Here is a 144179-nt window from a genome sequence, read left to right on the forward strand (position 1 = left end):
AGAGTTTTCTGATTTTCATTCTATGGGGGCTCTGTGCCTTTCATCACCTTTGAGTTATTTTATAACACTGTAAATTGTAGATAACTGATAACAGTACAAAATAAATCATATCTAGAGATACACAAATAAATAATGCATGTCCCTCTCCCCATCCCACACAAGGCTCCTTACAAAAGACAATTTCATATCTGTTTGTAAACTGATTTCCTTTTTGAAATTCCATATATATTTGTGCTTCTTTGACTTCTTTAAACTGGTTATAACATCTTACTGATTCCCTCATTAATAATGAGTTAAATATGATATTTAACACACATTCATTTTATATGTGTGAGGCTATTCATTTATATTTCACTATGCATTCATTTATATTTATATTAATGATCTTACTAATACTTTAAAAACATATTCCTTTAATAGAAATATATTTTTCAAGTCACTGAAGTCTAAAAATATCTTTGTTCTACATGCACTCTTGATTGACAAATTGGCTGGGTATAAAATTACAGGTAAAAAATCCAGTGAGATAGGTACTATTATTATCTGCATTTTGAATGTAAACAAACTTATTGAAAGTTTAAGTGACTGAGCTGAGATTTAGCTCCAAATATTATTCTTTTAACCATCAGATTAGGTGCCTCTTTAGTTGGCTCAGCTCATAAACCAATTCTGATCTATTTATAGTAGTGTCAGACACATATTGTTCTTTTTTTTTTTTATTTTTTTTATTTTTTATTAGTTGGAGGCTAATTACTTCATAAGACACATATTGTTGAGAAGAATTCTAGGGTAGCATTTAGTTCCATAGTAAAAAACAAAACAAAACAAACAAACAAAACTACCTTGATTGATTAATGATGTCTGCCACAAGCTCAGGAATGGGGAGTTGGGTTATTTTTTTTTAAACACTGCTTAATCATTCCTTGAAGAAAGAGATTGTCTTTGGGGTTATACATAGCTCTAGCACTTTTGAAATTAGGGCATGTTGACATCAAAAATGTTTAAAGGCTGCTTTGTTTCTTTGCTGTAGTAGGAGAATTTTTTAACAGCCTGTTTATAATTTATCTGAGAGAAGCACTGGTAATTAGGCATTTGATCGCTTCTCTGATTCCCTCGCTTCTTCCTTTTCTTGTGGCAAAAACAGAAAGTCAGGAAAATGATCACATTGCATCATACCAGTGGGCCATATAAAAAACCATGTGATGTTGTTTTTCCAATCATGGGTTTCCTTAACAGCCAGCATTTCAACACTTCCAAATACCCCTCCCATCCATCATTAGCAATGACGGTAGGACTGGTCTCTTTACTAACCTTTCTATGTCCCAAAGAGCTTTACAACTTGGCTTCATCCGCAGGGCAGCCCAGCCTTTAAAGGAATTATGTTCTTTTCCCAGAATATCTATTAAACAGAACTTAACCCAGTTTGAAGAGAGGTATAAAGTGACTTTCTCCCGTCTCTCCTCACTTTTCGAAGTGCACTTTTACACTCAAGACCAGCATCTACTTGTTGAGGAAAATTCTATAAAGTGTTCATTATTCCCTTTCTCATCCTTTAACAATTTTTTTTCAGCACAAATCATACACATTTACTGAGAATTCTGGGACGGGTACTATCTCCTCTTAATTACAAGGCAGGGAACCAAGCAGAGAAAAAAAAATCACCAATAAATCCCATGGCCCTGATACCCCTGGCTGAGCAAAGGGAAGAGGCTGGTTGCTCGGGGAAAGCTCTTATGAGGCCCATGGAGGTTTTCTGGGCTGGGTCTGCACTGCTCTGCGGTCACTTCTTCAGTGGTGGTAAGCGGGGACTACTCTCCAGTTGCAGCACACAGGCTTCTCATTGTGATGGCTTCTCTTATCGTGGAGCATGGGGTGCACCGGCTTGGTAGTTGTGGTGCATGAGCTTAGTAGCTTGGCAGCACAAGGGATCTTCCCAACCCAGGGATCAAACCTGTGTCTCCTGCATTGGCAAGCAGATTCTTTGCCACTGAACCACAAGGGAAGCCTGCCAATGGAGTTTTGAAGGAGGCGTGTCAGAAGAAATCCCCTGACACCAGGGATGGCAGCTGGGGTGAAGGTTGCTCTTTCCTACCAGTGGCTCCTCTATCCAATTTCTTTTTTTTTTTTCTTTTTTTTCCCCTCTATCCAATTTCTTGAAGGGGCTCCTTCTGGTCTGTGATGAGGTCTTATTCCTGGAAGCTCCACAGGGCACCAAAGGACAGCCAAATGTGGCCCCAGGTTGTAAAGAGCATCTTGGAGAGGGCAGAACTGCTCAGACTGTGCCCATTTTGCAGTGGACAGGGCTCCCACTTAGCTATGCCCCAAGCATCCCCCATCAGGGTGAAGAAGGAAGACCTTGGGCTGCTTCCTGCACATTTGCTGCAGGTTGGCAGGCCCCCACAGAGCTTCCTGAGGGACCTTCCCCACTTCTGCTGCCCAGTCCATGAGCTTCCTCTGAGGGGACCTGGCTGCTGCACCCAGGAAGGAGGCACATCCCACCGTTTTATTGAGTTGGCACCTCCTGGAATGGTGTCTGGTCTGTGATCACATGAAACGTTCACACACAAGACGAGAAGCGTCCACCAGCCCTCTACCATTTGCTGTATCCCATAATTTATGATGTTCAAGTTCAACCCCAGAGAGTCCCCTCCCAGATGAGTCCCAGGGACCTGCCATGATCTTGGCACACAGAAGACCTATAGCCAAAAATGCCCCACCTAAACTCATCTTCAAAGTTCAGACCCTTGCTGGATACTCCTTTTCTGCTGTTATTTATTTTTATTTTTGTTAATGTGAAATCATATATGTACGGTTTAAAAACAATCCTAAAGCCAACCCCCTAGCACTCATAACCCAGGTGAAGAAACATCACATTAGCAAAGCTTTGGGGCTTGTGTTAGTTTCCCATGATTGCTGTAACAAATTATCATAACCCAAGCAGCTTAAAACAAAGGGAATTTACTCACTTCCAGTTCTGGGGGCTACAAGTCTGCAGTCAGGGTGTCTGATGGTTCCTGAGGGAAGTCTTTTCTTTTCCTGGCTTCTGGTGGCCCCCAGCAATCCTTGGCACTCCTTGGTTTGTCCCTGCATCACTCCAGTCTCTTCTTCCATTGTCACCAGTCTCCTTCCTTCTCCTTTCTCTTATAAAGACACCAGTCATTTCATGGAAGCAACATAAATCCATCAACGGAGGAATGGATGAAGATGTGGTACATATATACAATGGAGTATTATTCAGCCAGAAAAAGACTGAAATAATGCCATTTGCAGCAACAGTGGATGAACCTAGAGCTTATCACAGTAAGTAAAGTCAGTCAGACAGAGAAAGAGAAATATTGTATGAATCTAAAGAAATGATGCAAACAAACTTATTTACAAAACAGAAACAGACTCACAGACTTTGAGAATCAACTTATAGTTAGCAGGGGGGAGGGATGGGTGGGAAAATATTTAGGGAGTTTGGGATCAACATGTACACACTGCTATATTTAAAGTGGATAACCAACAAGGACCTACTGTATAGCACAGGGAACCCCGCTCAATGCTATGTGGCAGCCTGGATGGGAGGGGAGTTTAGGGGAAATTGGATACATGCATATGTACGCCTGAGTCCCTTTGCTCTCCACCTGAAACTATCACAGTGGGTTAATCAGTCTGTGCTGTGCTTAGAGGTTCAGTTGTGTCCAACTCTTTGTGACCCCCATGAACTATAACCTGCCAGGCTCCTCTGTTCATGGGATTCTCCAGGCAAGAATACTGGAGCTGGTAGCCACTCCCTTCTCCAGGGGATCGTCCCGACCCAGGGATTGACCTCGGATCTCCCGCATTGCAGGCAGAGTCTTTACTGCCTGACCCACCAGGGGAAGTCCAGTACAGCCTGTTGTACAGATGCAGGCGCAGGGACGAGGTCTCTCTTCGCTGCATCTACTGCGAGAATGAAAACCATTTTTAGCAACAGGCAGTTGACAATCCAGAAAATTGTAGACATCGCTTGGAAGGGATACACAGGTGTTACAAAGGGCCCCAGAGGAGGCTGCAGAGGAACTTCAATCACATCTGTGTAGAACTCTGTCTCCTTAAAAAGAAAAAGAAGAGGCTTTGGGAGGACAAATGGTGCAGAAATAGGAAGGAAGCGGCTATGGTTTGCACTGTGTTGCCATGTATAGACTGTAATGGAGGGTGTAAGCCTGGCTTCTGTTTCAAGAAGAGGTGTGTGTGCCCATCCCCATCACTGCTGTCATTCAGGAGGACAGGTCTCTGGCTGAAATCTGGAAATTCTTGGATGAGAAAAATGTCAGCAGTGCTTAAAAGTATTTGAACCAGGAATTGCTTGTTCAGTGTCTCAAGCCCAGCGAGAGGAGTTAATTCTTAAAGGTAAAGACATTGGCCTTGTATCAGCTTTAGGTTGTTCCTTTGATTCTGCAAGCCACAACAGTTAAAAGGATACCAGGACACTTTGGGATGGTATCTCAGTCTCTGAAAATTGAACATTTCAGCAGGCGGATGGAAATCTAAGAGCTGGAAATAACTAGATGGTGGATGATTCTTAAGACCTAATCCTAATATTTGAATGATGTAGTAAAGGCCTTCTATTGAAGAATCAAAAGGACAGGGAGGTTAAGCTACTTGTGCAAAGTAACTCTGTGAGTGGGTAGCAAAACTGGATCTAAACCCAGGCAGGTGGATTCCCAAATTCACACCCTTACCCCCGTGCAACCTCTCCCTGCTGGTCTTCAGGTGGTGAATCAGACAGATCGCTCCTCAGTGGGAAAGTCAGAAGAGTCCAGAGCTCAGCTGGGGTCAGTCATGGCTCCAGATAATCCGATGGTGCAGAAGATAGAGATCAAGCAGAAGGCAAACCTGCTGGCAAGAGCACCAGTGTGCTTTTCTCCAGAGCACTAAGGGAAAGCAAGCAACTCAGGGCAGGTGAGGGTGGAGTTATCAGCCAGGGCTGCAGCAAGGAGCCCAAAGCTGTAAAAGCATCCAGGTCTCTGTGAACTATTGGGGTTTACAGGTAAGACATCACTTGAGTCTAGCAAGTGCTGGTCTCATAGCTCCTTCCCACTGCAGTCAGCTGTTCCTCGCCAGGCCAAGCACCACATCTAAACTCCCACCTCTGGGTCTCTGTACTTTCATCCTCCATCTAGAACAGTCTTCTGCACACATCCTCGCTCCCCTCAGGCCTGTGCTCCAAGGAGGCTCAGGGAGGGAATGTGCCTCTCTTCCCCACTTGCCTCTCTTCCTTCACTCTGCCCTTGCTGTGTGGATGGTGTTTTCCAAAGATGCCGCAGCAATCTCTTCCATCCCATGTTCTTTCTCCCACCCCTTGAATCTGGGGCCCCCGTCACTGCTCTAACCAACAGAATACAGCAGAAGGGATGCTGATCCAGCCCCCAGGCACGTCATTGCCCTGGCTGCCTCTGCTTCCTGCTTCACGGAACACTTACTCCTGGAGCGCTCCTTCTGGAGCCAAGCTGCCAGGCTGAGAAGCCCGGGCCATGTGGAGAGGCCACCCAGAGAAGTGCCAGGCGGCAGCCTAGTCAAACTCCCAGCTGGCGGTCAACATCCACGGCAGCCAAACGAGCGAGGTACCTCGATGTCCAACCCAGCCGGTCCTCCAGATGACTCGAGGCCAGTCCAACATCTGACTGCACCCCATGGGAGACCCCCAGCGAGACCACCCTGATGGGCCCAGAACACCAAAGAACCATGAGAGAGACTACGAAATTGTTTCAGGCCACTGAGTTTCAGGGCCGTTTTCTTCCCCAGCAATAGTCATCAGGAAGATTGACCCTGCCTAATTAGTTATCACAGCACCTCTCACCACCAGACATTATACAAGCTGTTTGTTTGCTGTCTTTTTCCCCCTCTTGGTTTTGTTTACTACTATTCCTAATGGTTCATAGTTTTGTTGAGTTAGACAAGGCTGTGGTCCATGTGATCAGTTTCATTAGTTTTCTGTGATTGTGGTTTTCATTCTGTCTGCCCTCTAATGGATAAGGATAAGAGGCTTATGGAAGCTTCCTGATGGGAGAGACTGACTGAGCGGGAAACTGGGTCTTGCTCTAAAGGGCAGGGCCATTCTCAGTAAATCTTTAATCCCATTTTCTGTTGATGGGCAGGGCTGTGTTCCCTCCCTGTTGTTTGATCTGAGGCCAAACTATGGTGGAGGTAATGGAGATAATAACAACCTCCTTCAAAAGGTCCCATGCATGCACTTCTACACTCATTGCCCCTGACCCTGCAGTAGGCCACTCAATGAAACTAGGAGTCATGTCTTGTAGGGCCATCCAAGATGGACAGGTCACCGTGGAGAGTTCTGACAAAACGTGGTCCACTGGAGATGGGAATGGCAAGCCACTTCAGTATTCTTGCCTTGAGAACCCCATGAACAGTATGAAAGGCAAAAAGATAGGACACTGAAAGGTGAACTCCCCAGGTCAGTAGGTGCCCAACATGCTACTGGAGATCAGTGGAGAAATAACTCCAGAAAAAATGAAGAGACAGAGCCAAAGCAAAAACAACACACAGTTGTGGATGTGACTTGTGACGGAAGTAAAGTCTGATGCTGTACAGGGCAATAGTGCATAGGAACCTGGAATATTAGGTCCATGAATCAAGGCAAATTGAAAGTGATCAAACAGGAGATGGTAAGAGTGAACATCAACATTTTAGGAATCAGTGAACTAAAATGGACTGGAATGGGTGAATTTAACTCAGATGACCATTATATCTACTACTGTGGGCAAGAATCCCTTAGAAGAAATGGAGTAGCCATCATAGTAAAACAAAAATGTCTGAAATGCAGTATTTGGATGCAATCTCAAAAACAACAGAACGATCTCTGTTTGTTTCCACAGCAAACCATTCAATATCACAGTAATCCAAGTCTATGTCCCGACCAGTAATGCTGAAAAAGCTGAAGTTGAACAGTTCTATGAAGGCCTACAAGACCCTCTAGAACTAACACCCCAAAAAGATGTCCTTTTATTATAGGGGGCTGGAATGCAAAAGTAGGAAGTCAAGAGTTACATGGAGTAACAGACAAATTTGATCTTGGAGTACAGAATGAAGCAGGGCAAAGGCTAATAGAGTTCTGTCAAGAGAACGCACTGGTCATAGCAAACACCCTCTTCCAACAACACAAAAGAAAGTTCTACACATGGACATCACTAGATGGTTAATACCAAAATCAGACTGATTATATTCTTTGCAGCCAAAGATGGAGAAGCTCTATACAGTTAGCAAAAACAAGACTGGGAGCTGCCTATGGCTCAGATCATGAACTCCTTACTTCCAAATTCAGACTTAAATTGAAGAAAGTAGGGAAAACCACTAGACCATTCAGATATGACCTAAATAAAATTCCTTACGGTTATACAGTGGAAGTAACAAATAGATTCAAGGGATTAGATCTGATAGACAGAGAGCCTGAAGAACTATGGACGGAGGTTTGTGACATTGTACAGGAGGCAGGGATCAAGACCATCTCCAAGAAAAAGAAATGCAAAAAGGCAAAATGGTTGTCTGAGGAGGCCTTACAAATAGCTATGAAAAGAAGAGAAGTGAAAGGCAAAGGAGAAAAGGAAAGATATACCCATTTGAATGCAGAGTTGTAAAGAAGAGCAAAGAGAGACAAGAAAGCCTTCCTCAGTGATCAATGTAAAGAAATAGAGGAAAACAATAGAATGGGAGAGACTAGAGATCTCTTCAAGAAAATCAGAGATACCAAGAGAACGTTTCATGCAAAGATGGGCACAATAAAGGACAGAAATGGTATGGACCTAAGGAAATAGCAACCCACTCCAGTATTCATGCCTGGAAAATCACATGGACCCAGGAGCCTGGGGGCTATAGTCCACAGGGTCGCAGAGTCAGACACGACTGAGCGACTTCACTCACTCACTCAATAGACAAAGGAGATATTAAGAAGAGGTGGCAAGAATACACAGAAGAACTCTACAAAAAGATCTTCATTAAAAAAAAAAAATCTTCATGACCCAGATAACCACAATGGTGTGATCACTGACCTAGAGCCAGACATCCTGGAATGTGAAGTCAAGTGGGCCTTAGGAAGCATCACTATGAACAAAGCTAGTGGAGGTGATGGAATTCCAGTTGAGCTATTTCAAATCCTGAAAGATGATGCTGTGAAAGTGCTGCACGCAATATGCCAGCAAATTTGGAAAACTCAGCAGTGGCCACAGGACTGGAAAAGTTCAGTTTTCATTCCAATCCCAAAGAAAGACAATGCCAAAGAATGCTCAAATTATCACACAATTGCACTCATCTCACACTCTAGCAAAGTAATGCTCAAAATTCTCCAAGCCAGGCTTCAACAGTACATGAATCATGAAATTTCAAATGTTCAAACTGGATCTCGAAAAGGCAGAGAAAGCAGAGATCAAACTGCCAACATCCGTTGGATCATCGAAAAAGCAAGAGAGTTCCAGGAAAATATCTACTTTTGCTTTATTGACTGTGCCAAAGTCTTTGACTGTGTGCATCACAACAAACTCTAGGAAATTCTTAAAGAGAAGGGAATACCAGACCATCTGAGCTGCCCCTTGAGAAATCTGTGTGCAGGTCAGGAAACAACAGTTAGAATTGGACACAGAACAACAGACTCATTCCAAATTGGGAAAGGAGTATGTCAAGGCTGTATATTGTCACCCTGCTTATTTAACTTATATGCAGAGTACATCATGTGAAATGCTGGGCTGGATTAAGCACAAGCTGAAATCAAGATTGCCGGGAGAAATATCAATAACCTCAGATATGCAGATGATACTACCCTTATGGCAGAAAGAGAAGAACTAAAGAGCCTCTTGATGAAAGTGAAAGAGGAGAATGAAAAAGTTGGCTTAAAGCTCAACATTTAGAAAACTAAGATCATGGCATCTGGTCCCATCACTTCATGGCAAATAGATGGTGAAACAATGGAAACAGTGACAGACTTTATTTTCTTGGGCTCCAAAATCACTGTAGATGGTGACTGCAGCCATGAAATTAAAAGACGCCTGCTCCTTGGAAGAAAAGTTATGACCAACCTAGACAGCGTATTAAAAAGCAGAGACATGACTTTGTCAACAAAGGTCTGTCTAGTCAAAGGTATGGTTTTTCCAGTAGTCATATATGGATGTGAGAGTTGGACCATAAAGAAAGCTGAGTGCTGAAGAATTGATGCTTTTGAACTTTGGTGTTGGAGAAGACTCTTTAGAGTCCCTTGGACTGCAAGGAGATCCACCCAGTACATCCTAAAGGAAATCAGTCCTGGAAGGACTAATGCTGAAGCTGAAACTCCAATACTTTGGCCACCTGATGCGAAGAACTGACTCATTGGAAAAGACCTTGATGCTGGGAAAGATTGAAGGCAGGAGGAGAAGGGGTCGACAGAGGATGAGATGGTTGGATGGCATCACCGACTCAATGGACATGAATTTGAGTAAACTCCGGGAGTTGGTGATGGACAGGAAAGCCTGGTGTGATGCAGTCCATGGGGTTGCAAAGAGTTGGACTCGACTGAGCGACTGAACTGAACTATACTCTTAATTGGCTTCCCAGGTAGCACTGGTGGTAAAGAACCTACCTGCCAACGCAGGAGATGTAAGAGATGCAGGCTGAATCCCTGGGTCAGAAAGACCCCCAGGAGGAGGGCATGGCAACCCACTCCATTATTCTTGCCTGGAGAATCCCCTTGAAGAGAGAAGCCTGGAGGCTACAGTCCACAGAGTTGCAAAGAGTCGGACACAACTGAGTGACTAAGCACACATACATGAATTCTTAACACATGAGAGCAGTGCCTGGCATGCAGTTGATGCTCAATAAATATTCTCTAAATAGATGAATGAATCCAGCGAACTCCCTGGCAGTCTAGTGGTTAGGACTTGTGCTTTCCCTGCTGAGGCCCAGGTTCAATCCCTAGTTGGGGAACTAAGATCCCATGAGCCACACAGCATGGCCCCAAAAAAGAACAGGCAAAAAGATGAATGAACCCAAAAAGATTTCCCTCCAAATCACAAAGCAATAGTCAGTGTGATTCCATTAGTTCTCAGGAAGCCTAACACTGAGCACAGGCCAGGCATCAGATGTGGTTGTATTTATTCACTCAGCAGTGTTTTATTTTCAATTATGTGCTGCTCTCCTGGTGACTCAGTGGTAAAGAATCCATCTGCAAGGGAGGAGACACAGGAGATGTGGGTTTGATCCCTGAGTGAGAAGATCCCCTGGATGAAGAAATGGCAACCCACTCCAGTATTCTTGCCTGGAAAATCCCATGCACAGAGAAGCCTAATGGGCTACAACCCATAGGGTCGCAAAGAGTCGGACATGACTACGTGCTAAGCCCTACAGACAACAGTGAACTAAAACAAAAGTCCCTGCCCTCACTCTAGTCGGGGGAGACAGGCAATAAAATAAATAAGGAGATAACACTGCATACTAGAAGGATATAATTTGCAAAGAAGGAAAATAGAGCAAAGAAGAGGGAGAGAGAGTCCCGGGGTCAGGTTGGAATGTTAAGTAAGTTGACTAAGTGTACAGCAAGTCCCCTACATATGAGCAAGTTCTGTTCTGAGGGTGCATTGGTAAGAACAATTTGTTCATAAGTCCAACAAAAAAGTCTAGGTACCCAACTAACACAATCGGCTATTTAGTACTGTAATAGGTTTATAATATTGATACTTTTCACACAAATAATGCCTAGAAAGCAAACACAAAAAATAAAGAAGGCATTTTTAATCTGACAGCACAGGACCTTGGAAAGTAGAGTAGCATAGGACGACAGCTGGCATACAGGGCCTGGCACCAAGCGGCCAGGCGAGGCGAGTCACTGACGGGAGGAGGAGAGGAGGCGGGCGACGGCAGAGCCGAGGGGCGTCAGCAGCGGCAGGAGAGCGCGGGCAGTGCTTGATGTTGGTGGAGTGCATGTTCGCATCTTTGAAAGTTCACAAGTTGAATGTTTGTACATAGGGGACTGACAGTATTGGCTTGCTAGGGCTGCCAAAGCAAAGCCCCACAAACTGGGTGGCTTAGATAATAGAAATGTATTATCTCACAGTCCTGGAGACTAGAACCCAAATAAGAGAGACGGATTCTCTGTAAGTGCTTTGCATTTTAGAATAATGTAGGATGACTTCAATTTAATAAAAACAAGAACTGAAAAATGATGCTATAAAGTAACAGGATGAGATGAAAAGGGAGGTTGCAGAGCTAAGAAAATAAGCTGAAAACCAAAATACTATGATTATATATACAATAAATAAGTTAGAACAGAAAATAATAAAGTAATCACGGTTGAAAATCAAATTAGCATCTTGGAAGAGAGACTTGAGATAACAGATGTACAGGGAAAAGACATAGAGACTGAAGCAATTAGAAAGAATGTGATAGAAGCCAAAGATGTTCTAACTTAAGGACATTTGATACCCCTTGTGTACAGATCTCAACAAAAGGAACTTAATATTCAGAGATATAACACAGCAAAATATCTGACTTGAATAAAAACTTAAAGATTGAAAAGATCATATATATATGTTAGGAAAACTTGTTTTAGTAAAACTAACATTGACATGTCCTATTTAAGATTCTGAACATCAGATTTAAAGGAAAAAAATCATTCAAGTAATTCCCTGGTGGTCCTGGTGGATCAGTGGACACCACGCTCTCGCTGCCCAGGGCCTGTGTTTGATCCCTGATCAGGAAACTAAGATCCCCCAAGCTGCGTGGTGCAGTCAAAAACAAAAAATTATTCAGACATTCTGGTGGAAAAAAAAAACCAAAACATCACTTTCAAAGGAAGGGGGAAAAATCAAGCTGGTCTCAGACTCCCCTTATAGCAACATTCAGCGCCAGAAGACACAGTTGTTGTTTACTCAGTCGTGTCTGACTCTTGGTGACCCCATGGACTGCAGCATGCCAGGCTTCCCTGCCCTTCACCATCTCCCGGAGCCTGCTCAAACTCATGTCCATCGAGTCAGTGATGCCATCCAACCATCTTGTCCTCTGCCTTCAATCTTTCCCAGCATCAGGGTCTTTCCCAATGAGTCAGTTCTTCAAATCAGGTGGCCAAAGTACTGGAGCTTCAGCCTTAGTATCAATCCCTCCAGTGAATATTCAGGATTGATTTCCTTTAGGATTGACTGGTTTGATTTCCTTGCAGTCCAAGGGATTCTCAAGAGTGTTCTTCAACACCACAGTTCAAAAGGATCAATTCTTCAGCACTCAGACTTCTTTATGGTCCAACTCTCACATTTGTACACAACTGCTGGTTCTTCCAGCAGTCATAAAACCATGGTTTTTCCTGTGGAGAAGACACAGAGTTGATCTAAAAAGATCTGAGAGGAAAGTATAACCTAAGAATGTCACATTCAATCAAACTGACATGGAAGCAACAGGCAAACACTCTCAAACATGAAATAATTCAGAAACTATAGTCACTTCTTAAAAAAAAAAAAAGTATTGATGATGAAATCTAGCCAAGAGATGAGTCAAAATAAAGAATTCCACAATAGGGGCATCACACAGAGGCATAGATGGTAGGCACTTAATCCACTTAAACAGAAAAATAGGATGTAAGGAAGAACAGTACAAACAAAAACTGGGAGTGAGGAAAGGGGAGAAGGAAGGCAATGAAGCAGCATTATCACTTCATCTTTTACAGTTTGGAGCAAACAAGTCTATCCAAGACTGAAATGTGATTTCAAAAACTAGTGGATTCAAGCCTCTGACAGTTACCATAATTCACAATTTTTTAGACTTCAAAGATTATTTTAGGAATTAACATCTCTTGTGGTGAAGAAACATTTCATTTTAGCAAATTTTTGTTTCACCTTCTTTAAAAAAAAATTAAATAGACTTTAGATTCAGACTACTATATGCGGTAGAATGCATTAGTTTCTAATTCTTCAGCTCTCCCTGCACCCAAGCCCTTTCTTTGTAACTTCAGAGCTCTTCTTACTAGAGGCAGGATATTTTTACCTGCCACACTGATGGCTGGGTTGGCTAAGTGTTTCAGCCGAGTTTCAGTGAGAGAAGCATAACTACCGGGTATGAGTGGTGGTGGGGAGGGGCATGGTGGTGAATTTTTTCATGTGCCAGATAATAAATATATTTTAGGCTTTGGGAGCCATATGGTCTTTGTCAGACCTACACAACTTAGTCATGAAGCAGCCACAGATAATATGTAAATGAACAGGTGCATCTGTGTTCCAATTAAACTTTATTTACAAAAACAGATGGCAGGTTGGATTTGACCCATGACCCGTAGTCTGCCAACTGCTGGGTTAATGTGTAAAGGATTTACAATGTACTCAGACCCTACATTTGGAGAAGTAAAAGTCCAGGAGGGAAGCTGGAAGATCACAGATAAATCACCCATCCGTCAATCTGAAACCCAAGCGCTTCCAACCGCCAAAGGGAACTGCAACGGGAAAGCTCACGGAGACGTCACAGGACGTTGTCGTTCTAAGAGGCGCCCTGGGATCCTCGGCTCTCCAGCTTTCTTCCTCCTTACCCACATTGTGAGGTAGCCATCCCACAATTCTATCAAGCCAGCTCCCTCCAGATAATGGGGAACATGCTAAGACCAATGAATTCCATGAGTATGAGCCAATTGTCTCTCTTCATTTGCAGTGAAAAGAGCTTCTGGTCAGAACTGATGCTATGTGGAATACCTTGGTGGTGGATAAGGCACTCTGCAAGTACATGGATGGGAGTTTTGACAGAAGTATTGTGAGCAGGAAAGGTACATCTAAAACCCGAGTAAGAGTTCTAGTAAGGAAAAACTCCGTCCCTTCTTTGGTGGAAGTGGCCCAGTGTAATTACTCTGTAACTCTTGATTATTGTGAATAACGTAACAGTAAACTTGCATGTGCCAATATCTTTTTGAGATCTTGTTTTCAATTATTTTGGACATATGCCTGAAAGTGGTACTTCTGGATTGTATGGTAATTCTATTTTCAATTTTTTGAGGCAACTCTGTTTTCCATGGTTTCTGTACCATTTTACATCCCTACTAACAGTGCACCAGGTTTCCAATTTCTCCACACTCTTATCAACACTTGGGTGCTTTTTTTTTTTAATTTGATTGGTTGGCTGGTTTGTTTTGATTGTGGCCATCCTAAAGGTTTTGAGGTGAATCTCATTGGGGTTTGATTTGCATTCCCCTAATGATTAATGGTGTTGAATATCTTTTCATGTGCTTGTTGGCTATTTACATGTCTTCTTTGGAGAAATGTCTATTTACCCATTTGTTAATTAGGTTATCTGGGTGTTTCGGTGGTGAGTTGTGTGAGTTCTTTATGTATTCTGGATACTAATCCCTTAATAGATATATAGTTGGAAAATATTCTCTCTCATTCTGTATGTTGCCTTTTCCCCTCTATTGATTATTTCCTTTGGACTTGAAGTTTTTGTAATTAAGCACAGCATTTTAAGTGAAGACTAAGAAACTATCACAGATCAAAGGGACCCAAAGAGACAGGACAGTGAAATAGTATTCCCTTTTTTTTCTTTCTGGCTACGCTGGGTCTTTGTTGGATTTGCACCTGCTTTCTCTAGTTGTGGTGAGCAGGGGCGACTCTTCACTGTGGTTTGTGGGCTTCTCATTAAAGTGGCTTCTCCTGTTGCAGAGCACAGGCTCTAGGGCACATGGGCTTCAGCAGTTGTGGCTCTCGGAGGCAGCTGCTCCACCACATGTGAAATCTTCCAGACCAGGGATCAAACCCGTACCCCTTGCATTGGCAGGCGGACTCCCATCCACCAAGCCATTAGGGAAGTCCTATGCTTTTTATTTATTTATTTATTTTGGCTGCGCTGCACCACACGTGTGATTCTAGTTTCCTAAGGATTGAATCGGCGCCCCTGCACTGGAAGCACGGAGTCTTAACCAGTGGACTGCCAGGGAAATCTTATGCTCTATCTCGATTGGGTTCTAGGACAGGAAAAAGACATTAGTGGAAAAACTGGCAAAATCCTAATTAAAATCTATATTGAGTTAACATACCATGGTCATATAAGACGTTAACACTCGGGGGATCTGGATGAAGGTACATGAGGACTCTCTGTACTACCTGTAAATGTTCTGTAAATCCAAAATCACCCTCCTCCAAAATATGTGTATATTTAAATAAAACTGTGAGTCATCAAAGAGATATCACATTGCCAACAAAGGTCTGTATAGTCAAAGCTATGGTTTTTCCAGTAATTGTGTATGGATGTGAGAGTTGGACCATAGAGAAGGCTGAGCACTGAAGAACTGATGCTTTTGAACTGTGGTGTTGGTGAAGACTTGAGGGTCCCTTGGACAATAAGGAGATCAAGCCAGTCAATCCTAAAGGAAATCAACCCTGAATATTCATTGGAAGTGAAATAGAGCAGGACCTTATCGCCCTTCTCTTCATCCCCACTATGTCCTCTGTCTGCCTTTTGTCTGTGGAAAATTTTACTCAAAGAATAAGTTTAATTAGAGAAGTGGGAAATGCAGAAACAAAGGAAAACAGTCAAAGAAGACTAAATAATAATAATGTGGTCATTAAGCATAGTCAAGGACCTTGAGTTTTTTTCCTCAAGGGCTATAGATAATATTCTGAGCCACATCCTGGGAGCTGTCTTATAGACACCAAATCACGAGGTGGAGAAGTTAACCACACGGTGACCAGACTGTACCCAGAACATGAGCTGCCACAATTCTGAGAATTGACCACAAAAAAATGGGAACAAATGGACCTTGCAACTGAAGGTTAATTGTACCTAAAACAACCAAGATGACGTCGGCCTCACCCCCTGCCAGCTGCTGGCATCTGAAATAAAGCAACTTTCCTTTCTACCAACCTGGACTATTTATTGGTGTTTGAGTGGCAAGCAGCTGGACTCCACACATCTTTCAGTAACAGAAGGACTGATGCTGAAGCTCCAATGCTTTGGCCACTTGATGTGAAGGGCTGACTCACTGGAAAAGACCCTGAGGCTGGGAAAGATGGACATCAAAAGGAGAAAGAGACGGCAGAGGACGAGATGGTTAGATGGCATCACCGACACAATAGACATGAATTTGAGCAAACTCTGGAAGATAGTGAAGAACAGAGGAACCTGGTGTGCTTCAGTCCATGGGGGTGCAAAGAGTTGGACATGATTTAGCAACTGAACAACAAGAAATCATATAAAATAAAATGGTGTAAGCACTTACCTTTAAAGCTGATGAGAGGATTAAATGGGCTGGTTTCAGTGAAGTATTCACACAGGGCACAAAGCTAAAAGGTCAATAAATGCAGGTTATTGTAATAGTTGTTACTTACCTCCAAATTCTCTTCTACCTCTTGGATTCGGTGAATACCGCTACTTGGTAGCAGTGTACATACACACTGCTTCCATTGTGGGGAAAATAAAGTTGCAACACAGTTCCACTTGCTGGTGTCCTATTAAACATGACATATAGCAGTTCTGTTTCACCCACTCCATTTCCTTCTTTTAAGACCACAAAAAAGACTGCCAAACTAATACACGACGTATCTGAGAATGTGAAAAGCTCTTTGAAAAAAATTTTAGAAGAGTCTACTCATCCTTTTCATCTTCTCCAGGCATTATCCCTCTCCCCCAGCCTTCTCTTTTCCTTCCTCCCTCCCTCCCTTTCTTTATTTCTCTTATTTTCAGACACCTTAGAGCTGAAGGGCAATGTCTTCTTTTGGCAAAGAAAAGTTCTCTAAACCTGCAGTTCCCAGTCTTCTGAATGTCACAGATCAAGTTAACTTTTAAAAAAGGAAGGGACTGGGGCGGCGGGGTTGTGGGGGGGATGGGGGATGATTTACAGTTGTCAATTTGTTGTTTAACGTGTAAGGGATTTTTTGGTTTTAAATCAATATTACTATCACCAACATTTCATCAAAACGTCATCAAAGAAAAGGGCCATTTAATATCCAAAAAGTAAGAAGAGTGGAATCTCAAAATAAACTGTCCTTCCAAAAAATTAGTTGCCAGCTTACTATGTTATGTCAAAAACTTTTGAGTAACATAATATCCTAAAAAGAATCAAGCACAGGGAATTTTTTTCATTTATTTATATTAGTTGGAGGCTAATTACTTTACAATATTGTAGTGGTTTTTGCCATACATTGACATGAATCCACCATGGGTGTACATGTGTTCCCCATCCTGAACCCCCCTCCCACCTCCTCCCCACCCCATCCCTCTGGGTCATCCTAGTGCACCAGACCCGAGCACTTGTCTCATGCATCCAACCTGGACTGGCGATCTGTTTCACACTTGATAATATACATGTTTCAATGCTATTCTCTCAGATCATCCCACCCTCACCTTCTCCCACAGAATCTAAAAGTCTGTTCTATACATCTGTGTCTCTTTTGCTGTCTCACATATAGGGTTATTGTTACCATCTTTTTAAATTCCACATTTATGCATTAGTATACTGTATTGGTGTTTTTCTTTCTGGCTTACTTCACTCTGTATAATGGGCTCCAGTTTCATCCACCTCATTAGAATTGATTCAAATGTATTCTTTTTAATGGCTGAGTAATATTCCATTGTGTATATGTACCATAGCTCTCTTATCCATTCTTCTGCTGATGGGCATCTAGGTTGCTTCCATGTCCTGGTTATTATAAACAGTGCTGTGATGAACATTGGGGTGCGTGTGTCTCTTTCAGGTCTGGTTTCCTCAGTGTGTATGCCCAGAAGTGGGATTGCTGGGTCATATGGCAGTTCTATTTCCAGTTTTTTAAGGAATCTCCACACTGTTCTCCATAGTGGCTGTACTAGTTTGCATTCCCACCAACAGTGTAAGAGGGTTCCCTTTTCTCCACACCCTCTCCAGCATTTATTGCTTGTAGACTTTTGGATAGCAGCCATTCTGACTGGCGTGAAATGGTACCTCGTTGTGGTTTTGATTTGCATTTCTCTAATAATGAGTGATGTTGAGCATCTTTTCATGTGTTTGTTAGCCATCTGTATGTCTTCTTTGGAGAAATGTCTGCTTAGTTCTTTGGCCCATTTTTTGTTTGGGTCGTTTATTTTTCTGAAAGTGAGCTGCAGGAGTTGTTTGTATATTTTTGAGATTAATCTGTAAGCACAAGGAAATTTCAACATAAAATGTTATCTTAAGATATTACAGTGCATTTTCACTTTTAGACTGTGAACAATGCATACAAATGAAAGAGGACAGAATGTGTATACGCTGGGCAGTCTAAAGAGTAATAATAGAATACACAGCTGTGGACCTCCCTGGGAGTCCAGCGGCTAAGACTCTGCGCTGCCAATGGAGGGAGCATGGGTTCGATCCCTGGTGATAAACCCAACACCAGCAGAAACTACAGGATATTACTAATACTTTGGAAGGCCCTGAGTGGCCCCTCCTTCCTTTCCTGTTCCCAGAGAACACTGCCTCCTTAGTATTTAGTAGTTATCTCCTGTCTTTTCTTTATATTTTACTACGTACATCTTTATCCCTGAACAAGGCATTGACTAGCTTCACCTGGCTTTACTGCTTCTACGAAAGGAATCCTACTGTGTGTGACTTGATTTTTGTCCCTAAAAATCATGTTTGTTTGTTTGTTTTTTAATGGGTGCTGCACATGTGCTTTCTCCAGTTGCGGTGCTCAGGCTTCTCACTGCAGTGGTTTCTTTTGTTGTGGAACATGGGCTCTAGACGTGTGCGCTCAGTAGTTGCGGCTCTTGAGCTTCGTTGCTCCATGGCATGTGGAACCTTCCCCGACCAGGGGTCAAACCCGTGTACCCTGCATTGTCAGACAGATTCTTTACCATTGAGCCACCGGGAAGCCCCAGCCCCAGTCATGGTTTTTCTTGCTATAAGTTTGGTATTTACAGATCTGTATCCTGCAGAGCTTCACAGAAGAGCTGGGATGTCCAGTTCACTCACACGGCACTCCTAGCTAGCAATCCGGTTTTCATGTGCATGTGGATGGAGAGGGACCGAGGCCCCCAGTACCCTCAGTGCGCCCTTTGGGGGTAAGCTGGCGGCTTCTATGGTCTAGACAGGCCAAGATTCCTAACGTGAGCTGCAGAGGTTGGAAACTAGCTGGTCACTTTTCTCGAATGGCCCAACTTTAGGCTCTGATCACCACCCAGCAGTCAGAAAAGCCTCCACAAAGGTGCTGAGAGCAAGCAGATATCACAGTCCAGCCAACTATGGGCTGGTTTTGGAAACCACGCTCTGGGTGTTAATAATATTCTAGGTTAACATCTCTGCACACTGACTCCTTCACCACAGGTCAAGAGGGGCCCAGGACACTTTCCTCTGGATCTCTCTAAGGAAAGATCCTGAAGATGCCAGTCTCGAGCAGTGCAGATTCTCATGTCCTACCCAAGGCCAAAAGAGTAAGAATTTTGTATTTTAATAAGATTCCCAGTTGACTTGTATGTACTTTCAAGTTTGAGAAGCACTGGTCATAGTGTGTGTGTGTGTGTGTGTGTGTTTTAATGAATATTTTTATTGAAGTACAACCCATATGAAAAATGGCTAAGTCTGGTAAAAGGATCTGACAAAAACAGATCTACGTACATGTATAACTGAATCCCTTTGCAGTACACCTGAAACTAACACAAAATTGTAAATCAATTATACTCAAAGTAAAATAAAATCTTTTTAAAACTAGGTGAGGGAGATTAAGAGGTATAAATTTTCAACTGCAGTTGGGAGATTGGGACTGACATATATACACAACACATGAACCATGAACTTCCAGATGTTCAAGCTGGTTTTAGAAAAGGCTGAGGAACCAGCAATCAAATTGCTAACATCTGCTGGGTCATTGAAAAAGCAAGAGAGTTCCAGAAAAACACCTATTTCTGCTTTATTGACAGTGCCAAAGCCTTTGACTAAGTGGATCACAATAAACTGTGGAAAATTCTGAAAGAGATGGGAATACCAGACCACCTGACCTGCCTCTTGAGAAACCTGTATGCAGGTCAGGAAGCAACAGTTAGAACTGGACATGGAACAACAGACTGGTTCCAAATAGGAAAAGGAATACGTCAAGGCTGTATATTGTCACCCTGCTTATTTAACCTATATGTAGAGTACATCATGAGAAATGCAGGAAGAAGCACAAGCTGGAATCAAGATTGCCGGGAGAAATATTAATAACCTCAGGTATGCAGATGACACCACCCTTATGGTAGAGTGTGAAGAGGAACTAAAAAGCCTCTTGATGAAAGTGAAAGAGAGTGAAAAAGTTGGCTTAAAACTCAACATTTAGAAAACTAAGATCATGGCCTCTGGTCCTATCACCTCATGGAAATAGATGGGGAAACAGTGGAAACAGTGTCAGACTATTTTTTTGGGCTCCAAAATCACTGCAGATGGTGACTGCAGCCATGAAATTAAAAGACGATTACTCCTTGGAAGGAAAGTTATGCCAACCTAGACAGCATATTAAAAAGCAGAGACATTACTTTGTCAACAAAGGTTTGTCTAGTCAAGGCTATGGTTTTTCCAGTGTCATGTATGGATGTGAGAATTGGACTGTGAAGAGAGCTGAGCACCAAAAAATTGATGCTTTTGAACTATGGTGTTGGAGAAGACTCTTAAGAGTCCCGTGGACTGCAGAAATCCAACCAGTCCATCCTAAAGGAGATCAGTCCTGGGTGTTCATTGGAAGGACTGATGCTGAGGCTGAAACTCCAATACTTTAGCCACCTCATGCAAAGAGTTAACTCATTGGAAAAGACCCTGATGCTGGGAGAGATTGGGGGCAGGAGGAGAAGGGGACAATAGAGGATGAGATGGCTGGATGGCATCACCGACTCGATGGACATGAGTTTGAGTAAACTCCGGGAGTTGGTGATGGACAGAGAGGCCTGGCATGCTGCGATTCATGGGGTTGCAGAGTCGAACACGATTGAGCGAGTGAACTGAACTGAACTGAATATATAAAATAAATAAGAAGAACCTGCTATCCAGCACAGGGAACTATACTTAATACTCTGTAATGGCCTATATGAGAAAATAATCTGAAAGAAAGTGGATATATACATAATTTATTCACTTTGCTGTATACCCAAAACTAAAACATTTAAAATCAACTATTTTCCAATAAAAATTTTAAAATAATAATAAACTTTCAGTTGCAAAATAAATGAGTCATGGGTATGAAACATACAGGGTGGGAAATATAATCAATAACTATGCAATACATTTGTATGGTGATTGATCATAACTAGATTTATCGTGGTGATCATTTTGAAAGGTACAGAAATATTGAATCACTGGGTTGTATAATAGAAACTAACATAGTGTTGGAGGTCAATTATACTTCAAATATAAGTAAACAAACTCATAGGAAAAGATATCAGATTTGTGGTTACCAGTGGCAGGGGGATGAAGGCAGTCAAAAGGTACAAACTTTCAGTTATAAGCTAAGTAAGAATTAGGGATGGAAGGTAACAACATGAAGAATCTAATTAGCACTGCTGTATGTTATATATGAAAGTTGTTAAGAGTGTAAATCCTAAGAGTTCTCATCACCTGGAAAATTTTTTCTATTTCTTTAATTTTGTATTGATATGAGATGATGGATGTTTACTACATTTATGGTGAGAACATTTCATGACATATGTCAGTCAAACTGCCATGCTGTACACAAACATACTTGCTGTATGTCATTATATCTCAAGAAAACTGGAAGGAAAAAAGTACTAAGTCATAGGAGTATCATTTGATGAATTATATATCACAAGGTGAGTCTACAGGTATACCTGGCACCCAGATCCACAAACACTGCCAAAACTCTAGAAGCCCCCTTTTCACATGTCCTCCATAACCAAACCACCACTCACCAAAGTTATCTTACCAGAATTCCAGTTACTAAAAGCACAGGTTCACAAGGTCCATATTTGTTTTCCATATAAGTGGAATCATCTTTTGTGTCTGGCTTATTTTGCTCAACATTATGCTTATAAGACTCTAAAACCCTCACTAGGAACCCCAACTTTCCTTTCTGTATTTATTGTGTATTGGTGGCTCTCTAGTTTTCTGCATCTCTCATCTCCTGAGACCTGTAATAGTGTGAAACAAACCCTTTATTCAAACAAATATTATTTGAGCATCCAGATAATGCCAGGGATTGTGTCAGGGGATGAACCCCAAAGTGTGCTGCCAAACTGAGACTTCTGTTTCCATGAGGCATCTTGACTGAAGAGTGTTGGGGGGCGGGTGCGGTGGAAGATTCACACTGGTATGTGACTGCAAATTTTGAAAGGAATGTATTACCTGCCTTAAAAAAACACCCCAAGTTGCAGCTTAGCACACAGCTATCAACCAGCAGTAGGGTTTCTCACTTAGGTCTTTTGAACGGATCATAAAGTCTAGGTCCCACACATTTCTGGTTCAGTTACTTCTACTTGTCTTCAAATGTGATTTGGCTAAATATTGGGATTCTTCCAGCTAAAACTTCAAAAAAACTCTTGGCACTTGTCATTTGGGACCTTCAGAAATAAATTATGTGCAGACGCACCCCTGGTTTCCCTGTGGACATCTGTGGTACTTCAATCCTCTTGTCTAGTTAGTTTACCACAAGCATTGCTATGAGACCAATGGTCAACCACCTTGTTTGAGTGTTAACTTTCTCATCTACAAAAAGACGGAAGTATACTACATTAGAGACGCTTAACCTGAAATCTGTGGATTTGCTGGGGAATACACTAACCCCTAACCTCATGCAAAGCGTTGACTCATTGGAAAAGACCCTGATGCTGGGAGGGACTGGAGGCAGGAGGAGGAGGGGACGACAAGAGGATGAGATGGCTGGATGGCATCACTGACTCAATGGACATGAGTTTGAGTAAACTCCGGGAGTTGGTGATGGACAGGGAGGCCTGGCATGCTGCGATTCATGGGGTTGCAAAGAGTCAGACACGACTGAGTGACTGAACTGAACTGAACTGAACTGACACTAACCCCTGAGCTTCCCTTGTGGCTCAGCTGGTAAAGAATCTTCCTGAAATGCAGGAGACCCTGGTTCAATTCCTGGGTTGGGAAGATTCCCCTGGAGAAGGGATAGGCTACCCACTCCAATATTCTTGGGTTTCCCTGGTGGCTCAGACGATAAAGAATCTGTCTGCAAAGAATCTGTCTGCAATGCAGGAGACCTGGGTTGGGAAGATCCCCTGGAGGAGGGCATGGCAACCCACGCCAGTATTCTTGCTTGGAGAATCCCCATGGACAGAGGAGCCTGGCGGGCTACGGTCTGCGGGTCGCAAAGAGTCGGACACGACTGAGCGACTGGTAACACAGCCAGCACATACTAACCCCTGGAAATGACATGGAAGATTGTGAATGTGTGTATTTTTGGTGGACTAGAGTCCCGACTATAACAATACCCGCCCCCTCCCCCGAAAATTAAATACCATCATGATAGGTGGTCTCCAAGAACAGTTTTAGCACTCGATATTTTGCAATCATGTGGCTCCTTGTGTCAACAGAAGGGCTTAATTTTCGCTTAGTGTCTGGCTCCAGCTGAATCTTAAAAAAAATAGATGGCCTTGCTTTTTAGCTTCCATAGATTTTTCTGCCTCAACAGAAAGGATACTGTAAAGCTGCAGGGCCACACAGTAGCATCTCTCTCTGATCTCTGTAGGTGAGATAGCATCAAGGGTCCATTCCTTTAAAATAGCCTGGCCCTGAATCGAGTCCCGTTTTTAATATGACCTCAATCGGGGTCCTACTGTATGTAGCTGGCTTGTTTCCTAAATGCTGTATCTATTGTAACCCTCAGAACTCACTGGTGGGTCTGGCTGTCACAACCAAATTGATGTGAACACACCAAGATACTCTGATCAGTTCAACAATCCTGTTATCTCTACCCAGAGAAAGGGCCTGCAGCAGTCCTGCGTGGAGAAGGGCACCCTGGTTTGCCTGCCCAGGCCGGGGCTGGCCTGTCACCTGAGCAAGGGGCCGAAACAGAACCTGTCCTATCTCTCCAAGGCTCTAGCTCATCATTCACACACAGTGAGATTAGGTTTCGCGTTCCCTCTGTGTGACTGGTTCCCCTGGCAGTGCCTCAGCAACAATTTGAGTCCAAAGTTTTCATCACAAGCCACCTCAGTCAGTATGCATGTTCGCTCTACTACATTCAACTCTTTGCAACCCCACGGATGGCAGCCCACCAGGCTCTTCTGTCCATGAGATTTCCCAGGCAAGAATATTGGAGTGGGTTGCCACTTCCTCCTCCAGGGTCAGTCAGTATGAGGAAACATCTTATATTCCTTTCATGGAGAAAGACACATGGACTTGTAAACAGAGTTCTTAATCATTATATTGGTTTCACTGTAGACCAAAGAGTGATCTCAGAGCTCATCCTCTTCCTACAAACATCCTTTTCTGCTCATACTTATCTAAAAGAGAAGTAGAGCCACATTTTCAATCCTTGCTCCTCTAAGTGTGGACCACGGACCAGTAGCATCCGCCTCACCCAGGGGCTTGTTGTTCAGTTGCTAGGTCGTGTCTGACTCTTTGCGAGCCCTTGCGCTGCAGCTCACCAGATTCCTCTGTCCAATTTCCCAGGCAAGAACACTGGAGTGGGTTGCCATTTCCTCCTCCAGGAGATCTTCTGGGACCAGGTATTGAACCCGAGTCTCTTGCATTGGCAGGCGGATTCCTAACCATTGAGCCACCAGGGGAGGGGGCTTGTTAGAAATGCAAACTTCCTGGCCCCACCCCAGATCTACTGGACCAGAATCCGCATTTTAACCAGCTCTCCAGATGATTCTTAATCAGAGGCATTTTAAAATCTGAGAAGCACTCTCAAGAAATTACCAATATCTTGCTAATATTATGTCTGTAACCTTCCAGCAAATAATGAAAGAGCAGTAAATGTGAGCTTTCTTCCATTTCCCTTTTAAAACCCAGAGGACCACCAGGGATGCTTTGAGGAAGAAAGAAGAGTAGGAACAAGCTCAGAAGAGGAGAAACTTAGAGAGAGAAGAAGGAAAAAGAGGAAAAGCAAAGAGAGAAGGGGGGTGATGGGCAGAGTGAGGGCCCAGGGTCTCTGTACTTCCACCACGGGAGCTCCACACCTGAGATCTGCAGATCCCACCTTCATGGCCCTCTCTAGCCACGTGCTGCCTCCTGTGTTTACCTATTTAATAGTTTTGAAAATTGGCTCACTTTCAAACTCTGATTCCTTTTGAGAAGAAAGTTCCTATCTTGGGGTTTATGTGTTTGTTATGTTTTATTTTCTTGGGCTCCAAAGTCACTGCAGATGGTGACTGCAGCCATGAAATTAAAAGACACTTGCTCCTTGGAAGAAAAGCTATGACCAATCTAGACAGCATATTAAAAAGCAAAGACATTACTTAGCCAGCAAATGTCCATCTAGTCCAAGCTATGGTTTTTCCAGTAGTCATGTGTAAAGATGTAAGAGTTGGACTATAAAGAAAGCTGAGCACCAAAGAATTGATGCTTTTGAACTGTGGTGTTGGAGAAGACGCTTGAGAGTCCCTTGGACTGCAAGCAGATCCAACAGTCCATCCTAAAGGAAATGAGACCTGAATATTCATTGGAAGGACTGATGCTGAAGCTGAAACTCCAATACTCTGGCCACCTGATGTGAAGAACTGACTCATCTGAAAAGACCCTGATACTGGGAAAGATTGAAGGCAGGAGGAGAAGGGAACAACAGCGGATGAGATGGTTGGATGGCATTACCAACTCGATGGACATGAGTTTGAGCAAGTTCTGGGTGTTGGTGATGGACAGGGAAGCCTGGAATGCGACAGTCCATGGGGTTGCAAAGAGTTGGACATGACTGAGTGACTGAGCTGAACTGAACTGTTTTTTTCTAATACCCATGAAAAGAGATTCATGGCTATTAACATTTTGTTAGATGTTTGTAAGCCCTCCAGGTGATCCCTAGTGATGATCCGTAGCCATACCTGGAACCCCTGCCCCAGGGGAATGGTCGTCCCAGTGGTATGGGAGGCCCCTCAGAGCCCCCACAAAGTGTACGGAGGTAGGTCCTATGTTCCCATGTTTTTAAACTGCACTGCAGGACATGAGGTGTTATTCAGGCTAAAAGAAGCAGATTAAACTCTTGCAGGGCTGCTCATCTGGAACCTGCAAAATCAGTGGTCCCCAACCTTTCTGGCACCAGGGACTGGTTTCCGGGAAGACAGTTTTTTCACCAACGGGCAGGGGAGGGGGGAGGAGAGGGAAAGGTTGGGGCGGGGGGACAGGGAATGGTGTCAGGATGGCTCAAGTGCATTATATCTATCCTGCCCTGCTGATTTGACAGGAGGCAGAGCTCAGGTGCTAATACAAGTGATGGAGAGTGGCTGTAAATACAGATGAAGCTTTGCTCACTTGCCCACTGCTCACCTCCTACTGTGTGGCCCATTTCCTGGGCCTGGGGACTGCGGACCCCTGAGCTAGATTCTTAAGGATACTGTCAAGAACTTGGGATAAAGTCCACAGAGTAACAAGCAAATGCTGACTCAGTACTCCAGGTAACTCAAGGCACATTAGGTTTACTAAACCCCCACAACTAGGCTCAGAGCAAAGATCTGAAATAGCAAGCAGCTCTTGTCGGGCTGTGGCCTGGCCTGAAGAAGGCCAGGGGTTTCTGGTCACCTATAAGGTATCAGCACCCCTTTCCTTCACTCTGTCTTCACAGAGTTTTCAGCAATTTATAGAACACATTCTTCCCTGTCTTTTGAGAAAAGGGAGATGAGCAAAACAAATCAAAGAAATTACAAAGTGAACACAGTGAGCTGCTACTTGTTAAAAGAAACAGAGAGAAACCAAAGGTAACAACAGAAAACAATAAATAACCAGGAGGTCAGAAACACACACTAGAAAAGAAGGTGGCAATTATTTACATGTGCCAGTTAGCGGTGGTTCTTAGGAATTTAACAGGTACACATATGTCGTAGACGACAGTGTCTTTTCCACCTCCACTGAGAACATAACATAAAAGGAATAGACTCAAATCATAGCCAGAGCACAAAGCAACGTTGACATGTTGGGGCTATTAGACTCTGATCCAAACTAACAAAGGAAATAATGGGCTCGCCACAGAAGGCCTTTTTTAACAGATAGTTTAAAAAAAAAAAAATCCCCTTGGTTCTATTGTGGATTACGTGAGCTTCTGACAGGATGTCAGGGGTAAGTCTATGGATCCTTTCAATCCAGTTATAAAAAGCTCCTAGGACCTTAGTCCCAGGCCCTTCTAGTGGTACAATTAATTCTATCTCATTAAATATTGCTTGTGATAAGTGAACCATCAACGGGCTCTGAGCCTTTCTGTTATTCATGTTTCCGTGCTTTCAAGAAAAGGGATCTTCTTACAGAGGCTGTTGTAAACAGACTTTCTACGAATTGTATATAGTATATTAATTGCACTGGAAGAGGAGGGAGAAATGGGGTTTACTGTAAAACAGAATCTTTTGTAAATTCGAATTTTAAAGAGCAAGATAGAAGAGCCCACCCAAGGTAAAAGAATGAATTAGTCTTAAACACATGACAGAAATTCAGGGCAGCTGACAGGTACCCGAGGCACGTAAAGTGGGGAGCAGAGCGCCTCACCCTGAGGACCCAAGCAATACGTGGATGCTCTGAAAACACCACTGTGCACCTTGTTTGGATGCTGTGTATTGCACTTGTACACAGGGGTCGGGGCCCCAACGATCAATGTCTTACCTCATGCTCACCTGTCTTTTCATCTCTGCCCAGGAGCCCATGGTGGTTCACCTCTAAGCTCCAGACCAGAGCCCAAGTCCACTCTGGCCATCATCTCCCTGCATCTGGGTCAGGCCAGCCTCCTCCCTCCCTCTCCTCTGAAGAGCATCAACTCCTTCCCTCTCAGGCCTTTCCTGATCCACCTGTGAGATGAAAACAAACAGGCTGAAAATCATTCGTATCAATCAGATCCGAAATCCACGTCAAAGATGGCTGTGGAGACCCTGAAGGAGCCCCAGACCCAGCCTTTCTCCTCCTACCTCTATTCCTTCCAACGTCCTCTGCAAAGTCACCAACAGCCAGAGGTCCACACAGTAGTGAGCACGGAGGAGCATGCCTGCCTCCAGGAAACTCTTCAAGTGAGTATCTGGAACTACACAGCAATTACCAGATATCTTAGTTACTAGAATAAAGTTATGTATATTTTACGAACCATGCATTGGCAGGCAAATTCTTTTACCACCAGGCTTCCCACATGGCTTAGTGGTAAAGAATCCACCTGCCAATGAAGGAGCCACAGGTTCAATCCCTGGGCCAGGAAGATCCCCTGGAGAAGGATATGGCAACCCACTCCAGTATTCTTGTCTGGGAAATCCCATGGACAGAGGGGCCTGGCGGGCTACAGTCCATGGGGTCACAAAAGAGTCAGACATGACTTGGTGACTGAACAACAAGAAGAAGAATCACCTAACATGGAAGTCTGATGTTACTGCTTTTGCTCAAAGGCCAGAGTAAGACTGCAGAGCAAACAACAGCACAATGTAATCCTCAGTTAAAAAGTTGGAGGGAATAGCATTTCAGAGGAAGTTTCAAAGGAGGAATGATTTCTGGGTCAATTTAACTGGAGAGTCTAAAATAACTGCAGCAGCCAGCTCACAAGATAAACTCTAAACGTACCGTGCCTGTCTGTGTCAGAGAGGAGGAAACGGGCTTTTCTGAGCTTTATCTCAAGTGAATGATGGTCAGAATTATCCCCAAGAACCTTCTGGTGAAAGGATGGACTGGAAGCATCCAGATGCGTCACTCATCAGTCAAGGCTGCCAAGTGGGAAACGGGTCCCAGAAAAGGCTTGTCTGGGTTTGGGAGAGATAAAGCTGGCAGAGGGAGGGGTGCGTTTTGCTCAGGTCTAGTCATCGCCAGCATGGCGTCCACCGTGGCCCGCCTGAGGGAGGGACCGCTGATGACCCAGCAGTAGGACGTGCGCTGCTGGGAACTGTCTTCTTCCTTCTGCTTGGTCTGCCCTGCGCCCTTGCAGGGGCTGAACTGTGTCTCCCCAACTGCCCCCAAAGGCAGGCTGGAGTCCTAACCCCTGCTCCCTGAGAATGTGGCCTTTCTGGAAATAGGGTCTTTGCAGAGATGATCAAATCATGATGGGGTCACACTCCCTTAGGGGTGTGTCCCAGGGAGTCGGGAAAATAGAGCTGGAGACAAACACACAGAGGGAAGACCATTTGAAGAGTGGCGGGAGACGGCCACGTGCTCACAGAGGCAGAGGTGGGACGGGTGCAATCTGGCAGCCTGGAACCCCAAGGATTGCCAGCTAGAGGAAGCAAGGAAGGATCCTCCCCCGGCAGCTCAGAGAGAGGCTGCTGACACCTCGAGTTCAGACTTGAAAGCCTTCAGAATTTCGAGGGAATAAATTTCTGTAGTTTTAAGCCTCCGGGTTTGCAGAACGCTGTATAGCAGCCTTGGGAAACTAACACATCCCCGAACTGCTCTGGCCTTTCACCCCTCCTCGTCCACATGGGTACACAAGCCTGGGGAGAACCCCGTGGAGTCCACAGTCACAGCTCTCCACAGGGAGCACCCCAGACAAAGACAGTATGACGTCTCGGCTTTTTTTTTTTTTTTTAATTTATTATGGGGAAAAAAAGAATTCACATCTACAAAAATAGAGCAATATAATAAACTCCATGTGCCCATCCTCCAGCATCAACAACGATCCACATTTTGTCCATTTTATTTCATCCAACCCCCACCCAAGTGTATTTTGCATGGAAGGATGCCTGGAGCATTTAAAAGCTAACTCAACACATCATTCCAGGTCATCTGTAAATGCTTTAGTCTAAATGACTTTAGACACTTTTTTTTTTGGTCATCTTTGAGTATTGTGTACTTTATTAGTTATGTAAAAGGAATGAATAGCACTTTATGTCTGGGTCCTCTGTTTCTTCTCTGGTTTTTATAGTTCAGTAGTTTCCAGTATATTCACAGAGTTGTGCAACCATCACTATGACCCAGTTTTAGAACATTTTCATCACTCCAAAAAATAAACCCTGTACCAGTAAGCAGTTGCTCCTCACTGCCCCTGCCCTCCAGTTCCAGACAACTACTAAGCTACTTTCTATCTCTATAGATTTACCTAATGTAAACATTTCATATTAAGATAAATGGAATCACAGTGCAGTATGTAATTTCTTGTGTCTGACTTATCTCACTTGGCATAATGTTTACAAGATGCATCTATGTTACAGATCAATACTATGTTACTTATCAATATGTCATTCCTTTTTCTGGCTGAATAATATTCCATTGCATGGATATGCTGCATTTTGTTTATCCATTCATTAGTTGTTGGAAATTTGAGTTGCTTCCAGTTTGGGGCTATTATGAGCAACAATGCAATAAACACTTGTGTACAAATTTTAGTGCGGATGTATGTTTTTATGTCTCTTGCTGGTTGACCTAAGAGTAGAATTGCTGGACCCCATGGTAATGCCATTTTAATATTTCAAGGAACCACCTGTTTTTCAAAGTGGCTACACCATTTACAAACCTACCAGCAATGGATGAGAGTTCCAGTTTCTCCATAAATTCTCCAAAACTTATTATAATTTTTTTAAAATTATTATAGCCATCCTAGTGAGTATGAAGTGGTAGGTATCTTGTAGTTTTGATTTATGTTTCTTCGATAACTGATGTTAGACTTTTTCAGGTTCTTGGTATAACTTCTTTGAAGAAATACCTCTTCAGATTCTTTGCCTATTTTTTAATTGGGTTGTTTGTCCTTTTACTGTTGAGTTGTCAGAGCTCTTTATGTATTCCGGATGCAATTTCCTTCTCAGATTTACGATTTGCAAATATCTTCTCCCATTCTGTGAGCTTTTTCATTTTCTCACTGGTGTCCTTTGAAACACAAAGTTTTCAACTTCATGAAGTCCAATGTATTTTTTTCTTTTGTCACTTCCGCTTTATCTAAAAAAAAAAAAAAATTGCCTTACTCAAAGATTTATTCCTATATTTTCTACTAAGGGTTTTACTGTTTTAGCTCTTACATTTAGATGATGTCTATCTTTAACTGAGATATAGTTGATTTACAATACTATATTAGTTTCAGGTATACAGAAAAGTAATTCAGTTATATATATTTTTTTATTTCAGATTATTTTCCACTATAGGTTATCACAAGACATTAAATATAGTTGGGTGTGTGTACATGCTAAGTCACTCAATCGTGTCCAACCTTTGCAACCCTATGGACTGTAGCCCACCAGGCTCCTCGGTCTATGGGATTCTCCAGGCAAGAATACTGGAGAGGGTTGTCATGCCCTCCTCCAAGGGATCTTCCCTGTGCTATACAGTAAATCTTTGTTGCTTATTTTTTTTTACATATAGTAGTTTGTATCTGTTAATCTTATATTCATAATTTATCCCTTTCCCCTTTCAGTTCAGTTCAGTCATGTCCAACTCTTTGCAACCCCATCGACTACAGCACACCAGCCTTCCCTGTCCTTCACCAACTCCCGGAGCTTGCTCAAACTCATGTCCATCGAGTCAGTGATACCATCCAACCATCTCATCCTCTGCCATCCCCTTCTCCTCCTGCCTTCAATCTTTCCCAGCATCAGGGTCTTTCCCAATGAGTCAGTTCTTGGCATCGGGTGGCCAAAGTATTGGAGCTTTAGCATCAGTCCTTCCAATGAATATACAGGACTCAATTCCTTTAGGACTGACTGGTTTGATCTTGAAGTCCAAGGGACTCTCAAGAGTATTCTCCAACACCACAGTTCAAAAGCATCCCCTTTCACCCTTTGGTAACCATAAATTTGTTTTCTATCTCTGTGACTCTACTTCTGTTTTGTAAATAAGTTCATCTGTATCATCTTTTAAGATTTCACATATATGTGATGTCATATGACATTTGTCTTTGTCTATCTGACTTACTTTACTCAGTAAGATAGTCTCTAGATTCATCCATGTTGCTGCAAATGGCATTATTCCATTCATTTCCATGACTGAGTAGTACTCCGCTGTTCATACATCCCACATCTTCTTAAACCAATCGCCTGTTCTTGGGCACTTGGGCTGTTTCCATGTCTCGACTGCTGTGAATACTGTTATTATAAACACTGGGGTACATGTATATTTTCAAATTAAGAGTTTTCATCTTTTCTGAATAAGTGTCCAGTAGTGGGACTGCTGGATCATATGGTAGCTCTACCTTTAGTTTTTTAAGGAAACTCCATACTGTTTTCCATAGTGGTTACATCACCAAAAGTTAGTTTTTACATTATGATATGAGGTAGGGGTCCAAATTTATTTTCTTACATATGGATACAGACATTATACTTTTTACATTTTTATTACTCATTCACTTTATTTATTTACTCTGGCTGGGCTGGGTCTTTGATGCTGCGTGCAGGCTTTCTCTAGCTGCAGCGAGCGGGGGCTGCTCTCTAGCTGCGGTGCGTGGGCTTCTCACAGTGGTGGTTTCTCTTGTTGTGGAGCATGGGCTCTGGGTACACACGCTCAGTAGTTGCGGCACTTGGGCTTATTTGCTCTGGGGTACGTGGGATCTTCCCGGACCAGGGATGGAACTCATTGGTGTGAGGATTCTCAACCACTGGATCACCAGGGAAGTCCCTAGACCTTACACTTTAGTTCTATTTCTTAATAACATGTTCTGTATTATACCTCAGTTTTGGTTTCCCATAAATCATCTTTTAGATTATTTTCATCCAACTACAGCCTAGAGTGATAAAAAAGAAAACTCTAGGGAAGAAATATTTTACATGAGGAAGTGGTTAGCCCTTCCCGCATTGCCTGTAATCTATAATTCATTTCCCCAGTTTTAGGCTTTTCCCCTTTTCTTATAACATGTGACAATGCAGTCTTGCGTGACTCAGTCAGTCATAATCATAAAATTAGGTCTGCCCTAAACCTAAGTCATTCAACTTAAATTTTAATATAAGACTTTGGGTATAACCAATGTGCCAGTCAGCTCTGGTAAATCAGAGATAAAAAGACAGGTATTCTGCTCTCAGACAATTACAGCCTAGATGGGGAGAGGAATGGCGTGTACACAAATAATAACATGGAGTGAGTGCCAACACAGGAGGGAAACAGTGCCCATAAGGGAGGGTAGGGAAGCCACAGTGAAGGGAGGGGAGCAGGACTGGGCCCAGATAGGGAGTGCCAACATGTAACACCAGCTGGGTAAGGACGTTGCTGAGCTGGAGACTAGACATCCCATCCGCAGGGGGATGTTCCCCATAGTGACGGGGATGTTCCCCACTCATTCCCAGCAGATCGCATCTCTACAGAGACATGGATCCAGGACTTACTGGAGGTCCAGTGGTTAAGACTCTACGTTTCCAGTGCAGAGGGATGGGGTTTAATCCCTCATCAGGAAACTAGGACCCCACATGCTGGGCAGCCAAAAAAAAAATTTTTTTTTTAAAACAAAACAAACCAAACAGAGACATGGACCCAGGACAGTCAGACTTCAGACTTTCTCATTTTTTTCAAGAGAAGTTGAGGGGGAAAAAATCCAATTTTATGTGTAATCCTTCATTATTTAAAGTTGTTAAGAAATTTGAATTTTAAAAGCTCTACAGTGGGTTTCTCAAAAAGTTAAACATAGAATTACTATATGACTCAGCAGTTTCATCCCTAAGTATATACTCAGAAAAAGTGAAAACAGAGAGTCAGACGGATACTTTTATGCCACTGTTCACTTCAGCATTCTTCACAATAGCTAAAACGTGAAAATGTCCATCGACAGACAAATAAAATCTGGTACAGCCACACCGTGGCGTATTATTTAGCCATGAAAAGGAGCAAAGCGTTGATACTGTAACACAGATAAACCTTGAAAACATTACACTAAGTGACACAAAGGCGCAAATATTGTATGATTCCACTGATGTGACATATCTAGAAGACACAAATCCACAGACGGAAAGTAGATAAGAGGTTACCAGGGGTTGGAGGGTTATTGCTTAATGGTTATAGAGTTTCTGTTTGGGGTGATGAAAACACTTTTGAAATAGACAGTGGTGATGCTTGCACAACACCTTGAATGTAACTGATGCCAGTGAACCATGCACTTAAAAATGGCTACAATGGAAACTTTTTATATTTTATGTGTTTTATAACACATATATAACACATATAACACATATATAACACAACAACAACAACTCAACTCTAGAATGGCCAAACAAAACATGTGCAATATTACCATGTCAGCTGTGAGCACCAATTTGGGATCTCAGGCTCAGTGATTAACACTGGACACCTCATGTGCACCAAGCAAGGACTCAGCAGTAAGGCAAACATCTCACTGATGCTACAGTAGGGGCAGAGGAGATGGACAAAATTAAAGATACATATGTCTATATAGTCAAAGCTATGGTTTTTCCCAGTAGTCATACACAGATGTGAGAGTCAGACCATAAAGAAGGCTAAGCACTGAAGAACGGATGCTTTCAAACTGTGGTGTTAGAGAAGACTCTTGAGAGTCCCTTGGACCACAAGGAGATCAAACCAGTGAATCCTAAAAGATATCAACCCTGAGTATTCATTGGACGGACTGATGCTGAAGCTCCAATATTTTGGCCACCTGATGCAAAGAATCATTGGAAAAGACCTCGATGAAAGACTGAGGGCAGGAGGAGAAGGGGTGACAGAGGATGAGATGGTTGGATGGCGTCGTCGACTCAATGGACATCAGTTTGAGCAAACTCTGGGAGACAATGAAGGGCAGGGAAGCCTGGCGTGCTGCAGTCCATGGGGTCGCAAAGAGTTGGACACAACGGAGCAACTGAAAAACAACAATTCCTTGTCCTTAAGGAGATTAAAGGCTAGAAATAGACCTAATTGTAGTAATACAGCAATGCTCTCAGGAAGTTATAAAAATATGCTTCAGGAAATTCACAGGGGAGATCACACCTGGTCGTGGGATCTCTAAAGGATTCATGAAGGTGATTGGACTGCAGCTGAGCTTTGCAAGATGGGTAAGCAGGTGGGGCTGCTCCAAAAGTAGCAGCTGGAGTCAAGGTTTAGAGGAAGAACAGCAGATGGCATATTTTAGTATCGACTCCAGTTTGGCTGGAGAAGACTCCAAGTAGAGAGGGAGCTGGAGAGGCAGGAGGGGGGACCAGCACCAGGATGCCATGAATACCAAATCAAGAATTTTCCATTTAATTCTGAGCAGAAGAATGAAGTTCTCAATGCTATCCCTGAGACTGATTAGCCAGGCATCCGTGTATAAGATATATTGAAAAGAGGAGACCAGGGCCCCTAAATAGTCAGGTGAGAGATAAGAAAGGGCTGGGCCTGACTAGTGGCCATGGTATGCAAAGGAAGGGGTGAGTAGGGACAGGAGGTGGCTCCTTGGGTGGATAATAGCTAGAAGCTGATGGCTGCAAGGGGGAGAGGGTGGTTTGTCTCATCTCTATGTGAAAGAGGCTTCCTGAAAAGAAAGCAGTGTGACAGAAATCAAACATACGGCAGGAGTCTAGTCCCAGCTGTGCTAACCAAGCCTGTGCCCTTTGGAACAAATGCGGAATGACCTCATTCATTTATTCATTCATTCATGGTGCTTCAGTGTCCTCACTTTACGATGGGCCTAAATCTCTGTTCTACCCATTTCATAGCATCGCTCTGATGATAAAAATGAAAACTACTTCAAACCACTTCACATTTAAGCGCCCCACGTTACTTCATTGAAATGAATTTTAGATAACTATCTCTTGTGCTTTAAAATATTGTGTAATGTGTTTGAAATAAATGGGTCATCGGCTAGGGCTTAGAATTAGCTGTGATCCAGAGACCCGATCATATTCATTCCAAGTGTCGATCCCACAAAAGTGATGTGTTATTCACACCCAGCCTCCTCCTGTTTCCTATGCTCAGATAAGGTAAAATCTCCACTTCCCCAGTGCTTCATCTCGTTCAGCTCTTTCGGGAAATAAAAACTCTTGGATGTTTTGTTACTAAAGCCGCCTTCTCTTCAGAGCATGTGTGCCGACCAGCCATGAGGAACGGAACACGGAAAACCTTTAAAAGAATTTGTTATATGACTCAGGGAACTCAAACCAGGGTTCTGTAACAACCTAGTGGGGTTGGATGGGAAGGGAGATGGGAGGGAGGGTCAAGAGAGAGTGGACATATGTATACCTATGACTGATTCCTGTTGATGTTTGGCAGAAACCAACACAATTCTGTAAAGCAATTATCCTTCAATTAAAAAATAAACAGAAAATTTTTTAAAAAAACAGTAAGTTATCATTCTTGCCAGACAGTGCTATGTCATCTTAGGCAAGCCACCAAGCCTAGCTGTGCCTGGATTTCTAAAAGGTGTCGTGGAATGCGTCTGGTGACAGACACATGCAGAGATGGAAGCAAAGAGCTCCCGTTGTGAAGGAGGAACAGGAACACTTTAGTTTTAACTTGAGTGGATCCAAGAAAATGAGCACTGGAAAAGTGGCAAAGAGGAAAATGACTTGCTACAAAAGTGAAATGGGACACACAGCAAGAGCCGTGCACAGAGGAGAGAATGAGAGTTCAGCTGAAGGAGATTCTGAGACTCGGGGCCTGGCTCAGGTCGACCAGATGAAGAAGGATGCTTTTTATTTTTTTAATTTTTAAAATTATTTTTATTGAAGTATAGTTGCTTTACAATGTTGTGTTAGTTTCTGTTATGCAGCAAAATGAGTCAGCCATATATTTATATATACACCAGGCTCCTCTGTCCGTGGGATTCTCCAGACAAGAACACTGGAGTGGGTTGCCATTTTCTCCTCCAGGGGATCTTCCCAACCCAGGGATCAAACCTGTGTCTCCTGAATTGACAGGCAGATTCTTTACCACTGAGCCACCAGGGAAGCCCATATATACATATACCCCCTCCCTTTTGGGTTTCCTTCCCATTTAGGACACCTGGTGGTCCAGTGATTAAGACTTGGCACATTTTTAAGCATCTTATGGTGGGTATTAGGATGATTTTTCAACTAGTGATTCTACTGTGGGTTAAAGGGGAGTCTGGGTCCAGACAGGGCAGGTTGGTGTAGAGAACCCTGGGCTATTCTCTCTGCTAGGACTAGGATAGGGAGCATCAGCCAAGAGATGTGGCCTGAGAAGGAAAAATTCCAATAGCTGTGATTTCATAAAAACAAATAATCCTTGCTGAGCAAGGGGAGAGAGAAAAGAAGGAAGAGACAAGGATACGGAAAGCAAGAGAACGGAATGCCCATTCGATGGGAGAGGGCAGGACAGCACAGATGACGGCTCTTGTAGGGATCCACATGGCAGCACTGTCCAGCCCAGTGGGACGAAGTGGCCTCAATTTTAGAAAAGCCCCTAAATTTACTCTTTCTTCCAAATATCAGGATTCTTCTCCTCCAAATTTCCCTAGGGCTTGGTGCAGTGCATGCATGCTAAGTCACTTCATTCATGTTTGACTCTGCAACTCCATGGAATATAGCCTGTCAAGCTCCTCTGTCCATGGGATTCTTCAGGCAAGAATACTAGAGTGGGCTGCCATGCCCTTCTCCAGGGGATCTTCCTGACCCAGGGATTGAACCCACACCTCTTATGTCTCCAGCATTGGCAGGCGGGATCTTTACCACTAGCGCCACCTGGGAAGCCCAGGGCTTGGTACAGACAGGAGCAGAAACCCCTTCAGGAAGGAACAGACCAGAAAAGGCACCCTTTCCTGGCTGGCCCCGCCTCCTGGGTCACGGGCCTCCCCTCCGCTCCGACCCGACCCAGAAAGCCCAGGGAGGAAGCTGCGGGAGGCCTGACTCACGCAGCGCTCAGCCGCTCGGATCACGGGTGGGCAGCGCCGCGCGTGATGAATCAGAGAGCCTGACTGCTATTCTGAGCGCCTCCAAGGACACGAAGGCTCTTGTTCTTTCCTTCCCTGTCTGGCTGCCAGGAGACGAGCGCTTTAGGAACTGAGTATCTTCATTTTTTTTTTATAGCCCAAGGCAGAAACTATCTAACACTTTCTATTCTTCCTGCGCCCCCTTCTCAATTCCTGGAAATCAGCCATAGGAGAAGAGGACCAAGAGCCAGCTCTGTCCAAGCCCAGCCAAATCAGCCTTGCTGAGAATCCATCCCAGGGAGGGGCCAGGGAGGGCAGGGCACACCTTGTGGAATTTCCCAAGTGAATCACCTGGCTATTTATTTTGAATAAAAGTGCCCAAGAAATATGTAATTTTAAGTCCTAAATTCTATTAATACAAGGAAAAACCAGACTGGTACCTACAGCTCTATATAACTGCACAGCATTTGGATTAACTTCTCGATTTTTTCAGCTCCCTTGTAGTCCGTGACTAAAAGTTACAAAAGACAATCACAGGTGATGGTGAGAACACGGAGAAACTGGGACTTTCACAGGTTGCTGGTGGGACTGTAAAATGGCACAGCCACTTTAGAAAATAGTTTGGTAATTCTTTATGTTAAATATAGTTCCCATACGACCCAGGAATCCCACACCCAGGTATATACTCAAGGGGCCTGAAAACATATAGCCACACAAAAGCTTGTACCCAAATGCCCCTATCAGCACTACTCATCGTAGCCAAAAAGTGGGACCAACCCCAATGTCCATTAACTGATGAGTGAATAAACATGTGGTAAATGCATATAATTCAGTCATAAAAAGAAATGAAGTACTGATATTATACATACCACAACAGAAATGAGCCTTTGTCTCAGTTGTACCTGTGGGATATTTATTTATTTAGTTTAGGTGAAAGAAAAAACAGATTTTAATGTATAATAGTGTATAATAGTGTTTGCTGGGCTTTCCAGGGGTTAGGAATCTGTCAATGCAGGGGACACAGGTTCAATCCCTGGTCCAGGAAGAGTCACATGCCACGGGGCAATTAAGACCATATGCCACAACCATAATTGTAAAAAAAACGAAACAAAAACAGTGCTTGCTTTGGTAGCACATATTTTCAAATATAAATAATGTAACTGCAGAATAAAAACACAAATTATGTCACTAAATATAAATAAGCCAAACATTTAAGAAGATTAGATTAAATTACAACCCAATTTAAAAAAAATTTTTTTTAATTGGAGGATAGTTGCTTTACAATGTTGTGTTGGTTTCTGCCACACATCAACATGAATCAGTTACAGGCATGCATACGTCCCCTTCCACTTGAACCTCCCTCCCACCTCCCTCCCTCTCCCACCCCTCTAGGTTGTCACAAAGCACCGGGCTGAGCTTCCTCCTTCATACAGCAAATTCCCACTGGCTATCTGTTTTACCTATGGTAGCGTATGTGTTTTCAATGCTGCTCTCTCAGTTCATCCCAAGCCCTCCTTCCCCCCAGCACCATGGCCACAAGTCTGTTCTCCATGCCTGTGTTTCTATTGCTGCTCTACAAATAGACTTATCAGCACCATTTTTCTAGATTCCATATATATATATGTTAATATATGGTGTCTGTTTTCCTCTTTCTGACTTAGCTCACTCTGTATAACAGGCTCTAGTATCCACCTCACTAGAACTGATGCAAATTCATTCCTTTTTATGGCCGAGTCGTGTTTACTGTATGTCGTTGCTGTTGTTCAGTTGCTGAGTCGTGTCCAACTCTTGGCAACTCCACGAACTGCAGCACACCAGGTTTCCCTGTCCATCACCATTTCCCTGAATTGGCTCAAACTCTTCTCCACTGAGTTGGTGACGCCATCCAACCATCTCATTCTCTACTGCCTCCTTCCCTTCTTGCCCTCAGTCTTTCCCAGCATCAGAGTCTTTTCCAATGCGCCAGTTCTTCACATCAGGTGACCAAAGTATTGGAGCTTCAGTTTCAGCACCAGTCCTTCCAATGAATATTCAGGGTTGATTTCCTTTAGGATTGACTAGTTTAGCTCCTTGCAGTCCAAGGGATTCTCAAGAGTCTTCTTCAGCACCACAGTTCCAAAGCATCAATTCTTTGGAGCTCAGCCTTCTTTGTGGTCCAGCTCTCATAACCATACATGACTACTGGATAAACCATAGCTTTGACTATTCAGACCTTTGTTGGCAAAGTCATGTCTCTGCCTTTTAATACACTATCTAGGTTTATCATAGCTATACTTCCAAGCAGCAAGCATCTTATAATTTTGTGGCTGCAGTCACCACCTGCATTGATTTTGGAGACCAAGAAAATGAAATCTGTCCCTGTTTCCACATTTTCCCCGTCTATTTGCCATGAAGTGGTGCGACCAGATGTCATGATATTCGTTTTCTGAAAGTTGATTTTTAAGCCAGCTTTTTCACTCTCCTCTTTCACCTTCATCAAGAGGTTCTTTAGTTCCTCTTCACTTTCTGCCATTAAACTGGTATCATCTGTATATCTGAGGTTGTTGATATTTCTCCTGGCAATTTTGATTCCAGCTTGTGATTTGTCCAGCCTGGCATTTTGCATGATTTATTCTGCATATAAGTTAAATAAGCAGGGTGACAAGCAGCCTTAACATACTCCTTTCCCAATTTTGAACTAGTCCATTGTTCCATGTTCAACAGTCAAAAGCTTTAGTAGAAGTAGTTTTTTTGGAATTCTCTTGCTTTTTCTAGGATCCAGTGTATGCTGGCAATTTGATCTCTGGTTCCTCTGCCTTTTCTAAATCCAGCTTGTATATCTTGTACCACAACTTCTTTTTTTTTTTCCATTTATTTTTATTAGTTAGAGGCTAATTACTTTACAATATTGTAGTGGTTTTTGCCATACATTGACATGAATCAGCCATGGATTTACATGTGTTCCCCATCCCGATCCCCCCTCCCACTTCCCTCCCCATCCCATCCCTCTGGGTCTTCCCAGTGCACCAGCCCTGAGCACTTGTGTACCACAACTTCTTTATCCATTATTCTGTCGATGGACATCTAGGTTCCTTCTATGTCCTGGCTATTATATATGGTGCTGCAACTAATATTAGGGTACATGGGCAACATTCAGTTCTCAAAGTGATTCAGAAAGGTTGAAAACGGAAATTATATTATACTAGGACAGTTACATTAGGCAAATTCAAACAAAGAGAATATCAGACATGGTTCAATTCAGAGACAAAAAGCATTAAACAAAAACAAACAAAACCCTTTGCAGTACTCAAGGGTGCAATTTATAATCCAATTATATAATGAAGAAAAATATATACAAATGTACTTTCATTAATTAAGATGGTATGAACATTTATACATGAAAAATTATAAAAGATATGAGAAGAAATATATACTAATAATAATCACTTTTCTCAGTTCACTATTCAGTGGACAAAAGGTATCTAAGAGTATAGAAGCTTTCAATATCAAAAATAAGATTAAATTGATACACTGAACTCTGTAGCCTGAAAACAAAGTGCATTTTCATTCAAGTCCTGTGGGATTTTAATTTAGGGCGGTGACTGAGTGCTGACAAGGGGAGGTCAGAGCCACTGAACGATCTCTGTTGCTCCCTGTTCCTGAAAGGCGGACACCACACCCGCAAGGCCACACAGGAAGCTCCAGTGTGGACCAGGAGACAGAAAGCGCTGGGGAAACCTTCAGTCAGTTCAGTTCAGTGCAGCCGCTCAGTCGTGTCCGACTCTTTGCAACCCCATGAACTGCAGCACGCCAGGCCCCCCGTCCATCACCAACTCCTGGAGTCCACTCAAACTCATGCCCATTGAGTGGGTGATGCCATCCAGTCATCTCATCCTCTGTCGTCCCCTTCTCCTCCTGCCCCCAATCCCTCCCAGCATCAGGGTCTTTTCCAATGAGTCAGCTCTTCGCATGAGGTGGCCAAAGTACTGTAGTTTCAGCTTCAGCATCAGTCCTTCCAATGAACACCCAGGACTGATCTCATTTAAGATGGACTGGTTGGATCTCCTTGCAGTCCAAGGGACTCTCAAGAGTCTTCTCCAACACCACAGTTCAAAAGCATCAATTTTTTGGCACTCAGCTTTCTTTACAGTCCAACTCTCACATCCATACATGACCACTGGAAAAACCATAGCCTTGACCAGACGGACCTTTGTTGACAAAGTAATGTCTCTGCTTTTTAATATGCTATCTAGGTTGGCATAACTTTCCTTCCAAGGAGTAAGAGTCTTTTAATTTCATGGCTGCAGTCACCATCTGCAGTGATTTTGGAGTGCAAAAAAATGAAGTCTGACACTGTTTCCACTGTCTCCCCATCTATTTCCCATGAGGTGATGGGACCAGAGGCCATGATCTTAGTTTTCTGAATGTTGAGCTTTAAGCCAACTTTTTCACTCTCCTCTTTCACTTTCATCAAGAGGCTTTTTAGTTCCTCTTCTCTCTCTGCCATAAGGGTGGTGTCATCTGCATATCTCAGGCTATTGATATTTCTCCCGGCAATCTTGATTCCAGCTTGTGCTTCTTCCAGCCCAGCATTTCTCATGATGTACTCTGCATATAAGTTAAATAAGCAGGGTGACAATATACAGCCTTGACAGACTCCTTTTCCTATTTGGAACCAGTCTGTTGTTCCATGTCCAGTTCTAACTGTTGCTTCCTGACCTGCATACAGGTTTCTCAAGAGGCAGGTCAGGTGGTCTGGTATTCCCATCTCTTTCAGAATTTTCCACAGTTTATTGTGATCCACACAGTCGAAGGCTTTGGCGTAGTCAATAAAGCAGAAATAGATGTTTTTCTGGAGCTCTCTTGCTTTTTCGATGATCCAGCGGATATTGGCAATTTGATCTCTGGCTCCTCGGCCTTTTCTAAAACCAGCTGGAACATCTGGAAGTTCACGGTTCACGTATTGCTGAAGCCTGGCTTGGAGAATTTTGAGCATTACTTTACTAGCGTGTGAGATGAGTGCAATTGTGTGGTAGTTTGAGCATTCTTTGGGATTGCCTTTCTCAGGCAGTTTCAGGAATGAAAACTGACCTTTTCCAGTCCTTTGGCCACTGCTGAGTTTTCCAAATTGGCTGGCATATTGAGTGCAGCACTTTACCAGCATCATCTTTCAGGATCTGAAATAGCTCAACTGGAATTCCATCACATCCACTAGCTTTGTTCGTAGTGATGCTTTCTAAGGCCTACTTGACTTCACATTCCAGGATGTCTGGCTCTAGGTCAGTGATCACACCATTGTGATTATCTGCATCGTGAAGATCTGTTTTGTAGAGTTCTTCTGTGTATTCTTGCCACCTCTTCTTAATATCTTCTGCTTTTGTTAGGTCCATACCATTTCGGTCCTTTATCGAACCCATCTTTGCCTGAAATGTTCCCTTGATATCTCTAATTTTCTTGAAGAGATCTCTAGTCTTTCCCATTCTGTTGTTTTCCTCTATTTCTTTGCATTGATCACCGAAGAAGCCTTTCTTATCTCTCCTGGCTATTCTTTGGAACTCTGCATTCAAATGGGAATATCTTTCCTTTTCTCCTTTGCTTTTTGCTTCTCTTCTTTTCACAGCTGTTTGTAAGGCCTCCTCAGACAACCATTTTGCCTTTTTGCATTTCTTTTCCTTGGGGATGGTCTTGATCTCTGTCTCCTGTACAGTGTCACGAACCTCCGTCCATAGTTCATCAGGCTCTCTGTCTATCAGATCTAGTCCCTTAAGTGTATTTCTCACTTCCACTGTGTAGTCATAAGGAATTTTATTTAGGTCATACCTGAATGGTCTAGTGGTTTTCCCTCCTTTCTTCAATTTAAGTCTGAATTTGGCAATCAGGAGTTCATGATCTGAGCCACAGTCAGCTCCTGGTCTTGTTTTTGCTGACTGTATAGAGCTTCTCCATCTTTGCCTGCAAAGAATATAATCAATCTGATTTCGGTGTTGACCATCTGGTGATGTCCATGTGTAGAGTCTTCTCTTGCATTGTTGGAAGACAGTGTTTGCTATGACCAATGCATTCTCTTGGCAAAACTCTATTAGCCTTTGCCCTGCTTCCTTCCGTACTCCAAGGCCAAATTTGCCTGTTACTCCAGGTATTTCCTGGCTTCCTACTTTTGCATTCCAGTCCCCTAAAAAAAGGACATCTTTTTTGGGTGTTAGTTCTAAAAGGTCCTGTAGGTCTTCATAGAACCATTCAACTTCAGCTTCTTCAGCGTTACTGGTTGGGGTATAGGCTTGGATTACCGTGATATTGAATGGTTTGCCTTGGAAAAGAACAGAGATCATTCTGTCGTTTTTGAGATTGCGCCCAAGTACTGCATTTCGGACTCTCTTGTTGACCATGATGGCTACTCCATTTCTTCTAAGGGATTCCTGCCCACAGTAGTAGATATAATGGTCATCTGAGTTAAATTCACCCATTCCAGTCCATTTTAGTTCGCTGATTCCTAGGATGTCAGCATTCACTCTTGCCATGTCCTGTTTGACCACTTCCAATTTGCCTTGATTCATGGACGTAACATTCCAGGTTCCTATGCAATAGTGCTCTTTACAGCATCAAACCTTGCTTCTATCACCAGTCCCATCCACAACTGGGTATTGTTTTTGCTTTGGCTCCATCCCTTCATTCTTTCTGGAGTTATTTCTCCTCTGATCTCCAGTAGCATATTGGGCACCTACCGACCTGGGGAGTTCCTCTTTCAGTATCCTATCATTTTGCCTTCTCATACTGTTCATGGGGTTCTCAAGGCAAGAATACTGAAGTGGTTTGCCATTCCCTTCTCCAGTGGACCACATTCTGTCAGACCTCTCCACCAGGACCCGACCGTCTTGGGTGGCCCCACAGGGCATGGCTTAGTTTCATTGAGTTAGACAAGGCTGTGGTCCTGTGATCAGACTGGCTAGTTTTCTGTGATTATGGTTTTAGTGTGTCTGCCCTCTGATGCCCTCTCGCAACACCTACCGTCTCACTTGGGTTTCTCTTACCTCGGAAGTGGGGTATCTCTTCACGGCTGCTCCAGCAAAGCGCAGCCACTGCGGAAACCTTAGCCAGAGCCTTTATTGTGTTTCCTGCAGGAAAGGCAAGGCATGACAGGACAAACGGTTTAGGACTGACTAGTCCCTGTAATTCCGGCAGGCTTTGGGAAGGGCTGTCTCCTAGTTGTTTGGCACCTGCCTTTCAGTTGACTTAGGGAGGGGGAGAGACTGGCTTGGTGTGTGAGAGTCTGATAAAGGGTGTGGTTGGTTTGGTGTGCAGGCTCCGGACAGACTATTTGCATATGAAAAGTGTACTGTAGGGCAAGCCCTTTGCTAAGGCTAAGAGCTGGCTAGTCCTGGGAGGGGGGCTGTCTCTGCCCCGAGGCCACAAATGCCAGAGCATCAAGAATACAGAAAATAAAATGTAATTAAGATAGTTGGTCTTCTGATGAATGGACACCTAATAGACAAATCCAGGATCTAAGAAAAGCCAGTTAGAACAGCCTCAGAAACATTATGCTTAAGTGAAAGGTGCTAATTACAAAAGACCATTTATTTGAAATGTCTACAATAGGCAGATCCACAAGTACAGATGATATCTCCGACTCAATGGACATGAGTTTCAGCAAACTCCAGGAGATGGTGAAGGACAGGGAAGCCTAGGGTTATCGTCCACAGGGTCGAAAAGAGTCAGACATGACTGAGCAACTACACAACAGTAGGTACAGAGGCTTCCCCAGCAGCTCAATGGAAAAGCATCCGCCTGCAGTGCAGAAGACACAGTTTCGATCACTGGGTTGGGAAGCTCCCCTGGAGAAGGAAATGGCAACTCACTCCAGTATTCTTGCCTGGAAAAACCAAAGGACAGAGGAGCCTGGCGTGTTACAGTCCATGGAGTCGCAAAGAATAGGACACAACTTAGCGACTGAGCATGCACCATAGATATAGAATGTAAATCATGAGTTGTCAGGAACTGGGGAAAGCAGAGAATAGAACTTGGAATCGCTGCTAAGAGATATGAGGTTTCTTTGGGGATTGATGAAAATGTTCTAAAATTAAATAGACCTGTGACTATCCCTAAAACCATTGTTCAATTTTTTTATTAATTTTTATTGAAGTGTAGTTTCTAAATGACTATATATTTTGAAGGGTGAGTTATATATATGCAAATTATATCTCAATAAAGTTGTTATTTTTTAAAAAAAAAAATATATATGGACTTCCTTAGTGGCCCAATGGTTAAGATTCTGCCCTTTCAATGCAGTGGGTGCAGGTTCAATCCCTGGTCAGGGAACTAGATCCCACAAACCACATGGTGTGGTGAAGAAAAAAAATCAGCGGAAGAGGTATCGCTACTACTTACCCTCAGGTCTCTGATGTCTCAGATTTTCTAGTTAGAGATGAGGATCATGTAAGACATCAACGTTAACCCAGGAAACAAGAGAGTCCCCTTTTGATAGCTGAGCAGGAGAAAAACAACACAAAAATACTGTTTAGCAGGATTATTCTAAGAGTCGAGCATGGGGCAGACTGGAAAAGGGAAGACTAGAAGGGGGAACACTAGAAATAAGGCCCTTGAGAATAATTCAGGTAGAAGAAAGTGACTTAGACATCAACAAGATGAGTTCAAAAAGCAAGCCAGTTGTATAACCGATTCACTTTGCCGTACAGCAGAAACACAAACAACACTGTAAATCAACTACACATCCCAATAAAAATTTTAAAAAAAGAAAAGCAAGGGAGAAAGAATCAGCAACACCTGGAGACTGAGGACAAGGAGCGAGGGAAAGATGCAGCAGCAAGTATCCTTAAGGCTGTGAGCCTGGGGCTGATGGTGTTGCCACGGACAGTTCAAGTCAACTCAGGAAACATGAGAATTAGGGCTCAGTGGAAATTCTCAATCACTTACTGAGAGCCCCTTAATGAATAAGGATCAAAATGTGCCTTGATGCCTAAGGTTACCCAGAAATGTTTCAAGCAACTTATTAAGCAAGACCAGTAGCAGAGTATGTAGGAAGTAGCTTTGCGGGGACTGGGGTGAGAAAATGAACTCTACTACTTTGGGCTGCTGGTAGGACGTCAGGGTGATCACCAGGCAATTTAAGATTGGAAAATGAGTAACAAATAGGGGCTAGAGAGAAAAATCTGGTAGTCGTCGGGAGGTTTTAGGAAAGTATGAAAAAGTGAACCGTGTAAAAGAAGTATCAGAATGGGCACAGAGAAAATTAAACATTTAAGTTCTACCTCCTATGTGCCCTGCACTGTAGGAAAGGATTTTTTTAAATGATGAGAAGGTAGTCCTGACTTTCTAGAGTTTTGCAGACAGGTGATGACAAAACTAAAAATAGAGTATGAACAAGAGTGTCAGGAACACAGAAGATGAAACAATTTTGTCTGGAGAGTTCTCTTAGGATTGAGGATTAGGAAGAAGAGGGGGAAATCAAAATGGAGAGAAACATAAAATTCAAAGAATAAGAAGGTAGTTACGACATCAAAAGTAGAGAATGAAGATGGTCAGCTTTGATCAGGAAGCAACGGCAGGGAGAATAGCTTCAGTAAAGATTTAAGATTAGAAGCATAAAAAGCTGAAAGGGAAAGATGGAAGTTGTCTTCAATATATCAGGGGAAAATATAGACCTGTCTTGCTTTCAGTTCAGTCACTCAGTTCTGTCCAACTCTTTGCGACCCCATGGACTGCAGCACGCCAGGCCTCCCTGTCCATCACCAACTCCCAGAGCCTGCTCAAACTCATGTCCATCGAGTCGGTGATGTCATCCAACCATCTCATCCTCTGTCATCCCCTTCTCCTCCTGCCTTCAATCTTTCCCAGCATCAGGGTCTTTTCAAATGAGTCAGTTCTTCACATCAGGTGGCCAAAGTATTGGGAGTTTCAGCTTCAGCATCAGGGGATTCCAATGAATATTCAGGACTGATTTCCTTTAGGATTAACTGGTTGGATCTCCTTGCAGTCTAAGGGACTCTCAAGAGTCTTCTCCAACACCACAGTTCAAAAGCATCAATTCTTCAGGGTTCAGCTTTCTTTATAGTCCAACTCTCACATCCATATATGACCCAAAAAACATAGTTTTGACTAGACAGACCTCTGTCAGCAAAGTAATGTCTCTGCTTTTTAATATGCTGTTTAGGTTGGTCATAGCTTTTCTTCCAAAGAGTGTCTTTTAATTTCATGGCTTGAATTTAATTTCATTGTTGCTTTTGAAGGGAGAATTAGGACCACTGGAAGAAACTGTTAAGATTTTCACTCAGAAGAACTCATTCTCTAAGGAGAGCACTCCCACAATGAATGGCCTCATGTGGGAGGGCCTGGCTGGGGGGCGGCACATGGGTAGAGCATCCATTCAGAGAAGTGATGTGGAAAGGAAGGGTGAGAGTCTCACCGGAGAGGCCCAGAGAACTGAAAAAGTCGGGGGTGGGGGAGGAAGATGGAGAGAAGGTAATCAAAAGGAGTGGAATTTAAAGTGATGTTAAGGTCTCAGTTCCTGTGCAGAACAGAGACTTGCCCAAGCAGAGAACCTCTAGACAGTCCTGATCTTTCAATGAAACAGGCAGGCTGTGTCGCCAGTGGTGGTAAGAGGCCGGTGGGGTGGGGATGGGGGCGGGTGGGTGGACCGAGAACTTCTGAGAGAATGACTAGCCGGGAGGGTTTCAAAGCCAATGGATGTAGAGTAATAATGAAACGAAGCACCCGTGCCACTCTGACAAGTGCAGTGGGCAGGGTCTTTGGAACTTTGTCTCCCCCTGCTGAGGCCAGAGGTGTGAGCAACTGAGACGAGGAAAGGAGACCCGGAGCAAAGAACAGTTTCTTTGGTGGGGGTTGGGGAGTAGAAAGAGGAAAATATAAATGCTGATTTTCATAAAGCGCCTTATTAGTTAGATCCTGCAGCATGAAGTGAGGTGCTGTGCCAAAGCCAAACAGAAGACAGATGTGGGAAGGGGGCCAGCGTTGGTCATCCCCGTGGGCCACTCTTGCTAATGTTTTTTGGGACTTCCCTGGTGGTCCAGTGGTTAAGACTCCACGCTTCCACTGCAGGCGGATGGGTTCAATCCCTGGTCGGGGAACTAAGATGGCCAAAAAAAAAAATCTTGCTAGGCTTTTCTCTAAAAGGCTCTTCTCTTAAGTAACCCATCCCTTTATCCAGACGCTGTTTCAACAGCCTCAAAGTGATTGCAGAGACCAAGAGCGGGAGCTTTGGTCTTAATTAAGGGCTTTTCCCTCAGACAAGGCACAGGCTTGTTTTGAATTTTCAAAGTTCTAATAAATTATCTTCTCTTCAAGACCTTGTTCACAGAATCATCATCTTTAGGAGAATCGACCTAGTAATGCAAACAAGCACGAAACCTCTCTCACACCTGGGGGCATTTAGGGAAGCGTCTACCTGCTTCCTCCACTTCAGTCACCGCTCCTTCCTCCCCCAGCCCTACCCTCCTGGCTTCAGAGGAGTCCCTCTGTCTTTTGTAACCTCATTAACATCTTCATCCCATGCAACAAAGGCAAGTTATGTATGCTACTCCTTAGGTATTATTTTTTTTAACGAAACCCACAGCAACAGTTAGGTTCCTGAAACTCTCTATGGTGAGCCTAGGCAAACAAACAAAATGCTAAATAAAGAAGCAAACATGCACATACACACATACACTCATGGACTGTTTATCCTGATGTCACTCTTTGGGGCATAATGATAACTATTAAACAAGCTGAAGGCCTTTGAAGTGCTTAGATGAAAGGCTTTACCTAAATTCAGTTATCCTATTACAATCCACAACAACATTTTCATCCAAAGGGGTGGCATTTTTATGAGTATTTCACTGATGATGAAGTTATGACAACCTCCTTAGGATTCAAGGGGATTTGAAACGGTTACAAATGATTTTGTTACTTGTTATCTAATTTCTAAAAGGACAAAAGGGAAAAATAAGTTATTTCTTTCATCGGAGGGCAGTGGCAGATGAGAAAAAGCTGACTCAAGGCACTTTAGATGCAAGACCGTCATTCAAAGTGTGTTAAACATTCATTAGAAAGAAGGGTAGGGATGAGGGCTACTTCCCTGGTGGGTCAGTAGTAAAGAATCTGCCTGCCAGTGCGGGAGACGCAGGCTAGATCCCTGGTCCAGGAAGATCCCATGTGCTGCAGGGCAACTAAGCCCAGGCACCACAACTACCGAGCCCATGCTCCGGAGCCCGTTCTCTGCCAACAAGAGAAGCCACCGCAATGAGAAGCCCATGCGCCGCAGCTAGAGAGGAGACCCCGCTGCTGCGACCAGAGAAAATCCCACACAGTAACGAAGACCCAGCACCAGCCATCAACAGATAACCTTAAAAAAAGAAAGACGAGTAAGGGAACTGCCTGGCAGTCCAGTGGTTAGGACTCAAAGAGCTTTCACTCTCAGGACCCAGTTTAATCCCTGGTTGGGGAACTAAGATCCCACAAGCTATGCAACTTGGCCACGAATAAAGAACAAGAAGGGTGAGAGTGGACGGTGGTCAAGAGGAAGGAGCAGAGCTGGCTCGGATGGGCACGTAACATCATCACCTCCACCAACTCCAGGGCAGAGAGCAGGGAAGACTAGAGTCTGTCGGGTGGGAGATCGTCCTGAGCCTCAGGCGGCAGGACCAGGAAAGAGGGAAGAGATGCTCTTTAAAAAGGCAAACTTGGAGCAGAGGACGTTGCAGAGCAGGGCGTGGAGGGGCGCTCAGCCCAGCAGCAGGAACAAGGCAGAATGCAGTTTTAAGACAAAGCTTTGCGGCACTGGCCGGCCTCTCGCCTGCGGGACTCTGGCGCTCGGAGGATGAGAGCTTTTGCACAGCACATAGGTTGGAAAGAAGCCTAGGACAAGATTCAAGTCAAACGAGAAAAGGATGCGTGGCATCACAGAAACCAACAATGATGTCAGAAGACCTGGGTTCTGAGTCAGTCTTCCTGTTGGGTACTAGATGTGTGTCCCCAGGTAAACCCATGAGCTTCTCAGAACCTTAGCTCTCCCATCTAAAGGACCAGATCCATCATGGGTCCTCCTACATCACAGAGGCGGTGGGGGTAAGACACAACGATGGATAGGAGCGCACTTGTAAAAGTCATGTGAAGGAAGGAAGGCAAGGAGGGAGGAAGAAAATTAGGCCAGGAAGATGAGAAGCTTAAAATGAACAAATAAAAGAGGTGCACACACATGAAGCATTGTTCTGGTGATGGTGGAAAGACCACGCCCCTGGGGCTTAAGCACAGAATGCCCTTTCAAATATTAGTCTTGACATACACATACATTTGTATATAGTTATATGTGTGTGTGCAGTTAACCGTAAAACAGTTTTATATATATATATATATATATATAGTCACCTAGAATTACCTATAACACATATATAACAATTTAATTATTTGTATTATCTGTGTTCACATATATAAATTTCATACAGATCTGATTTCTTCTGGATATACGCTGAAACAAACTTGGGTCACAGGAAATGATCGGGGCATTTACAGAAAAGCAAAAGGAAGATGGGGCTTCCCTGGTGGCTGAGACAGTAAAGAATTCTGCCTGCAATGCAGGAGACCAGGTTTCAATCCCTGTGTCGGGAAGATCCCCTGGAGAAGCGAACAGCTACCCACTCCAGTATTCTTGCCTAGAGAATCCAAGGGACAAAGGAGTCTGGCAGGCTACAGTCCACAGGGTCACAGAGGCAGACACGGCTGAGTGACTAAGCACGCACACACACAAAAGGAAGATGAGCCTGAACCTGAAAGTACAGAGGCCACACGCGAAGGTAAACCAGCTGTCTGATTAAATAGCTGCTGCAACCTTGGACATGGAGTTGACTCCTTCATGTTCCCAATGTAATTGAGGAAATGACAACTTAACCAGAAACAACCAGAGAATAAAATAAGGCAGTAAAACCACTCAGCCCGGGCAGACTGCATAGTCTACCTGTAATGGCTCGAGAAGTTCAAAGGAAGGAAACAGCATTAGAAGGGGGTCAACAGGAAAAGCTCCATGGAGATTAACACATACACACAACTATATATAAAGTAGATACTCTGGATAGCACAGGGAAGTCTATTCAGTATTTTTTAACAACCTATAAAGGAAAAAAATCTGAAAAAGGCTACACACACACACACACACACACACATATAAAACTGAATCATTTTGCTATACACCTAAAACTAGTACAACATTGTAAATCAACTACACTTCAGTTTAAGCAACCTGGCCACTCACTGCAGGAAGCGGTGTCCTAGTCAAAGCAAGAGGAAGGGCGAGGTGCAGGGTCAGGAACACACATCCACTAGATCCCCTCTCCACTCTCATTTTCCTTCCACCTTTTCCAACATGATCAACATTTACTCAGCATCAACCATGCGAGGAACTAGGCTGGAGAAAATGACCAATAATCTCTTGGAGAGTCAGATATAAACACAGGTAAGCAGATAAGCACCAAATAAGTCATCTTACGATCACTACCAAAAAAAAAGGCAAGACAGTGGACGCTAGTATGGCTGGCTGGGAAGCTGTTCTTGGACCACATGATGCTTGGCCAAGACTTGAAGGAAAAGTAAGGCTCAGAAAGCAGAGAGTTAAAATAGAGGTATTAGGGACAGAAAGTAGGAATCAACACAAGACGTTAAGCACTACAGTGTGAGTATATCAGTACTTAACTACTGAACTGTACACTTAAAATGGTTAAGAGCATACATTTTATGTTACATGTATTCTATCACAATTAAGCTTTTTTTCATCTAAAAACCAAACCAAAAAACTGGTACTTCCTTAAAAAAAAAAAAAACAAACAGGCATAAATACTGCCATTTGTAGCCAAGTAATAAGATGACTGGGCTTCCCTGGTAGCTCAGCAATAAAGAATCTGCCTGCCAATCCGGAAGACACAGGTTTCGATCCCTGGGTTGGGAAGATCCCCTGGAGAAGGAAATGGCAACCCACTCCAGTATTCTTGCCTGAAGAATCCAATGGACAGAGAAGCCTGGCAGGCCCCAGTCTGTAGGGTCCCAGAAGAGTCAGGCACAACTTAGCAACTAAACAACAGTTAAGATTCTGTAGCAAGTTCGAGAAGAGGGAGATTCAATAAAGAAACAGAAGCTGGGTGGTGGGAAACCTCAGGCAAACAGGTACACCCAGTTCTCTCAACCAAGGTTTCTAACTTTGTGGCCCAAGGACTGGCTTCAAGTTTTGGTCCACGAACACCCTGTAATAAATCTTTTCTTTTCCTCTTTAGTAATTTTATTTATCACTTTTGGCTGGGCTGGGTCTTTGTCACTGCTCTTCTCCAGTTGTAAAGCACAGGCTCTAGGGCTCACGGGCTTCTGTAGTCGCAGCTCCAAAGCACAGGCTCAATAGTCGTGGAGCATGGACTTAGTCACTCCACAGCATGTGGGATCTTCCTGGATCAGGGATCGAACTTGAGTCTCCTGCATTGGCAGGCAGCTTGTTTACCACCGAGCCACCAGGGAAGTCCCCTTGTAACAAATCTTGAATGTTTATTAATAAGAGCATTTTGATCTGGAAAGAGGGTACATGGATTTTGGATTCTCAGAAGAGCTTCTGAGGAAAATCTGAAAACCATTCATGAAGGCAATTGGCAGTGTGGTCTGGGTGGGGACAGGATGGGGATTGAAGCTACATAGTTGAGCTCACTTCCCTTGAGACTTGCTCTTAACTAAACACCAGATAGTATTATGTAAACAGGTGCCATACCTCTCTTTAGGACTTAATAGAGCTATTGTTAGGTTCTAAGAACTGCTCTGTGGGAAAGCTGGTGACCCCTATTATAGAAACTAGCAGAGGATGAGCAGAGAAGAGAACCCAGTAAAAAAAAAACAGGAGGTAAAAAGATTCACTATGTTGAAATGCCATAGTAGCCAAAGGAAAAAAAAGTCCTGGAGAAGATGAAGGGGTTACCGGCGTCAAGTTTAAGAAGAGGGATTAAGAAAGGAATGAGAAAAAAAAAGATCGCTAAGTTCTATGACATTCTGTTGCACTGTTTCTGCAGTGATACAGAAAAAAAGGTCAGAGGTTAAGGGTAAGATATCCAAACTAGAACACTTGGGAGAGCAGAGAGAGGTGCTGTAATTATGACATGATAATTATGTCAGAGCTTCAGACATAAACTAGGACTGTCTTGGATGAATGGATATACAGTTCCCTAGTTGAGGAGGAAGTACAACAGCCAGGAAGGCAGCAGATACCATCTGTTAACTCAAAGGACTTGGTCTTGAAAAGGAAAATAGGACATAAATCAGAAGACCTAATCGGGATAAGAAAGGGTTGTCAGCTACCTATGTGGGAGGCAGGAGGACGTCGAAGGTTGAAAAGGAGAGGGAAGAAGTGGACAAGAACATCTTGTACCCTCCATCTCGCTGAACATCACAACACACAAAGGGGCGGGCCCTCAAGACACTTGTGAGTGTTGACTGTGGGGACCATTCTCCAGGAAGCAGCAAAGACTCGAGTAAGCAGGAGTGGAGAGGGCCCTTCTCCCTTTGAAACGACAACGAAGGAAAACGGGCTTCCCAGGTGGCACCAGTGGCAAAGAACCTGCCTGCCGATGCAGGTGATGTGAGAGACGTGTGTTCAATCCCTGGGTCGGGAAGATCTCCTGGAGGAGGAAATGGCAACCCACTCCAGTATTCTTGCTTGGAGAATCTCATGGAGAGAGGAGCCTGGTGGGCTACAGTCCATGGGGTCACAAAAAAGTCAAACACGACTGAAGCGACATAGTAGGCACAGAAGAAGAAATCACCACACGACAAGAAATGGCAGGCCGGAGCATTCTATCAGAGACCCAGGTGTCAGAGAATGCTTTTCCAAACTAGTCTTCATGATGGCCTTTTCTTCAAGGGGAAAAACAGTAAGAACGTGAGGTCAATTCTTACGAGTTCTTTAAAGCGAATCCGTATGCAGACTGCCAGAACCAGAACAATAGGCAATCCACCCGTAGTGCAAGATATAATTCATTCAATGCCAAGGATTTATTTTATTTATAATTTCATTGCAGGTACAGCTTGGGTGCTACAGAGAGGTCAGAGGAATACTATGTCCAGCTAAGTTTAAACTGGGGCAAGAAAACAATGGTTGGTGTCAGGATACGAAGGTGTGACCACACTGATTACATGGCAGGGGAGAGGAAATTCTCTCAGCCAAGGGTCACCAAGAGGCTAAATAACCAAAATGGGATTCATCCACAGACAATTTCTTAAACTACAACTAGGCCACTCATCCAAACTCAGCAGTCCTGCACAAAGAAGAAGGGGAGGCTTTTTCAGAGTGCAGTAGACATAGACCTGTACAATCCAGCAGCCCGGCAGGGTCAGAGGCTGGTCAGCAGGGAACACTCAGGAGCAGGAAATCTCCAGGCGTGAGTCACATTCTACAACGCGGAGCTCAGAGTATAAAGAAAATAACCAGACTGACAGCTATTTATTATAAAAGTCAGTTTATTTTCCCTGTGTTTCAAAAGTTTCCCTTTCTGTCAGTAATGCGCAGTTAACCGATTGGAAGTCTGCTTGATTAAATAACATTAACAAGTTCATAAACACACATTTGAGAGTATAAAGCAAGAGGTTCAAAATTTCCCCCTAACTCCATGTAAATTAGGCAGCCCTCAAAATTGCACGTTTTTCGCCTGCTCACTTTCATAATTTAAAATATATATACAGGATGGCCTTAAAATATTGATAATTAGTATAGAATTCACAGCCTTGAAGATGTATATTCTACAAACATCTAAAAAATAGATACCTAGATACCTCTCAGGCCCTAGTAATCCACTGTGATTCAATGTCACATACTTAATGCATAGAAGGCCAAAAGGTCTTTCCTTTTTCTCTAATTCTAGTCTTCTGCTGAGGTAACGCAAGGAACCCAGTTATGACAGAGACCGAGCCTCTGAAAATAGGTCTAAGCCGACTGGCTTCCTAGTGAATCCTAAAAAGTTCCCAGAGAGCAAGCCTGGGGTTGAGTACTTCGGTTATAAATTACATCCTGGAATGTTCACAACCGAGGTACCTCATGGTCCTTGACGGGAAGACAAAAGACTTCCAGGAGTTGAAGGTAATTCTGAATGAAGATGGAGGAGAACAGCTGACAATCACTGGAAGATATTTCTGCTTCCGGAGCTGATTGACTTCAGAGCAGACACAAAGTAACTGAGTCACTCAGCACGTAGTGTGACTTTTCCCACTTTAGAGTTTAACTAAGGGATTCTCTGTCCAAGACAGGCTTACGCTGGACCCAGCTGGAGTGCTGCACCAGGATGTGATGCTTCAGAGATGAGCTGCTCTCTGTAAACTCATGACCGAAGCAAAATGCAATGATCCTTTCTATTTGTGGAGCACGTCGTTGCTACAAAACCAGGCACAACTGCCTCGTGGTCACTCAGCTTTCCAGGCTGGAGAACAAGGGTCCAAGTTCAATAAAGCATTTACGGTTAAAGGGATGAACCTCCACAGGCCAACAGAGTTGCTGGCAGATTCACAGGCCATTTGGTACATTCACGGAACAACGGCGATAAATAAAAATCATTAATTCCTGTAGTGTAGAAGAAACAACACAGCCTTCACTCTGGTCAGCCTCTCCGGCAGCTGACAATGCTGAAAGAGGCCTGATAATCTGAGGTTGTGTTGGAGTTCTTAAGACAAACCCAAAATAGGGAGAATTAAAAGAAGGAAGAGTCCTGACGTTCTTTTGTGGGCACCAGTCACTCATTCAATACGCGAGTTTGTCGTCTTTGCATAAGAGAGCATGTTTCCCTCACTATTAATGGTGAAATAAACAGAATTGTGCAACTTGTCTGTGAAGAGAAAAAGAGCATTAAATGTGCAGTGATAATTTAATTCTGTCAGTGCATCATCGTTTGAACATAATAATGAATTTGGACTACATTCTTTTGACTTTGTACAAAAATAACTCTTAATCTGTAATGAAACAGAAAATGATTTTGAAAATTACAGTTACTGTAACAAAGTACTTAATGTAACATTACAGTCTCCTCAAAAAAAGTACCTAATGAAATAATTTGCTCTAAGTAGAGCAGAGAATTGATACTGGAGCTCAGATTTCAAACAGTATTTCTTCTAATAGATTCAGTTTTCTATGACAATTTCTGGTATGATTAGACCAGCAGGTACATCAGGAGATATCTCCCTCTGCTTAGGGTGGATATCAGAAGTGGAACACATAGTTATAGGGCCCAGCCTTTAGGAGGCAGAAACCAGTGAAGCTAACAGAAGCATCCTTTGTGATAGCAGAGGACATAAGCCTTAAGGCCGCTCCAGGAGATTCCAGGTGCCGAGCTGTCTCCAAGGCCCCTTGGACGAGGCTGGAGGACAGTGTCTGGACTTGGGCGATGGAGGCTGCCTCCAATTAGGATGCTCTCAACTGAGGGAGAGGATACTGAATACACCCCCTGGTGCACGAAGCTGTCCCCAGACTCTCAAGTGGACCAGTCTCGAGCACTGTGTCTCAATAACGTGGTAAGAACACGTCACGTGCTTATTCAACAGAGAGCAATGTTTTAAAAGCAGAAGGCCTTATTCTGTATTGGCTGTTTCCCTGAAAATACAGACTTCCAGCCAAGAATATCTAAGGCGCAACAGATATTTTCTCAGGAGACTCAAGGTTCATTTTAGAACTTGCATGCCACAGTGTTAATTATAGCAATGGTTCTTTTTTAACCCTACGTGGTTTGGCATACACATTCCCTTCAGACTTCCCAAATTGTATTTAGCAACAGAGAGTACCCTGGAAGAAGCACCCTGATTAACAGCTGGGGATGTGAGTCTCTCACCGTTTTTTCTGGAATCATGAATGACGACACTCATTAGACTCAGGTCAAGGGCAAATGTAACAGCCCTTTCCCTCCTTGAAAAATGAATGTGTCTTTTAGAATAGTAAGATGTTACTTTTCACAAAAGAATCTTTAAAAGCAGTCAGCACAAGTGCTCGGGCCTGGTGCACTGGGAAGACCCAGAGGAATCGGGTGGAGAGGGAGATGGGAGGGGGGATCGGGATGGGGAATAAGTGTAAATCTATGGCTGATTCATATCAATGTATGACAAAACCCACTGAAATGTTGTGAAGTAATTAGCCTCCAACTAATAAAAAAATTAAAAAAAAATAAAAAAATAAAAAAATAAAAGCAGTCAGCAATGTTGCTGGTTTAAGAAGTGATTTAACCGTAAGAAGAAATGAACTACTGACACATGAAACAACATGGATGAATTGCAAAATAATTATGCTGACTGGAAGACGCTGACAAAAATACAGAGTGTATAATTCCATGTACATTAAACTCAAGAAATTGCAAACTAGTCGACACAGCAACAGAAAAGTGGTCCAGCAGTTACCTGGTGGAGAGAGGTGGGATGGTGAAGAGAGGTGGGAGACAGGCATGACCAAGGGGCTGTGGCGAAACTTTTGGGAGTGACGGACACTTCCTGCCCTGATCCGGATAATGGTTTCACAGATGTGTATGGACATATGTTAAATCTTCCTGAATTTTATATCTCAAAATACATGCCATTTATTTTAAGCCAATTATTCAACAACAACAAAAGACTACTTTGCATGTTAGAACAAACAAACAAAAAAAAAACAGTGATTTAAGTAAATGTTTTGAACGTGGAGAAGGAAATGGCAACCCACTCCAGTATTCTTGCCTGGAGAATCCCATGGACGGAGGAGCCTGGTAGGGTACAGTCCACGGGGTCGCAAAGAGTCAGACACGACTAAGCGACTTCACTTCACTTTGAACTAATTTAATTTAAAAACTGCTAGCTAAAGGCTTCTCTGGTGGACTAGTGGTTAGGAATTCGCCTGCCAGTAGAGTGGACACAGGTTCGATCCCTGATCTGGGATCCCACATGCTGCAGAGCAAAAAGGCTGCGCACCAGAACTATTGAGCTAGTGCTCTGCAACAAGAGAAGCCACTGCAATGAGATGCCCACACATCACAACAAAGCGGAGCTCCTGCTTGCCTCAACTAAAGAAAGCCCATGCAGCGAAAAAGACCCAGCACAGCCAAAGATAAATAATGAAATAAATATGTAAATCGTAAGGGAAAAAAAACCACTAGTTTATTAAAAAAAAAAAAAAGGGCACATACTTACCATAAGAATGAAAAAGTAGAAAACCCACATCCATCCCAGGTTGTCCTGGATCAAAGACACTAAATACTAAAAGGGAGAAAAAGAAACCACAATATGATCCTTTATAAATTAATAAAATGAAGTAGCTAAAGAGCAGATGAAACATGGCTCTTCTAGAAAATGAGAAGGGAGTCAGGGTGTGTATAATGTTTTGCAGTTTGCAGAGCTCCTATATATACGTGCTCAAGTTAAGCTTTACTGACAGCCTGCGTTTGGTAAGCTGGCAGAATCCAAATAAAAAATGGGACAGGAAAAAAAAAAAAAGGGGGACAGAAGGCCTAAGTCCAAGAGGTCTATATTTTTTTCACTTTGCTATTAAGAGAGAATGATGAACAGCCTCAAACCACTTCTGTTTAATCATCCCTTCTTCCAGTGAAAGGTACTGTAACTGATGCTTTTAAAAACAGTTCATCTTTTAAGCATACCACTCATTTTTCAATTACGCTATTTGCTCACAGGATTACTGCACGACTTTGACACTCTACAGCATATTCTTTTATTTTCAATTACTAAAAAGTATCCAATAGCTTTTAACCCATCTTCTTTTTTTTAAATTATGATAAAATACATGTAACATACAACTTGCCATTTTAGCAATCTTTTGTTGTACATACAACTCACCAGCACCAAATACATTCATGACCTTGCACAACCATCACCACTACCTATTTTCAAACTTTTTCATCACCCCAAACAGAAACTCTGCACCTATGAACTCTCTGCAAGAACTCTCCATGGCCCATCTCCTCAGCCCCTGACAAACTCTAATCTGCTTTCTATTTCTATGAATTTGCCCATTCTAGATATTCTGTGTTAAGTAGAATCACCCAATATTTGTCCTTCTGTGCATGGCTGATTTCACTTAGCACAATGTCGTTAAGGTTCATTGATGCTGTAGCACACATCAGAACTCCACTCCTTCTATGGCTGAGTAATATCCCACTGCATAGATATACCACATTTTGTTTATCTATTCATCTATCCATGGACACTTCAGTTGTTTCCACCTTGTGGCTATTATGAATAATGCCGCAGTGAACAATGGCAAACAAATAACTGAAACTGTCTTCAAGTCTTTGGAGTACAGCATACCTAGGAGTGGAACTGCTGGGTCATATGATAATGTTTACCTTTTTGAGGAACCATCATAGCATTTTCGACAACAGCTGTGTGATTTTACATTCCTACCAGCACTGTATGGAATTTCTCCACATCCTCACCAATACTTACTACTTTGTTCTACTTTGCTTTAATTAGAGACATCCTAATTAGGTGTGAAGTGGCAGTTCATGTTTTTCCTTTGCATTTCCCTAACAGACTAAGGATGCTGAGAATCTTTTCAAGGGTTAACCGACCATTGGTACACATCTGTCATACGGAGCTGTCCCTATGTTTTCCTCTAAGGGTTTTATTAGTTTTAGCTCTTAAAGTTAGGTATGTGATCCATTTTGAGTTAATTCTTATACATAGTGTAAGGTAAGGGTCCAAATTCATCAATTTGCAATGTGTACATCCTGCTTTCCCAGCACCTTTTGGTGAAGAAACCACTCTTTCTCCAATGAGTGGTCTTGGTACCCTTCTCAAAACTCAGCTGACCACCGAAATTATCATTTAACCCATGTTCTTTGATCACATTATTAGTAAAATTGGGAGAAATTAAAGGAGAACAACTGAGTGATTTAGCCTAGACGGCTTCATGGGAAACAAAAAAGCAGAGGTGTAATCACCCATTAGAGGAAGCACAGTGGCCCTCCAAACTCTCTGAATGCTACTTTATCTTTTAAATAGCTTTACTGACATAAAATTTACATAATACTAAACTCATATCACTCAATGGATTTTAGTATACTTACAGAGTTGTGCAACTATCACCATAATCTAATTTTAGACCATCCTCATCACCCCAAGAGAAACCCATTAGGAGTCACTCTCCAGACCCACCCAACCCAAAGCAACCACTAATCTAATTTCTTTCTCTATAGAGTTGCCTATTCCGGGTATCTCAAATGAATGAAATCACATAAATAGGTGGTCTTTGGTGACTGGCTCCTTTTATTTAGCATAATAGAGTTGAAGTTCATCCATACTGTAGCATCTATCAAACCTTCATTCCTCTTGAACTGCCAAATAATACTCCATTATATGAATATATCATATTTTACTTATCCATTCATCGGTAGATGGACGTAAGGATGTTTCTACTTCTTAGCTATTGTAAATAATCATTTGCTGTGAAATACATTTGTGTAAAAATGTTTATGTGGACATTTGTTCTCATCTCTCTTGGGAAAACACTGCAATTTAACCTACTGAGCCCCTGTTGTGCGGCAAAAACATTAAGCATTGGGAATGCAAAGAGGAAGGACACAGCACGGTTCTATCCTCAAGGAAGGCAGAGTCTGATACAGGGGATCAACCAACCAGTCAGTGTGAAACACTGTGGCAATTGTTCTACTACAGGTGTGCGCCAACTGCTGTGGAAACCAGGGGGAGAAAGCAATGTTTTTCTTGGGAAGTCAAGGGGAGGTTGCGAGAACAAAGCTATTCAATGTGAATCAGGCGAGTGCTAGGGACCAAGTTTATAGAATTTTTGTTTTTGTTTTGGCCACACTGTGCGGCACGTGGGGTCTTAGTTCTCTGACCAGGAACTGAACCTGCGCCCCCTGCAGTGGAAGCGAGGAGTCTTAACCACTGGACCACCAGGGGTAGTCCCAAGTTTTTAATATTAAGTTATGAAGCTTGGGGTTTTATACCTCAAACAGTAGGAAATCATTCAAAAATCAACATGCCAGGGGAATGACTAAAGCGAACAATGATTTACTCCTGATTCTGCTTCTAAAACCACGAAAGTCAGTCTAATGCTGACCCCCCCAAGTTCCTAGTTAGGGATCTTAAGACTGGCAGGCATTCTAATTAAAAAGAAACTCCTTGAAATGCTAATTACAATCCACCCATCTGATTAATGAAGAAAACATTAGCTAAGAAGGAAAACCTAAAATACAGTCATTTCAGAAAAGGATGCCCAATACCCTTTATATGAAGACATCTGAACAGGTGGCCAATAGCATTTTTTAGTTCCTACTCCAGAGCATGGCAAGAAAACTTTGCTAAGTTTTCTTTTTTCCCTTTAGTTTCATAATCAAATAAGCTAACACCCTGATTCTATAAATCATTCCTGCTACAACCATTCAACAAGTACCTGAACGTCTCACATGTGCCAGGCACCCTTCCTAGGACTGGGGTGACAGCAAAACACAGAACAAAACACTGCCCTCACGAAGCTTATCTTACAGTGGGAGAGACAGACGTGAACAAATACACATGCACTGTATGACCAGGGAGAGACGTGCGTTGAGGTGGTGTATCCCCTGCAGTGGGCTTCCCAGGTGGCTCAGAGGTAAAGAATCCACCTGCCAGTGCAAGAGATGTGGGCTCGATCCCTGGGTTGGGAAGATCCCCTGGAGAAGGAAATGGAAACCCGCTCCGGTATTTTTGTTTGGGAAATCCATGGACAGAGGAGCCTGGTGGGTCCACAAGGTCGCAAAAGAGCCAGACATGACTGAGCAACTAAACAACAACAATCTCCAGTGACATCTGCTCTCGTATTAACCACTCACGATCAGATACCAGTGATCCACTCCCATTAAGCGAGCAAAAGCATCAGTCTTCAAGGCCATCTAATGACCTCAGTGTCAAAACTACAAGCCTTTTCCCTTCCATTCTCTTTCTCCTGACCTCTCTTCATTTATGATCTGAGTAACACCCCCACCCCTCAAATTCTGGCTTTCTGTTTCTGTGACCACTGAGCATCCTCTGAGGTTTTGCCCGTATTTTCTTTCCCCATTAAACATGACATCGTTGTCAAAGTTTTAAATATTTTATCCATGCAGTTGATTCTCAAATCTATATTTTACAAAATAAGCACTAAATGACTGAGAGTGGTATACCCCAGGAGAGACACATACTCATGACTGTCCCAGAGAAACAATGCCTTTCTGAAGCTGAATGTAAGCAAGACAGATCAATTTAAATGGTTCTGGCAAGGACTTCCCTGGTGGTCCTGTGGTTAAGACTCCACGCTTCCAATGTAGGGAGTGCAGGTTCGATGCCCAGTTGGGGAACTAAGATCCCACACGCTGTGCAGCACGGCCAAAAAAAGAGAGACAACAGCTCTGACTACCTACAGTAGGCCACTCTTAGCCTAGAAGATCTCAGACTTTATAGAGTGCACAGGACTCGCCAGGATGGCTTGTTGAAATACAGATCCCCAGGCCCTCACTCAGCAAATCCATAGTAAGCTAAGTGTTCTGTACTTTAATGAATTCTCAGATTGATTCTGACATAAGACATTTATGAACTGTCTTTTGAAACACAGTTGTAGGAAGCAGAGAAAGCATCTCAGGGCAGCTGCAGGGTCCGTGGCAACTTCTGGCGGGGATGTGCGGCAAGAATGTGTGTTTGGTGGGTGAGAGAGCTGGGGCCTGTGTGTCAAGTGTGGGGTAATGAGAAGCATGTGTCTCCTGGCCTCCCTGAAGTGCCAAGTTCAGGCTGGAAGAGGGGGCAGCGGGCAGAGGGACTGAAGGATCTGTCTTACGAAGTGTTCGCTTCTTTCTAGACAGGAAGAATCTGGAGGTAAAAGTGGAAAGGAGGAACTGATAAATGTAGAGGGGCCTTCCATGTTAGGTCACTAGAACCCAAAGCTTTCAGTCGAGCGCACTACAGCACAAGAGCGCCACCTGCCGGGGCCCCGCAGGCGGGGGCAGACCCTCCCACCGCTGCACACTCCCCGCCCTTTCACCTGGCCCACTGCAGCTCCAACGCTCCCGGTTCCATCAACGATCCCAGTGACGGTTGCCAAAGCCTCGCTGCTCCCTTGGATCAGCTCCTGACGACCCAGGTCCGCAGAAATAGCAGAGCTTATCATATTAGAAGGTCCACCAATAAAGAATCCTAAAGTCAGAAACAGAACGGGTTCTTATTAAGACACTACACATAACAACGTGTTAGGAATCTATTGAGAATTACGTAAACTCTAATCCCAATATTCTAACTGGTATGTTGGAGAGAAATGGAAAGAAGGGGAAAAAATTACCTGTAAAAATGGAAACCCCCCCAGTTGTAACATCTTAGTTAGCACCCACTTTCCTCTAGAAACCAGAGTGAACACAGACCTTTCTAATCGGGTGAAGTGTGCATTCACTGACAACTGCACTAGTTTATCAAATTCTATTATGGCAGAGATGACTCAGAGCATCTGAATGCCCAAATTCAACCAAACATTGAGAAAGAGAGAGAGAGCAGAAAAAGTGATTTTAACGGTGCAGGGGGTTCCATCTGCCTCTGTTCTCGGTGAGGCTGCCAACAGGACTGAGCGCAGACAGGGCCAAGAGTCTCACAGAGCAGCAGCAGCCCCAGCGATCCCATGAGCTCAAATTTAAGAACAGGAGTTTTTCTATAACATGGTCCCGAATGGCACCCAACTGATTCATCTGGGATTCAAGGGAAGAAATACTGACCAATTCCAACACAGGAGGAAAAACCAGCTATACTGGACTTTTCGAAAGTTGGTGAACTGGTTTCCAACGGGGCATTCTTCCTACACCACTTCCGGGAGTGATATGAGCGGATGTCGTCCGCGATCAAAAATCGGAGGAAATCTCTAAAGGACTGCTTCTGCCACCCCAGGACTGAGGCAGTAACGTGAGAGCAGAGAAGCAGGATCTGGGGGAGGCATCTTTCCTTTTACCACTTGCGTTTTCTATAATTAAGGCTTTAGAATAACTCAGCTTGAAGGAGCAAGCAATTTCCTTTGGAGGAACAAGACAGTGAAATGGAGCCTGTGCCGTACCTGTGACAGCCATCAGAAGCGCATTGATGGACTTGTTGTTTGGAGAACCTGCGAGGAGAGACACAGACATGCGGTAATGACGTGAGGAACGCAGTACGTGTGTCTCCACCCAACAGGACACACAGGCCTGGATTCTGTGACTTCACAGATCACTCCCAGAGAGAGCAAGCGGACACGGCTCCATCACCGCCGCTCCCGACTCTTACTTGTAATGTCTGCCTCTGGCTGCTGCTCCAGCTACTGTGACTTCTAAAAGCTACAGGAAAACTCCTATCTCAGCAGCATCTTAAGGGACATATACCAAACCTACTAATTACCATCTTTCCTCTTTTGAAATCTTGTCCCTTTTATTGTTTTATTGGCTCTAATGCTGCACTGCTGGAGCCTACCCTTAGACAAAGCATATACACTCCCAAGCAAGCTTTTAAACAAACCAACAAAGCACAAGAGATGCCAGTTTCCTCCCCAACGCAAATAAACCTACGTGATGATTCTTCTACCGCTGTTCGCAGGACAATACAAAGATCCCATTTATGCCCTGGTGGCTGGTCTCAACCACCTCCCCAGGGCTGATCACTGACTCAAGGCAAGTAAATGCCTCAGTCCTAAGAGATGAGGCAAACAGTTTAACTGCAAGGAAATACTCACGACTGTATCCAACCAGGGACCCGATGGCCAGAAGCAGACTGAGAGCTAACACCGGTGCTCTCCTCTGTAACATGTCGGAGATGAAGCCTTGCAGAGTTCCACCTTCGAGCACAAAGAAGGGCAACCCAGTCAACATCTTGAAATTAGCTTAGTTACCTGACTCTTGCTTACCACGTACTCTCCACCTGCCGGCAGGATCCTAACACTGGTCTATCCAACAAGAGAGCTGACTCTCCTAAAAAAATCTCCTCCATAGTTTCCTTTTAGAAAGATCATCTCACACAATGGCAGATGGGGACAGACACCACCAGACAGACACCCAAATCAGGAAAAATCATCAGACCCACCCTCACTGTTCCTTACTGTTTTCCCTTCTCCAATCAGCTGTGAAGTCTTTTCTTGCCTTTTTCCCCCCCTGCTTTTTATTTGAAAGATAATTAATTAGACTCTGTGTGTCACAGGTTATGAGTAGTAGTGAACATAAATATTCACTAAAATTAAACACAGCAATTATGGTTTGGCAAAAACCAACAAGTCAAGATGTTTAAAAAAAAAAATTTATGTGGGGGACTTCCCTGGGGGTCCAGTGGCTAAGACTCTGCACTCCCAATGCAGGTGGCCCGAATTCAATCCCTGGTCAGGGAACCAGATCCCACATGCCGCAACTGAAGAGTCTGCATGTGGCAGCTAAAGAGCCAGAATACCACAATGAAGACTGAAGATCTCGGGTGTTGCAACTAAGATCCAGCACAGCCAAATAGATAAATAAACAGTTCAAAAAAAAAAAAGAAGAGGTGATGTGGATCCTTGAAGCAACACAGTCACATTCAGATACAGTCCTGTTTAGAATCTCAGGGCATTGGGACATCTGGTACACCCTCATCAGAAGTCTGTTCAGTACACAGAAGTATGTGCAAGTCTAAAGGCAGCATCCTCTCCTTTGGCTCTGAGTCTAAGAACGAGGGCACACAAGTTCAAATACAATAACAGCTCATCACCTAAGGATACACTTTGTTTTCATGTGCTCAGGGCAGTTGAGTCTGTTCACAGGTCTAAACGTAAAGGACGGCTACCAAGGTTCTGCCACAGTCATGCAGGTGGTACCCACTACCATGCATTCTGTATATCCATCTGGTTTTGAAGATTCCTACTTCCCTGTTTGGGCTTCCCTGGTGGCTCAGAGGCACAGAACCTGCCTGCCAATGCGGGACACGTGGGTGCAATCCCTGGTCTGGAAAGATCTCCTGGAGAAGGAAATGGCAACCCACTCCAGTATTCTTTAGGAGAATCCTAAAGACAGAGGAGCCTGGCGGGTTACAGTCCATGGGGTCACAAAGAGTCAGACACAACTGAGCAACTGAACAACAACTTCCTTGCTTACACTTCCAGCTATAGCAAAAAGTCACTATTAAAATCTGCTGTGGGGCTTCCCTCATGACTCAGCGGTGAAGAATCTGCCTGCCAATTCAGGAGACATAGGTTTGATCCCTGATCTGAGAGGATCCCACATGCCGTGGAACAACTAAGTCCATGCGCCACAACTACTGAGCCTGTGCTCGCCAGCCCGGAAGCAGCAACTACTGAAGCCCACGCGCCCTAGGGCTGGTGCTCTGCAGCAAGAGAAGCCACCGCAAGGAGAAGTCTGTGTACCTCACCTAGAGAGTAGCCCCTGTTCTCTATAACCAGAGGGAAGAAAAAAAAAACCCTGGGCAGTAACAAAGACCCAGCACAGCCAAAAATAATAAATAAATAAAATCAACTTTAAAAGAATGGGACACACAAGTTCACACACAATAACAGCACACCACCTAAGGGTACACTGTGCTTCCATATGCTCAGGGCAGTTTAGTCTGTCCACATGTCTAAATGTAAACATTACGCAAAGGTTACCAAGGTTCTGCCACAGCCACGTAGGTGGTACCCACAGACATGCATGCTGTACGTCTGTCTGATTTTAAAGTTTCCCACTTCCTTGTTTATGCTTCCAGCTATAGCAAAAAGAGACTATTGAAGTCTGCTGTGTACAAGGAAGCAACTGCGAAACAAAATAATCCCTGCTGTTATTCCTACCTTTATAATCTGACAGTCAGTACACTCAGCTAGTATGTTTCCCTTCTTCGGCTGTGGGTGATAGGTAAAATGAACATAACTCAGATCTCTGACGTACAATTAGCTTTAGAGCTAAGCAATCCCTGGGAGTGTACAAAAGGCTCACACTTAAAGAGATCAGAGAGAGCAACATCCCGGTGCATCCCAGGACAAAAGAACTGATCCAGCAACAAAGGGCTGAGAAAAAAGAGCTCTATACATCACAGGGCTGCCGCAGGCTGGGTCTTCTTTTCTATGGGCTTTTTTTTTTTTTTTAAAAGAGTTTGGCTATTTACCAGTAGGACAATTTAAGAAAAATGGCTGTGGAATAAGTGATAAAACTTTAAATGATGCCAGATTTCATAACCCAATAAAATCTGACTAGTGACTCACTCTTGCTAGAGGAAAAGATGCTTCATTGGCCATACCTATAATTCCTCCGACGTCGTACCAGATGGACAGCTGGTCAGCTTCGGCCTCCTTCCATCCAAAGTTGTTACTCAGATAAAAGGGCAACCAGAAGAAGAAGGAGTAATTCACTAGCTTCAAGCATGCGTAGGCCAGTGAATACTACAAAGAAAACACCCCATGTCAGTAAGGAACGAACAGCACAGCATAACTACTGTTCTAATGCAATTAAACAGCAAAACAAAACGGAAGAGCTGGGGGCAAACAGTACCTGATTTTAAACTTAAATGTTCCTACAAATTCCCACTGCCCGCATGTCCTGGTCCTCCTCTTCTCTTCCCCTGACTTAAGTGTCTAGAGAGGCAGTACGATAAGCCTTGGGATTAAAAACACAGAGGACTACTCCCTAATTGTCCCCACTGTCTTCTCCTTTCAGCTCTCTGGTAGAAGCAAACCGGTGTTTTGAACCGTAAGGCAGGGCATGGACTCACATTTCTTTATTTAGATAAAGATAAAAGGTATTCATGCCACTGAGGAACACTAACCATAAGCAAACGAATCCAGGAAACATCACAGCTTTTATTGCAAGCAGCCAGGCCTTTCAGGTTCTACTTCCTTCAAAGTTAATATGATGACCAATGCAAAGCAACGTGACTGGACTCTAGTTCCAAAGGTCTAAGAAAAGCATCAGCATGAAAACTACTTTCACAGGGTAGTTTCTGGAAGCTCTGAGTCAAAAATGAAAGCACAGGATCGTCACGGGCCTTGTGGCTCTAGGTTGAGAAGTGAGAGCTGCCTTAACATGGCAGCGGGGCTGAGAAGCCTATATTCAACACATTATTACCAGGAAATCCTGACATTCAGCATCAAAGGAAGAAGGGGGAGGAACAGAGAGACACTTCAAAGGGTGTCTGGCTAGTATATTCTCTTCCCTGGAGCTGCCACTTATTCCCTAGGTATCACTTGTTTTAAAGGGGCTTTCCTGGCAGGACGGCTGCCCCCTCGAGAGCCAAATTTCAACCATTTTGTCCAGACAGCCGGCCACAAAGACAAAGGGATTAAGTTCACTGGATTTACTTTATACCCTGCCCAAGGCGGGGAACAATAGCTTGTGAAATACAAAGGGATAGCAAGAGAGCGCCACGTTTAATCAAAACAATTTTAAGTCCTGCCTTAGAAATTAAACTCTTACCAGCAGAATATTTTAATAACTACTGTAAAAAAAAATAACTAATCATTAGCGTAAGAAAAGGCCCCTGGGGAGCATGCACTTCCCTGTATGACACATCATCTTTTGATTGAAGAATTGTGGGAACTTACACTTCCATCTGAACTCACGCTTAAACCTTATCTGTTGGCAAGCATCAGTTCTCTTAGCTTGGCATAGGGAGAAGGGAGCAGGCAAGTATGAAATAGGATAACCAGCAGACTCTGAATCTAGTTGAGAGGTTGTATTCATAAAGCACCATTAAACAATAAAATTTAAAAGGTGTTTATTCACAATAACTCGACACTGCAGACTTTAGGGAGGAGGGACTGGCAGGCCTTCTGTCCACAGAAGGGGAACCGAGACAGAAGGAGGAGCTGAGTAACGCCACAGGCCTCACAGGGTAAGCGGGCAACACGACCGAGGCCTCTGAGCCTCCACTCCCGCGCCGGGGGCCCGAAACACCAAGACAGAAAAACTGTGGCAGAATGGACTCAGTTTAGACGTTAGGGAAAAAACCTGACTATGCAAGTTATGGAAACACTGGAATGCACTACCAAGGGATACGGTGGAGCATCCTGCTCTGGCCTTTTACAGAAGGGCAAACTATTTTTTTCCCTAGAATGGCAAGAATATAGGCAAAGAAGACAGACTTAACGAACCACTCAAGCCCCTCTTGCTCTACTTATAATTCTATAAGGCCAAAAGGCATATATTCAGAAATACCCATTTTTGCCTTCTTACTCAAATTCTAGTATCAGGGTCAGCAAACTGGGGCTCACGGGCCACTTCCAGTCAGGTCCACTGGTTCCATGTTGGCTGTGGAGTCCTCTGGTCTACCGGGCTGAGTGGCTGTGGCAGAGACAGTACGGGGCCCCAGAGCTGAAAACATTTACATCTGGCTCTGCACAGAAAAGGTGCTAACCCCCGCACTGGGTATCAGATACAATTTCAAGTGGTGTCAATACAGAAACAAGCTGAGGGCCACTGTTCGCGATTCCCCTGGAGATACATTCCTGAAATAAAGTCTCAAAGAGAGGCTAACAGCTTCAAGGTGCCTTATCCCCGGCAGGGCTACTATCCAGGCTATGATATCACCCGAGTTTCGGTGGGGAGATCCGAACAGTCCTTACCGCTATAACACCAGGAAGGCAACAAGCCTGGAAGAAGCTTATTGCCTTCACTTGGGTCACAGTATTGCCTTCTTGGATTGAATAATTAGGCTCAGCTTCATCTTCGTTTTCAGCACCATTAATTAATGGCCTGTGCGAGTCTTCTTCAAAATTTTCTTCTGTCTCGATACCTGGAATACCTACAACAGCGACAGCCACAGTGAGAGGGTGCCCTCCAGGTGCCCGGCGCTGTGCTAAGCGCTTTACATGTACCATTACTTATGCAGTCCACGCTATTTTTATTTGCATTTTACAGAAAAAGTTACTAAGGTTCGGAGTCCAAGGTCAATTAAGGTCACACAGCTAATGAGCAACAAACCCAGGACTCAAATTCTCCTTTATCGGGCTTCAAAGCAATGTTTTTTCAACTACATCATGCTATCTCTCTTACACACAGAAACTCGTTAATTACATACTATTAAACTGACGTGGCCCTTCAGTAAAACTCAAAAGATAGAAGAATCATACATCTATCTGCTTCTGTGGTTTCACTTGTACGTTCTGCCTGTACAATCTGTATTTAACCACAGATAAGTATTTCACTGAATTATTCTTCTGAAGAAGAAAAGATCTGTCTCAAAAAGCAAAATTCGAAATCCATCCATGCTAATTTCAAGCCAATGTCTCCATTATAAAACCTCATTTGCAAATGATGAGTTTTCCCTGAATCTATAAAAAGGTGAGCCTCACTCCCTCAAACATTTGCAGCTGTGCCAGGCGAGGCTGTGGCGTCGACAGGACACAAAACAGCAAGACTGCTCTTTTAATTCACTGAAAGGAGCTCACAGTTCTCCTAGAGAGAAAGATCCGGGCTGTTCCAGCCTCGGGTTTCTCTTTGCCCATCTTAGCAAGACGATCTGAGTAGAAAAGCAGCTTCTCTCACCGATTTCTTCCGGTGACACCAGGAGTCCAAAGAAGATGACAATCCCACCAGCAAACTGCACGGCCGCCGTCACCAGGAAGGCATACTGTGGGGTGGGAAGGGGAAAGGGGCTCCTGACACATCTGGGATGCTCGTTAACCACACAGTCGTTAGAGGCACACGTCGGAGGACGGGGCGACTGGGAAGGAAATGAGCACCGGGCGCCTGGCCTGTGCCCGGCACTGAGCTAAGTGTTTTACTTGTTTTCTCACAAGTTTTTCCCAGGGACTCTGTGGAGCTCAGAGAGGATAATTAAGGTCTCCTGGACACTGCGTGGTACTATTTCAACTGGGAAGTCAGAAGTAGCTCCAAAAATAGTGCTCTTGCCACCACTCAGCCTCACGCAACAGACAGTATCTGCCCTCAAAGACAGTTTCCAGTCGAGGGGGGTTCCACACTACATACAACATTAATAACAGGAACTTCCCTGGTGGTCCAGCAGTTAAGAACCGGCCTTGCAATGCAGAGGATGTGGGTTCGATCCCTGGTTGGGTAAATAACATCCCATGTGCCGTGGAACAAGTGAGCTGGTGCAACTACGAAGACTCTGAGTGCTACAACCAAGACCTCACACAGCCAAAAACTAAATCAAGATAAATTTTAAAAAGAGACACCACACATTAATATAGGCAGCATGGAGCTGGATAAATGAGAAGGCTGAGTCCCCATAGGAAGCATACAGAAGAACTGAATTTGGAAGAAAAAAGCCAAGGAGGTTTTGAAGGAGGGAGACAGTGCTTCAGGGAAGAGCTGAAAATCCTGGCAAGTGACCACCTTTCCCAGCACAACTGAAGCCCCCGCACCGGGCGGGTGGGAGACGGGAAGCCTTCTGCACGGGGGGAGCTGAGGGCTGTGCTGGAGGTCACAGGGAAGAACAGTGTCCTTCTGACGGTCCAGGTGAGACACCTGAGAGCCAGGCGGCATCAGTGAATTTTATTTAAGACAGAATGGAGCCTGAGGTGTCGATGAGTGTTTCCAGAATTCAAATCTGGGAGCAGCCCATAGGGTGACCTGAAATTCCCATTTGAGCCAATTAGTACAATCCAGGTGTGAAGCTAAGAAACCTGGGAAAATGTGACTATGAACACAGGAAGGACTTCCCACTGGCCCTAACTAGACCAAAACTCCTCAAGGACCAAACACTTGGCAAGCTGTTTAAAAACTGTTACCTACTTTCTAAAAGAGCAACTTACTTTCAGTTATTAGGTTTGGGGTTTTGTTTTGTTTTCTCTGCACTGCATGGCTTGAGGGATCTTAGTTCCTGGACCAAGGATTGAACCTACATCCTCAGCAGTGAAAGTTTGGACTCCTAACCACTGGACTACCAGGGAAGTCCCAATTATTAGGTTTTTGAACAGGCAATCCGTTGACATGAGCCATTCGATTTTTATTTGTTGAACATATAAGCACTGTTATTTAGCTTGTACTTTCCAAAGTTTGTTTTGGAAACATACAAGCCAATACAATAGATACTCTTTAATTCTTCCTCCATTTCACATAAATGGCAATACTCAACACACAGTTATCTTCACTTAACACATCACTGAGCTCTATCCCAATCTGGACACGCAGGGCTGCCTAATTCTACTTCACAGCTGCACAGGTTCCACTGAACAGGTGTTTCGTGGTTTAACTATTTCCCATTTGGTTGACATCTGTTACCAATCTTTTGCTATTACAAACAATGCTGAAGTAAATAACCCTGCAGATGTACTCTCTGTATATGATGAAGTATACTCATCAGTCAGATTAATTCACAGAGGTCGAACCGCTAAGTCAGAGCCATTATAATTCTGATGTGTCAGTCGCTCAGTCCTGTCTGACTCTTCACAACCCCATGGACTGTAGCCCACCAGGCTCCTCTGTTCATGGCATTCTCCAGGCAAGAATATGGAAGTGGGTTGCTATTCTCTTCTCCAGGGGATCTTCCTGACCCAGGGATCAAACCCAGGTCTCCCGCATTGCGGGCAGATTCTTTACCATCTGAGCCACCAGGGAAGCCCTGTTAAGTGACTGGGCTTTTGACAGACATTCCTATGTTGAGCCCAAGAAAAGTTTTTTACTCTCCCACCCGGCAGTGCCTGCTCTGTCACCTCCTAATAAACATGGTATCAAACTTCTGGAATTTTACCAATCTAATAAGGATACGGTGTAGGTTTTTTCTCTTTTTTTTTTTACAGTGTAGTTTTAATTTGCATTTCTTTACCACTTAATACCTAAACTCCTGTAAGTGCAGAGAGTTTTGGCTCTTTGGGTCAAGGCTCTATCCTCTACTGCCTTGGGGCACTTAAGAGGAACTTAAGAATATTACTGAATGAATAAACAAGTTCTGAGTGAAGTGGAATATCCTGTCATGTGTTTACAAGCCATTTCTCTTTCCTTTCCATGAACTACACATTCAAATCCTTTACCTTTCTTTCCATGCGTTGTTAGTCTTTTTCTTTATCAATTTGTGGGCACTCTTTATATATTAAAGAGATTAGCTCTTTATCTGTAACATGAGTGGCAAGTACTTTTCCCCAAATGATTATGTCTTTAGACTTAGGTGTTTTCCCATGACTAATTTTTTTCAATGTGTTTTAATTTACCATAAGCTTGTCCACTCTTAATACAAACCTTGCTCCTCCCAGACACGGCACTAGCTCATTTTAAATGGTCACAGGATTACTTCCTAAAAATAAAACATATATTTATATACTGAAGAAAAAGCTAGGAAAAAAAACACCTACCTCATAACCATACTGCAGAACAGAAGAAGCGAGACATGCGCCCAAAATATTGCCCACTGAGGCACAGGCACTCCAGAGACCAAAAACAACCCCTCGCCTAGGATGGGAACAGAGCAGAACAGAAGACAACACAATCAGAATGGGTTCCGTGTGCAGCTCAAGTACAAAATGGCCAAACAGTGCAGGTTCACATTACACAGAATCAGTGTTCTATTCCAGTGTGGTTTTTTTTAAAGTACACCCAAATGGCAAACACTTAACTGGGTAGCTCTTCTTCTAAGACTTTATTATACTAAAGTTCAATTTGGAGCTCACTGAAAGACACTATTAAGAGAATTTAAAAATACTAGCCCCATGGATTGGGAGAAACTATCTGGATACCACTTATCTGACAAAAGACTTGCTGCTGGGATATAAAGAAATCTCAGAACTCAATACTGTGAAAAATAAACAATGCAATAAAATTCTAAGGAGTGTTACATCTATAATCATGTCAAATACAAAGTTTCTGAAAAGGGGGCAAAGATTTTAATAAACGCTTTAAACACACACACACACACACACACACACACACACACACACACACTTAAAATAAGATGCAAATAAGCACATGAATGGAGAAGGAAATGGTAACCCACTCCAGTATTCTTGCCTGGAAAATTCCACAGATAGAGGAGCCTGGCGGGCTGCAGTCCATGGGGTCACAAGAGTCAGACACCACTTAGCAACTAAACCACCACCAAGCACATGAAAAGATGCTCAGCATCATCAAACTCAGGGAGATGCAAATTAAAATCACAACAAGGTATCACTACACACCTAACAGAAGAGCAAAGTCAAAACACACTGAGCATACCTAGTGTTGGCAAGGGTGCCCAGCACCTAGGACCCTCACACTGCTGGTAGGGATGTAAAGCAGTTCAACCACTTTAGAAGAAACTGCCAGTTTCTTAAAAAGATAAACATGCTCCGACCATAAGATCCAGCCATTCTACTCCAAGGTATTTATCCAAAGGGAACACAAGCGTGTGTCCATACAAGGATCTGTGAACAAATAAGCACAGTGGCTTCAATAGTAAAAGCCAAAAACTAAAAACCTAGATGTTCACCAACAGCTGAACAGATAAACTGTGATACAATGGATGACTCCTTAGCCATAAAAAGGAATGAACTATTGACGCAGACATGGATGAATCTCAACATTACTGTGCCGAATGGAAGAAGAGAGACAAGAAAACATACTGCAGGGACTTTCCGGGTGGTCTGGAGGTTAAAACTGCGAGCTCCCAATGCAGGGGGTACCAGTTTGATCCCTGGTTGGGGAACTAAGATCCCCCATGCTGCAAGGTACAGCCCCCAAAAAATCAAAAACAAAAACGGAGAGGGAGACAACACTGTACAGTGAAAAAGCGTGTTCAGAAGCCACTTCCAGCTGTGCAGAGTGATTGCCACCAGCTCACGGCCCGGGCTCGATGCTCTCATCTGGAAAGCGCTGAGGTCCTCAAAGGCCTGGGTGCAGTGGCAGAATTGACATTTGGGGCCTACAAAGGTGTATCTACTAGTACTACCAGCCTCAATGTGTTCTAAAAAACTATGATCCCAGGACTTCCCTGGCAGTCCAGCGTTTAAGACTCCAAGCTCACAATATAGAGGATACGGGTTCGACCCCTGACTAGGGAATTGAGATCCTGCATGCTATATGGTGAGACATAAAATAAAACAATGACCCCTGACAACGGGAGGAGAGATGTGACTCACGCAAGGGAACAGCTTTTCAGGGCAATGTCTTCAGTAGATCATTTAACTTTTTTCACTTGGAAATCAAATGATTTGAACTAGACAATCTCTATATTTTTACCAGCACGATAATGCCCCAAGCCTTTAAAACACAAAACCTACCAAGAGGATCCCAGAGGGAAGAGCAAAGGTCAGGGTCTGAAGAACATGCTGACCAAAGACATGATTTGGGAAGAAACTGGTTGAAAACAATTGTGACTCTAAGTTGTCACAGTTTTACTGGTACTTTGTGGTTTACCGCTACATTTCACAGGAAGTCACTCTGTGTCAAGTGCAGCATCATCGATTTCACTTACTAGTTGTTATTTGCTTAAAAACAGACTGTCTTACTTTCAAAAGTAAACTGCAATGGCTTTCTTGAATGAGCTGTTTGTCTTTGTGACTGAAACAGAGAAATAATGAAGAGTTAAGACTGTCCAGTCACTGCTACCAAACACCCAGTGTCATCCAATTTGGAAAAGCTCAGACAAGCTTTTATGATACATGTCAAAGTAATTATCTTGAAATAATAGGATTTCAGGTGGTTTTGCCTTTATTTCTCTTTGTTCATTTGTATAGCTGGTTTCATGACAATTATCAAGTAGCCTTGGTATAATTTTCAAAAATCACGAATGGAAAGACATTACCTTAAAAATTTTAATAAAAACAAACAGCACACAAACAGCATCACCTACTCCAAAAGGAAACTAAAGTATAAGAGGGGAGGGACTTCCCTGGTGGTCCAGGGGTTAAGAATCCGCCTTGTAATACAGATGATGTGGGTTCGATCCATGTTTGGGGAACTAAGATCCCACATGCCACAGAGCAACTAAGCCTGTGCACCTCAACTACTGAAGCCCACGCCCTCGGGAGCCCACACGCCACAACTAGGCAGTTCCTGCACTAAAAGGAAAGATTCCACAGGATGTGACCAAGATCCACGTGCTGCAACTAAGACCTGGTGTAGCTAGTAAATAAATTTTTTAAAGTATCACTGGGGAATGAGACCTCTGAAAATCAATTCTATTAAACCAGCGACAGTAGAGCTGGAAAGAAACAGAAATCACTAGCGCAGGGCTTCCCTAGTGGTACGGTGGGTAAGAATCCACCCGCCAGTGCAGGGCACACGGGTTCAACCCCTGGTCCAGGAAGATTCCACACGCTGAGAAGCAAGTAAGCCCACACGCCACAACTGCTGAGCCCGCACTCCAGAGCCGGAGAGCCGCAACTACTGAAGCCCATGCACCGACAGCCCATGCTCTGCAACCACAGAAGCCACAATGAGCAGACCATGCACTCCAACTAGAGAAAGCCCACGGACAGCAACAAGGACCCAACGTACACAAAAATAAATAACAGTATTTAAACAAACAAAAAAAAGAAATCACTAGCACACTGAACATAAACATTATTTCACAACAAATACAGGTCATTATCAAGCAAGCACCATTACTCCCATTAGGAAACTGGGGAAACTAGAAAACCGAGAGGAGCTGTCTAAAGCATGCACTGATCACGACGACGGGTGGGGAGTATCTGCTGGGTACACTGGCCCCTGTGTAAGAGAGTAGACAAAAAAGACAGAGCTATCAATAAAATAAATGTGTGTTTCACAACACATGAATATTTATCCAGGACAAAAACTAGAAATCCAAATTAACAGTCCCTGAAAGCAGAGAGTCATAAATGATGATAAACCACAAAGGCAGAGTGTCACGAATGGTAATAAGAATCAAAGCCAAGTCTCTGGGTATCTCTGTGATTTTCCATCTGTAGGTTAGTATGGGTCTTCCTGAGTGGCCCCGAAGATCTGTCGGCAGGAGCCCCTCCATATACCATGGCTCCCTGTCACACACACCAACTCACATACAACTGATAAATAACAGAAGGTATGGGGGGGAATGGCCAATTTAACTAGGGCCCGAAGTTTGGCATTCTTCATCTGCATCTTCTTAAAGCCTTTGCTCTGTGACTCTAGGCAAGTCCCAAGGACAACTTCTCAGCTGTTTCCTTATCTTTCATTTTAGAAGGTCAAACTAGATCACTGAGTCTTAAAACAGGGAAGGCAAAAACCCACAGGAAGATACATGATGAGATGGCATGCAAGATGTCTATTATTACGATGTGTTATTTATGTTCTCTAAAGGGAAGATTAAAAAAATAATAATTTGAGATGTACTGCCTCAGCCACACTCAAAGTCTGACTGTGGTCAAAACAGTGCTGTGAACGTGTCTCATGGGCGAGACCTTCTCTATAGAGTCCACACCATCTCCCAATGTCCTCTGACGTGAAACCTCCTCTCTCTGCTATTCTAAACTTCCTCAAATAGAGGGAAGACATGGGTGGTGTTGAAAAGATCAAGTGATGGACAGCTGGACACAGAGGGGTAAGGGGAGGAGGGTGGGACGAACTGGGAGGACGGCACAGACGCATATATACTACCACGTATAAAGCGGACAGCTAGTGGGAAGCTGCTCTATGACACGGAGCTCGGCTCGGTGCTCTGTGATGACCTGGAGCGGCAGGGTGGGCGGTGGGCGGGAGGGAGGTTCAAGAGGGAGGGGATATGCGTACACATATAGCTGATTCACTTCACTCTAACACTGTAAAGCAATTATACTCCAGGAATAAAATTTTAAAATTAAAAAAAAAAGGGATAGAGAGAATTGACTCCGACAAATCTGAACAATCAGATATTAAAACTACTATCAAACAGGGAAATGAAAGAGGAAGGAAGTGGCATACCCAGCTTTCCCAAACCAGTTGCCCATAACAGCAACCACGCAGGGCCAGCCGGTGGACTGCAGCAGGCCGTTCACGATCCACAGGCTGCAGTACAGCCCCTTGTTGTAGAAATGCAGCCATTCCGTGAGAGTGCCAAAGACGAACACCTTAGGGAAGAAGAGAGAATGAGACGCGTATCACGTCCACATGGACACACCAACCCAAGACCCTCTGTGATAGACACATTCAATGTCTGCAGCCTGAGAGACTCACAGGAGACTCTTCAGATGCCCTTGCTCAGAGCAGCCCTGAGCAAGACAAGCATCAAACCACCCCGACCAGAGAGGGCAAACAGCGTAAAACGCAGCGAGGACCATCCCTCCAGCTTGCATCTTCAACTCTAAAAGATTGAGTCCCCATTGTGTGACCTTACATCTACTTCCCTTTCCTCTGGTTTATGGAGGACGGTAAAAAAGACTACTGGAGTTCACATGTGTTGATTCCCACGAGAACATGTGTAAATTCCAGGCACACTGTGGGGGCCAGAAAGCACCAGCTATTTTTATTAACCGTGGCTACCCAGTGTATCAGCATAGCTTGTGACTGACTCAGTCATTTGGTGGCATGTATCAAGTGACTGCTTTTTTCCAGGCATTCTGCTCGGGGTGGGCGTTTTATTTGCAGTCAATCTCCTTTGGGAATGTTTGGCGTGGGTTCAAAAATGGTGTATGTCTAATACTGTATGATTCCAGTTACATGACATTCTGCAATGAGCAAAACTGTAAGGACAGACAAACGGGCAGCGGTTGCCAGAGGCTGGGGACAGAAGGCAGGATGGCAGTTACACAACTATAGTCACTTGTCAAAATTCAAAACTGTACACTGAAACGGGTGAGTTTACGGACATACTTCAGTTTTTCTAAAAGTGTGTAAAAAAAAAAAAGGAAAGAAGACACTGGGTTGGCCAAAAAGTTCGTTCAGGTTTGTCCCTAAACCCAAATGAACTTTTTGGCCAACGCAATACATATACAGGTTTTAAAACAGTTTGTGTGTATGTGGGAGTGAGCAGCTTGTGAATAAAGTGCTTCAACCTCTGAAATATAAAGGAAAATAATTTTTCCCCCCATCCAACAAAGGCAAACATTGAAAAACAATTAATAGGGTCTAACTAAGCCCCATGCTTTTATTCAATCAACAAATGCTTGTGAACAAATACAGATGATTCAAATATGGATCCTGCCCTCTGGAGCACGGAATATGCCAGGAACTGGTCCAAATGCCCCCCACCCCCACAGTAACTCACAGGACCCTCACTGCAACCTTGGGTGCAGGTATTGAAAAGCGGATCCTGAAGCACAGCGAGACCACAGCTGGAAGCTGCAGGGGAAGGACTGAAAGCCTGGCAGTGCAGCCCTGCGGAGTCCATGGTCTCCACCACCCTGCTGCAGACTCCTAGGGACGACAAGGCTGACCGGAAACAAGCAGGCTGAGCGGCAGACAAAGGAAGTGCCTTCGAGGAAAGTCAGGGGCCAGGGCTCAGGACAGAGATCGACAACTTCCAGGAGCGGGGTGGACAAAGTCAGGCATCTGACCAGTGACTTGAAGGAGACACTGAGTTAGACTATGAAGAGCTGAGCAGAGGACACTGAAGGCAGGAAGAGCAGGAACAGCAGCAGTGAGGTAGAAAGGAGCAGGATACGTGAGGCCACGGAAGGCAGGGTGGTTCAGGAAAGCAGAGGGGTGACACGCGGGGCAGACGCGACTGCAGAAGAGAGCTGGGACTGGGTTCTCGAGAGCACTGGAGGCCACTCGACTTACGCGGTGACTTTTGCTGGTGACTGAGAATCAAAGAAGGGGTGTGATCGAAACCACACTCTCAAGATGTCCCTTAACCAAAAAGGCACCCAAGGGATCAGAAAACCAAAGATTCATCTTACTGTTGTATTCTATAGACAGAAGTAGGGGGCTTTCTTGGATTCTAAAATTCCTGGCCAAGATAACAGTAACTGGAATGAAAACAACAATGCTTTTCAACTTACCACTAATGCAGAAGAGCACATGCCAAAAGACAGAACCCATCGCAAATTCAGCCGATCCCCGACGATACCGCTGACGAAAAGGCCCTAAGAAGAAAGCATTTCATTTTACAGCTCTGGGTAACAACACAGCCTGCAAAAAGTAAGATACATTCCAAAGCAAATGAGGCAAACAAAGCCCCAAAATTACACCTCACTCTCGTGCTTAGCCTGACCTCTGTATCAGTCTCACCAGTGTTTCAAGAAACAACAACTGCTTCTGCACACTGTAAACATTTCATGCACCAAGACAGTGCAATTCAGTGCAAACTTCCCTTCTATATGATCCCCCTAACTGCCTGAGACACCTAGGGGAAAAAAAGAATAATTATAATAAAACAAGCACACAAATATACTTCATCTTCTAGAGCAGATAAACTCCAACATCAGTACCTGCTTTCCCAAAGGGATTCGTCTTAGCCATTTGCATTCTGAATGAAGATGTTACAACATGTCCTACGGAACAGAAGCTTCGGGGGCACGTGCCCTGCCTGTTTAATCTAACCCTTGGGTTTCATCACACCAGGAGGCAAGGAGACCAGGGAGGCAGAGATGGTAATTAGCTGAAGATAAGTACAAGTGTTCTGCCTCTGCTTTCCTCCCACTGAGTGGTAGGAATTAAAAGGCTGAGCTCATGGCAGGACTTTCCAGGCTTCCCTGGTGGCTCAGAAGATAAATAATCCACCTGCCAATGCAGGAGACCTGGGTTCGATCCCTAGGTTGGGAAGATCCCCTGGAGAAGGGAATGGCCACCCACTCCAGTATTCTTGCCTGGAGACTTCCACAGACAGAGAAGCCTAGGAGGCTACAGTCCATGGGGTCGCAGAGAGTCAGACACAACTAAGCAACTAAAACACACACACAGCAGGAAGGCAGACCAAAAAGCTAAGGGCAACACACTTCAGGTTTCTTCCACAAACATGTGAAATGAATAAATGTCTTAACTAAATACCTAAATTCAGATACAGCTGTTTCTAATAAATTGACTGTATTATACATATAATATATATATTGTGGCTCAGCTGGTAAAGAATCTGCCTGCAATGCGGGAGACCTGGATTCGATCCCTGGCTTAGAAAGTTTCCCCTGGAGAAGGGAAAGGCTACCCACTCCAGTATTCTGGATTCTGGCCTGGAGAATTCCATGGACTGTGTAGGTCATGGGGTCGCAAAGAGTCAGACACGACTGAGCGACTTTCACACACACACAAGAGAAAATTTAGATGATAAACATCGTAATAAATATTTCTCCCTCATTACTGTCAACTTTTCACTAAGTCAAAAGAGGCACCCACAAGCGTTAGAGAAGATTACGTTCTAAAGCTCCAATTCACATGGTCTCATGCTATACACAGGGCTTCCCTGGGGGCTCAACAGTGAAGAATCTACCTGCCGCTGCAGGAGATAAGGGTTCAATCCCTGAGTCAAGAGGATCCCCTGGAGGAGGAAATGGCAACCCATGCCAGTATTCTTGCCTGGAAAATTCCATGGACAGAGAGGCCTGTGGGGTACAGTCCACGGGGTCACAAAGGAGTCAGACACGACTGAGCAACTAAACAACAACCACCTTACACATAGTAAAGGCAGAGAAGAAAATCTCTCAATTGTGTTTCACATTAGGGACCTAATTTATTCTGTACTGCTCCAAACGCCCAGACAATACCTGGAAGTTACAGAAGGAAATGCAGCTCAATATAAAGAGCTACGATCACTGATTTTTTTTTTTTTTTGCCGCATCATATAGTACGTGGGATCTCAGCTCCCTGACCAGGGATCAAATCCCCATCACCTGTACTGGAAGCAGAGTCTTAAATTCTGGACAGCCAGGGAAGTCCAGATCATTGATTTTTCATGGCACTTATCTTTTATCTCCTAAACCTATTTAATCCTATAGACAACTATATTATCATAACTCTATAGATAAGGAAACGATCAAAAAAAAAGTTAAATTCCATTTTGATACTGAGTTTATCATAGCTACTTGGTAGCCCTGAGCCACCATGACACCACAAGCCTTCCTCTAATACTTCCTCAGAGGCTGAAGGAGAAGCACCACTGGATGGGACTCTGTACCGAAAAGGCTGGGCTGAGAAGCTGGGCCAAATGATCCAACATCTGCTCCAACTGTGTCTGTAAGTTTCCTCTTCACAGAAAGGACATTCTAACAATTACCCAAATAAACACGTGGAGATGACGTTGGGACTTTCACCCAGTACTTCACACCACCTGCACGGCTGCTGCTGTTTAGTTGCTCAGTCGTGTCTGACTCTTGGTGACCCCATGGACTGGAGCCCGCCAGGCTCCCCTGTCCATGGGATTTTCCAGGCAAGAATACTGGAGTGGGTTGCCATTTCCTTCTCCAGGCGATCTTCCCCACCCAAGGATCGAACCCTCATCTCCTGCTTGGTAGGCGGGTTCTTTACCATCGAGCCACCTCTGCAGCCACCACAGATGTCCCCGATGACCGGTCAGGGACTCCAGCTGCCCGATTCCAGGATACTACCTCAGTCAGAGCTGGCCCCGGCCACCCTCTTGTGGTTCTCCTGCTCCCTCCCAGCCTCCCTGCCCCACCCCTCGTCTTCCCCAGCTGGAGATGCAGGAACCCCTTTCCCAGGGCCCAGCTCAGTCCTCCCACCTCATCAACTCTCCCTGACCTCTCTTCCTTCTCCTCACCAACTCTCTTGATGATTTTCATCCAATCTTGAAAAAAATCATCTATGTGCAAAGGGCTCCGAAATCTCTACCTACACCCACGTCTCTGCTCTTCTCAAGGTCCTTCCTGGCCATCCTACCTACAGGACAAACTCACTGCCTGCCTGGTTCTACTCCACAGCACTTAGCACCTTTGAACACACTCAGGAATGTGCTTCCTTATGGCACTGTATTACTATTTGTCAAGTTTGTCAAGTTCCCAGTCAAGAACAGAAGCTTTTTAAAGGTCGGGAGTTTTCCTGTGCTGCTCACTGATGAATTCCCCTCAATGAGAAAACTACAAGGCATACACTAGGTGCTCGAGAAATATCTGTCACATGGATGGACAGAGGGATAGATGGATGGACGGGTGGATAGATGGATGGATGGGAAGGACACAGAATATAAACTCCAGGGAAACTGAACTCTCCTCAGTCAGCACATTCAAAATCCCTCACCAACTTGGCAAGATGTGGAGTCATTTACATCTTTCCTCAACAGAAAAGCCTAGTGTTCTAAAACTTACCACGGCATAGGAGAAGAGGAAAATGGTGTCCAGCGTTCCGAGGAAAAGAGTGGCTTCCTCTGCACTGGGAAACAAATGGTTGCTGCTCCAAATCTGTGGTCACACAACAACAAGAACCTGTTAAGTCTCACTGGGTCAAAGCACCTTCTGGAACCACCTCCGCCCACCCTCGCAGAAACCTGGGGAAGTTGAAAAGAGCAAATCAGCACTCTGTACCTGAGGAAACCCATATGCAAACAGGTCCATGAGGCCACAGCGATTTGCATAATAACACTAAAATGCTATCTGCTTCTTCCCTTTTAACTGTTCCACTGATGGTGCAAAAGCAGTGGTGGGTAAAACTCCTGTGCCTGAGCATGGACGGAGGCAGTTAGACCAAACTATACTATTAAGCACTGTATCTTTTACTGCCTCACAGTTCCCCAAAAGGGGCTATTTCACTGAAGAAAGTCCTTGGCACACACTAGACGCTCAATAAATATTTGTCAAGCATTAAAAATTATTCATCTTATTAAATCTGGCCAGAGTCCCCAGCCCCCCCTTTTTTTTTAAATATTCTGTTCCATGAAGTAGAAAATACTCATCTAGTACTGAGCACACCAAAGAAAGACAGCTGTTTTGAGAAAACTGTGAATTGCAGGCTGGAATGTCATTTTTCCTTGAAAGAGTGACTGACAGACAAAGGCTAGTTATTCAGATTTGGGTTTCTGGCAGATATTTCCTCCGAAAAGAATGAAATGAGCCTGTCACTTCCAAGACCCATACAAAGGACAAGACAGACAAATGGATCTTAATGTAACAGGATAAAAAAGTTAATTAATATAGTTTCAGATTCCACATTGTCACTAACCTTTAAGAAATTGCCTCTTGTCAAATTCTGGTATAGTATCAAAGACAAATATCCACAATTAACTAAAAAGGCTATTAAAATACTTCTCCCCTTTCCACTATGTATCTCTGAAAGCCAAACTCTCTTCATACCCTTCAAAGGATCCTGCTACAAGAGACTGAATTCGGAAGCAGACACGAAAATCCATTGTCTTCTATTAAGTTAGACATGAAGAGATTTGCAAAAATGTTAAGTCAAGGTCACTCTCCTTAGCAAGTGATTCTTTTTGTGGTTTTGAAAAAGTCGTTTTTCATAAAATGCTATTTATGTTAACATGTTATGGGTTACTTAGTTCATTTTTTAGTAATTTAAAACCAATGTATTTTTTAAATTTTTTAAAATTTCTCGGTTTTAATTTCTGAAACAGTAAGTCTCTATAAATACAAACTCATAGCTCTTTGGGATCAAGGAGTTGTACTAAATGATTTCTCAGATAGGTTACTATAGGAAAGAAAATTTGGGGATCTCCCTGGTAGTCTAGAGTTAAGACTTCACCTTCCAATGCAGAGGGTGAGGATTCGATCCCTGGTCAGGGAGCTAAGACCCCATAAGTGCGCTAAAAAGCCAAAACATAAACCAGAAGCAATACTGTAACAAATTCAATAAAGACTTGAAAAGTGCCCCACATCAAAAAAAAAAAAAAAATATCTTGTCAAACAGAAAATTTTTTGACTTCAGAATATTAAAAAGAGGACCTTCTCCAGTGGCTCAGTGGGGAATCTGTTGGCCAGTGTAGGAGACAGGGGTTCGATCCGTGATGCAGGAAGATCCCACACGCCGCGTGCCACAACTACTGAGCCTGTGCTCTACATCCTGCGAGCCACAACTGCCGAGCCCATGTGCCGCAACCACTGAGGCCTGTGAGCCGAGAGCCCGGACGTGCTCCGCTGCAGTGAGAAGACTCTGCCCCGCAACTAGAGAGTAGCCTCTGCTCTCCACCACTAAAGAAAGACCTAGCACAGCCAAAAGTACAATAACTCACTAAATAAAATGATTTTTTTTAAAAAAGAATATTAAAGAGAAAAACCACAAGCAGCAACTTTGAAAATACATCATCGCTTCACAGAACGCAAAATCCCCAAATTGTCAAGAGAATCTATAAACTGTGACTGCAGTCCAGTGACTCATTTCTGGGTGGCCTGTGCCATCTGTGTTGTTACTGACACCTTAACACTCACACTCTGCTTTCAGGAGCAAAAGAAAGACACTCACAACTGAAACCCATCAGAATGTCAGGGTGACAACCTGGGGCCCTAAACACTTCCAATGAGAGTGGAAACACCACCTTTCCCTCGAGCCACAAGCTCTGACCCCTGATCCCGTCCAGGCTCAACAGGACCCAGGATGAAGCCCTGTGGGGCACAAGCCAACGTGAGCCAGAGCTCACATTCAAGCAGTTTCAAGCGTTTTTTTCTTCACTCTCATGAGAAGCCACCGAAAACTCCCTGCAGGTGTGGCTGTCACAAAAACGGACAGATTTTAAACAGCTTTTTTCTGCTTTACTGCCAGAGTTCAGCTGAAGATACTACTGACTGCCTCCTTCACAAGTGCAAACAAATCCCAAAACTAAAAGAAAAAAAGCAGGATGAACAAAAAGATTCAGAAAATAGGATGAAAGAAAACAGGCTGGTGAAGAAAATTTACATCAATAATACAGCTCCGATCAAGACAATTATACTAACAGGAGAGAAGATGACTGTCTTGAGGAAAACTGTGGGTCACAAGTTGAAAGGTCATTTTTGCTTGTAAGAGGGACTGACAGATGAACTCTAGTTATTCAGATTTGTTTACTGGCAGATATTTCCTCAAAAGAGAAGGAAATGAGCCTGAAAGTCACCGGCAAAGTAACTTTAAGGTGCTACAGTCTCTCATGCCAGCCGGCACCTACGTACAGCTACCGGGTGAAAGGACCAGCCTGTAGAGGCCACAGGGATGGAGGCTCTTCTTGCGGGGGGAGGGCCTGTATTAAGCTACAATGATTGCTACACGTTGGGACACTTCCTGGAAGCACCAAAGGTCGCGGTGTGGGTTTCCTAAGCGAGAATGTTTATCACAGAGTGACAGCTCTGCATGGGGGTGGGGGAACTTCTGACATGAAAGAGCTTCCTGAAGCGGTGCACAGAGGATGAGCTGAAGCTGACTTGGGTTCAGGGCTCTGGTATCGGGTGCCGTGAGAACTGGCGTTAAGAGCAGCTGTGGTCAAGGTTGAGCTGGAATGCTGAGGGCACCTTGAATCCTGCTTTAGACTGGAGAGAAGTTTAGACTCTCTGCACTCTGGAAGAACTGTGCTGTCTGGAATGATAAGACTTTCTAATTTAATAGAAAAAAAATTCTTGTATAAAAAAAATTGTTTGTAAGTTTCAGTCAAGTTGTCCTCAATTATTAGATTCAACCATTTCCTCTCCATTATCTATAAACTTAGATTTTATATTATGTTCTCTTACTATTTCCAACGTTTGTCCACATCAGTGGGATCCATTATGAAGTCTCAAGGTACAGAGACTATGTCTGCTTATGTCTTTTGTAAAGCACCTAAGATAGCTATACATAAACATGAGAGCTATAATAAGTACTTTATTAAGACACTATTTAGGGTACTTAAGAAACATTGAATAATATATATAAAAAAACATTTTTTGGATTTTACACATACTTCTGGTTCTAAGAATGTTTCCACTTTGGAGGAGAAAGGAAGGCTCAGAGGGAAGCTAGAGTCAAGACAAGTTACAGACACAGAAACACAGGAGGAGTGAAAGTAAATACTGCCCTAGCCACTCTGCTCCCAGCAGCAGCCTTCAGGAAAGAAAAAACCTGGATGTTTAAGTCTAAAAGGGAATGGAAAGCTGACACTGCTCTCCACCAGGGCAGATATGGAAATACAAAGATCCCCAGATAAGTCGGAACCTGACTTCTACATAACCAATTCATCCGAACTCCTGAAGCCACAGTTTTGAACAAATCAAAATTTGTTGTTGTTCAGTCGCTAAGTCATATCTAACACTGCAATTCGGAGGACTGCAGTACTTCAGGGTTCCCTGTCCTTCACTATCACCCAGAGTTTCCTCAAACTCAGGTCCATTGAGTTGGTGATACTATCCAACCATCTCATCCTCTGCCACCCTCTTCTCCTCCCGCCTGAAATCTTTCCCAGCATCAGGGTCGTTTCCCATGAAACCTATTTATTAAGCAGCAATTAGAATAAGTAAGTAAATAAATATCTTAGCAGGAAAGTTAATGGAAGTTCAACATGCACTAACAACATAACTTGGTTACTGGCAGGAAAGAGTTACATAGCAGACCTGATACGTATCCTTAAACAGATCTATCTGGCAAGGTTGGCCCCTGGAACCTTGGGACGGTTCCCATCATTCCCTGCCAAGAGTGGCTCCCTGTGCCTCCACTGCCTGTCCCACTAATACAGTTTGTGCTGAACACTTGCTTTCCTCATGGGAATGTGGAATTTTCATACATGCCAGGCAGAGGATGCTGTTATGACCAGCCCCAATAAAAATCCTGCCACCAAGTCTCCAACGGGACTCCCTGGTATACAATACGTCACCGGTGTGTCAGGACTTGTTGCTGGAAGAATTAAGCACATCTATGATGCAGACAGACACGACTGAGCGACTAAGTGAGCACGCGCGCGTGCACACACACACACACACACACACACACACACACGAGGGACTCCTGGAAGGTTTTGCCTACTTTCCTCTAGACCTGACCCTATGTGTTTTCCCTTTGCTGACTTTGCTCTGTATCCTTCCACTGTAATAAACCAAGTTTTGAGTCATTTGCTGAGTCCTGTGAATCCCTCTAGTGAATCACTAAATCTGAGGGTGGTCTTGGGGACCACCTATCAATTATCTTAAAAACAAAGGCAGTATAACCAAAACTGTAGTGCCTAAATCAATTCTGTTATTCTATATACTGATCAGCCTGTATCTGAAATAGCACATTTACAGCTTGGCGTCACAAAATTATACCTGAAGAAGCAGTACAGATGTTCTGCCTAAACAGGAGAAATTTAGGGAGATGGATTTTCCACAAATATTTGAGAGGCAGCAAGAATCAACTCAGTACGCAAGGCTCAGGAAAAAAACCTAAGATCAAAATTAAAGAGAACACTCTCCCCTTAGCATAAGAAAGAACTTCTGAACAATGAGAGTTAAATAAAAATGTAATTGTCTACCTGAGAAAACAAGGAGTTTCTTCACCCTGAAGTACTAACGCAGAAGTTGGGTGGTCACCATTCAATGATGGTTAAGAAAGGATTTGATGCTGGCTGAGAGGTTAGAGCACATGACCTCTCTTGGCCACTTCATCTCTAGGGTTAATGACACGTCAGTGAATGCTCAAACGTACTCACTATGCACGCAGCACTGGTCAAGCCCCAGTCAAGAAATCTAGCCATCTAGTCTTAAAAGCTTGCCTTTCAAAAGTCATAGTCAATACAAGAGTTCAAAACGCAATACTTGGGTGCAACCTCAAAAATGACAATGATCTCAGTTCATTTTCCAAGGCAAACCATTCCATATCATAGTAATCCAAGTCTATGTCCCAACCATGGATGCCGAAGAAGCTAGAGTTAATGGGTTCTATGAAGACCTACAACACCTTCTAGAATTAACAATAAAAAAAAGATGTCCTTTTCATCACAGGAGATTAGAATGCAAAAGTAGGAAATCAAGAGACATCCGTAGTAACAGGTAACTTTGGCCTTGGAGTACAAAAATGAAGCAGGCAAAGGCTAACAGAGTTTTGTCAAGAGAACACAACAATCACAGCAAATACCCTTTCACAACAACTTTAGAGACAACTCCACATGTAGACATCACCAAATAGATGGTCAGTATCAAAATCAGATTGATTACGTTCTTTGCAGCCTAAGGAGGAAAAGTTCTATATGGTCAGCAGAAACAAGACCTGGAGCTGACTGTGGCTCAGAACTGGAGTTCCCTATTGCAAAATTCAGGCTTAAATCAAAGAACGTAGGAAAACCACTATGCATTCAGGTATGACCTAAATCAAATCTCATGAGTGAGTATACAGTGGAGGTGATGGACAGATTCAAGGAGGCCTGGTAGACAGAGTGCCTGAAGAACTATGGACAGGGGTTCATAATACTGTGCCGGAGGCAGTGATCAAAGCCATCCCAAAGAAAAAGAAATGGAAGTAGGCAAATGGTTGTCTGAGGCTTTACAAATAGCTGAGGAAAGAAGAGAAGTGAAAGGCAAGGGAGAAAGGCAAAGATATACCCAACTGAATGCAGAGTTCGAGAGACTAGCAAGAAGAGATAAGAAAGCCTTATTCAATGAACAACACAAAGAAATAGAGGAAAACAATAAAATGGGAAAGACTAGAGGTCTCTTCAAGATAATTGGAGATACTAAGGGAACATTTCATGCAAGGATGGGTGTGAGAAAGGACAGAAACAGTAAGGACCTAACAGAATCAAGAGATTAAGAAGTGGCAAGAATACACAGAACAACTACACAAGAAAGGTCTTCATGACCCAGATAACCATGGTTGTGCGGTCAGTCACCTAGAGCCAGATCTCCTAGAACGCGAAGTCAAGTGGGCCTTAGGAAGCATCACTACGAACAAAGCTAGTGGAGGTGATGGAATTACAGCTGAGCTATTTCAAATCCTAAAAGATGATGCCGTTAAAGTGCTGCACTCAATATGCCAGCAAATTTGTAAAGCTCAGCAGTGGCCAGAGAACTGGTAAGGTCAGTTTTAATTCCAATCCCAAAGAAAGATAATGTCAAAGAATGTTCAAACTACTGCACAATTGCACTCATTTCACATATAAACAAGGTTATGCTCAAAAATCCTTCAAGCTAGGTTTCAGCAGTACATAAACTGAGAACTTCTAGATGTACAAGCTGATTTAGAAAGGGCAGAGGAACCACAGATCCAATTGCCAACATTTGCTAGATCATGGAGAAAGCAGTGGCACCCCACTCCAGTACTCTTGCCTAGGAAATCCCATGGATGGAGGAGCCTGGTAGGCTGCAGTCCATGGGGTTGCGAAGAGTCGGACACAACTGAGCGACTTCACTTTCACTTTTCACCTTCATGCATTGGAGAAGGAAATGGCAACCCACTCCAGTGTTCTTGCCTGGAGAATCCCAGGGATGGGGGGGCCTGGTGGGCTGCCGTCTATGGGGTCGCACAGAGTTGGACACGACTGAAGCGACTTAGCACCAGCAGCAGCAGCTAGATCATGGAGAAAGCAAGGGAATTCCAAGAAAAACATCTACTACTGCTTCACTGGCTACGCTAAAGCCTTTGATAGTGTGGATCACAACAAACTGGAAAATTCTTAAAGAGATAGGAATACCAAACCACCTCACCTGCCTCCTGAGAAACCTGTGTGCAGGTCAAGAAGCAACAGTTAGAACTGGACATGGAACACTGGACTGGTTCAAAATTGGGAAAGGGTATGTCAAGGCTGTATATTGTCACTCTGTTTATTTAACTTACATGCAGAGTACATCATATGCAATGCTGGGTTGGATGAATCACAAGCTGGAATCAAAATTGCCGGGAAAAATATCAACAACCTCAGATAAACAGATGATACCACTCTAATGGCAGAAAGTGAAGAGGAACTAAAGAGCTGCTTGATGCGGGTGAAAGAGAGTGAAAAGCTGGCTTAAAATTCAACATTCAAAAAACTAATATCCTAGCATCTAGTCCCATCATTTTATGGCAAATAGAAGGGGGAAAAGTGGGCTTCCCTCATAGCTCAGTTGGTAAAGAATCCACCTGCGATGCAGGAGACCTGGGTTCGATCCCTGGGTCAGGAAGATCCCCTGGAGAAGGGAAAGGCTACCCACGCCAGTATTCTGGCCTGGAGAATTCCATGGACTGTATAGTCCATGGGTTGAAAAGAGTCGGACATGACTAAGTGACTTTCACTTCACTTCACTTCAAGTGTAAACAGTGGTAGATTTTATTTTCTTAGGCTCCAAAATCACTAGGATGGTGACTACAGCCATTGATGCAGCGTATTAAAAAGCAGAGACATCACTTTGCCAACAAAGGTCTGTAGAGTTAAAGCTGTGGTTTTTCCAGTAGTCATGAACAGATGTGAGAGTTGGACCATAAAGAAGACTAAGCACCAAGGAATTGATGCTTTTGAATTGTGGTGCTGGAGAAGATTCCTGAGAGTCCCCTGGACAGCAAGGAGATTAATCCAGTCAATCCTAAAGGAAATCAACCCTGAATATTCATTGGAAGGACTTACGCTGAGGGTGAAGCTCCAACACTGGCTACCTGATGCAAAGAACCAACTCATGGAAAAGACCCTGATGCTGGGAAAGACCAAAGGCAAAAGAAGGGGGTGGCAGAGGATGAGATGGTTAGATGGCATCAATAACTCAATGGAAATGAATTTGAGCAAAAACTCCAGGAGACAGTGGAGAACAGAGGAGCCTGGTGTGCTGCAGTCTATGGGGTCACAAAGAGTCAGGTGTGACTTAGCCACTAAACAATAAGAAAAACAGAATTGTGTGATTTCAAAACAGTGAGAAATAAGTTGGTTGAAATGGTAAAACAGACCTAAATCAGAGCAAGCTAAGAAAGCAGGCAGAACAGTTTGGATTTTATATCACAGGAAAGAGTAAGTCATCCAAAGGATGAATGAAATAAAACAGAACTTAATTTATGGGTGGACAAGGTTCCCTTCTTAAATTCATCCCAGCTCTTTCTTCTGCTTACCTCCACAGGCAGTAATTCAATTGACTTGTTAAAAGCACTTGGGGTCCACTGCTTAGAGATACTGACTTTGACATTGCTAAATGTTTTTCTTGACGCATGGAGCAACGAGTAACTACAAAAGAAAGAGGAAATATAGCTGAATGCATAAAAAAGAAAACACATCCGATAAAATCACAGGTGTAGTGCCATGTTTGACCCAATTTTAGAATTCTTCTCTTTTAAAAAAGAAAGAGTACTGCTTTATAAGAACTATCCATTGAAACAGCCTCCACTAAGCAAAGAAGCAATTAACTTGTCTTTTCCATTAAACCCCCATGTTCACCTGTAACAGGTCCCTGGACCTAGAAGATGGAGATGTGACAGATCCCAACCCTTAAAATCATGGTTGCAGTTCTGTAAGGTCAAGTCTTTAGCAACCTCTGGCCACTCCCTACACTAGCCATTCAGTAGCTTTTTCCTTGAGGCCTGTCTTTTCCTCAACCCCTCACAAGTGGATTTCCTGTAAAGCAAATATCTAAAATTACCTACTAACTCTTATATAATTAGAAAAACATTTTCCTAGTTTCTGCCTTGAAAAAAAAATTATTTGTGGTGCCTTCAATAAACATTAATAATAAATAAAATCTACTCAGAAGAAATAGTCAAAATACTGAGTCACAGAATTTGTGAATACTGTGCCCCTAACACCAAAAAGTCTCGCTGACATCATCAACAGACCACTATCAAGAGCGACCAAGGGCCCTTGAGTCAGACAGTCTATTCTTCGGTCATGCTGATTGGGCAGCTCTCATAAGAGTAACCAAAATTCCTCACAGAGGTCTCCTACCATCTCTACTGCTCAATGAGGCACAGAGCACTCCCTGGAAATGCACATCCTTTGCTTTCAAGCTCCTGGTTTTAACAATTAAAGGACTTTATATCAGATCAAGGTTTTTTAATCACAGCAATACTGACATTTTGTGTTAGTTGCTCAGTTATGTCCGACTCTTTGCGACCCCATGGACTGTAGCCTGCCAGGCTCCTCTGTCCATGGGATTCTCCAGGAAAGAATACTGGAGTGGGTAGCCATTCCCTTCTCCAGGGGATCTTCCCAACCCAGGGATCAAACCTGCAGCTCCTGCATCGCACACAGATTCTTCACCGTCTGAGCCACCAGGGAAGCCGTATTGACATTTTGGTGTCCCCAAGTTCTCTACCATGCGGGGTTGTCCCAGGCACTGTAAGATGTTTAGTAGCATCCCTGGTCTCTATTTACTAGATACAAGCAGCACCCATTCCCCCAGCGTGACAACTAAAAATGTCTTCAAACATTGCCAAATGCAGGAGAGAATGGAGAAGCACAATACTAGAGCTATCACAAAGAACAGCAGACCTTTAGTCAGGCCAATCTTGCCATGCAACAAACAGCTCCTTCAAAAGGAAAACAAGAACAACAACAAGAGCAGAGCTTCGGAGGTCCACTTGCCTGAAGAAGGTGAGCAGGAACACGACCACGTGATGATGGCTGAACCGGGACAGCAGAGTTCCTCTTTGAAAAATATTTGGCCAGGCCATGTTCCTCCTGACCTTCCTTCTCACTGTGACCTTAAAGTCTGGATAGTGAATGGTTTACATCATTTCTTCTTTCTGGAAAGACAAAACACATAATTAACATTACTCATAATAGGCATATTATCCAAAAACGGAATTATTTAGACTTAACACTATATAATCAGGCCTGGGGGGGGGGGGGGGGGGGAATCACATGGATTAGTTGACACCAGAAAACCAGATTGATAATTATGTTTTAGAGCTATTAGCCAGTCTTTTAAAAAGAAATCCTGGACAAAAGATTACATCCTAACAGAATGAACTCTCACATAGACTGACAGGAAAATCATTAATTCAGACCCGAAAATGAGCAAAGGAAATGAATAGACAACTCAGAAGAAATGAAACAGCTATTAAACTTATCAAACAAAAGTTCTAATTTCATTAGAACATAAGAAATGCCAATTATGGTAATAAAAAAAAGTTTGCACAGTTAAAAAGACTGTTCAATGTAGCTCAAGATCTAAAGATCCTAAACTCTCATACACTGCTGACAGAAGTGAAAATTAACACATTTTACAGGAAGATGATCTGGCCATGTTCATCAAGAGCCGTTGACCGAAAAAAAAAAAAAAAAGAATTCAACCGTCAGGGATCTATTCCTAAAGAACTACAAGATACATTCAACTCTATACAAAAGGAAGTTTTCACAAAAAGTCATCTCTTCTTATGTGAAGAAACAAACTCTGTGTCAGTCATAAAGCAACGGGGGAAACAGGGCCATTCCTCTGCCATCTCTTTCCACTACTTTGTCTCACCTCTCCTCTGCCCTCTCAGAAAGTCTCATCCATGCTCTGACATCCAAGAATAATTAAGCATAAAGTAAGCATCTAAACTTACTGTCTCCAGTTATGAGTCTGCAGAAACAACCTAAACATGTAATAAGATGGGAACAATTAAACAAATTACAGTGACTGAATTACATCTGGCTGAATATTTTATCATTTGACATGATGATTAAGACTTTTTTTTTCTTGGCTGTGCTGGGTCTTCATTGAGCCGCCCGAGCTTTCTCTAGTTGGGGCCAGTAGGCTGAGTTGCTCCAAGGCACGTAGGTTCTCAGTTTCCCAACCAAGGATCGAACCTACATCCCCTGCACTGGAAGGCAATTAAGACTTCTTCATAACATGAGAAAATGTCAGGTGAAAAAAGTAGGATACGACATATAAATGTAATCAACCGAAATCTGCTGCTGCTGCTAAGTCACTTCAGTCGTGTCCGACTCTCTGCGACCCCACAGACGGCAGCCCACCAGGCTCCCCCATCCCTGGGATTCTCCAGGCAAGAACACTGGAGTGGGTTGCCATTTCCTTCTCCAAAGCATAAAAGTGAAAGTGAAATCGCTCAGTCGTGTCCGACTCTTCTCGACCCCGTGGACTGCAGCAGGCTCCTCCGTCCATGGGATTTTCCAGGCAAGAGTACTGGAGTGGGGTGCCATTGCCTTCTCTGAACCAAACTCTAGGTTTACATAATATTTACAAGTATATAAGGAATATATAGCTCTTTCTGGGTAGCAGGAATATAGGTAGTTTTCTATATACTTCCCTAAAAGTTCTACAACAAAAGTGTATCTTACTGTGGAAAACATCCACAGGGTTGGGAAAGTTCTGTGATTTATCTGCACAGTAGGAAAAAATAAAATTAACAAAGTATCTTGTATTTTAAACATAAATATCGTGTATTATAAACAGTCAAGGTAGGAGACAAACTCAAGAGCTCCCAACACCAAAGTCAATTTATCACAGGACTTTGCCCAAGGCTGTGTTCCCTGTACCTGCTATTTATAATCCTGTTCTTTATTATAATTTATAATACTGCTTGGCAGGTGAACTGAAAACCTTAAATGTTGAAGATACCCAGCTGAAAGGCCATTCTTGAAACTTTGCAATAAAAAGTAGAAAGCTGAGGTGGTTACAATTATATAAACACACACACACAAAAATTATATAAACACGATAGCTGATTCACCAACTGGCTGTGAGCCTTAGGACTAGTCAGTCTCTCTGATTCACAGATACGTCACTTGTAAAATGGCCTGTCTCTTCTGAGTTATGAGACCACAATAAACAACATATGCAAGGTATTAAGATAATTATTTCGGTCACTGATTTGCCCACGGTTAATCCCGTAACAGGAATATGTAGCTAATTTCATATACTCATTCTCCTTGAAAAATGTTAACAAAATTATGAGCCGAGTAAGATTATAAATTTCCACTCACAAAAATGTAAATGAACTTTCTGTCTATAATTCCAGGAAGTGACAAACCCAAGAGCTACTAGTGTTACTGCTAAATTTACCTCCATCCCCCAAATTAAATGTGACGCCCAAGGGAAACAACTCCAAGCTTTAACCATTCTTTACAAATCCTAGTTCTTTGAACTGAACACATTCACAACTCAAAATGCTGGACTGAATACTTCAGAAAAGGGCATGGGTTACAAAATTCTATAATTAATCAGGTAAGATAATAATTACAAAAATATATGCTCCAACAGACCTCGATTACGTTGCTTCGGCAATAATGGTTGAGGATTTCAGGGCTGTAAGCAACAATAATGGTTTTAAATGACTACCATCTGGAAAGAATCCTGGCGTGGGTTGCCATTTCCTTCTCCAAGGGATCTTTCCAACCCAGGGATCAAGCCCAGGTCTCCTGCATTGCAAGCAGGCTTGCACTGCAGGCGGATTCTTTACTTACTGAGCCACCTAGGAAGCCCAATGGTTTTAAACGACTACTAAGATATTTGAGACTACCTAGATTTAGTTCCTCCCCACTCCAGTACTCTTGCCTGGAAAATCCCATGGACGGAGGAGCCTGGTGGGCTGTGGTCCATGGGGTCGCGAAGAGCTGGACACGACTGAGCAACTTCACTTTCACTTTTCACTTTCATGCACTGGAGAAGGAAATGGCAACCCACTCCAGTGTTCTTGCCTGGAGAATCCCAGGGACGGGGGAGCCTGGTGGGCTGCCGTCTATGGGGTCGCACAGAGTCGGTCGGACACAACTGAAGTGACTTAGCAGCAGATTTAGTTTGTAAATAAACCACTTTTTCCTTAGCTACAGTGACGGGAGAGAAAATGCTTCATAATTACAATGGGAAAGTGTTTTAAACATTCACCTGACGTTGGCAGAAAGCCATTTAAAATGAGTATTATTACAACACCTGGTCCTAGGTAATTATAATCATTAACAATACCTTGTACTTATATGCCCTACATCACAGAAGTGATTTCTGATCATCTGTGAGCTCTGGGGCCCTTGGGAAGCACAGAGTTTTTACCAAGTCTGAATCCATCAAGCACATTCTATTTTTACACCATTTTCTTTCTGGCTCTTAGTATAGATTGAATAAATCTAACATTTTTCAAGTGTAAGTGCTGTTATAATCAATAAAAACCAAAATTCATTTTAAGTGTTTCTGAATTAATAGAAACTGGTCATTTAGTATTTTCTTAATCCATGAATACTGAATATACAAATGTCATGGGAGAATAAGAATGATCTTCAAAAAAATTAAACATATAAGAAGTTAGGTCCTAAAAAAAAAAAAAGAACTTAGGTCCTTACCATCAGAAAGAACCATCAAGCCCTGTTCTATAATACTTCTCAAGGCACGATCGAGATCACTAACTCATTTGATTTGTTAGGAAGCTTTCTGGAGCCCCACAGCATCTTCCACACAAGGTGGAATGGAATTCCCAGAATGGAATACTCTGTATCATGTGATCCAGGCTGAATGAAAGATGGCTTCACCTGTGACACGTCCAAGCAGAGGGGAATCTCCCCCTTATAAACACTGCCTTGGAATATAAGACGTTCCACAAATTTCACTTTCCACACATATTTAGAATCCATTCCAACTCAAATATAAGAATTAAAGTTTTCTTGGGGGGAAACAGACTGCAAAGAGGAAAGGCAGAAAAAGTGACCACTTGCCACCTCCATCTCATCAGACCCAACCTCGCCCAGCCACCCCACCCCACTGCAGGAAGGAAATGCTCTCTGGAAATGGACAGAAGTGGTTAATCAAGTTCTGTGTATCAGGACCCTGTTTTGCAAGTTCCTGCCTTTCTTACTTACCCTGGTGGACTCCTGCCTGCCCCTAGATAACACCACTTCCCCCCAGGGTCTTTCAGGGAGAAGCAATCTTACTTCTCACAACCACTTTTCCTCCTGGCGAAACCCCAGCTTCTCTGAAGCTCCTGGGCCTTGCTGCCCACTGCCCCTCCCAGCTCTTGTCCCCTGCTCTCCCACTGTCCCCCTGTTCTGTCTCTTGTCAACACCCAAGGGGATAACCCCACAGTCCCTTGGCCTCTTCCCCACCAATCTTCTCTTCTATTGCACAAGAAAAACCCACTCTGTGGTCAAAACCCAGCCAGTTTCCAGTCAACAGTAAGGGCTTCAACCAGTCAGCGCTAAGTGCATCCAGTATTCTCCAGGCAAGAATACTGGAGTGGGTTGCCATTTCCTTCCAGAGGATCTTCCTAACCCAGGGATCGAACCTGGGTCTCTCACAGTGCAGGCAGATTCTTTACCAGCTAAGCCATGTCTGCCTTTTCACCTTCCAAACTGGATTTCAAACATCCAACTTTCCTTCCTTCCAGAAAACTGCTTACTTCAAACTCTCCACTCAAACAGTCATTTTACCTCAGCAAGCTCCCAACTCGGTCACGTCCCCATGTTTTCATCCATGACCCTCCTCTTGTCCTCCTCCTCTTCTTTCCCAACTTAGAATCTAGGCTTATCTGCCTTATGAGCCTTTTTTCCTGGCTTGCCTCTGGCCTCCTCCTCTGCATCTAAACGGTGGAGTTTCGCCAGAGAAAAATCACATGAGCGGGCTGGTTTTGCTTTTTAGATTCAAAACCACAAACCTCAAAGGGCATGCAACACTGCCCAGCAAGTCTTTGCTTCCCTAACGACCTGCTTTCTCAGCCTCTAAGATAACCATTTACATGGCTCTCTCTTAACTTCCAACCTCTGTCTCCCCGTCATCTGGTACCACGGCTTTCTGCCAACGACTCCCAAAGCACCAGCTCTAACCCAGACCCTCCAGGGCTCCAACATGACAGCCAACTGACCACTTGGCCATCCTTGGAGCTACAACACAATTCTTCACTGTCTCCCTCTAAACCTGTCCCTCACCAGCACTGTCCTCAGAAGATGGTACCACCAAGGCAACTAGCACATAACCCTCATTTCTTCCTACCTCTCAGCTTCCGCATCCTCAGTTCAGTCGCTCAGTCATATTCGACTCTTTGTGACCCCATGAATCTCAGCACGCCAGGCCTCCCTGTCCATCACCAACTCCCAGAGTTCACTCAAACTCATGTCCATCAAGTCAGTGATGCCATCCAACCATCTTATCCTCTGTCATCCCCTTCTCCTCCTGCCCCCAATCCCTCCCAGCATCAGGGTCTTTTCCAATGAGTCAACTCTTCGCATGAGGTGGCCAAAGTACTGGAGTTTCAGCTTCCGCGTCAGTCCTTCCAATGAACACCCAGGACTGATCTCCTTTAGGATGGACTGGTTGGATCTCCTTGCAGTCCAATAGACTCTAGAGAGTCTCTGCATCCTACCCATTGCTAAATCCATCCTTTCACCTCCAAAGTTCATCCCCAATGCATCCTCTTCTATCCATCCCCACGCCACTACCAAAATCAACCACCCATCTCTTCCATCAAGTCTAGTGCAACAGCCTCCTACAAGGTTTCACTATTTTACATCTAGCGTGCACACACACACACACACACACACACACACACACACAAGCCTTCCTGTAATTTTTCTCTTTTCTCAAATTTTTCCTTACCATAGATGTGGTTGGTCAAGAATCCACCTACAATGCAGGAGACCCCGGTTCGATTCCTGGGTTGGGAAGATCCACTGTTAACATTGTCACTGACTCACCTACTTGGGTGTTCCAAGAATTGAATTAAAATTGTGCATGAATGCAACGAGGGAAAAAAATAGAAGAAACAGGCTACCCACTCCAGTGTTCTTGGGCTTCCCTTGTGGCTCACCTGGTAAAGAATCTGCCTGCAATGCGGGAGACCTGGGTTGAATCCCTGGGTTGGGAAAATCCCCTAGAGAAGGGAAAGGCTACCCACTCCAGTATTCTGGCCTGGAGAATTCCATGGACTGTATAGTCTATTGGGTCGCAGAGAGTCTAACACGACTGAGCGACTTTCACTCACTCACAGATGTAAAATACTTATCACTTTTCTAGAAAATTCTCTCAGCTCATTCTAGCATTCCCCAAACCACATTCTTCCTACCTATTCTGAACATATTCCAAAGACAGTAGTTTTCAAGATAGAAATCTTTCCCTCTCCGGGAGACAAAGGACTTACAGTCAAGGTAAAGGTCACTGCTGACATTTCCTTATCACTGATGAACAAGACAAATCAGAACCTGAGACAATGACTAATACACACTGCTAGTCAGCAACAATTCACCACACCGATTCTGAGCTTCTCAAAGTATCCTTTTGGGGTTATTTTCTGATGCAGAGACTGAAATCAAAGATTAACAGGACTTCCCTGGTGGAGCAGTGGATAAGAATCCACCTGCCAATGCAGGGGACATGGGTTTGATCCCCAGTCCAGGAAGATTCCATATGCAGAGGAGTAACTAAGCCCATGTGCCACAGCTACTGAAGCCCAAGCACCTAAAGCCTGTGTTCGGCAAAAAGTGAAGCCATTACAAGGAGAAGCTTGTGCATCGCAACTAGAGAGTGGCCCCTGATCACTGCAACTAAAGAGGAGCCCCGCCTCCCCCCATCAGGGCAACTAGAAAAAGCCTGCAGGCAGCAAGGAAGACCCAGCACAATCAAAACTAATAAATAAATTAGTAATAAAAAAAGATTAAGAGAAGACTGTCATCTGAAGTCACACATGGCCCACACAACAGCATGAAAGTTCCAGCTGGAATCCAAGACCCTCGACTTCACACTTTGAGTCTCAATTTCCTCACTGAAGGATTTACATGAGATCATTTAAAAAGAGTTCTATGCATAGTGCCTGCCATACAGCAAACATTCAACAATGGAAAAAAATAATAATTCAGGCATCAAAACACTGAAGAAAGCTGTTCGAGCTGGAACTTTCATGCTGTGTGTGTGGGCCATCTTAAGTCCAGATGACAGCCTTCTCTTAATCTTTATTATAAATTATTATTTTTGATTGCTCTGGGTCTTCCTTGCAGCGTGCAGGCTTTCTCTAGCTGCTGTGATGGGGGGAGGGGTGCGGGAGCGGGGACGGGCTCCTCTCTAGTTGCAGTGATCAGGGGCCACTCTCTAGTTTCGGTGCACAGGCTTCTCCTTGTAATGGCTTCACTTTTTGCCGAACACAGGCTCTAGGCGCTTGGGCTTCAGTAGTTGTGGCACATGGGCTTAGTTGTTCCTCTGCATATGGCCATTAAGAGTTAGACTTTGCTGACCCTACTAACTCCCTATAATCATTTCTGTAAATTATCAGGCGATCGCCTAATTTCTAGAAACACCAAAGCTCTGCAGGCACATTCCCAAAATCCCGTCAAAAGTGAGACTAAACAGACCACATTCGGCTAAGAAGAATATCGAGTTAATGACGAAAAAGCAAACAGATCAAATTCCTGGCTGAGACCCACGGTTGTTGCCAAAAAGCAAAACCCAGTTATTCCACTAAGACTCTGCTCCTTCTCTGGCCTCCATACATCCTTTCCAAAAGCCTCCTCGCCCTACGTGTGAGCGATCCTTTCACCTGGTCTAGACGAGGAGCCCTTTACTTGCACAAGCGCCGCCGCGCTGGCTGGGGGCCAGGCTCTCCCCGGAGGCCCTCCAATCCCCTCGCCCCGCTCCGCTGCGGTCCTCGCCGGCCTCGCCAGGCTCCGGAGCACCTGGGCGCCGAGAAGCCAGGCCCAGCGTGGAGGAAACGAGCGGCAGCCGGCCTGGCCTGCCGCGCCACACCCACCGGCTGCCACCATCTGCCTATCCGCCCCGGCTCCCAGGGAGCCTGGAAGCCCCTCGGACCTACCCTCGCCTGCGGCGCCCCCACCCCTGCCCCACACCGGGTTCCCGCCCTTCTGGGCATGGGCCCTACGCACCGCCACTCGCGCACCCGAGACCCGCAATAGTCGTCACGTTCCTGGCCGGCCGCTCGGCTTGCTACGCTTGCTCAGCCTCGCCCGCAACCCCACCACTCCCGCCGCCACCTCACCCGGGCCGCCGCGGCCAGGGTTTCCGGGCGCTCACGTGACACGCGGGTGCCCGCGGCATGCTGGGAGTTGTAGTCCGACCGCGCCTCTTTACCTGCGGGCCGCAGGGGAGGGAACAGAGAGAGGAGCGGAGAAAGTTAACTTCCGGCCGCCTTGCAAGTCCTGGGTGAACCGGGCGGGTCTGAGGGAGAAGTCGGGGGCGGACGGACGGTCATCGGCCAGGACTCTTAGAAAAAGAGGCAGCGACGGAGACAGAAGTTACAATCTGCGAAGAAATGATGTATAGATCATCTTTTTTCAAAAAACTTTCTTCTGTCTTTTGTTTTGAGAGACTCACACTGTGTGCTACTGACCTGCCATGAGAGCGTAAGATTTAGATTTTTTTTTTTTAATAAATGCAGTTGCTGATAAAAACAGGGCTACTAGTCCGTTGGTATCATTCACTGTTGTACATTGAAACAATAAATGAAAATGTTAAGATCCTGATAGTCAGTTCAGTCGCTCAGTCCTGTCTGAAGCTTTGCGACCCTATGGACTGCAGCAGGCCAGGTTTTCCTGTCCATCACCAACTCCCGGAGCTTACTCAAACTTATGTCCATCGTGTCGGTGATGCCATCCAATCACCTCATCCTCTGTCCCCCTTTTCCTCCCACCTTCAATGTTTCCCGGCATCAGGGTTTTTTCCAATGAGTCAGTTCCTCATGTCAGGTGGCCCAAGTATTGGAGCTTCAGCTCCAGCATCAGTCTTTCCAATGAATAGTCAGGACTGAGACGCAAGCAAAAATTAAAGACCTTGTAACACACAACATCAAACAAGAGTGTTCTGCTCTCCTGGGCTCCCTTTCGACAGCGAGGGAATTTTTTTTCCCCCAAGTCTTCCAACTCAGAAAACCACTCCACAAAGATGGCAGATTAAGAAAAATTTTATTATTGAATAAGCTTTGAACCAGACTACGATGCACAGATGCGACCTCTGCGATGCTAAGAGGTCGGAAAGGCAGAAAAGAACCTTCCCTTACATAGCCAAGCAGACTCTACCCTCACCATACAAGTTCTCAGATAATCACTAGTCCTCAAGTGAGAGTGAAACAGGAGGGAAGGGGGCAGGGCACACCCTTCAAAAGCGTGACGTAGCCCAAGGACACGACATGAACTGATTAGAACCAAATAGGTCCAAGGTAGCAGAGGAGTTGACTTCCATTAGACCTTGTGCCTCAGTATATGCTCACTGTAACACAGAAGCATGCTAAATGACAGGCACACACACAAGCCCCTGAGTTTGAGCAAACTTCAGGAGACAGTGAAGGACAGGGAGCCTGGGGAACTGAAATCCATGAGGCTGCAAAAAGTCGCACATGGACACGACTTAGTGACTAAACAACAGCAACAGACTTTGAGCCTCAGTAACACATCAGCACGCTAAATGATGACACCCACAGGCGCCATGACAGTTCTAAGTCCAACCTTAGAGACCAAAAGGTGAGTGGTAGTCCAATTCCTGGATATCCCTGCTCATTCCCATGAAGCAATTGGAATAATCCTCCCCCACTCATTATCCTTTGAAATTACCCAGCCTGTTAAAAACAAACCACACAACATTTCAGGGCCTCTCACCTTCTAAAATGGCCCCACTCTGTGGAGTGTTTCTCTCGAAATAAATCCTCTCCTTACCTATTACTTTGTCTCTCACTGAATTCTTCCTGCAATGAGACATCAAGAACCTGACCTTTATTAAGTCCTGAGACCAGGTATGTGTTGTTGTTGTTCAGTCGCTGTCATGTCCAACTCTCTGCAACCCCATAAACTGCAACATGCCACACTTAACTCATGTCCACTGAGTCAGTAATGCCATTCAACCATCTCATTTTCTGTCACCCTCCTGCCCTCAACTTTCCCAGCATCAGGGACTTTTCCAATGAGTTGGTTCTTCACATCAGATGGCCAAAGTATTGGCGCTTCAGCTTCAGCATCCAGTGAATATTCAGGGTTGATTTCCTTTAGGATTGACTGGCTTGATCTCCTTGCTCTCCAGTTCAGTCAATCACTCAGTCATGTCCAACTCTTTGCGACCCCATGGACTGCAGCACGCCAGGTTTTCCTGTCCATCACCAACTCCCGGAGCTTACTCAAACTCATGTCCATCGAGTCGGGATGCTATCCAACCATCTCATCCTCTGTTGTCCCCTTCTCCTCCAACCTTCAATGTTTCCCAGCATCACGGTCTTTTCTAGTGAGTCAGTTCTTCACATCAGGTGGCTAAAGTATTGGAGCTTCAGCTCCTGCATCAGTCCTTCCAATGAATATTCAGGTTTATTTCCTGGTTTGATCTCCTTGCAGTCCAAGAGACTCTCAAGAGTCTTCTTCAACACCGCAGTTCAAAAGCATCAATTCTTCAGTGCTCAGCTTACTTTACGGTCCAACTCTCACATCCATACATGACTACTTGCTGTCCAAGGGACTCACAATTCAAAAGCATCAATTCTTCATCATTCAGCCTTCTTTATGGTCTAACTCTTATATTCGTACATGACTTCTAGAAAAACCATAACTTTGACTAGACAGACCTTTGTCAGCAAAGTCATGTCTCTGCTTTTTAATACACTGTTTAGGCTTGTCATAACTTTTGTTTCAAGAATCAAGCATCTTATAGTTTCATGACTGCAGTCACCATCCACAGTGATTTTGGAACCCAAGAAAATAAATTTTGCCACTGTCTCCACTTTTCCCCCATCTATTTGCCATGAAGTGATGGGACTGGATGCCATGATTTTAGTTTTTTGAGTTAAAAAACCATGGGTTCGAGTACCAATCTGAGTTACACGGTTTCAAGAGGACTCAACAGGACCTTATGTTCTCCTAACTTCATCACAGTCATTGGGAAGACCATCTGTACTGGCTTATCCAGAGAAGAAACAAATTTGTCACACCTTTAGTGAAGAAGGAATTCATAGGGCCTGGACTCCATCTCAGGCCTGTCCGTGCTGATCGAGCTAGGCTGCCTCTCCAATGGACTCTGAACTCTGTGCTTAGCGCCTGTGGGAATGACAATGGAAGGATAAGACCTCCTCTGGGCAGGGGAATCTTGAAGATCACATCCAGGTTCTAATCACCCCTGCCTCCGGACAGTATCTATCGGAATGTAACCACAGGCTTATTGATTATTAACTGTTTGAACACATAACACGTGAATGATGGGGTTATTGTGATTGTATTTACCCTTCCTTTGTAAGCCTCAAGGGATTTGGGCTGGTGGGTTTGGACACATCCACATGGGGTATAGAAGATTTTCACAAATGCTGGTCGGGGCCCTTGGCTAAGAGGAGACTCTGCCTTGGGCCCGCCGGTGTAATAAACTGCACTCCACTATCTGCATTGTCCTTCTGAGCGAGTTTGTTTCCCGGAAAGCATGGCTATAACATTAGGACAGGAGATGGTTTTGCAAACTGGAGCAAGGCTCCCATGGAAAACTTAGGGCCCTTCCACCCATAGGAACTGGAAGTTAGGGGTGATATCTCCCTGGATGTTTGTATTTCAAAAGATGGCTCCCAGGTCCTGGAGGAAACTTTCCAGAGTTGTGAGGCTGGCAGAGATTGTTCAGTCACTGTACTGAAGTAAATATATTTGACTGACCTGTGTTCAATCGCTGGGTTGGGAAAATTCCCCTGGAGAAGGGAACAGCAACCCACTCCAGTATTCTGGCCTGGAGAAGTCCATGGACAGAGGAAGCTGGTAGGCTACAGTCCATGGGGTCACAAAGAGTCAGACAGGACTGAGTGACTTTCATTTTCACATAGATTTGAAAAGGACAAAGAAAGAAATTTTGAAAGAAAAAGGAGGAGGTCCTCTTCTCTTATTTTCAACAAGGAGAACTGTCTCTTATTTTTCATTTGTAACTGCCTTTACACAACGCAGGGGTAGTTTTCTCTACAGTCACCAGAGGGTGTGGTTAGAGAAATGTGATACCACGGTGAGCAACAATAAATCCACCAGACGTTTCACATTTACTGTAAAAAAAACAAATTTTGGATGATTATTCAACCTTGAAAAGGAAAGAAACTGTGACACATGTTACAATGTGGATGAGCCCTGGAAACATTATGCTAAGTGAAATAAGCCAGATACAAAAGGACAGATACTGTGTAATTCCACTTGTGTGAAGTACCTAGGGTAATCACATTCACTGAGACAGAAAGTAGAATAGTGGTTACCAAGGGCTGGGGGGAGGGAGTAAGGAGTTGTTTAATGGATATAGAGTTTCAGTTGGAGATGATGAAAACGTTCTAGAGGTGGATGGTGGTAATGGCTGCACAACAATGTGACTATATTTAATACCATTGGACAACACACTTAAAAATAGTTAAAATGGTAAAATGTATACATTATGAAATATATGTGTGTGTATACACATATATGGAGCTTACCAGGTGGCACTAGAGGTAAAGAATCCACCTGCCAATGCAGGAGATACAAGAGATGTGAGTTTGATCCCTGGGTTGGGAAGGTTCCCCCGAAGAGGGCACGGCAACCCACTCCAGTATTCTTTTTTTTCTTTTCAATAGATCTGAAAATGTATTTTTTAAAATGTATTTATTTATTTATTTGGCTGCACCAGGTCTTAGTTGTGGCATGTGGGATCTAGTTCCCTGACCAGGGATCAAACCTGGACCCCCTGCATTGGGAGCACGGAGTCTTAACCACCGGATCACCAGGGAAGTCCCCCACTCCAGTACTCTGGCCTGGAGAATCCTCATGGACAGAGGATCCTGTTGGACTACAGTCCAAAGGATCACAAAGAGTTTGACACAACTGAAGCAGCTTACCACACATGCATATATATGTGTGCGTATGCATGTGTATATAAAATAAGTATATAACCTGTGTTACCACCACCCATGTCAAGAATGCATCTCCCCCATAGCCCAAGCTCAGCTCTTTGCACTTATAGTCAACATTGGTGAACAGGGTTGGGGTAGGGAAAAGCAGCATTTCTCCTTATGTCCATAACGATCCAGGCATTTTACCATTTGATTTCTACTTCTAGACACCCTCCCAAGTGGGAAGTCTGAGTCAGCTGGTTTTTGTTGTTGTTATTTTCCCTTATCAGTAACCATCACCAGAAGAAGAAAACATTTGTACACCTAATCTCTTTGACACATCTCACAGGTTCTATTTCCTGCCCCTGCCCATACATTTGTCATGGATCTTGACTTATATTTCATTTCCAAGCCTCATATACATGACCATGGCTTTCAAAACCCGGTCTGCAGCAGCAGTATTTGGCAGTGTTTTTGTTGTTGTTGTTGTTGTTTGTTTGTTTTCTTGCTCTCCCTGCCAACATTGGGTTTATCCTCCCTGAGAGGTTCCTGGGGATACATGTGTGCTCACTCGTTCAGTCATGTCTGACTCTTTGTGACCCCATGGACCATAATAGCCCTCTAGGCTCCTCTGTCCATGGGATTTTTTCAGGCAAGAATACTGAAGTGGGTTGCCATTTCCTCCTCCAGGGGAGCTTCAGATCCGAGTCTGTTGTGTCTCCTGCCTTGGCAGGTGGATTCTTTACCACTGTGCTACCTGGGAAGCCCTCCTGAGGATATAAGTGTACATGTAACTGATTCACGTTGTTGTTCTACAGCAGAAACTAACAAAACTGTAAAGCAATTATACTCCAATCAAAAATTTTTGTTTAAATTTTAAAAAAAGAGAGGTTCCTGCAAGTGATGTGTAAATGGAATTTCAGATAAGATAAATCGTCATTCAGTTTCTCTACAGAAATGTTGTTGTGTAGTGAATAAATTGTCCTCTACTTCAGTGCTAGGCCTCCACACACAGTAAGAAGTACATCTTACATCACCCTCAGCACACACCTCCCTGTTCACAACTGACAGAAACAGTTCATGAAAACAGGAATGCATTCTGAATTGTTTTCCTCATCTCTTCTGTAAAAATGCTGGTTACGACCCACTGAAATTGACTTCATGACTCATAATGAGTCTCAGCCCACAGTTTGAAAACACTCTACCAGTTTCATATTTTATCAATCCAGATGTTTTTGTTTTGCATGTGGTGCTTGTAGCTTAACTGCCTGCTCGGCACATTCTACGTAGTGGAGACGAGCTAGTCCCCAGGCTAGGAGAAGCAGAGACTCTTCCAGACTCGGGGGCGGGGGGGGGGGGGGGTGGGAGTCAAAAAGGAAAATTCAGCTCAGCTCAGCGCTTCCATGGCCACCATCGGGGACTGACGGATGCCAGGTCTTCTTAGAAATTAATCTTTGTTCTGAGGTAGATTTTGAGGGGGGGAAGGAAACATTTTCAGCTTTGAAAGAAAGAAAAGATAGCGCTAAGTCGTGTCCGACTCTTGTGACCTATGGACTGTAGCCTGCCTGGCTCCTCTGTCCAAGGAATTTTCCAAGCAATACTGGAGTGGGTTGCCATTTCCTTCTCCAAGGGACCTTCCCAATTTAGTTTTTTAATCTTCTCTTTGGATCCCCTCCTTTCGCTCTGTGACTCCTCAGCAAAGGTTATTCAAGCCCAGAAAACAATTGAAGGACTCGAAATCCAGATCTGTAGCCCCCTTTAACTTGTCTTTCAACTAGCCAGCCCCACCCCAGACACACAGGTGACACCAGGAAAAATGGGGGTTGGGGCCGCCCAAGGAAGGAAACTGGGTGTCTCAGTGGGTGTTGGCTGATACAGCTGGCTAATTCTTTTCGTTTGGGCTTTGATGGATGACATGGGATGCTCCACGCTCAGAGGACAGCTAACTTAGCGTGGCAGGTGTGGCAGGACCTCACCCCGCGCTGTGTACCCAGTGGCAGCTCCTCCGGATGGCGGGGGAGGGGGAGGGAGGGGGAGACGGAGGGAGGGTTTACGCTTTCCTTTCGCTTTCTCGAGCCTTTAAACCTGACACCTGGGGACAGAACTACAGTTCCCACCACACCTCGAGGCAGGAGGAAGAAGGGGCACGGAGGGCCAAAAGGAAAACCAGGAGAAAGAGCAAACACCTGCTGGCAGACGTGAGCAACAGGTGAGCAACAGGTGTAGATTGCAGGATGGAGGGTTTTGGAGGGGGGTGGATATGGCTCATTTCTTCTTGCAGGGCATGTGAAGGGGGCTTTTGCGGAAACCCTGAGGACTTACTGGGGGAGGCGGCCGGGGTCGGGGGAGAAGTAAACTTCCAGCTCACATGACAGTAGTTAGACACCGGAAGTAGAATGGCTTTCTTTATTTGAAAAGCCAGAGGGGGAAAAAAGTGGTTTGGCTGTTTCTCTTGTTTGCTGGATCATGCAGCCACAGTAGCTTCAGAGACACCTAAGAGAGGTGCGGGATCCTCCTTCATTCATTTAGAGCTTAGGGTTTTTAAGTATAGATTTTAATGTGTGTGATGATACAGACTTGTCATGTTCTATGACTTTTGAGAAGACCAGAAAATAAAACTGGGAGAAATGAAGAAGGGTGTCATAGACAGGGACAATTTGCAGCACATCAAATTTAGTTATCAAATGGGATAAGCTTTCGTGTATTTTTATGAGACATTTGATGGGGAGACGCAACACAACTGAAGAACAGTCAAAGGGTCTGGGATATCTGATTCAAGGGGACCTGCTTGCTGCTTCAAATGTCTGCTGGGCTGTCATGTGGAGTAAGAATCCTGGCATAGCATGAGGGTCCATGGTGAAAAACCTCAGGGACATTGTTGTCAACCCTATGTAAGAGCTGTGCACACAAAATTGATTTTTGTCTGGAGGTAGTGAGCTCCTTGTGATCTGAGATGTTGAAGTGTAGGTGGATGTTTAAGCTGAGATGTTGAGGGCAAGAATAAATTTTCAGGTGGTTGACTGTGGTGGTTGATGCTTCCCAAACCTGGCTGCTTATCAAAATCACCTGAGAGTGTGTGCATGTTTTTACAGCTATTTTGCAGATCTGAGATGGGCTCTGGAATATACATGTGTATATATATATATATATTTATTCTTTTATTGTTTATTTTTGGTTGTGCAGGGTCTTCGTTACTGCATGCAGGCCTTTATTTTTGGTTGTGCAGGGCCTTCGTTACTGCAGTTGCAGTAAGCAGGGGTTATTCTCTGTGCTCGGGCTTTTCATTGCTGTGGCTTCTCTTGTTGCAGAGCACAGGCTCTAGGCACACAGGCTTCAGTAGTTATAGCACATGAGCTTAGTTGCTCGAGGTATGTGGGATCCTCCCAGACCAGGGATCAAACCTGTGTCTGCTGCGTTGGCAGGCAGATTCTTTACCATTGAGCCAGGGAGGTCCCTATATATTTAATTGTTTAATTACCTTCCCAGGTAATTCTGATAGTCAGTTGGGAAGACACTGTCATAAGAAACTTTTTTTTCCAGCCTATGGCAGAATGTAACACAAACATTTGAACCACTGGGTTTCTTTTGTTTGTTTGTTTCTTTTGTTTTGTTTGGCCACGCTGCACAGCTTGTGGTATTCTGGTTCCCAGATCAAGGATGGAACCCAAGGCCCTGGGCAGTGAAAGTGCAAAGTCCTGACCACTGGACCGCCTGGGAATTACCCACAGTTTTCATTTTGAGTATTCTCAAAATCATAATTTCCCAGACAAGAAAAGCCTTTCTGAAACTGACTTCTCTGTCAAGCGTCCTTGGTGTTTGTTGCTGGTTGCCTGGACATTCAGACTTCCAGTAGTTTGTCTTGCTCCCGTGTGACCTGAAGACGGCCTGACAGCTAGGCCTGCCTTCCGCAACTGATGTTCAGTTGCTCTGTGGTGTCCAACTCTTTGCAACTCCATGGACTGCAGCATGGGTCTGCAGTGTCCTTCACTATCTCCCAGAGTTTGGTCAAACTCATGTCCGTTAAGTCAGTGATGCCATCCAGCCATCTCATCCTCTGTTGCCCTCTTCTCCTACCACCTTCAATCTTTCCCAGCATCAGGGTCTTTTCCCATTTGCATCAGGTGGCCAAAGTACTGGAGCTTCAGCTTCAGCATCGGTCTTTTCAATGAATATTCAGAGTTGGTTTCCTTTAGGAACCAGTCAATCCACCTGATAAGTGGCAGGTAAAACATACCTGCAGAGCCAGGCCACAAGGTGTGTGGGATCTTAGTTCCCAGATCAGGAGTCAAACCCTCGCCCCCTGCAGTGGAAGCACTGAAAGTGCAGAGTCTTAACCACTGGAACACCAGGGAAGTCCCAGTCAATGCTACCATCTGAGAGTGGGCCCAGACCGTAGAACCCCTTCATTCTAAGGTCACTCCTAAAGTAGTATCAACTCACCTAGGACAGGTGGGGTTTGTGGGGGCAGCTCCCTCTTTCCTGACCAGTAATTAATGTCCTTCTCCTCCCATGAGGATGTCCGTGCTAGGAAAGCAGTGACCTTCCTCTGTCTCGTGCCGTCCTGAATCCTGAGTGCCAAGAATAGTTCCTGGCCGCCAGTAGCTGTTCACTAAAGACAGGCTGAATTCCTTCTTTTCTTCCTTGATCCTAGGTGGCAAGAGCCATGCAATTCTCCAGCTCAGCCAGGGCAGCGGATGAGAACTTTGACTATTTGTTCAAGATCATCCTCATCGGGGATTCCAATGTGGGCAAGACGTGTGTCGTGCAGCATTTCAAGTCCGGGGTCTACACGGAGGCACAGCAGAACACGATTGGCGTGGACTTCACTGTGCGTGCCCTGGAGATTGACGGCAAGAAAGTGAAGGTCAGAGGGGCACAGGGGTGGAGCTGCCTCTTTCACCCACGGACCCTAACCCAGAAACATAGGCCTGAGGCATAAAAGATGTAAATATAAAATATGAAATCATAAAAATACCAGGCAAAAAAACACCTGAGAGTATTTATTTTTCTCACTGAGGAAGGGGAAAATCAGACTTGAAATTATGACAAGAACCCACAAGCCATAAAGGAAAATATTGCTCCATCTAACTCTTATATCTAAAGGTCAAATTTACACTCTTCTGTATAATCATATAAAGGTCAAATTTCTACACACTCAGAAATACCATAAACAAAGTCAAAAGCTGAATGGCAAACTGGAAAGAAACATTTGCAAATATGGAACTCATAGAAGGCTAATTTCTTTGACATGGAAAGAGCTCTAATAAGGGAATTCCCTGGCAGTCCAGTGGTTAGGACTCCATGCTTCCACTGTAGGGGGCATGGGCTCAGTCCATGGTCAGGGAACTAGGACCCTGCATGTCACGCAGCAAAGCTCTGATAAATATCAAAGAAAAGACCAACAACCAAACACAAAAAGTAGGCAATTCACAGATTTGACAAAACTACTACTTCATAATTTTTATGCAAACTGGCTCATACATTTATGTGAAGAAGTAAAGGTACCCACTGTCACTTTTAATTAAAGCAATGAAATAGTGAGATACCTTTTACCCATTTGATTAAAAAGGATCAAAAAGTGTTGGTGATGATGTAATAAATGGATTTTGCTTGGGATCCTATTAAACACAATAGTAGAAAGATATTTTGGAACCAGTTAGGAAAATGTAATATGGTCTGAATATATCATACTAAAGAGTTATTGAAATGTTTATTAACAGTGATAATGGTATTATGGTTATGAAAGACAATGTCCGTTTATTAAGGAAGTATGTAAGTAGGCAGGAAATGACACAAAGTCTGGGATTCTCTTTAAAATTACATTTCAAATAAATCAACAGAAAGGGCTCCATGAAGCAAGAGTGGCAAAATCTTGATAATTATATGATTATGTGAGGATTCACTGTTATATTCTCTCTAGTTTTATGTATGTTTGAAAACTTTCTTTAAAAAATAAACTTTATAAATAATGTGAGAGTATGAAAAAAACAGGTACTAGGGCTCCCCTCGTGGCACAGTGGAAAAGAATCTGCCTGCCAACGCAGGAGACATGGGTTCGATCCCTGGTCCCGGAGGATCCCATATGCCGCAGAGCAACAAAGCCCGTGTGCCACAATTATTGAGCCTATGCTCTAGAGCCTGGGAACCACAACTACCGAAGCCCAAGTGCCCTAGAGCCTGTGCTTCGGAATAAGAGAAGCCACCTCAAGGAGAAACCCACACATGGCAACTAGAGAGTAGCCCCTACTCTCCATAACTAGAGAAAACCTACACAGTAGTGAAGACCCAACATGGCCAAAAATAAATAAATAAATGAAGTTAATTTTTTTTTAAAGCTAAAAGAAAAAACAAGTACCCTCAAACACTGTTGGAGGGAATATAAATTGGTGCCACTGCCTGGGTTGTTAATTTGGAAGTTAGTATTATGAGGACAATGGCTTCCTCGGTGGCCATTGGTAAAGAATCTGCCTGCCAATGTAGGAGATGCAAGAAACTTGGGTTTGATCCTTGGGTTAGGAAGATTCTCTAGAGGAGGAAATGGCAACCCACTCCAGTATTCTTGCCTGGGAAATCCCATGGGCAGAGGAGCTGTCAGGCTGCAGTCCATGGGGTCACAGAGTTGTACATGACTAAACAACAATTATGGGCACACTTCTAAACATGGACAACTGAGTGATCCTTCAGAATCAAAGCAGTTCAGCCAATGCCCTCTCCTTTACCAGGGTCAAAAGATAACCCTCAAAAAAAAAAAATAAAAGATAACCCTCAAAATCTAGACAAGGAGATGAGTGTGCTGGAAAGGCAAAGAACACCACACCCTAGGGCCCTGGATCCACCTCTCAGGCTGAAGGGTCCCTTAGGTGATGACTCCCAACCTGAAGGCACATCCAGATGACTCTGGGGAGCCTCTGAAAAAAGCAGACTCTTGGGCCCCACCCCAGACCTCATGAGTCTGGATCTCTAGAAGTGAGACCCAGGAAACAACTTAGGTAAGCATCAGATATGGGAATTCCTCACGCAGACCCCCTTGCCCAACCTTCTGCAGATGCAGGTGTGGGACACCGCTGGCCAGGAGCGTTTCCGGACCATCACCCAGAGCTACTACCGCAGTGCCCATGCGGCCATCATCGCCTACGACCTCACCCGGCGGTCCACATTCGAGTCTGTTCCTCATTGGATTCATGAGATAGAGAAATACGGAGCAGCAAACTTGGTCATCATGCTGATTGGTATGTGGATTTCAAGGCATTTCACTTTCCTTTACGCCCCATGCTCAGCTTTTTCTGGGTTTCCAATGACAGTGGAACAGGAAGTCACATAAGCAAAAGTGGAGGCTAGGACCTCAGAAAACATCTGGGCCAGAAATTCCCATCAGGTTCGCTTGAGCATGATAGTGGGGGTGGCATGAATTTGTTAAGAATACAGATTCCTTGGCGGTCCAGTGGTTGAGACTCTGCACTCCCAATGCAGGGCGCAGTCATTGAATCCCTGGTGGGGGAACTAGATGCCACATGTGGCACAGCGAGGCCTAAAAAAAAAATAGACTCCAAGACCCCACCCTAGAGTTTCTCATTGCAAAAACCCGGGACATATATATGAAGGTGCACCCTGGCTGATTCAACACACATATTTGCAGACTACACAGGAAATACTCTGGAGTGTGAGTTTCACAGCTTCAGATGGCTCTTAATCCCCAAGGGAGCCACTTAGATGACTATGACTGACAACGCTCTTGAATGACTTCTCACACCTGCTAAGACCCTAAACAAATCTTAACAACAAGTTAACATCAAAATTAACATCAACTTCAACCACACTAACTGAACTCACGGCTTGAAATAGGTGCGGTCCCATTGTATATTCAGAAATGGGTAACTTCCCAGGTGGCACAGTGGTAAAGAATCTGCCTACCAATGCTAGAGATGCAAGACATGTGGGTTCGATCCCTGAGTCAAGAAGACCCCCTGGTGTAGGAAATGGCAACTCACTCCAGTATTCTTGCCTGGGAAATCCCATGGACAGGGGAGCCTGGTGGGCTGCAGTCCATGGGGTCACCAAGTTGGACACGACTGAGCACAACATACTGTCAGTTCCCTATAGTATTAGCTTTGCAAGCAGCGCACCCCTCCTCCTGAGGACACTACTGTCTACCAGGTGGCTGGTTAATTTTGGCAACCTGGTTTAGTTTTAGCTACTCAAAGTGTGGTCTGCAGACCAGCAACATCATCATCACCAGGTTTTTGTTTGTTGTATTAAGACTTATTTTTTCAGAACAGTTTGAAGTTCTTAGCAAAACTGAGAGGAAGATACAGAGATTTCCCATATATGCCCTGAACCCACGCGTGCATGTGCTAGTCACTCAGTCATGTCTGACTCTTGACTCTTTGCGACCCCACAGACTGTAGCCCGCCAGGATCCTCTGTCCACGGGGATTCTCCAGGTAAGAATACTGGAGTGGGTTGCCATGCCCTCCTCCAGGGGATCTTCCCAATCCAGGGATCAAATCCAGGTCTCCTGAAATGCAGGCAGATTCTTTACCATCAACGCCACCAGGGAAGCCCCATGAATACTAGAATGAGTAGCCTATCCCTTCTCCAGGGGATCTTCCCGACCCAGGAATTGAACCAGGGTCTCCTGCATTGCAGGAGGACTCTTTACCAGCTGAGCTACCAGGGAAGTCCCCACACATGCATAGCCCCTCCCATATCAACATCCCCTAACAATGTGCTACATTTGTTACGAAGAATGACCCTACATAGACCTACATCATAATCATCTAAAGTCCATAGTTTAAATTATGAATCATTCTTGGTGTTGTGCTTTCTATGGATTTGGACAAGTGCATGATGACAAGGATTCATCATGAAGATATCACAGAGTGTATTTTCACTCCCTTAAAAACCCACAGCATCCACATCACTTTGGGGTTTGTTAGAAATGCCCCATCTCAGGCCTCACCCCAGACCTACTGGATCCGAATCGATCCTAGAGAGATCCTTGTGCAAATTAAAGTTTGCAGAGCACAGGTCTAGACAGCTGCTGTGAGACTGAGAAAGAGCTACCCATTGACAAGCATATCCTAGCTCTGTGCTAAGTCACCATCTGAACCTTAGTTTCCTCATCTATAACATTTGATCAATATTCACTGGGGTTGTAAAGATTTAGTGAGAAAAAGTGTATGCATTGCTTGACAGTGCCTGGCACATAGTAAGTTTGTCATAAAGGGTGGGATTTGCTTCTAGAAGTTTGTTTGAGGGAACAAGCTCACCAGTGTTCCTTAAATAATTGAGGAGGGGGGCTTATGGTGAGGGTACAAGTCCCTGGGACCTAGGAAAAGTCAGCAACCAAGCTCACCAAGAGGAGGAGACACCCTCCACAAGCAGGAAGCTGGGGACCCTCCTCTCAGGCTGGGATCTACGAACCAGGCTCCTCCTGTGTATGCTCAGTTGCGTCTGACTCTTTGCAACCCCATGGACTGAGGCCACTAGGCTCCTCTGTCCATGGAATTCTTCAGGCAAGAATACTGGAGCAGGTTGCCATTTCCTACTCCAAGGGATCTTCCCGACCCAGGGATCAAACCCGTGTCTTTTGTCTTGGCAGGGGGATTTTACCACTGAGCCAGCTGGGAAGCCTCCTCCACTATTGTGCATCTATCTCCTCTCTCAGAGCTGCTTCTTAAATGTGGGGTGGTATGGGCTGACCACTCTCTCTCACCCTGAACCCTCCCTCTTGGATTCTTCCAAGCATCATCCCCAGCCTGCTCCTGCCACAGAATCCCTCATTCTCTCATACCCTCTAGCTCACATTCCTCAGAAAGGAAACCCCACTGTCCCATTCCTCCTTTTCACATCAAATCCAGGCCCAGGTTGCTGGCCAGCCTCTGGGCAGGTGGACCTGGGGTAAGGTGCTCACCCTGAACCTCCCCTGATGGGACACATCATTGGCACACTCAGTCCATTTATTATTATCATCCAGACTCCAGAAAGGACTTGTTATTCTAGAATCACTCCTCCCCTGTCTTTGCTGCTTTAAGTCATTGCCTAGCTTTGGCCACTTGATGTGAAGAGCCAACTCATTGGAAAAGATCCTGATGCTGGGAAAGATTGAGGGCAGGAGGAGAAGGGGATGACACAGGATGAGATGGTTGGATAGCATCATCAACTCAATGAATGTGAGTTTGAGTAAACTCTGGGAGATAGTGAAGGACAGGGGAGCCTGGCGTGCTGTGGTCCATGGGGTCGCAGAGAGTCTGACACAACTGACTGACAGAACAACTAGCCCCTGTTGTATGCACAGCCTTGAGGAGAATGCTGCTTCTTAACTCGTTCTGTTTCTTGTAACTTAAGAATCAAAGTCACTCCCAGGGCCTCGACAGGGCTCATCCCTTCCTGATACATCAGATCAAAAGCCCCCCAATCCACAGCCAGCCAAAGAAAACATGCCTCAAATTTAGTCCCCTCCTTTTTTCAGAGCGGCTGTCTTTCCCCACATGCCTGAAACCAGGAAAGAGAGATTAGTGTGGCCAGGAGGCCTCCACACAGAGGACCACTTGTCTCTTTGGGGAAGAGTGTCTCTTCTCTCTTTTTACTTCTCAGCCAAAGGTCCCCTTTGAGACCAGAAACTTTTTTGATTTGACTTCTGATATACTGGACACTTTTAAAGGCACTTCTTCTGTGTTTATACAAATAAACAGTGATTCCTGCCCCCTCAAAAGGCCTAGATTTTTTCCTCAATAACCACTTCTTCAAAGCAACAGGGAGGACCCTGGCTGAGGTTTCTGACACCTTTCATGATAGTTGCTCCTGAGGTGTGAGAACCAGGAGGGTTGATAGGAAGAGATAGTGACAGGTGACATTTACTAAACTCCACTCTGAATCCGCTCCTGAGTCCCTTCATTTAACCCTCACGACCATCCTGAGAAGCAGAGACCACCATCCTCGTTTCCCAGCTGAGGAAATCGAGGCCTCTGGAGGTTGAATATGGTGCTAAGTAACTGGGTCAAGGTACTTACTGACAGGTGAGGCAGGGTATGAACCAGAGCCTCCGTGGGGTCAGTTCCTTTCCAAACACTTTCCAGCAGTGGTCAGGCTAACAGTCACCCTCCTCTGAAGCTCTGGTTGAAGCAGTGTCTCATCCACTCTAGTGCCTGAACTCTGCAGTCAAACAGATTTGTGTTCAAATCTCCCTCTCTGTCCTGCCTGTCTGAACTTGGGTTCATCCCTTTCTCTGAATTTTGACTCCTCATCTATAAAAGTAGCACCTGCTTCGAAGGTGTTGTTGAATTGAAAGGATTAAACAAAGGAACACATAAAGCACTTAGCATAGTGCTAAGACCTCAATCCAGGGAAACTGTCCTGCCCTGCTGAATGAGAGGCTCCGAGCGCCACTCCCCACGTCCCCGCTCCCCATGACAGAGCTGAGCAGGCAGGGAAGGAAACCCCACCAACGACAGCTCCCAGGGAAGGAAGCTTAGGTGCGAATCTCATGCATCTCACCGAGGGGAACCACGCAGCTCTAATCTCACTGGGAGGTTTCCCCAGGAAGGTGGGCTGGATCCTTTAAATTCGCAGTTTCCCGGGATATCTTGGAGCAGAAGAACCTCGAAAGCTGCCCTGCAAAGCCACCCTGCCCGGGCAGCCCCCTTCTGCACTGCCCTCGCCTCCCTTGCTGGCCCCGCCCCTTAGGCCCCGCCCTCCTGTCCCGCCCCCTGTGGCCCCGCCCTCCTGACTCCGCCCCCATGGCCCCGCCCTTCACCCCTCCTCCCTTTTCTGCAGAAACAGGTGGGGCAGAGGAGGGGAACAGATGGCAAGATGTGGCGGGATTTCCGGGAAACTCACGACTGTTTCTCGGTCATTTACTCCCTCGTGTGTCTGTTGTAACAACCGTCTCTGCCCTCACTTATCTGGTTCCAGAAACGCCCCCAGAGATGATCTGGAAGTGTCCCCGGCGTTCCCGTGTGTGACGCATCCAACCCCGAGGGCTGACACGAGGGGTCTTGTTGCTGATTTCCGTCAGTGGCCTCCTCGCCTTAATCTGGGAGGGTCAGCGGTGTCGTTCCCTCACCGAACTGTTCCTGCCCTTCCACCACAGTTTCCATTCCATCTCCACGGTTCTTCACACAAAGGAGTCTTTCTCTCTCAAAAGTTTACCCCAGCCCCTGAGGCCACATCACCACTATACCAAAGTCAAAGAGACGGTTGTGCGTTAGCTGTCGTGTTCCTTCAGCTCCAGCCGTTCACAGGGAGGCCAGCTCCTCAGTATCCGTTTAAAACCCTCGGCGTTCTACCTCATCGCGAATTCCTGAACATCGTTCATAAGACGCCCTGCTCTCCTCCTGGAGGCCGCTGCTTCTCATCTTTTTCTCCTTCTCCCTGCTCTGTTTCTCTAATTTCTTAACTCTTCTTACTCCCTCGGTGTAAGGGTTTAGGAGCCCTGGTGGCTTAGTGGGTAAAGCGCCTGCCTGAAACGCAGGAGATCGGGCTTCAACCCCTGGGTGGGGAAGATCCCCTGGAGAAGGAAATAGCAACCCACTCCAGTACTCTTGCCTGGACAAAATCACATGGACAGAAGAGTCTGGTAGGCTATAGTCCACAGGGTCGCAAAGAGTCGGACACAACTGAGCAACTTCACTTTCACTTTCTTCCTTTCCTAGGTTAGGTGTACTGTTCTGCCTCCTAACTGTCTTTGGCATCTGCTAAACTAAAATGTTCTTTTTAAAGTCCACCTTTTAAAAAACCAGAGTAAGTTACTCCCCAGAATATCTGCTTCTTTCTCACTCCCAGGGAACAAGTGTGACCTGTGGGAAAAACGCCATGTTCTCTTTGAGGATGCCTGCATCCTGGCTGAGAAATACGGCCTCCTGGCTGTTCTGGAGACATCTGCCAAGGAGTCCAAGAACATCGATGAGGTCTTCGTGCTGATGGCCAGGGAGCTGATGGCCCGCCACAGCCTGCCCTTGCACGGGGAGGGTGCCCCGGGCAGCCTCCCGCTGGAGTCCACTCCGGTCCTCATGGCCCCAGCTCCGAGGGAGAAGAATCAGTGCACCTGCTGAGTAGGTTCCCCAGGCAGGTCGCACCCATCAGAGGCCACCTCTGAAACCAACGGCAGCTGCTGGCCTCGAGTCTGCTGAGCAAACGGACTTGCCTCTGGTCCTACTCCTTCCTGCCTGGGGTAGGGGTCCGGGGCTGGGGCGCCCTTTTGCCTCAGTTCACACCAGAGGAAGGAACACTGATTCTGACAACAGAGGACACCCCTGTTTCTCTTGACTTTTCCTAGGACTCGAGGCCCAGGGGTGGCAGGACAAGATTTGTTCTTTTTTTCCCTTTGTGTGCATCTTTCCCTTTTCTGTCTCCCCAACCCTCCAGCTGTTTTCTACTGAACTTTGCCTCTCGCTTGAAGTGAGCAGTGAAGGAAAGAAGAAGGGGATTATCGAGAGGGAAGAGGATGTTTGGAACATTCCAGAGTGGTTTAAAACAGTGTGGGCACAGGAGGATGGGGGAAAAGCCTGCTGTGATGACCAGATGTTGTTAACTTTTTTGCTTCCTGACAATCACACTTGGAGTCTTAGTTTGGGGAGCAAAGCCTTTTGAGCTGAAGACCATTAATACTGTCTTGCCAAATGGTCAGGAGCCATGTGATGGAGAGAGAATTGGATTTCACTTTATCCTAGTTGGGCTGATTGGACCAGACTCCTAGGATGTGGGAGATGCATACGATTTTTTCTAAAACACCCAGTTATCTGCGGGATCAAAAATTAGTTCTGAATTGAAATTAAATCTGCTCATAGACATGTATCAAACCAATACTAACCTCACTGTGTGGCTGGGGCAAGCCATGTACCCTGTGGAACCTGTAAGTCATAAACCTCGTTTTTTTCAAAGCTCCCCAAGGGTTGTTGCTGAGGGTGTCTTGCGATCCTAATAAGAACTGCAAGGGCTGGTCCAGCCACAAAACTAGCTCTAAAAGGGGAAATGTCTATGGGGGGCTCACCCAGGGTGCAGGTGAGGGTTCCCAGGCATTTCAAGCCTTAGCATCACTATCCATAGGCTGAGACCAGCTCTAAACACACAGCCACTAGCCATGTGTGATGACTAAACACTTAAAATGTGGTAAATTTGAATTTGAGATGAACTGAATGTAAAATATATACCAGATTTTTCTAAATTTCTAGTTAATTTATTTTTAATTGGAGGACAATTGCTTTACAATATTGTGTTGATTCCTGCCATACATCAACATGAATCAGCCATAGGTATATGTCCCCTCCCTCTTGAACCTCTCTCCCACTTCTCACCCCATATATACCAGATTTTGAAGACTTAGTACAAAAAAAAATGTAAACTATCTTCCTAATAATTTTTATAGATTATATGTTAAAATGATAGTTTAGATTTTCTAGGTTAAATAAAATATATATTAACATTTCAGCTGTTTCTTTTTACTTTTTTTAATGTGACAACTAGAATTCTTAAATTACATGTGCAGCTCACACCATCTAGCCATTGGACTGTATAATAGAGCAACACTTCTCTAAGTGGGGTTCCCCAACCACACGTTTGAGAGTGGCCAGGGGATGTTTATCTCCGATCCCTGACACCCAAGGCTGACCCACTGAATCAGAATCTTTTCAGAAACCCACACTTCACCAAGCTTGCCAGGTGAGTCTCCCCACACTAAATCTTGAGAACTATTACTATACAGAGGTTAGGTGAGGGTGGGAGTGAGCCAACAGAGAATTAATTACATCTTAGTTCATGTCAATATATATTTATTGTGGAAACTGTTAGGTAGTTAAAATAGGGAAAAGGAGTCCTGAATGGCAGTGGCTAAAGACCTGGAAGGGAACAGCCCGCAAAAATAGAACAAAGGAAGGTCCTAGGACTGGAGTAAGAACCTCAGGTAAAACAACACTCCTGGCTGGCCCAATTTACATAGGACAGGCCCAGGGACAGAGAAACATATAAAAAGAGGAGCCAAAGCTCTCTTCTCTCTCTCTCTCCTGCGCGATGGGGCGCTCTTCTTTTCGCGTCTTTGGATCCACGTGCCCTCACGCCTCGAAGATGGATTTTCCTGCTATTGTCTAAATACAATAGAGCTGTGACACTGAGCTGTAACACTGATTTATTTAAGAGCTATAACACGGTCTGTCCAAGACCCGAGAGCTGTGACCCGCCGAGGGGCTTTAATGTCCATCACTCCAAATTTTTGTTGTGACGAGACAAAGAACCGAGGAGCATACACTCGCCTGACAGAAACGAAACAACCTACCTTTTGGAAACAGGAAGGAAATCTATTATAAGCCAGAAGGAACAAATACATCAAAGCAGATTAACCTTTTTAACATACATATTCTCCTTTTAAAGAAAGGGCTGGACTTCCCTGGTGGTCTGGTGGTTGAGAATCTGCCTGCCAATGCAGGGGACACGGGTTTGAGCTCTGGTATGGGAGGATTCCACACGGTTCGGGTAACTAAACCTGTGCGCCACAACTACTGAGGCCACACAGCCGTGCGCCGCCACCAGAAAACCCACCACAATGAGAAGCCCGCACATCACAACTAGAGGAAGCCTGTACACAGCAACAAAGACCCATTGCGGCCAAAAATAAATTTTAAAAAGAAAACAAAGGGTTATGTGAAGTAGGATTTCACACGGCCAATCAGCAATATACCTACACCAAGCCACTGAGCGATTTTCAGAAGAGACAGCAGGCAGTCACGAAGAAGGAGAAGGAAAACTGAGTGGATCAGGGGAAAGTGGGCAGAGAAGAAAGAGGCTGAGCAGGCTATGAGGTCAAGGGTTCACACCAATCCTCCTTCATTTATCTGTTTATCAGTCTTAACCAACACTCGAAAACCTCACCAGCTTCTAGGATGATGCACTCTGCGGGTTATCTGGAATTAAATACTCCTTACCAACAGGTTTATATATGTGAGAACAAGTTCATCTGAACACCAGCAACCTGTAATTAGCCAGTGTGGGCTCTGCTGAAATGACGGTGCTGGGACAGAAGGGTTGGAAGTGGAGCAACTTTCCTGGCTGAGGGCACACACAGGTCTGCTCTGAAAACTTCACTTCAGTTCAGTCACTCAGTCGTGTCCAACTCTTTGTGACCCCATGGACTGCAGCACGTCAGGCTTCCCTGTCCATCACCAACTCCTGGAGCCTACTCAAACTCATGTCCATTGAGTCGGTGATGCCATCCAACCATCTCGTCCTCTGTCATCCTCTTCTCCTCCCACCTTCAATCTTTCCCAGCATCAGGGTCTTTTCCAATGAGTCAGTTCTTCGCCTCAGGTGACCAAAGTATTGTAGCTCCAGCTTCAGCATCAGTCCTTCTAATGAACACTCAGGACTGATCTCCTTTAGGATTGCCTGGTTGGATCTCCTTGCAGTCCAAGGGACTCTCAAGAGGCTTCCCCAACACCACAGTTCAAAAGCAACAATTCTACGGTGCTCAGCTTTCTTTACAGTCCAACTCTCACACCCGTACATGACTACTGGAAAAACCATAGCTTTGACTAGATGGACCTCTGTTGGCAAAGTAATGTCTCTGCTTTTTAATATGCTGCCTAGTTTGGTCATAGCTTTTCTTCCAAGGAGCAAGTGTCTTTTAATTTCATGACTTCAGTCACAGTCTGTAGTGATTTTGGAGGCCCCAAAAATAAAGCCTGCCACTGTTTCCACTGTTTCCCCATCTATTTGCCATGAAGTGATAGGACCAGATGCCATGATTTTAGTTTTCTGAATGTTGAGTTTTAAGCCAACTTTTTCACTCTCCTCTTTCACTTTCATCAAGAGGCTCTTTAGTTCCTCTTCACTTTCTGCCATCAGGGTGGTGTCATCTGCATATCTGAGGTTATTGATATTTTTCCCAGCAATCTTGATTCCAGCTTGTGCTTCATCCAGCCCAGCATTTCACATGATATACTCTGCATATAAGTTAAATAAGCAGGGTGACAATATACAGACTTGATGTACTCCTTTCCCAATTTGGAACCAGTCTGTTGTTCCATGTCCAGTTTTAACTGTTGCTTCTTGACCTGCATATAGGTTTCTCAGGAGGCAGGTAGAGTGGTCCGGTATTCCCATCTCTTGAAAAATTTTCCACAGTTTCTTGTGATCCACACAGTCTAAGGCTTTGGCGTAGTCAAGAAAGCAGATGTTTTTCTGGAACTCTCTTGCTTTTTCAATGATCCAACGGATGTTGGCAATTTGATCTCTGGTTCCTCTGCCTTTTTTAAATCCAGCTTGAACATATGGAAGTTCACTGTTCACGTACTGTTGAAGCCTGGCTTGGAGGACTGAGCATTATGTAGCTAGCTGTGTGAGATGAGTGCAATTGTGCGGTAGTCTGAACATTCTTTGGCACTGCCTTTCTTTGGAAAGATGTGCAGCCTTTTCTGAAGCTCAGCATAGGCTCACAGGGCAGTAGAAGCTCACCCAGGTGGGTTCTGCTTTAGAGCTATGGTGGGGGAAGGCTCTGTATTGACTGACTGCTGGTGATTTCACATTTGCAAAACTGTATGGTTGTTAACAAGTGAGTTACTGAAATTAAGTTCCAAAGGGACATTTTGAAAGAAGAAAAAGACTGTGAATGCCTCTATTTTGTCTGCCAGTGTCAAGTACATTTCCTTGTATAAGAACACTTTTCATTAATATTTCATTGTTGGGGGACTTCCCTGGAGGTCCAGTGGCTAAGACTCTGGGCTCCTAATGTAGGGGACCCAGGTTTGATTCCTGGTCTGGGAATTAGATCCCATCTGCCACAACTAAGACCCGGCACAGCCAAGTAAATAAAGAAAAATTTTTTTAAAAATTCACTGTTGGGATTTCCCTGACAGACCAGTGGTTAAAGCCTCATGCTTCTACTGCAGGGGGCACAGGTTTGATTCCTGGTAAGGGAACTAAGATCCCACATGCTGCAGGGCATGGCCAAAATTTTTCAAAAACCAATATAAATAAAATTTTAAAAATTTATTGTTCATAGATTATTCTTAAATCTCTTCCCCACTCTATTACTAAAAAGGTCTACTAATAGTAACAGTAATAGTACTACTATCCTAATAATAATGGCAAACACATTACTATGCAATTACTATGTGCCTGACACTGTACCAAACTTTTTGCTTTTTTTTTGGCAGCTCGGCTTGGAGGATCTTAGTTCCCCAGCCAGGGATGGAACCCTGAACCTCCTGCAGTGGAAGCATAGAGTCCTAATCTCTGGACTGCCAGGAAAGTCCCCAAGGATTTTATTTATACTTTGTTGTTGTTTACTCTCTAAGTCATGTCCGGTTCTTTTAAAACCCCGTGGACTCTAGCCTGCCAGTCTCCTCTGTCCATGGGATTTCCTAGGCAAGAATACTGGAGTGGGTTGCCATTTCCTTCCCCGGGGGGGGGGGGGGGCGGGTGCGGGGGTCTTCCTAAACCAGGAATCAAACCCACGTCTCCTGCTTGGCAGTCGGATTATTTACCACTGAGCCGCCCATGAAGCCATAACTCAGTGTATCCTATCAGCTATCTTTTGAAGTAGGTATTATTTGTAATTCCTACCTTAAAAGTGAGGCATGAGACGTGGAGAGATTAAAGTCACACAGTAAGTGGCCGAGCCAGGATTCAAACCCAAACCATCTGGCTCCAGAGCCCACTCAACAATTATGCTACATGCTTTCTCAGACAATGATCAGTAATGGATTTGGGCTCTATCACATTAACCCTTCACCACCCGCTACACACACACACACACACACACACACACAGAACTACACTCACTGCAAGATAAACTCTCATACACAGGTTTTCATATCCTTCAAAGAATTGTGCAGCTCTCTCTATACAAGAAGCTGAAGGGGAGAGAAGGCAGTGAGGAAGGGGCAGGGCGGGGAACAGGTAGCAGGCTGGGGGCACTGGGTGAGTCCTATTTAACTTCGGGGGAGTTATGGAGGAGCAGTGCCTGAAATACGCCTGGCCCAGGCTGAGTGCTCTGCCTTTTGAACAGGGATGATGCAGAAACTCGAGTTCCCTCATATGTAAGGTGATGTGGTTGAAACCCAGGGCCAACCAGGGTGGCTTCTGCCAGCCTGATGTCGAGCCATCACAGCCCAAGGCTTAGATTGAGAGGAGGGAGAACTCACCCAGCAGCACGCCTCGGGGCTCCCCAAGGGTGTTTTGCAAACCTCCCTGAGACTGACAAGGGGGTCTAGGGATTCATATCACCAAAGGCAACAACAGTGCCTGCTGAATTTCTTTCATTCTCAACAATATCAGTATAATCTGTTCAAGAGCTTGTGATCAATTATTGAATGAACATGGGTAAATTTCACAATTCACAAATGACTCATTAGTTGGTTTACCATCAGCAGAAGGGAGGCTGCTAAAGAGTTCTTGACATCATACAGTTTCTTCTGAACCATACATTGTTTAATTTATACCCCAAAATAATTGCCAAAAACTGGAAGCTCAGGAATGCTGAAATTAAAGTGCAAGTTAAGAAGTAGCACAGAATAGGTGATAATTCTGCAAAGTCATTCAAAGATTGCTCTTCACCTGAATAGAAGTTGCTTTACTATCATTGCAACTTTCATTTAGTTATTCTTACATAGTATATCAAGATGTCTCTAGAACTTGAAAAGACCAACATTTAAAAGAGATCACAGAGTGATAATTATACTCAATGCATTTTTTTTTTATTCATTTGGGAATAAAAATTACCCACACATAATTTTAATAATGTGCAATACTTGTGTTAATTTTTAGAAAGTTGATTACAAATAGCAACCTGAAACCTCATCTAATCTAGAAATGAAATTTCAATTACAGAAATAAAATTAACATTTATAGAAATACCAAATCAGTTATTTTTTCAAAGGTACAGAATATAGGCATTCTCCATATAAAAGCTTGTGTGTGTGTGTGGCAGTTATCTGTCAGTGTTTTATCATCTATATATCTCCAAACCAAAACATAGGTTATTTTAAAATTCAGCAATGTTTTAATGTAAATAAAACATCATTTTAGTGGGAAAAAAACTAGTATATCTGAACATAAGAATTTCACTGTTGGTGATAGGTGCACAACATTATAAATGTAATTAATGCCACTGAATTATACCCTTAACATTTTTGATATTTATTATTTTCCTACAATTTTTAAAAAATGTATTATAAAAAAAAAATTTATTATAACAAAACCCATTGAACTGTGTACTTAAATAAGTGAATCGTGTGGTATATGAATTACATCTCACTGAAGCTGTAAAAAAGAATCTTAAAATGAGCTCAAAAGGGCCTAAGGAGAAAATAATTGCATTTTAAATAAATTTTATAATCTTTAATAATTTATCAGCCATTAGTATTGATTCTTAACTTTAACCATTGTATACCATATAAAAACAATGAAACATTTTTAAATACCTAAGGGAATTACTAAGATTATCTATTACTGAGGAAAAACTAAGAAAGGGATTTGTCACTTGGGAAAAGGAAAAGAGGTGAGGAACACTGGCTTTAGAAAAGTTCATATTTTTTTTCCAGTGTAACAGTTTTAGTAATTTGTTCTTCTGCTGCACACTGAAGAAAAAATTACATTACAGAAAAGCTGGGATCCCACAAAGAGTGACTCTCTCAACATAATTGTGTACATTGACTTTCTATACATTGACTTTCCATAACATTTTGACATGTGCAGAGATATAGCTATTACTCAGGTAGCCCCTCTAGGGATTTAAGTCCTTTGCTGGCCATTTACAATATGAACCTGGCAAGTCCCTGATAGTTCAGTTGGTAAAAAATCCGCCTGCAATGTGGTGTGGGTTTTGAACTGTGGTGTTGGAGAAGACTCTTGAGCGTCCCTTGGACTACAAGGAGATCAACTCGGTCAATCTCAAAGGAAATCAGTCCTGAGTGTTCATTGGAAGGACTGATGTTGAAGTTGAAACTCCAATACTTTGGCCACCTGATGCGAAGAACTAACTCATTGGAAAAGACCCTGATGCTGGGAAACAATGAAGGCAGGAGGAGAAGGGGATGACAGAGAACTAGATGGTTGGATGGCATCACCGACTCGATGGACATGCATTTGAGCAGGCTCAGAGAGTTGGTGGTAGACAGGGAGGCCTGGCGTGCTGCTGTCCATGGGGTTGCAGAGTCAGACATGACTGAGCGACTGAACTGAATTGCAATGCAGGAAACCCTGGTTCAATCCCTGGGTTGGGAAGATCCCCTGGAGAAGGGAAAGGCTACCCACTCCAGTATTCTGGCCTAGAGAATTCCACAGACTATATAGTCCATGGGGTCACAAAGAGTTGGATGCAACTGAGTGACTTTCACTTTCTTTTCACTTTCAAGTCACTTCCCCTGTGGGGGCTTTAGTATTCTCAACTGGAAGAAGAGAAGGCTGGACCAGAGATGCATTTGTGTCTTGGCTGTGCATGGGATGGGCCACTGCACCTGCTGAACACACCAGGTCCCAGCTCTGCAGCTCTGCTTCAGTAAGTCTGGACCAGGATCCATAATTTGTACTTGTTAGAAGTCTCTTCAAAGCATAAGGGGATTCCCACACATCAGTCCACAGACCAACAGTTCTATCACAGACTAGAACCCATCTGTTGCTCCTACCAGCTCTCCAAGCTTCAGCACCCAAAGCCTTAGTGGCCAGTGACCACAGAGATATAAGCAGAAGTGGAAATGCCAAAGGAATTCCTAAATGCTTCAAGGAATGCCCATAATTAGGAGGAGGAGAAAGGAGGCGCCAAGTCTGAAGAAGTGAGAACTAGATGGTGTCAACCAACGCTGCTAAGGAGGGGACTGCACAATATGCCTGGTCCCAGGCCAAGAAGTACAGAAACCAGGGCCTTAGAAATCTTTGTATCAATCCCTTGGACAGCAAGGAGGTCAAATCAGTCAATTCTAAAAGAAATCAACCCTGAATATTCATCGGAAGGACTGATGCTGAAGCTCCGATACTTTGGCCATCTGATGTGGAGAGCTGACTCATTAGAAAAGACCCTGATGATGGGAAAGATAGAAGGGAGCAGGAGAAGGACGCAACAGAGGATGAGATGGTTGGATGGCAACATGGACTCAATGGACAGGAGTTTGAGCAAACTCCAGGAGATAGTGAAGGACAGAGAAGCTCGGCATGCTGCAGTCCATGGGGTCGCAAAGAATCAGACATAACATGACTTAGTGACTGAACAACAATTTGGTGGGCTCCCTAGGTGGCGCTGGTGTAAAGAGCCTACCTGCCCAATGCAGGAGACATAAGTGATGTGGGTTCGAACTCTGGGTTGAAAAGATCCCCTGTAGGAAGGCACAGCAACCTACTGCAGTATTCTTGCCGGGAGAATCCCATGGACAGAGGAACCTGGTGGGTTATGGTCCATGAGGTCACCAAGAGTCGGACACGAATCAATTTGGAATTGCCATAACATCCAATTTTAGGTCTGTTGAAATCAATAACAACAACTTTGGAATTGTACTTTGAAGGATGTTTTTCATCTCATTTTCCTAACAATTTATTTGCCTTTCACAGAAGTTCTGGACCATGATGAACTGGAATTTTTTTTTCTTGGCTGTGCTGGGTCTTTCTTGGAGTGCATGGGCTTCTCTAGTTGTGGAGCACGGGCGCTAGAGTGCAAGGGCTTAGTTGCTCCACAGCATGTGGGATCTTAGTTCCCTGACCGGAGATCGAACCTGCGTCCTGCATTGGCAGAAGGATTTTTAACCACTGGATCACCAGGGGAGCCCCTGGAATTTTTCTTTTTAAAGACAATTAGTCTTTTTACCATTTGAAAGACACAGGTATAAAATAACACTAAAGACTGGGGAGAACAGTGATCTATTTCACCTATTGCTGCAAAAAGCCAAAGACAAAGGTGCCTGCAATTCCTGAATTTGGCAGGACCTTCGCTGGGGCCCTTGGCAATGCCCTTTTGGGAGAATGATGAGGCAAGTCCCCTACATGCAGCACAGTCTCCTTGAGTCGAGCCTCTAATCAGAAGGTGTTACATTTGAAGCCTGCTCCACCGCTTATCAACTGTGAAACCACAGGCAAATGACCTAACCAAGTTTCAGTTTCCACCATTGTAAGCCAGAGACACCATTCACTTCAGATTGCTCTCAGGGGTAAATGAGAACGCAAGTGGTAAGCATAGGGCCTGACACCCCATGCATTCAATAAATGGTAGTTACCCTTTGTTCGAGAGCTCTCACACTGAGAATGGAAGAGAGAATTAGTTGGTAGCTGGAGACAAGCAAAGCTTTTATAAAAGCTTTTATAAATATTGGGAAGACGACTTCTAGGTAGTTAGACTCAGGAATTCTTCATGGATTGTGTGAACCCATACTGCTCATCATAGTGAAAACCTGAAAATAATCTTCAACAATACAGAACTGGGGCTTCCCTGGTGGTTCAGTGGTAAAGAATCTGCCTGCCAATACAAGAGACATGGGTTCAAATTCTGGTCTGAGAGGATCCCACAGGCCACAGAGCAACTCAGCCCACAGAACACAACTATGAAGCCTGTGCTCTTAGAGCCCAGGAACAGTGACTACTGAGCCAAGCACCCTAGAGTCTGCTCCACAAGGGAAGCCCTAGCACTGCAACTGGAGAATAGCCACTGCCGTCCACACTAGAGAAAAACCTGCACAGCAATGAAGATCCAGCACAGCCAAAATAAAACTTAAAAAAAAAAAAAACACAGGATTGTTACATAAATTCTATACAACTTTTAAAAATGTAGTAACGACTATCTGTGACCTGAGCCACAGTCAGCTCCCGGTCTTGTTTTTGCTGACTGACACCCCTTATGGCAGAAAGTGAAGAACTAAAGAGCCTCTTGATGAAAGTGAAAAAGGAGAGTGAAAAAGTTGGCTTAAAGCTCAACATTCAGAAAACTAAGATCATGGCATCTGGTCCCATCACTTCACGGCAAATAGATGGGGAAACAGTGGAAACAGTGGCTGACTTTATTTTTCTGAGCTCCAAAATCACTGCAGATGGTGACTGCAGCCGTGAAATTAAAAGATGCTTACTCCTTGGAAGGAAAGTTGTGACCAACCTAGATGCATATTAAAAAGCAGAGACATTACTTTGTCAACAAAGGTCCATCTAGTCAAGGCTATGGTTTTTCCAGTAGTCATGTGTGGATATGAGTTGGACTATAAAGAAAGCTGAGCGCAGAAGAATTGATGCTTTTGAACTGTGGTGTTGGAGAAGGCTCTTGAAAGTCCCTTGGACTGCAAGGAGATCCAACCAGTCCATCCTAAAGGAGATCAGTCCTGGGTGTTCATTGGAAGGACTGATGAAGCTCAAACCCCAATATTTTGGCCACCTGATGCGAAGAGCTGACTCATTTGAAAAGACCCTGATGCTAGGAGGGATTGGGGGCAGGAGGAGAAGGGGATGACAGAGGATGAGATGGTTGGATGGCATCACCGACTCAATGGACATGGGTTTGGGTGGACTTCGGGAGTTGGTGATGGACAGGGAGGCCTGGCGTGATGCAGTACATGGGGTCGCAAAGAGGCGGACACAACTGAGCCACTAAACTGAACAACCCAAATTGTTTATTCCCAGACACATATACATATACTTTTTAGGAATACATGTAGATGTGTTGTAGTAGCCACGTGTTCCGGGAAACAGAACTGAACTATGTGTGGGCTTCCCTGGTGGCTCAGTGGTAAAGAATCCACCTGCAATGCAGGAGACACAGGAGATGGGAGTTCAATCCCTGAATGGGGAACATCCCCTGGAGAAGGAAATGGCACTCATTCCAGTACTTGTGCCTGGGAAACCCCATGGATAGTGGAGCCTGCTGGGCTATAGTCCATGGGATCTCAAGAGTCAGACATGATTTAGCCACGAAACATATGAAGTAGATAATAAGGACCTACGGTATAGCACAGGGAACTTTACTCAATTCTCTATAATGACCTATATGGGAATGAGTGGACATATGTATAACTGATTCACTTTGCTATACACCTGCAACTAACACAACAGTGTAATTCAACTATTCACTCAGTCGTGTTCGACTCTGCAACCCTATGGACTCCTCTGTCCATGGGATTTCCCGGGCGAGAATACTGGAGTGGGTTGCTATTCCCTTCTACTCTAATTAAAAAAAAAAAAAAAAGATGTGGTAAAATTGTTTAATGGGGTAAAAAATGTTCACCAGTAGGGTAAATAAAAGGTTAAAAAGAAAGCATATTCTAATACACACACAAAAAAGAGATATACACAGGAAGAAAACTACAAATGGTATTAGAAAGATATAAACTGAAGAGCTATTTCTTGATATATTAGTGTATTATTACCTAATGACACATTGCTACAAACTTAGTGCTTTAAAACACATTTATTATCTCATAGTTTCTGTGGAAGTGCCGTCACAGCTTAGGTGGATTCTCTGCTTGGTCTCATGGGGCTGAAGGCAAGGTGTCAGGTCTCTTGCGGGTCTCAGGTGCTTCTTCCAAACCCACTGGTTGTTGGCAGAATTCATTCTCTCTAGTTGTAGGACTGAGGCCTTTATTTTCCTGCCAGTTTAAGATTTTTTTTGGATGTGGACCATTTTTAAAGTCTTTATTGAAAAAAAAAAAAAAACAGTCTTTATTGAATGTTACAATATTGCTTCTATTTTATGAGTTTTTGGCCACAAGGCATGTTGGATCTTAATTCCCTCACCAGAGACTGAACTCACACCCTCTGCATTGGAAGCTCAGAGTCTTAACCACCAGACCACCAATGAAGTCCCCCTCAACACATGGTGTTTGACATGGGTGTTTGCTTTCAGTCAAGCCAGCTGGAGCCCGGCTCTCCACTTTCTCTTTGGTAACCAGCCAGTGAATAGGCAGCATGTAAATGAGCACCCTCCCTTCATTTTGGTGCCCATCCTTGCCTTTCTTTCTTCGTAACTGTCTTGGTACCAATATTTGTAACGCACCATCTCAAGCTGCCACGTGTAGACTTCTATGTCTCTGTTTGAATGACCTTCAGCATCCCTAAGACTGTAGGATACAACAGCAGTGTTTATAGAACTTTGACTATCATTGCTATTAAGAAACAGTTTACATTTCTAGCTGGTAAAACATGACCTTATCACATGAGATGCGCTGATATAAGTATACCATTCATTTGCTTAAATGTTGCTTGTGGTCCATGAATTGTTCTTCTAATCCATGAATCCATCACCTGCAGTGAACAGCACTGTTTCGGAAGGGAGGTCCCAGGTCTCTGCCACTCCTTGGTTTACACAGTGTGATTAGCAAGCCAGCCACTTCAACACACTGAGTCTCAGACACTTGAACTAGACCGTAAGTTAGAGGGTAAGAGTTGTGTTTTGGCCATCTTTGAAGTCTGCAGGATTTAAACAAAGCATATCCTCTATAAGAAACTAAATTTCTTATATTTCAATCTCCTGGTGTTATTTCATAGCTAGAAGTAACAACAAAAAAATCATTCCCTCTAAACTTTGAGGCTTTAGGACTCCACAGTGTCAAGAGAAAACAGATGTTCAAGTCAGAAAGGCCGACTAAAGAGATGGTGGTGAGGAAGAACGTAAATCTGCTATTCAAGACACCCAGAAAACTTGAGCTACATCCAGACAGGAAGCAAATGGTGGCAGATCTGTGTAAAGACTCAGAAGTGGAGTCCAAAACCATTAAGGATTCCTTCCTGAAACCAGTGTTCTCATTTGCAAAATTAGACAAATACTGGCCTTAACTGCTTTACAGACTTATGAGGAGCCATTAAGAAAAAAATTTTAGGGGATTCCCTGGTGGCTCAGTGGTAAAGAATCTGCCTGCTAATACAGGAGACACGGGTTCAAGCCCTGATCTGAGAAGATCCCACGTGCTGTATGGCAACTAAGCCCGTGTGCCACAGCTATTGAGCCTGTGCTCTAGAGCCTGGAAACCAAAACTACAGAAGCCCACATGCCCCAGGGCCTGCTCTACAATGAGAAGCCACCCCAGTGAGAAGCCCAAGGCTGCAACTAGAGAGTAGCCCCTATTCTGCCAAAACTAAAGCAAAAAAAAAAAAAAAAGCCTACACAGCAAGAAGAAAGTGAAGTCGCTCAGTCATGTCCAACTCTTTGAGACCCCAAGGAGTGTAGGCTGCAAGGCTCTCTGTCCATGGAATTTTCCAGGCTAGAATACTGGAGTGGGTTGCCATTTCCTTCTCCAGGGTATCTTCCTGATCCAGGGATCAAACTCAGATCTCCTGCATTGCAGGCAGACTCTTTACCATCTGAGCCACCTGGGAGACCCTACACAGCAGGTAAGACCAAGCACAATCAAAAAATAAATTACTTAAATCATAAAAGAAAGCTTTTCATAAAGCATCATCCAAGTTTTCCCTTTGAAGACAGTGTTATGGCCAGGTGACATGGACTTCAAATTACAGCCCAGGTGGCCCAATAATGTGCAAGTGGCTTTAGAAGAGTGATAGTTGAGGTCCCTGTAGGACAGGATTCTGGGGGTACAGTGGCTTTAGGGAGGAGGGCTAAGCTCTAGTTAGGCTAAGAAGAGGACCAGCTGGATATGTCACATCTTACTAAAAGTACTAACTTAGGAAGATCATCTTGATATATCAGGACAACCAATATTATCCCCATAAATGTTACCAACACACTTGTATTGACATACTTTTCTAAAAGGAAAGACAGTGGTAGCTAAGATGGGCATATCCTGCCGGCCACAGAGGGTGTCATATGTCTGCTTTTGCCGGCCTCATGGCTTTGGCACTTGTCTTTGGTCAGAAGGGAGGTGCCTTTCTCCCCTTCAGATCTCAGCTCAGATGAGCTTTTCCTGGCTAGAGACGAGCCAGGCCTCCCACTGAAAGCTCACTTTATACCTTTCTAGTACTTATCATAACTATAAGAAACTCTTAAGAAACAGTCCCAAAATAATCTAAGTTCCATGAAGAAAAGCACTATAAGCACAGTATTGGCAAAAAATCAGAGAACAGGCTTGCGAATCTCAATGAATCTCTGATTCATGCAAAACCTGATTTGGGGTGGAGGGGCTGTCTTCTTCAGTCACTTGAGGACCTCAGAATCCCTCCATCCTGTACCATCCTGTAACAGTCAATTTAACACGTGGCTTCCAACACCTCCACAGCAGGAGGGATGGAGGAGGCTTGCAGCACGTGGTCCAAGTGAGTCTCATGGCACCGACTTAACTGCAAAGAAGTTTGGAAATGATTTATTATATTTTCTTGGCTGCACCGCATGCCATGTGGGATCTTAATCCCCCAACCAGGGATCGAAACTTGCTTTGGAAGTGCGGAGTCTTAACCACTGGGCTGTCAGGGGTGTCCCAAAGTTTGGAAATAGAGATCACAAGGATTATTTGGATGGCACCGCTCCTGCCACTTCGGTGCTCACAGAACCTCAGTGCTAGCTCAGTGCTGGCAAGGACTCGAATACCTGTAAAACAAAGTTACCTTCATCTTATTAAAATGTTATCCATTAACACGATTCTAACACAGAAGGCAAGGGCAGGGGAAGAAAGGGGGTTAAGTGCACCTGCATGCACAGAAGTAAAAACACAACCAGCCCTTTATAAGAGGGCAAATATATCCTCAGTCTTCCTTTAAACACATCTTTTTCTTAGAAACTCATCATTTTTCATTTTAGATTATGATCACTGTTGGCAAAGACAGAGTAGGTGCAAGCTTTTACAGAAAGTCAGTTCTTAAGTATTTGTTGAGGGGAACAAGTTTTCAATTAAAAAGAAAGTAAAGCATATCACTTGAACCTAAAAACACTTGTTTGTTCGAGTACTACAGGGTGTCTCTTCTACGCACTGGTAAGGGAGCTGTAGGCGGCACAGTAGGAAGGAAACTGCTTGCCAACGCAGGAGACGCAAGATAGGTGGGTTCCATCCCTGGGTCGGGAAGAACCCCTGGAGGTGGCAAACGCAACCCACTCCAGTATTCTTGCCTGGATAATCCCATGGACAGAGGAGAGTGGCGGGCTACAGTCCATGAGGTCGCAGAGTTGGACATGACTGAGCACAACGCTCCGTCAGGAAGACCTGGTTAGTTCTGGTGAAGTAAGATCTTAGCAATGGATCTCTTCCTGTCATCTGATACAAAGAATAAGCACTGGGTTGTTAAATTTTAAAGACTCTTTTCCCACTTAGAGGTTAAATCCCTCTCCTACAGGAGCCTATACAACCCTCAGAAAAGGTGTTTGAGGATTACTTAAAAATTTACCATCTAGCTACCCAATTTGCAACAATTTAACTAAAGGGCTTCTGATGAAGCACAGGTCTTCCCTGGTGGTCCAGTGGTTAGACTCTGCACTCCCAACTCCCAAGGCAGCCGGGACAGGTCTTATCCCTGGTTGGGGAGCTGAGATCCCGCTCATGCTGCCTGGCATGGCCAAAAGGAAACACTCACTATAGCTGGTGAGGGAGATAGGGAGGCCTGGTATGCTGCAGTCCATGGGGTTGCAAAGGGTCAGATACAAGTTAGCAACTGAACAACAAAAGTCAGTACAAAATCTCATTATTCGAAAAGATATCATGTTTTCATTAGTAATATTTATCAAAGAGCAGGCAAAAAACCAGGTTTGTAACAATGTATTTCCTACTAATATCTGTACACCTGTGTATCAATTTTAAAAGATCATTTATTATATTTGTTCATCAGTACAATTTACTTGATCACCTTACAATTTATAGTTTACTTGATTTCCTAGAATAGAGGTGCCTGGAAAGTATTTTAAATACTCAATCTTTTATTTAGTTTTCCTTATAAAATGACAGTTCCTTTAAATAGACAGATGAGATCAACATGGGACGGGCTATGATGCTGTGACATCACAAACACTCGAAGTCTCAGTAGCTCTTCCCCCTATACACAGCTGGGTCCCATGTCCCTTAGAAGTGAGCCAAATGTCCCACTCCACCTCTCCTCCTCATACAGAGACCCTGGCTGACAGAACCACCACTTCCTTGGAATATTATCCATCACCTTAGAAAATCGGAGAATGAGGAAAACCATGCGCTGGATCTTAAACGTTCCACCTGGAGATGACATCGTGTCCCTTCCACTTGCATTTCCCCAGCCCACAAAAGTTAGATGTTCTTTGCAACCATACCACACACCCAGAAAGCAGACTTGATTCCAACAGCACAACCAAGGCCGCCTACAAATACCTTTGTTGATGGCATCCCTCCTCCCTCCCCCACACCTTCAGCAGTATTTCCCCCAACCTTTTAACAAGCACACAGAAGTTCTCTCTCAGTGTAGGCAGGAGGGCAGCAACACAAATGAAGGGCTGGCTTATACATAAAGTCCCACCATCTTTTCCACAAAGACACAAAGAAAAGTTGCTTCAGACATCAACCCACCTGAACTCCAGCTATTACCACCACCTGGGTCATGCCCAAGCCACTCTCCCCACCATGGACCAACATGCCAACAAGGCAGCTACTAAGGAGACTCTTCCTACTTTTTGGACACCAAAAACTGGAGGTTTAAGTCTCTCTCTGTCCCCCTAGATCCCCACCACTTCCACCTCACCTCCGAGGCTCTCTAGCATTCCTCTGGGAGTATGTGTGGTCCCCAGCAAGGCCTCATCAGTACAAATTCTAAGTACTTTGGGAAGGGAGCAGCTTCAGCTGAAGATCCACCAGAAGGGAGCTTCCAGAAAGACTCCTCAGTGGATCTCCAGCTATGATCAGGACTACAGTTAAGTTGCCATCACACAATTCCTAGACGAGGAAACATTTTCAAATTGCATGGATTATTAACATAGGCAATACAATTATTTACTCTTAATTATAGATATTAAGCTATTTTACAAATAAGCACTGTAAAAGGTTACTTAAGGTCTTCCATGGGAGTGGTGGGTTTTCATCAATAAAAAAAATTCACATAGGGAATTCCCTGGCAGTCCTATGGTTAGGACTATACACTTTCACCGCTAAAGGTTCAGGTTCAATCCCCAGTTAAGGAACTAGGATCCCGAGAGCGGCAAGACATGGCAAAAAGAAAAAAGTATATAATTAGAACTAGGAACAAAAACACCATTATTTGTGGATCCGAAGCAAGTTCAACTACCAGAGGATGGCAGCAGAAACTGACAGTGCCTCTGACCAAGAAAGGAGGCCTAAGGGTTAGTCTTGCAAACTCTAAAATACAAAACAGTTTGTAAGGTTGTCCTCTATATCTCAAACATTTCTCAGTAGGCTAGATATTTTAGGAGAGATGTCAACTTTTCTCAATTAAACTATGTCCACAGAAATCTGACTCGTGGATGAACTGATCCAAGAGGCGATGCAAGAAACAAGTAGAACATTTTGACATCTGCACATTTCAGAACGGCCTATTACACAAAACAGGAAGCCAAATCATGGGTTTTAAAAATTGTTTTATTTGGGAAAAGTGCGTCTTACAAAAGGGCAGCTGCAAAATACAGAGACCTCTGCAACAATTAGTTTTGTTTTTATCTTTTTTTCTTTAAGTGAAAAGAACGAGTGATATCCGAGGCATCAGAGCAGTAGATGGACACATCCGGGGCACCTCCAAGTTATTTTCAAGAAAGAGCAACAAAATGCAAAGCTAAAATTTCCGATCGAGGAATTCTTCTAACAATTTAACATTAGCTTATCTTGTGGATTACCACCCTCTGTTTCCCCTTTTAGTGGAAAAGCCTGACTTACTATACTGCCAACCAATGACTCCATTACAGGACACAGCTTAGAACGTAGTTTTGAATCTGTCTAGCTGCAAAGCTTGGGGATGGAATGAGGCAAATACCCACAAAAAAGGAACACAAAAACCTGACCAAAAACGCCTCAAATGAGGACAAAGGTTTGTCAAAAAGTGCCTGGACTGAGAAGTCTAGGAGATCATACAACATTAAACACAACTGTGGACCCACGCCCTAGGTTGTGTTAATACATGGGATAACCAGAAAGTTTGCACTTCTATGGCTAAGCCCATTTCTCTATTTATACAGACAGAGCTAGCACTGCTCTATTAACAGCTACCAATAAACTGCTTTGTCCTTTAAGATCTATTTGCCACACGAGGCTGAAACCACTAAACTGAGTTTTTTCGCTAAGGCTACAAACACTGCATCTATGCAGGGATGGGAAGCTTGTCACGCACTCACACTCACATATCCCAAGTCCATCAGCCTTGGGGAGTCAGCTTCCAACTCTGCATTATTTTCTTCCACTCCCATCTTTTTATATGTGTTCTTTCACAATTTTCCTATCACGCTAAAGACAGTAAAAATCTCAAATACATTCACACCTGGTTCTGGTTACCCAGTAGTATTATTACTTGTGTGCAATGAAACAAAGACCAAAACCACAGGACGGGAGTGCACAGGGCGGGGATGACAGGACAGGGACCAGACAGAAAAACACACATGTGCAGATTTTACCAGAAACCAAGTACCCGCCTCCCAAGTCTACAGCAGGAGGAGGCTACTTGCTACAGTTCAGATCCTTCACCCATCACCCCGCTTCCTGGACCCCCAAAGCAGGGGCCAGTGTGGGTACTTCTGAACCTGGGGCCCTCCAAAATGAGTCCTGGAAATCCAGGTACGCTCCCCTCGAACTGTGTGGATCTGGTGGTAAAACGTGACGCGACAAACCTACACTAACTGTCTGACAGTTAAATTCATGTTACAAAAAAACTAACTTTCAGATTTATTTTTGTAACTTTTTCAAACAGAGAAAACAACATACTCCTTGGGGAAAGGTGAGGGGGTGAGAAGACAGGCCCTGGGTAAAAATGATTACGACAGCACCTGGAGTTGAGAGGCCTGCCTAGGAGAGCGGCCCGGGCACGGCCGCCACCCCCCGAGGCCCGCTGCCGTCTGAGGCTCGGCAGACCAGTTCACACACCCCGCCGAGCTGCTATAGATCCAAGTCATAAAAATCTTCCAGCTCATCGTGAAACAAGTCCCACTCGTCTTCAGAGTCTGTCAGGTCGTCGTCCCCACCTGCAGCCAAAAGCATAAGCAACATCTCGCCCAGCTCAAAGGTGACAACCTCCTCTTCGTCGTCAAAAGGGTTGCCGTTCTCCCGTTCCTCGATGAGCTCCCAGAAGTGGTTCCTTCGTTGGGCCTGTAAAAAACAAGGCCGTGATAGGGGTGGCACTGCCGGGCAGCATCTTCTAGTCTGTGGTTTCTAAGGCAAAACGTCCAGCACACCAGAGGGCATGACGAACCACGACTTCTGAGTTAGGGTCGACTTTTACCAACGCCTCCCCGCTGGTTACTCGGCACACCGTTTAAGTCTAGAGCCTTAAGCGTTCTAGCTTTTCCTCTCATAGCCCTCCCGGTTTGCTGAGGTTGGTCTCCTCCTCTAATCCTCTAGTCTCTCGCTCCTAGACCTGGGTCTTCACCTTCCCCTGCCCCTATCTGTGCGGGCCTCAGGCTCAGCGTGTGGCATTTCCCCTCCTTTAAAAGAACAGTGAGAGTTACCCGGTATCTGCTTGATGTTCCCACTTTCTGTCTCTGTGGCTCCTCTCTACGGCCATCAGGGTACGCATGCTTGTAAAAACAGTTCCCTCCAAATGGGCAGCTCCCACGGCCTTCATCAAAATACCTGCACGCCTTGTTGCTGGAAAGGAAAATATCGCAACCCTTATTCACGGTGGATTTCAGGTCTGTATTCGACTATCATCCAGGGTTTCTTTAAAATGGGGAGGGGATAGAACCGGTACGTCTGTTAACAGCCCTCCCCAAGGTGTGTTCTTAAACATGTGTGTGCTACCGCGTGAAAACACTGACTAGAACCAGAAACCGTTCAAGTCGAGCTGCTTAACAGCCCTAGAATTGCAGATCCAGCAGAGAGAGAACCTTCGAGAAGGCCCACACAGAAGCATACAGTAGGACAACTATGACACAGACTCGGGGTAAGGCAGACCCCGTTCCTGGGGCGTCAGCCATACCAGCAGCGCAGGCTTCATTATAACACAGCCCCTGGGCGTGCACCCAGCGACCGTGTTACAGCAAGACACACACCGGGTAAACGTCGTCAGGGGTGACAAACCGTACTGGGAAGTAAAAGAAAGGGTAGGAAGGAGGTAGGAGTGTATAATGCAGCACTGTTTCTTTTCAAAGTGAGCCCAAGCGACACGTTGGGATCTTAGCTTGAGAAAAGGCTGCAGTGCTCATACCTCATTGCCTCCTTGTATTTCTGAATGAGTTTCTGCTTCTCTTCTTTCTCCTCCACCCAGTACTCACTTGGAATGACAAAGTTAGATGTGATCCGGCATTCTGGGCAGGACCTGGGAAACAATGAACAGGCTGCAATGCAAATTCCCCTTTACAGGCCCACTCTCCTTCAAGGACACACCCTGGTGTGTCACCTCCAGATTTAAAGACTTAACTGAAAGGCAAATGGGCACTTCCTGCAAGGGTTCCACACAACTGACCATTTCCTTTTTTCGTAAGTTCAACTCAATGGCTAGCCAGTTCATTTTAAAAAATAACTTTAGGTTAAAAAAAACAACAACAAAAAGAAGACATTTCACACAGACTCCTTTTTCTTTCGTTTAAATAAATTTATTTCTTGTAACTTTGCTCTGTTTAGATTATGTAGTTTTTGTTCAGTTATGAGAACAATTTTTAAAGGATGGTGGATTATTGGCTAGCTTAATGGATGGAATAGGAAAGTGGAAAATGTAAAATGCCAGGAAACATACATTCAGAGCTAGATACGCTTCTCTGAGCCTAAACTGGCTAATCCATTAAACACAATCTCCTCAGAAAAAAGCACGAAGATTCTACTAACTGATACATAGGGTTTTCCTCGTTCAAATAAAAGTAGATATACCAACTAATCTAGAAGCTAGCTGAAATACAAAGAACTCCCAATTAGAAGAATACCCCAGTTTCGAGATAAAATGCATGCATTTAAATGCGGTCCATCTGGCTGAAAGTTGGCACAAGATACTAAATTCTTCCCCAAAATAGAAAGCACAAACGAAGATTGGGGAGGAGTCTCACTTTATGATCTTGCTCTCAAATTGCTTAGCACTCCTCCACTTGCGAATACACTTGAGACAGTAGGTGTGGTTGCAGTTGGAGAGAATCCCGAAGCGGCGCTCGCTGGGGCTGGCTTTCTCGTAGACCACCTCCATGCAGATGCCACACACCATGTCCTTGCTGCGCTGCACCGCGAACGAGAGCTCCATGTCCTTCTCGTGGGCCTCGATGCAGGACTAGAGAGTGGACAGAGAGGGGCAGTCAGGTCGTGGAATCGACAGACCGCTAAGAACTCCCGTTCAGAGAGCCAAACAGCCAACGGAAAAGAGAACTGTTCCCAATATGACACCAGAATCAGCTTTGTTTGCCAGGCGGCACAGGTGTGCTGATGGAGGGACTTCACGATACTGTCAAGTCAAACTCTGAGGACTCAACTTCAAGAGCTAAAGAACTGCCTAGTTTTCTCTATCCTGCAACTCAACCTTTGTTACCCACATTACAGGCTGTTTTTCATACTGTTTGTTGATGTACTTGTTTCTAGATGGAAAATGTAATTAGGATTAAGACTCTAGTTTGCCACTTGTCAGAAAATAAGAGTGAAGGAAACTAACATTTATTAGATGACATTTATGTGCCAGGCATGTAAGTTTCACATTCAAAATAAAACAGTATTGAGATATATAATGTCATACTATATAATGCATGCACTCAAAGTATACAATGAAATGGTTTTCAGTACATGCAGAGTTGTACAAACATCACCTCAGTCTGTATCAGGACATTTTCATTACCCCAGAGAAACTCCAAATCCACAGTAGTCACCTCCCCTCAACACCCTCAGTCCTAGGCAATGACAAATCTGTGGATATGCTTATTCAGGGCATTTCATAAAAAATACGTGGTCGTTTGTGACTGGTTTTGCTCAGTTGACTACATTTTCAAGGTTATCTATGTTGTAGAATATATGACTCTCATTTCTTTTTATTGTTGGGTAATATTCCATCATAATGGAATATTCTCCAGTAATATTCCACTGGAGAGACCAGTTAGTTTTTCCATTCACCAGATGACAGATACTTTGGTTGTTTCCACTCTGAAGCCATTATGAATAATGCTATGAACATTCATGTACACGTTTCTGTGTGGACATCACATACTTTTAATTTTAAATGAGGTATAATTGACATAACATTATACTACACATATTTTATTCTATAAAAAACATGCTAGTTATTATACCATGCTTCACCCCACCCTCACAACCAAATTAATTTTTATTAAACAGAGATGATTATGATTAGAAGCAAAATTTCCTCTAATCAGGTTTGCAATACAGTATACTCACAAACAAACAAACAAAAAAAGATATAAATGGGCTTAAAACCATAGTCTGAAACAGTCATACACTACTACTGAGAATGTAAAATGGTACAGTCACTGGGAAAAAGTTGCTCAAAATATTAAGCACAGAGTTACCATATGACCTAGCAACCTTATTTTAAGGTAATTAAAATGTATGTCCACAAAACTTTATACATGAGTGTTCAGGGGATTATTCTTAATGGGCAAAAGGTAAAACAACCCAAATGGAAAAACAAAATGTCACACAGCCATCCAGAGGATTACTATGCAGCCATGAAAAGGACTAAAGTACGGATACACACTAAAACATGAACAAATCCTGAAAACATCATGCTACTGTTTTAGCCAGTCACAAAAGGCCACATATATTCCATTCATAGGAAATTCCCACAACAAACAAAAAAATCCATGGAGACAGAAAGTAAATGAGTTGTTGCCAGGAGCTGGAGGAAAGGTAGAATGAAGACTAAAGGAGTTAATGAGTATTAAGTCTCTTTTCTGGGGAGAATGAAAATGTCCTAAATTAGACATTTAGTGGTCATGGTTGAACAACTATGCAACTGTATTAAAAACCAATGAAATATGCATTTTAGAAGAGTAAGCTGTATAGAACTTGAATTTCAGAAAAGCCATTGTTTTAAAAAAAGGAAAGAAAAAGGGGGGGAAGAAAAAAGCCCATAATCTGAGGTTCTAAACGCCTAATTCCTGATAAAACAGTCAAGAAGGCCAGAAAGGGAAACACTCCTACTTAAAGAGAACCGTTTGATTCACCCAATGTCTCTCTGACATGAGCTGACAGTGCTGTGAAAGGGCAGACATTTCTCACACCTGTTAGTGTGCATGCTTCCTTCTGACTTACTTTTATGTGCTGTGACCTCTGGGCGGCATCCACGGG

At 44.1% G+C, this 144179-nt stretch overlaps 3 protein-coding genes across 10 annotated transcripts in view; 1 reads left to right on the forward strand and 2 right to left on the reverse strand.

Moving 5' to 3' along the window:
* Positions 1-46130: 46130 nt before the first annotated feature.
* Positions 46131-102168, reverse strand: SLC37A3 (solute carrier family 37 member 3). Of its 3 annotated transcripts, XM_043872178.1 has the most exons (15): positions 102036-102168; positions 93825-93985; positions 92360-92471; positions 83743-83835; positions 80491-80574; positions 78473-78618; positions 73951-74047; positions 71183-71267; positions 70261-70439; positions 67941-68082; positions 65425-65526; positions 64777-64824; positions 63727-63878; positions 58890-58955; positions 55200-56572 (listed from the first exon to the last, which is right to left on the reverse strand). In XM_043872178.1, the coding sequence occupies exons 2-15, from the start codon at positions 93911-93913 to the stop codon at positions 56480-56482; spliced, it is 1488 nt and encodes a 495-aa protein (XP_043728113.1). In that variant the 5' UTR covers positions 93914-93985; positions 102036-102168; the 3' UTR covers positions 55200-56479. The 3 variants fall into 3 exon arrangements, with proteins under 3 accessions (XP_043728114.1, XP_043728113.1, XP_043728115.1); XM_043872179.1 differs by lacking the exons at positions 55200-56572; positions 58890-58955 and adding an exon at positions 46131-46212; XM_043872180.1 differs by lacking the exons at positions 55200-56572; positions 58890-58955 and adding an exon at positions 58962-63554.
* A 9455-nt stretch (positions 102169-111623) lies between these two features.
* Positions 111624-121386, forward strand: RAB19 (RAB19, member RAS oncogene family). Its single transcript, XM_043872181.1, has 3 exons — positions 111624-111824; positions 114006-114189; positions 119743-121386. Exons 1-3 carry the CDS (start codon positions 111624-111626, stop codon positions 120009-120011), a joined length of 654 nt encoding a protein of 217 aa, XP_043728116.1. The 3' UTR covers positions 120012-121386.
* A 16940-nt stretch (positions 121387-138326) lies between these two features.
* Positions 138327-144179, reverse strand: part of MKRN1 (makorin ring finger protein 1) — a 19820-nt gene continuing 13967 nt past the window's right edge. For 5 of the 6 annotated variants that reach the window (XM_043872625.1, XM_043872626.1, XM_043872627.1 and 2 more), the window contains 5 exons: positions 144144-144179; positions 141944-142158; positions 141112-141222; positions 140414-140552; positions 138327-140054 (listed from right to left, as the gene is read on the reverse strand). The exon at positions 144144-144179 is cut by the window's right edge and continues 191 nt beyond it. In XM_043872625.1, coding sequence (XP_043728560.1) covers positions 139845-140054; positions 140414-140552; positions 141112-141222; positions 141944-142158; positions 144144-144179 — 711 coding nt within the window. In that variant the 3' untranslated portion in view covers positions 138327-139844. Of the gene's footprint in view, positions 140055-140413; positions 140553-141111; positions 141223-141477; positions 142159-144143 lie in introns of those variants that run through there. The other variant, XM_043872628.1, reaches the window with a different exon arrangement.

The sequence above is a fragment of the Cervus elaphus genome, chromosome 18, assembly GCF_910594005.1.
Source record: "Cervus elaphus chromosome 18, mCerEla1.1, whole genome shotgun sequence".
Taxonomy (NCBI): domain Eukaryota; kingdom Metazoa; phylum Chordata; class Mammalia; order Artiodactyla; family Cervidae; genus Cervus; species Cervus elaphus.

Coding starts and splice junctions, on each gene's coding strand:
- RAB19 (XM_043872181.1), top strand. CDS start 111,624: ATGCAATTCTCCAGCTCAGCCAGGGCAGCGGATGAGAACTTTGACTAT. Junction 111,825..114,005: donor TTGACGGCAAGAAAGTGAAG/GTCAGAGGGGCA, acceptor AACCTTCTGCAG/ATGCAGGTGTGGGACACCGC. Junction 114,190..119,742: donor CTTGGTCATCATGCTGATTG/GTATGTGGATTT, acceptor TCTCACTCCCAG/GGAACAAGTGTGACCTGTGG.
- SLC37A3 (XM_043872178.1), bottom strand. CDS start 93,913: ATGGCCTGGCCAAATATTTTTCAAAGAGGAACTCTGCTGTCCCGGTTC. Junction 83,836..92,359: donor TTGAATTACTGCCTGTGGAG/GTAAGCAGAAGA, acceptor GTGTGACCACAG/ATTTGGAGCAGCAACCATTT. Junction 65,527..67,940: donor CGACGTCGGAGGAATTATAG/GTATGGCCAATG, acceptor TTGTGCTCGAAG/GTGGAACTCTGCAAGGCTTC.